Source organism: Mauremys reevesii, linkage group 2, assembly GCF_016161935.1.
Source record: "Mauremys reevesii isolate NIE-2019 linkage group 2, ASM1616193v1, whole genome shotgun sequence".
In the NCBI taxonomy this organism is placed as follows: Eukaryota; Metazoa; Chordata; order Testudines; family Geoemydidae; genus Mauremys; species Mauremys reevesii.
Window position 1 is genome coordinate 198,792,497 of NC_052624.1, and position 144,179 is coordinate 198,936,675.

General features: G+C 42.0%; 1 long non-coding RNA gene across 3 annotated transcripts; it reads right to left on the bottom strand.

Moving 5' to 3' along the window:
• Window positions 1-3,810: 3,810 nt before the first annotated feature.
• Window positions 3,811-78,620, bottom strand: LOC120399635. 3 transcript variants are annotated; one of them, XR_005595262.1, is made up of 6 exons: window positions 78,418-78,620; window positions 62,810-63,086; window positions 58,600-58,814; window positions 31,189-31,249; window positions 6,040-6,137; window positions 3,811-4,545 (listed from the first exon to the last, which is right to left on the bottom strand). It is a non-coding gene; the product is annotated as an uncharacterized LOC120399635 (long non-coding RNA). The 3 variants fall into 3 exon arrangements; XR_005595263.1 differs by lacking the exon at window positions 31,189-31,249; XR_005595264.1 differs by lacking the exons at window positions 3,811-4,545; window positions 6,040-6,137; window positions 31,189-31,249 and adding an exon at window positions 57,063-57,701.
• Between the last annotated feature and the right edge of the window lie 65,559 nt (window positions 78,621-144,179).

Consider the following 144,179-nt stretch of genomic DNA (forward strand, 5'->3'; position numbering starts at 1 on the left):
CTGTGGGCCTGCTCAGAGAAGAGCTATAAAGGCTGACTGGCTGGCAGCCAGTGCAAGGGGGGATTGGCCAGGGAAGGGGTAGTCTCCAGAGGGAAGGGAGAACCCCTGTAAAGAAGAGACCAAAGCCTTGTAAAGTTTGTATATAGTGTTGCTGGTGGTGGGTACTAGTTGTAAATAAAAACCACGGGTGCTGCAAGAGAGAAGCCTGAAGGTGCTTTATTAAAGGAGCCCAGAGCAGCAGGGAAGCGAGGCCAGGAAGGGACCCGGCTACAGCCAGGCAAACCCCTGTCCTCAGTTTCAGGTGACATTGTAAACAAGAAGCGGGCAGCATTATCTCCTGCAAATGTAAACAAACTTGTTTGTCTGAGCCATTGGCTGAACAAGAAGTAGGACTGGGTGGACTTGCAGACTCTAAAATTTTACATTTTTATTTTTGAATGCAGGTTTTTTAAAATAATTCTACATTTTTAAGTTCAATTTTCATGATAAAGAGATTGCACTACAGTACTTTTATTATGTGAAGTGAAAAATTTCATTTTTAACAGTGCAAATACTTTTAATAAAAAATAAAGTGAGCACTGTACATTTTGTATTCTGTGTTGTAATTGAAATCAATATAATTGAAAATTTAGAACACATCAAAATATTTAAATAAATGGTATTCTATTTAATCACACAACTAAGCTTTTTCTTCATCATGCGACAGCCCTACGTATTTTCCATGCTTCTGTTAAACTATAGTTTGTTTTCCTCATATTTTTCATTATTCTACATTTTTAGTTTTTATATTAACTCTTTAATCCTTGCCTGTTGACTTGAATTCCTATTACATAATGATAAGCAGTACATCACCAGAACAAATTACTGTTGACTGATCAATGATCCTGAGGGCAGGACACTATTATCTAAAAACTTTTAAAAACTGGATTTGACTAGTTAAGACCCCAATCCTGCATCAGGACCCACTAGTGCAGACCTGTATACTTGGCCCAGGATCTGGCTCATAGAATATTAGAGTTGGAAGAGACCTCAGGAGGTCATCTAGTCCAATCCCCTGCTCAAAGCAGGACCAACACCAACTAAATCATCCCAGCCACGGCTTTGTTAAGCTGGGCCTTAAAAACCACTATGGGTGGAGATTCCACTCCTCCCTAGGTAACCCATTCCAGTGCTTCATCACCCTCCTAGTGAAATAGTGTTTCCTAATATCCAACCTAAACTGCAACTTGAGATCATTGCTTCTTGTTCTGTCATCTGCCACCACTGAGAACAGCCTAGCTTCATCCTCTTTGGACCGCCCCCACCCCCCCTTGAGGTAGTTGAAGGCTGCTATCAAATCCCCCCTCACCCTTCTCTTCTGCAGAATAAATAAACCCAGTTCCCTCAGCCTCTCCTTGTAAGTCATGTGCTCCAGCCCCCTAATCATTTTCGTTGTCCTCTGCTGGACTCTCTCCAGTTTGTCCACATCCCTTCTGTAGTGCGGGAACTAAAACTGGACATAATATTCCAGGTGTGGCCTCACCAGTGTCAAATAGAGGGGAATAATCACTTCCCTTGATCTGCTGGCAATGCTCCTACTAATACAGCCCAATATGCTGTTGGCCTTCTTGGCAACAAGGGCACACTGCTGACTCATATCCAGCTTCTCATCCACTGTAACTCCAGGTCCTCTTTTTGCGCAAAAAAAAAAAAAAAAAAAGGACCTGGGGATTACAGTGGTTGACTTCACTGGTACTCTGTCTAGGTGCAGGGGTCTGTATTAGTGGACCCTGAGGCAGAAATGGGTCCTATTTCTTAGGAGGCACCACTCTCCTCTCCTCTCCTGCCCAGCTGGTTGAATAGCTGTCCTGCCTTGCTGTATTGGGGAGTTTAGGACTTCAGCTTCTGTCTGTAAGTTACATAATAGAACAAGGGGGAGCCATTTGAATTACAGTAAAACCTCAGTTACAAACACCATGGGAATGGAGATTGTTTGTAATTCTGAAATGTTCATAGCTCTGACCAAAACAATATGGTTCTTTCAAAAGTTTATAACTGAACATTGAGTTAATACAGCTTTGAAACTATACCATGCAGAAGAAAAATGCTGCTTTTAGCTATCTTAATTTAAATGAAACCAGCACAGAAAGTTTCTTTACCTTGTCAAATCTTTTTTTAAAACATTTTCTTTTTTAGTAGTTCATGTTTAACACAGTACTATATTTGCATTTTTGTATGTCTCTCTGCTGCTACCTGACTGCATGCTTCTGGTTCCATATGAGGTGTGCGGTTAACCAGTCACTTTTTGTAACTCTGAGGATCTACTGTAACCAGAAAAGGAATTTCCAAATTACTCTGTTCCACTATTAATCCAGTATGTAAGGATAGAGGGGGAAACATTTTCAGAAGTGCCTAATTCCCATTAAAACTTAATAGGATTTAGGTGCTTAAAGAAATTTGATCCAGAATGTTTAAAACAGGAAATAGGTCTGATGGGGAATCACCTATTGGAATCTAAGAGAAAGCACAGAACTCATTTCAATAAAGAAAAGCTTTTGATGTTTTCTGTTAAAAGTTTTGTGCTAACAATAAAGCCTGCAGTAAAGGGAGGCAAGTTAGAATGTAATTGTACATAGTCTTGAATAGGACATTATGTGGACAACTTATCCTGATGAAGTACCTCCCTTAACATAGAGAAAAAGCCTGCAAAGACTGAAAAATGAAATAAGTACCTCACTGAATGAAGTGCAGGAATAAAAATATTCACTGCATTTAACTTTTATTCCATCTTTTAATCTTTATTGGGCAACTTCTGAGTTAAGACTAGAGCTCTGTATTTTACACCTATTTAACATCTGGTTAAACACCACTTAGGGTACGTCCAGACTACCTGCTGGATCGGCGGGTAGCGATTGATTGATCCCCGAACGCGCTCCCGTCGACTCCGGAACTCCACCAGGGCGAGCAAAGGAAGTGGAGTTGATGGGGGAGCTGAGGCTGTCGATCCTGCGCCGTGAGGATGGGAGGTAAATCGACTTCAGCTACGCTATTCCTATAGCTGAAGTTGCATATCTTATATCGACCCCTCCCCCCCCAGTGTATACCAGGCCTTAATCCTTTGGCATTGGCCAAATATGTTCCAAATAAGCAGATTATTTACTAATAGTATCCCAATTAAATAGTAGGAATTTCTATACACTTTTATTAGCCTAAATACTCATAGAAGAATCACATTTTTAATTTTATCTTTTAAAAATAGAACATTAAAAAGATATCAATTTAGAGGGATAAATTAAAGGTGTATTATATATTTAGAGCTATATATTTTGCATAATACAGCCCCAGTTCTGCATTTCTTTCAGAGCTTTGCTGGAGCTCAGGAACTCCACCTCACATGTGCCTTTTCCATGTGTATAGCTGCTTAAGGAAGTTTTGGGTACCTAGAGAATTCGATAGCCCTCTGGCCCTGTTTCTACAGAGACATACACATGCTTAACTTAAGGCATTGTGAATGGCCTCACAGTGGTTCTACTGCAGGGGCAGGCAACCTGCGGCACGCAAACTGATTTTCAGTGGTACTCATGCTGCCCAGGTTCTGGCCACCGGTCCGGGGGGCTCTGCATTTTAATTTAATTTTAAATGAAGCTTCTTAAACATTTTAAAAACCTTATTTACTTTACATACAACAATAGTTTAGTTATATATTATAGATTTATAGAAAGAGACCTTCTAAAAATGTTTAAAATCTATTACTGGCACACGAAACCTTAAATTAGAATGAATAAATGAAGACTCGGCACACCACTTCTGAAAGGTTGCCGACCCCTGGTCTACTGTCTAAAGTTAAGCATATGTGTAAAACAAATACTTTAGAAGACCATTAAAGTAGCAAAGTCAAGCATTCAAAGTTAAAAACCTGAATTAAGGTTGCTCATGCAATCTTAATTTGGTGTCTTGTATTTATGATAGTCTTTAATTACATGATCACACTTTTTTCTATAGGACTGTGCCTAATTCAGTGCATATTATGGGCGATGCTCTGAGGATGAATCAGGCTATATAGTGAAAGAAGCTGCTGTCTGAGTGTGGTATTTAGATGTGCTTGTAATTATTAGATCTGGGGCCACTGGCTGTTGGGAGTCTGAAAGGACAGGGAACAGGAAGGAAGGGGAGGAGTTGAGGAGGTTGAGTGGGAGTTACAGAGGGTGCAGCAGCAGCTTGGTAAAGGGGTTTCCACTGTAAATAAAGTTCTGTTGAAGCTTGTTAGTATCTTGCCTGCTTGATACAACACTGAGGTACTCCTGCCTCATTAGTTGCACCTATCTTCTCAGCCCTCACCTCTCTTCATTCTAAGTCAGGCAGCTTTTTCCTTCTTTGGGTGCCAGCAGAGGGATCTTGAAAGGACAAGAGACACGATCTCCTTGGTCTCTGTTCCTGTGCCTGATGCCACTGTGGCCTGGAGCAGCAATTGCAGGGCAAATCTTGCTCAGTCTTTGCAGCCCCAGGATGGAGTATGCTCAGTTGCTTTGGGAGAGGGCACATGTGCAGTCTGGTCACATGCAGGAGCTGTGAGGGGATGGAGCATGCTCAGTACAGATGGACTAGTCACAGAATTTATCAGCCAAACTCTAACAAGTTTCTACTTGTGTAGAAATGTATGTATTTATCAGCCGAACTGACCAAACTTGGGCAGCTTTTGACAGCAATAGCAAAAAGGACATTCCGGACATCAGTGCAACCTCCTGAAAAATGTCAAGTCACCATTCCAAGAAATGGAGGCTCTAGAGTGTCTAATATTCTTATAAGCAATTTGTTAACATAGGTAAAACCATGCATTTCCCCACCCCAATCTTGTTCTCGTAAATGGCTGAGCCATTTTTTTATGGACACTTGAAAAAGAAAGGAGGGAGGGAGCCTGACACCCATAATGGAAAATTTCAGCCCAGATAAATAAATTATGGCAAAGTTATAAGCAACTGAAAACAGTCTTACAATGGGAACTGCCTGGCATCCATAACTACAAGTGTTGCTACCTGCACAATCAATAAAGTATTTTCCTTTAGCTGAGTATTAAATACCTTATTTGTAACATCAGGCTTATTATAGATGAAGTAACTGCTTTTGTTAATCATTAGTGGGAGAAAAGTGACGTTTTTGAATGTTTGAACAAACCAAGTTTAGCTTCTGCCCCCCTTTGAATGTGAGGATGAGGTGAAATTGCACTTCCCATTTTATAATTATTTTTTGCACAATTTTTTTTAACAGCCCTGCAGTGTAGTGTTAAAGTTGAACTTTGGTATGAAAATAGGATTTATCTAGGATAATGGTATGATCTTGTTCAAGAGGAAATTTTTTTTGATTTGAGCAAATATGAGCATTTGAGAATTGTTTTCTTAGCATGCGCAGAAGTTTTCCTTCCTCAAGTGCACCTGGTACTCTGTGGCCACTACAACTGCATTATTTTTTAAAATCCCTCTCTCTGTTATCACAATGTACTGCCAGTAGGTGGAGATATTCCAAGAACTGAGGGCCTCTAACTCCCCAGCTGACTGCTCAAGCTGAGAAAACAAATGATAAATTCTGATTAATAAACATTACAGAATAACCATCTCCAGGCAGTATACTTTATTTTTTCCCTCCTCATTCATTTATTGTGCAAAAAATGGAAAAGACGATATGTTGGAATCTCTTGCTTTGCAATAACTCTGCTACACAACCACCTTTCCCAGCTTTAGCAGCTTCACCAGAGTTCTGCTGCAGCAGGCTGGCAACTGGGCCTGCAGGGGAAGGGCTGGCTGAGCCAGACAGCTTTTGTGGCAGCTACTGAGGTAGCAGGGGGAGGGGGTAAAGGCTGTTGAATCTCAGTCAAAAATGGTAAGCTTCTTGTGATGTCTAGTCAGATAGACCCAGAATATGGAACTTCTTTTTCTTAAAGAAAAGAAAAAAAAAGCAAACCTAGGACACTTCATACAAAAACTATATCAATAGAATGTTGAAGTTGCCCCGTAAAGCGCACGCGTCATGAAATGTCAAACTGAGCCTGCATGCACAACTTGTTACCTGCTGTTTCTTCTGATGAGCTGAGAGATGTTGTAGTGGTGAAAGGCTTACTCTTTTCTGTGATCTTCAGGAGAATCTGCAGGACTGGGTCCCAACTCCTGGTAAAGTTATAAGTGAAATACAATAAAACTGGCTGAGGATATGGATAAGGGCTGGAACAAATGCTTACTGAGGCTTTATTAATTCCACAAATCACTTAGCACAGACCAACCTAGAGTGAACAATCTTTCAGGATTTCAATCAAATGCCTCTGTTTCATATTACATTTTTAATAAAATGGAGTTAAAGTGGTGTTGGGTTGGGGAGGAAGGAACTATGGTGTGACTGAATTCTTAGCATTCCTTATCTTTTTGCACTGCTCTCTGTTCAACTAGCCCCATAGCATCTGAACTGTGCCCAGCCTTGCCAAAGAATGTAAGGGATAGATAAAAGTAGATGAGAGATCATAAAGCACATCCCATCACTCACTCCCTGTTATCTGTGTGATCAGCCATGCTTGGCCTGTGTCGAGTATAAAGGCATATTCAGTTAATTGAAAAACCCTGCTGTTGCTTGTAAAAACAAAACAAGAAGCTCTTTAATTCATAATCCTTTGAAAGGTGCTTTAAAAGGAACAGTGCTTTTCAGTATTGGTATTGTTTGAGGGTTTTGTTTTTCAAGCACGATTAAAAGTATTGTGAGACCCTCAGGGCAATTTAACATCTGTGCAAAACTTCAATCATTCATGCCCAGGGCCAACACCTTTTAAAGGGAAGCCTATTATTTTCAGCTGTGTGACCTGACATGGGTAGTCATACAGCTGTGGAGTATTCTTTATTGGCCCTGCTTTTGAAGGCATTAAAAGACAGAAAAATAGCTCCCATTAGCCTCTCAAGCTTCTGAACAAACAAGCCACACCCTTTGGCCCCCATCTCAAAAAATCCTCCCATTGTCCTCACTTGCAATCCATTATTTAGTAGGGCTCATATGTGCAAGACTGATGTGACTCGTATGATGGGTTATGCTGATGAGCCTTAAATAATGGATTACAAATGGGACATTTTAAAAGTTTTATTTTTTTAACATTAGTGGTTGATGTAAAAGTCAGGGGTTTCCTTTTTGCAAATGTGCTAGAAGGCAAAAATCATGCAAAATCATTCAAAAGCATTTCCTTTACTAGCTTCTTTTAAACTCTCTACCTTCCCTGCCTCTCCACTAATGTCTGTAGTTTCAAGGAGCCCAATAAGATAATTAGATTTTCCCAGCTGATGAGTAAGTGTAAACTGTAACTGGGGTTATGCCCTCCTTCTTTATTGAAGACTTCTGTTCAGAGCTCTCTGATGATCCGTTTATTTGGATAAGACAAAAAAGCCAACCTCAGATCCTGACCATTTAAAGACATTAAAGAGCCAGTGGCATTTCTGGCAAGAGCAATTGTTAGCCCATGTGTCCTAGAAAAATTCCAGCTACTGTAATTGAATTCTGTCTACCTGAATGTTCCCTGTATAGTACTTGGCAAAAAATAATTTCTCCTCCCCTCTTAAAGTGCAGTGTTGCTGGTCAAAATAGCTGTGGTGTGTGGTATTATATAAATATAATTTCATAGTTTTGCCTAGTGTTGTATGAATACATAAGAAGGCAGGATCCCTGCCTATGTGAGGCTTGGAGTCTACTATTAATTTACATAGCTAAAACAGAGATGACTGAGCATGGCAAAGGTAGGAGCAGTTAGCCGTTTGGGGCACCTGGCTGAATTGGTACTTTCCTCTGCAGGCTGCTATTTTGTGCTTCTGAATCTGAGTTTTAATTTAAAAAGAAACCTTAGAAACGTGAACTGATGCAGTGATGTCTTCCTGAATCTGCAGATAGCTTAAAACAATGGGTCTAGGAGAGGTCTCTCCTTCACTGTCTCTCCTTCACTGAATAGGGTGGTTAAGTATAATTATGACAATTTGTATGTGAACATTAACTGTTTCATGGCTGATCAAAGCACAGAAGAAAAGAAGGATGATCATATTATCTACTGTGAGTGGAATCTTGTTTTAGAATTTCAAATAGGTGGAGCTTGGAAAAATACTTGCTATACTTCCCCCACCTTGGTTCTTGCCCTAGCCATTTCATCACAGAACAGTGTGTTTTTTATTTAAAAAAAAGGGGAGGGGGTTGGGGTTGGGAGGGGGTATGAAGTGGAGAGTTGAAGAAGCAGCTCAGGACTGACTGTATTTTGCTAGAGAGGTGGCTGCTTTTCCATGATGGGTAAGTGAAATCTGTAAATACAAATTTACAGTTTGTAAAAGCCTTTTGGAGTCTTCCAAATAAAAAGTACTACATAAATAGAAGCAGCGACTGTGGACTGAGATTTAAAGAGGGACCAGAGATCTGCTCCCCCCCAACCCTCCTCTTCCCCTTTCAGGCACTCCCACAAGCCCCTATATTCACCACCTGCAAATTTGAGTGAGTGGTATTTCAACCTGGCCCACGGGGTCACAGCACCACTCCGGTTTGGCCAAACCAAAAAGTGGTTGGGCCATGGCTGGGTGGCTCCCCTGCTCAGTGGCCCATGAGCAGGTATTTAAGATGAAAACGTAATTCAGAACAAACAATGCCGATGGATGGATCATCCATAGTTCTCATTTGACTATATGATGCACAGGAAATTCCCATTTCAAGTAAATACCCAAGATGATCTTAGACTATTAAGAGTAGAAATATTATATAGAAAGAGTCTTTAATTTCAATTAATTTCTATGGCTATTCTGGCTGTAGCTGTCTTCCTTCCAAGATGCCTAAACTCCTACTTTATAGCATCATAAATTTTTGTGTGGAATGGGCACCAAATCAAGAAGCAGAATATTGAATTAATGAAAAATCCCAGCAGGGTTCTATGGATTCACAGATCAAATAGCTACAAGGGAACATGCAATGCATTAAATGATTATAAAGAATAGTTAACTTCTGAACTTTGCCACTTAATCTTCTTCTTATACTCATTAATTCTTAGAATAACTTAGTGACAAGGTGGATGAGAGAATATTTTTTATCACCCATCTTGTCTCTAATATCCTGGGACTGACATAGCTACAACAAGGAGGGATAGCTCAGTGGTTTGAGCATTGGCCTGCTAAATCCAGGGTTGTAAATTCAATCCTTGAGGGGGCCATTTAGGCTGTGGGGCAAAAATCTGTCCAGGGATAGGTCCTGCTTTGAGCAGAGGGGTGGACTAGATGACTGAGGTCCCTTCCAGCCCTGATATTCTATGAACACTGCATACAACAATAAATAATAACAGTGCAGATACACACACATTATAGTGATGGTGCTTGAGCAACCATAGTTCCTTAGACTCCTGTATCATAGTTTCACGGCTCTCTTCACCTCTGATGTGTTCTGGTCTCTTTGAGTACGCCCTCCTCAGGTTTTAGGCCTCATGCCTACACTCCTCCTGGGGTGTACTCATGTGATTCTCCACTCTTAGATTGGGTCCTGGGCTACAATACCCTATTTACTGACTGTACGTACCCACCAGGTCTGATTGTGTTCCTGTGACTTTTCCCTTTGGGAGCTTGTGACTAGTGGTTAATACAGGTGATCAGATATCTTTCTTAAACCAAAATATTGTTTAATCTTAGCTGTAGGAACAAAGCATAAGATATGAGAAAAATGGTTTTAAAACAATAAAAGGGCTACCTGCATTACTTAGATTGTAAGCTTTTTGGGACGGGTACTATTGTTTTTTTTTTTATCTGTTTCCACAGCACCTAGCACAATGGGGTCCTGGTTTGTGACTGGGTCTCCTAGGAGCTACTGTGATCTATCTATCTATCTTAAGCCTTTCTGCCCTGTGAGGGGAGCCTAGGAAGGTCTAGATTCTTCAGATATTCGGGGAGTAGCTGTGGGTGTTCCCCTACACAGTTCCTGACTGCTGCCCTCAAATCTTGACAAAGAGAATCTGCTTAGCTCTTTATTGCCCTTTTGATCTGATGGTTCCCAGCACTGGCAAAACAAATGGTGTGACTTGGCTGGAGCCTGAGAAGTAGAATATTCACTGTTAATAGTGGAGATATTGTCTTGTGACAGCCCCCCTCAAAGTGTTGTTTGAAGCATGTCTTGTCTGGAGTTACAGGTCTGTCGCTTCTTATGTGCATTTAACATGCACAATTTCAGCTTTACACAGTTGGCAAAAACAAAAAAACAAAACAAAAAGAAGAGAAAAATAACAGTATTAAAATTGTAACTGTAGTGCCGGCGATTTCGCCCGCCATTCAACTCAATGTAATTTTGACTGTACGCGGTTTTCGCTTTACGCCCTAACCGCGGAACGGAACCCCTGCGTAAGATGAGACTCGCCTGTATTGTTTTGCCTTCCTGACTGTTTTTTTCCGACAGCCTGCTATTAAAGAATAACGCTCACCCCCACGGACATTTACATTCTGGCATAGAGTGGCTTTCTATGATAGAGCTTAAACCCCTTCCAAAACAATATAAGCTAAATAAAAAGAAAACAAACCTCACTCATACCAGAAGTGTATTACCAGAGGGTAATACTGGTGTAACTATATTGGTTTAGATTGGCACCTAAGAATATACAATAACCACTTTCTAAAATCTTTATTAGCCAATAGCATGGTCTGGAGAATGAGTATGGATATGAAAATCAAGCAAGTTCTGAATTTTAATTCTATAACCTTTGGCTAATTAAAGCAGAGAGGTGAAGTAGCTTCCAGTCTTATAACATAGCGGGTAATAATACCCTGTCTCAGATGTTTACCTTAGTGAATTAGTCAGACCTTTAAGTATAGCAGTAGACATGATTCTGCTATTTCTTTCTTTAAAATTTGTGCTGGAAGCATTCAAATGTAAAGCACTCTTGGGACAACTGGGACAGCAGTAGTTTGTTAAATGAGCACTTGACTGGGCATCAATAGGCCTGGATTTATTCCTGGCGCTACCACTGATTTACTATGTGAACTTGTGTAAATCACTTAGGTCCAGGTCCTCAGAGGTGTTTAGGCGCCTAACTCCCATTGAAATAAATAGATATCCAAATAACTTTAAGGACCTGGGCCCTGTCCTTTGTGTTTATCAGCTAGTTCATGTTTAAAATGGAAGTAGGTTACCTGGCTAAAGGACTTTAGCTTCTATAGGTAAGTGTGAAATTTCCATTCTTTGAACAATAACATGTTTAATAGGATGAATTTGCATTTAACACCCCTTCCTCCGGTTGTTAGACCATTAGCCTGGGAGTCAGGAGCTTAGAAATCTAGTCCCAGTTCTGCCACCGACCTCTGGGCAAGCCACTTCATCTTTCTACATCTGTTTCGCTTCTTACTGTTTGTCTCTTTAGAGAATAAATTATTTTGGATGGGGACTTTCTCTTACTATGTGCATGTAGAATGCCTAGTAAAATGGATGCCCAATCTTGGCTGTGCCCTCTAAACTCTACGGTAGTACAGATAACAGTAAATAAAGTTGCTAATATGTCTATTAGGTGAGAGATTGAAGGAGATGAGCAGTCTAGAGCCCAGGGTGAAACATCACACAGATTTAGTGGGATAGCCGATGGTGTAAATAATACAGAATTTAGCTCAGGAATTTTTGTGTTAGTAGAATTTTAACTTTCTTGTTTTCCACTATTGAGTGATTGATAGATGGAGAGAGTTTATCCCTAGTCATTATTTTTGGCCTTCCATTTCTTGCCTGATTATTTTATGTATTGGTATTTTTAATTTAGCCGATTTCTGTAAAATACTTTTGTTTTAGCATGTAATTTCCTGACCAACCTAAGGTGTAATAGGTGCAAAATTTTGCTTGTGTTATGCTTGTTCTGTAAACAGGCTCCAGGAGTTTGAATTCTGCACCTTTCTTGAGCACTGAATCCATTAAAGACACTACATACTGAATAATTAAAACCTGATGGGTCTTGTTACAAATGATACAATTTACGTATTACCTCCTTTTTTAGTGTTTACAGTATTGGATAAGAGTTCATACTGTTCTGTCAATGTGTCCAAGTTTAGAACAAATACATTAAGGAATCTTGCAGAGTGTTCTGTTAGGTTGACAAGTCTTTCTTGTAGTTCATGATTTATGTTTTGATTTGCATGATTCATGGGTCATGCTTGATATTGATAAAATAAACATTCACTTCTCCTACATTACCATTATGTACTTAAATATTGAGAAGGTATTGAATGCTTTCAGGTTTTTCTCAGTGGGCCGTCAAATCGAAAGTCTGCTAGTATAATGATTGTAGATGCCTCTAATGCAATTTAAAATGTCAAATGTAGTGTACAATTAAAGGAACTATCTTTAAATTTTGGCCTCTCTAGACAAGATTGAACTTTGTAAACATTGACAGTCATAGTGATTGTACCTGCATAATCAAGAGTAGTATCGTTTTTCCAGATATCCTTTCTAAACCAAAACTTTCATTTACAATTAAGTTTCAAATTCCTGTGCAGTATTTTTGACTGGGTTTCTATCTTATCAACTCTGAATTGCTCTCTTCAGAATAAAGAACAGGAGTACATGTGGCACCATAGAGACTAAACAAATTTATTTGAGCATAAGCTTTTGTGGGCTACAGCCCACTTCATGAGATGCCTAGAATGGAACATAGAAGAAGAAGATATATATACATACAGAGAACATGAAAAGGTGGAAGTTGCCATACCAACTCTAAGAAGCTAATTAATTAAGATGAGCTATTATCACCCACAACTATTTCACATTTGGGGACAATATATACCTTCAAGTCAGTGGCACTGCTATGGGTACCCACATGGCCCCACAGTATGCCAACATCTTTATGGCCTAATTAGAACAATGCTTCCTTAGCTCTTGTCCCCACTCTACTAGCACTACATTGATGACATTTTCATCATCTGGAACCATGAAAAAGAAGCCCTTGAGGAATTCCACCATGATTTCAACAATTTCCACCCCACCATCAACCTCAGCTTGGACCAATCAGAGAATATCAGGGTTGGAAGGGACCTCAGGAGGTTATCTAGTCCAATCTGCTGCTCAAAGCAGGACCAATCCCCAGAAAGATTTTTACCCTAGTTCCCTAATGGCCCCCTCAAAGATTGAACTCACAACCAGGGGTTTTGCAAGCCAACACGCAAACCACTAAGCTATCCGTCCCCTCCAGTCTAGTTCTTGGACACTACTGTGCTAATAAGCGATGGTCACATAAACACCACCCTATATCAGAAACCCACTGACCACTATACTCACCTACATGCCTCCAGCTCCATCCAAGACACATCACACGATCCATTGTCTACAGCCAAGCTCTAAGATACAACCTCATTTGCTCCAATCCCTCAGACAGAGACAAACACCTACAAGATCTCTATCAAGCATTCTTAAAACTACAATACCCACCTGCTGGAGTGAAGAAACAGATTGACAGAGCCAGAAGGGTACTCAGAAGTCACCTACTACAGGACAGTCCCAACAAAGAAAATAACAGAACGCCACTAGCCGTCACCTTCAGCCCCCAACTAAAACCTCTCCAGCACATCATCAAAGATCTACAACCTATGCTGAAAGACAATCCATGACTCTCACAGATCTTGGGAGACAGACCAGTCCTCGCTTACAGACAGCCCCCCAACCTAAAGCAAATACTCACCAGCAACCACATAACAAAAACACTAATCCAGGAACCTATCCTTGCAACAAAGCCCAATGCCAGCTCTGTCCACATATCTATTCAAGAGACACCATCATAGGACCTAACCACATCAGCCACGCCATCAGAGGCTCGTTCACCTGCACATCTACCAGTGTGATATGTGCCAGCAATGCCCCTCTGCCACGTACATCAGCCAAACTGGACAGTCTCTACGCAGAAGAATAAATGGACACAAATCTGACATCAGGAATCAAAACATTCAAAAACCAGTAGGAGAACACGTCAACCTCTCTGGTCACTCAGTAACAGACTTAAAGGAGGCAATTTTGCAACAGAAAAGCTTCACAAACAGACTCCAACGAGAAACTGCTGAACTAGAATTAATTTGCAAACTAGATAACATTAACTTGGACTTGAATAGAGACTGGGAGTGGCTTGGTCATTACACAAATTGAATCTATTTCCCCATGTTAAGTATCCTCACACCTCCTTATCAACTGTCTGGAATGGGCCATCTTGATTATCACTACAAAAGTTTTTTCTCTCCTGCTGATAATAACTCATCTTAATTAATTAGCCTCTTAGCATTGGTATGGCAACTTCCACCTTTTCATGTTCTCTGTGTGTACATATATCTTCTTACTATATGTTCCATTCTATGCATCTGACGAAGTGGGCTGTAACCCACGAAAGCTTATGCTCAAATAAATTTGTTAGTCTCTAAGGTGCCACATGTACTCCTGTTCTTTTTGTGGATACAGACTAACATGGCTGCTACTCTGAAACCTCTCTTCAGAATGAGATGTACAAAAAACATTGTGTAGTCCAGGTATGAGCCTATGAGTGGATGATTTGGCTCTGGTTGTTGATGTTCCATATCAGTAAATCCTAAATATCAGTTTATCAGATATTGCCAAACAAGGGTGTAGGCTATACTAGCAAAATGATGACTTGAAGCAACTGGAAGTATGATGTATAAACAATACTATATTGAGACAAAACAATCATGGCAAGCAACTTTCCTAAAGGCCAAAGCAAATCCAAAACCTCTAGCATCAACCCCTTAGGTTTGGTTGTTAACTGGAAACTTGTTTCTGCTCTTCTAGATCTTTGGAATTCCCATCTGATGTACAAGATCAGGGTGAAAGTAAAATACAGGTCTTACCGGTATGGGTCCCACTCTGGCCCCCTCTCCCCCTGGAAGGGGCGGGGCTTCAGACAGAAGAGGAGGGGCCAGGGTGGAAGTAAGTTACATTCCTTACCTGTACAGTCCAAACACAAGCAACCCACCTCTCCTACACACTTCATGGATCCCTCCCATTGCATGACTTAGATATAGAAAATAAAGCTACTATTACTGCTACCAGTACTATCTGTAATAAAACTTTACTATTGGAATAAGCCTGAAAAACTGAAAATTCACTGTCACATTTTTCTCCTTGTCCTCTCTCCTCCTCCTCCAGCCAGGCTGCCCGACACTGCTAGGCTCCACGTTCCCCCAACCCCCCCACTCAGCAGGGGCTGCAGTGGCTCCCCTCTAGCTTGTAGCAGGGAGCAGGGGGACTGGCTGAGGGAGAAGCCTCCCCAGGTAGCCTTTGCCTGCATAGGAACAGTTTAAACTTAACTGTTCACTCTGCAGTCTGAACCAGGATTAGGGGCTATTTCTGGTATCCTTGTGAATTTCACTCACGGTTGTTGGGGGTGGTGGTGACCAAAGCCGGGGCAGTTCTTTTCTGCCCCCTGGATGAGGCGATCTTCAATAATATAATACACAAAAAATACAATCGAAATCAGGAACCATTTCCAGGAAAATTAGATCAACCCAGCTATGTCACTCAGGGTTGTGAAAAATTCACACCCCTGATTTGACATAGTTAAGCTGACCTAAGTCCCCATGAAGACAGTGCAAGGTTGATGGAAAAATTATTTCAGAGAGGTAGATTTACTCCTGCAAACCCCTCCCATTGCTATAGCAAGTGTCTACACTGAAGCGCTCTGCTGGCAAGTGTTTTAAATGTAGACAGCCTTAGATTCTGTCCTTTCTTTGAGTGATGCTAATTTCTTATCTCACTTGCTGAGGTGCAGCTATGCTGCACTACTTAATAAACCCCTTTAAATAGGGAAATAAAAAGTGTTTCCTTTTTGCTCTCGGAAGGATTGGCATAAACTAGTGATTTAGAAGAAAAAAGGGGATTGTTTATCATGGCTAGATGTTTCATATGCCATCCACATCTCGTTAATTCTCTTTACACTCACATATACTATAAGAGACGTGATGTATCAATGCAAAGAAAGAATTAAAAAGGAAATGTCCCCAAGGCCTTGGAGAGGGGAAAGGATGGCAATTCCACCCTCCACTTAAGTAGCTTTTCTCTCAGGAATGTCAGCTTTCAAAAAAGTGTGTAGGGTGGGAGGAAGATAAGTAACCCCAAACCCCTGCTGTGCAGTTCCCTGAAAGACCACCTTCCTAGACCTCAGATTAAAAAAGAAAGTTTCTTAACAGACCACCCTGTTACACCAGCTCTCTTCAGAATATTGTACTCTGTGGGGTTTCCTAAATCCATCTGCATCATTAGAACAGTCTCCAGGATAAACAATGAGGTAACCTTATTAATGTTATAGTTCCTCTCCTTCAAGTCCCTTATTTAAAACACACTACTTCAAGGAGGCCTATAAACCCCAGTCCATTCACCCTCCCCCATCTCCCAGCTGAGGTGCTAGCTAATTTTATTTACTGAATAAGAGACTGATCCAAAGCCCACTGAAGTCAGTGCAAAGGTTTCCTTTGATTCCAGTTGGCTTTGGATCCCAAGTGCATTTGAAAAAATCCTCCAAATTATGGAACACATGCTTAGCTTCTTTGAGTACATCACTTTTCATTACCCCTCTTCTTCACACTTTCTATTTTGATAGACACAATTCTTGTCCTGTAGAGCTTTCAGTCAGTCTGTAAAGCACCCCGTACATGCTGGGTCCCATCCAAATAATACAGTTTGCTGCAACTCTAGTTGTACTTGGAGATGGTCCTGAGCTACAAAGTTTGCATCTGGATTCAAACTTCAAAGTTGAGGGAGTAGGTGTTTGGAGTCGGCGTTTTGGTTCCAGATTCTCTTCAGTTGTGTCCATTCCAAATACTTATTTCCCATCTCAAAGAACACATGAGAATGATGGCTTAATTACACTGTTCCATTTTGTAAAGCCTGTCTTGTTCTTTGTGGCAATAGCCTTTCCCTTTTCCTTCTTATCCCTTTTAGGAGAGGAAAGGAGTTGTAGATTTCTCATTCTTCCTAAACTGCCATTAGTTGTTCACAGCAGCAGGGGTTTAAAAAATGCATTTCTCCTAACTAAAGGTAGGGATCTGGCCAGATTTCTTGTTATATATAAATGATCTTGTGATAAATGAAGGGGAGGAGTAGCTCCCTTTTATGGACCCAGCCAGCCAGTTAACTATAAAATCCCTCTTAGTAGTTGTTCTCTACTTGCTTTACCTGTAAAGGGTTAAAAGTCACACTGCGATGCATAGGTAAAAGGAAGTGAGTGGGCACCTGGCCAAAAGAGCCAATGGGAAGGCTAGAACTTTTTAAAATTGAAACAAGACTCCCCTTTTGTCTATATGTAGTTTATTCTCAGGGAGAAGCAGACAGGGAGCAGCGATGCTATAAGAAGCTTTGGGCCATGTATGAGAAATCATCAGTATCATACCTAGCAACTACTCATCTAAAACCCCACATATGTAAGTAGATTAGGAAATGTCTAGAAAGACATGATTAGGTTTATCCCTTTTATTTTTTTATGGCTTGTGGATTCCTCTGTGCTAGCCCCAGGTGCTTTTGTTTTGCTTGTAACCTTTAAGCTGGACCTCAAGAGAGCTATTTTTTATGTTCTTTTTAAATCTAGCAATAGCCTGAGTTTTCAGATGTATTTTCTTTCTTGCTTTTTTAATAACATTTACCTTTTTTAAGAACAGGATTGGAGTTCTGTGTCTTAAGAGGTTTGTGCACATTTTTTTTTATTAGCTGGTGGCAACAGCTGATTTTTCTTTTCTTTTTTTTCTTTCTCAGCTCTTCCCTGGAGGGCATAGTGGTGGTGAAAGGGCTTGAGGGTACTCCACAGGAAGGAATTCCCAAGTGCACCTTCTTGGGTTCTCAAAGGGGTTTTGCACTTGGGTGGTGGCAGCATCTACCCATCCAAGGTCAAAGAAAAGCTGTAACTTTGGGAGTTTAATACAAGCCAGGAGTGGCAAGTATTAATTTTAGAGTACTTGTGGGCCCCCACCTTCTGCACTTGAAGTGCCAGAGTGGGGAATAAGCCTTAACAGATATTTTCAAACAACAACTGGCTGAAAGACCATACTCAAAAAGCAGTTATCAATGGTTCACTGTCAAACTGGAAGGACATATTTAGTGGGGCCCAAAGAGGTTTGTCCCGGATCTGGTACTAGTTAATATTTTCATTAATGACTTGGATAATGGAATGGGAAGTGTGCTTATAAAATTTGCAGATGCCATGCTGGGAGGGGTTGCAAGCACTTTGGCAGACAGGATTAGAATTCAAAAGGACCCTCACAAATTAGAGAATTGATCTGAAATCAACAAGATCAAATTCTATAAACACAAGTGCAAAGTAGTTCGCATAGGAAGGAAAAATCAAATGCACAGCTTCAAAATGGGGAGTAACTGGCTAAGCGGTAGTACTGCTGCAAAGAATCTGGGGGTTATAGTGATCACAAATTGAATGAGTCAAGAACGTGATGCAGTTGTGAAAAAGGCAAATATGATTTTGGGGTGCATTAACAGTAGTGTTGCATGCAAGACATGGGAGGTAATTATTCCATTCTAATTGACTTTGGGGAAGCTTCAGTTGGAGAGTTGTGTCCCATTCTGGGTGCTACGCTCTAGGAAGGATGTGGACAGACTGGAGAGAGTCCAGAGGAGAGCAACAAAAATGATAAAATTAGAAAACATGGCCTATGAGGAAAGGTTAAAACAACTTAGAGGTCTAGTCTTCAAAAAAGAAGACTGAGGAAGGACTGAATAAGTCTTCAAATATCTTAAGGGCTGACATAAAGGGGATAGTGCTCAATTGTTCTCTATTTCTTCTGAAGGTAGGACAAGAAGTAATCTGCAGCAACGGAGGCTTAGGTTAGATGCTAGGAATAGCTTTTGAACTAGAAGGATAGTTGCCTACTAGAATAGATTGCAAATGGATGGATGGAATCCCCATCACTGGTAGCTTTTAAGAACAGGTTGCGCAAACACTGTCAGGGATGGTAGTTATACTTGGTCCTACCTCAAAGTGGGGGACTGGACTAGATGACCTCTCAAGGTCCCTCTCAGCCCTACATTTTTGTGATTCTATGAGAAATTTTAATTTTGTTTAAATTTATGTTTACATGTTTTGGTGCATTTGTCTTTTAAAAATAAGAATATGGTTTTAGATTATGATGCTAGGAGAATGGCATGAAACGAGTGCAGGAAAAGTTTAGGCTCAACAAGAATATAAGGTTCTTACTTCAGCAAATGAGGAAATGAAACAGGCTACCAAAGCAAGTGGCTGAACGCATTATTACTGCAGTTTGTCAAGAACATGTTAGAAAACTCATGAGAGGGAACGATTTATGGAGCAGTCCTGCAAAATGCAGCAGGTCAGAAAGAATCACCCAAGTAATGTTTGATGCCCTTTTTCTTTACTTCAGCCTGGGCCAAATCCTGATCCTATTGAAGTCAATGACAAAACTACCACTGAGTTCTGTAAAACCGGGATTTGGCTCCCCGAATTTGGCCTGGCCCAGCTGTGGAAATATCAAAATACCATTAGAGTTTATTCTCTAAGAGTCAGTGGCCCTGTGCCAGTGACCTATTAACCTAGGGGCCAGATGAACCACGGTCTGGGGCAATGTAGCAGTTCAGTCCACAATGCAGGCCTTGTTTTATGGCTGCTTATAGTATCACACTTGGATTTGTTACAACGTGCAACTGTTTTGACCCAGAGATCATATTTTAATTAATGATTTTAGAAAATCTTTTTCAACTTTGAAATAAATCATCTTAAAATGTATGCTTAAGTCATAGGTATAGTGTTGATTATTAAAGACAAATGCCCTTAGTAGAAATCCAGAGTAGGTGAAAGCATCAGAGTGCACAAGGCCAGTTAGTGACATCTGTTAGATGGCCGCTTTTAATATATTCTGAAATAATTGAATCTGTTCCTTCACAAAACAAAAGCCATCCTCTAATAATGGTTATATGTTAACTTTAAAACACAATCATGTTTCCACAAGCAGCTGAAATCCAGCCTTGATTGTAGATACGTGTGGTGGTCTGGCAACTGATAGAGCAAATGGAAATGAATTATAGACAGATATCTAGTAACTCCAGTAGATATCAGTTAATAAATTAGTAATGGGAAAAAGTTCTCAGGGGAGTAATTTCATTCACTCGGGACAAGTATCTAGGTCACAAACTGGGACAACATTAAAATAACTTGTTTTAGTCCTGGATTTAGTGAAAATGAGAACCGATCACAACAACCCAGGCCATGATCGATACACAGAGAGAAAAATGCTGATCTCCAAGCGTATGGCAGTTAGAAGCTAAAAAAAATTCATATCCTTCTTAATATGTGTGTTCGAAGAGTAATCGGAGAGCCCATTTATCACCGCTTCAGTACTCTTGTGACATAAGAGTTAGTATTTTGTTGCTGATTCTGTTATTGACTTAATTTTTCAGAGAATTTGACAATGAAAAATTGTTCCAGGGTGAAACGTATCAAAAAGTTCTAATCTTGCTTCCACTGAAGTCAACAGCAAAACTCTCATTGTCTTCAGGACTGGAACCAAAGTTTGTCAGTGTAGGGGAGCAAATTCTCACCTAGCAGAGAGTCAGATTGATGATCTTCTAAAGTTATTTTATCTAGGTACCTGCATTTGCATGTGATCTATTATAGCTATAATCTAGTTTGAAAATAACAAAAGGGGTGAACAAGGAGGAACTTTTACACAGCTGGTGTCAGGGGTGGGATTTGGTGTGCACAGTGCAGCAGAAGAAGGAGGGTGATTTAAAAAAAAAAGGTAGAGGGTTTATTTTTTTTTCTCACCACAATGGATGACTTAGTGCGGGCATTGATACAAGCTACGGCGGCCCAGCAGAAGGCTACCCGTGTCCAGGCAGCTGCCCAACAGGAGGCAGTGCGGCTGCAGCAAGAGACTAATCGCCTGCTGATGGACCAGGCTTCTCAAGACCGAGCTATGTTACGGGAACTGATCTGACCCTTACAGATCTGAACCGCGGCCATGATGGGACGCAGATCATACAGGCCAGCCATTGGCTGCAGAAAATGATGCGGGAGGATGATGTAGAGGCATACCTTCTGGCCTTTGAGAGGACAGCCCTATGGGAGGCCTGGCCTCGAGATCAGTGGTCTGGCATCCTTGCCCCATTCCTGTGCGGGGAGGCCCAGAAGGCTTACTATGATCTGCCTGAAGAGGCTGCAGCAGACTACCTCCAGCTGAAAGCAGACATCCTGGCCAGATCTGGGGTAATGACCACAGTGCGGGCCCCGCGGTATCACGAGTGGAGGTACCAGGAAAACAAAACCCTGCGGTCCCAATTGTATGACCTCATCCATCTTGCACGAAAGTGGTTGCTAACGGAGTCCCGGAGTCCGGAAGAGATACTAGAGGTTCTGGTCATCGACTGATACACGAGGGGACTACCGCCAGACCTTCATGCCTTGGTAAGCCAGAACGAACCCTCCACCTATGCTGAGGTTGTTGCACTGGTAGAGGGGCGAAGGATGGTGAGGGAGCAGACCCAACCAGTTAAGGAAGAGGCACCCTGGGTTAAACTAGCAGCACTAAGCCCTAAAGCTTGGGTGACTGGGCCACGAGGAGAGCCCAGGTGGAAAAAGAGAGGGGCTGAAGGCCCACCAGAAGCCACAAAGAGTCGGAACACTGACGGGGAAGAAGATTGTGATGTTAGACTGCTCAAACCAAGAGACCGGGGAATGCCTGGGCCCCATACAGTTGTTATGCCTGCAAGGAGTGGGGACATATAGCTGCACAGTGTCCCAGTGTGGAGGAGCCTATGCAGTGTAACCTGGGGAACTGGGCAGACCCATGCTCCCTAATCCACCTTGTGGGGGTCTCACTAACCCCACATATGTACACCAGACCAGTAAAGCTAAATGGGTTAGAGACCATGGCACTCGTTGATTCGGGGAGTGCTATCACGCTTGTCTCGGGGAAGCTCGTGAAGTGTAGTCAGCTGCTGTGGGCTAAGCGTACAGGGATAACATGTGTCCATGGGACAGTAGGTTATTACCCCACCATCCCAGTAAAAATCGAGATTCAGGGGAACACTACTGAGGTAGCAGCAGGTGTAGTCCCTAAACTCCCATACCCGGTGCTCATAGGGAGGGACTTCCCAGGCTTTGGAGACTTACTCCCAGTAGGAGGATTGGAGACAGAGGGGAACCCTGAAGTTAGTGAGGCATCCACAGTAGACTGTCAACTCCCAGTCTTCTCTGAAATATCCCCAGATTTATTTTCCATTCCCAGACAGGGTAGAAAGTCGAAAAGGGAAAGGAGGGCAGCTAAGGCCTTGGGAACCCAAATACTGACTCAAAGACAGAGGGTCACTCTCGTAGGTAGGCGGACCCAAGCAGCTGAAAAAGAGGCCACTCAGGAGGGAGAAGCACCCGAGTCTGACCCCCAGCCTAACGCTTCTGAACCAGTAGAGGCAACGGAGTCTGGACCCCTAGTTCTTGGGCAGATTAGCCCTGGGAGAGGAAATTTTGGACGGGACCAGGCTGAAGACCCAAGGTACAACAACATTAGGAAGGAGGTGACTGAAATAGATGGGGTCCCCGTGGAAGGGAAAACCCAGGGACCAGGACCCTACTTCATAATGAAGAAGAATCTCTTATACCGGGTTGCACCAGTACAGGGGCAGAAGGTACAGCAGATCCTAGTACCTCAAAAACACCAGAACGTTGTATTAAGTCTTGCTCGTAGTCATCTTTCTGGGGGCCTTTGTGGGTAGAGAAGACCCTGGCACGAATCCTACGACGGTTCTTCTGGCCCGGAGTACATGAAGTGCGGAGGTATTGTGCGTCCTGCCCGGAGTGTCAGCTGCACAGTCCCCATCCCCACCTGAGGGCACCTTTAGTACCCCTTCCCATCATAGAGGTACCCTTTGAGCGAATAGCCATGGACCTAGTGGGACCCCTGGAGAAGACGGCTCGGGGCCACCAATATATACTTGTTGTTTTGGACTATGCTACTCGCTACCCAGAAGCCGTCCCCCTGCGGAACACAGCCTCTAAAACGATAGCCAAAGAGCTGGTGGGGTCTTTGCCCAAGTGGGGCTACCAAAGGAAATAGTAACAGACCAAGGAACCCCATTTATGTCAAAGCTAATGAAGGACCTCTGTATGCTGCTTCATATACATACCTTGAGAACTTCAGTCTACCATCCGCAGACTGATGGGTTGGTAGAAAGGTTTAATTGAACCCTCAAGGCTATGATACAGAAAGTGGTAAGTCGGAATGGGAAGGATTGGGACACCTTACTACCCTATCTTATGTTCGCTATCCGGGAGGTACCTCAGGCCTCAACTGGGTTTTCCCCCTTCGAGTTATTATACGGGCATCACCCCCGTGGCATACTAGATATCGCCAAAGAGATCTGGGAAGAGGAACCCAATGAGGGGAGAAATATAATAGAACATGTAATACAGATGCGAGACCGGATAGCCTGGGTCACCCCTGTACGGGAACATTTGGAAAAGGCACAGGAGGCCCAGAGAACCCATTACAATTGCCAGGCAAAAGTCCAGCAGTTCCAACCAGGGGATCGGGTAATGGTGTTGGTACCCACAGAAGAAAGCAAGCTTCTGGCCCAATGGCAGGGGCCCTATGAAGTGGTTGAACCTGTGGGGGAAGTAACCTACAAGGTGTGGCAGCCAGGATGCCGAAAACAAGAACAGATTTATCACATCAACCTTCTGAAACCCTGGCATGCACAAGAGGCATGCATAACTGTCCGAAAAGACCTAACCCAGGAAAACAAGCCTTCCAAACAGATGAGAGTGTCTCCCGATTTAACACCAGACCAGAAGAATGAGGTATCTGAGATGATCTTCCGGAACCAAGATGTGTTCTCGACAAAACCGGGGCGAACAACCGAGGCATATCACCACATCATCACGAACCCTGGGTCCGAATAACAATGAGGCCCTATCGGATGCCAGCGGCCAAAAGGGAGGAAATAAAAGCAAAAGTAAAAAAAATGCTGGAGTTGGGGATCATCGAAGAATCCCACAGTCAGTGGTCCATCCCAATCGTGCTGGTGCCCAAACCTGATGACAAGGTTTTGCAACGACTTCCGGCGACTAAACGAAGTATCCCAGTTCGATGCATACTGCATACTTCGCATAGATGATCTAGTGGACCGTCTGGGTAATGCCCGGTACTTGACTACCCTAGACTTGACAAAGGGGTACTGGCAGATTCCCCTTGCGGAAGACGCAAAGGAAAAGACTGCGTTCTCTACACCAGAGGGTCTTTTTCAATATACTGTCCTCCCTTTTGGACTACATGGAGCCCCGGCTACTTTCCAGCGCCTCATGGACAAGCTTTTACGCCCGCATACCAGTTATGCTGCTGCCTACTTGGACGATGAGGTCATTCATATCCCAGACTGGGAAACCCACCTAGAGAAGGTGGAGGCAGTCCTGGATACCTTCAGGCGAGCTGGCCTTACAGCAAACCCTGCCAAGTGCGCTGTGGGGTTTACGGAGGCCAAATATCTTGGCTACATTGTGGGAAAAGGTCTGGTAAAATCCCAAGTGAACAAGTTGGAGGCCATCCAAAATTGGCCTCGACCACATCGCAAGAAACAAGTCCGGGCATTCCTGGGTGTAGTGGGGTATTACCGATGATTTATCCCCACTTTGCCACAAGGGCAAGCTCGCTGACAGACCTAGTAAAAGACTGTGGACCTGATCTGGTAAGATGGTCTGACGCAGCAGGGGAAGCATTCACAGACCTAAGGACTGCCCTCTGCAGTAACCCTGTACTGATAGCCCCTGATTTCACCAAGGAATTTATCCTGCAGACAGATGCATCAGAAGTAGGGTTGGGGGCTGTTCTATCACAGATGGTCGGGGAGGAGGAACACCCAATTCTCTACCTCAGTAGGAAACTCCTTCCGAGGGAACAAAAATATGCAGTGGTGGAGAGAGAATGCCTTGCTGTAAAATGGGCCATGAAAGCATTGCGCTACTACTTGCTCGGGCGCAGATTTATCCTCATGACCGACCATGCTCCTCTTCAATGGATGCAGCGAGGAACAAGGAGAAGAACACAAGGGTGACCAGGTGGTTCTTATCCCTCCAACCTTTCCAGTTCCGTGTGCAACACAGAGAAGGGAGCCGTCACGGCAGTGATGACGGCTTGTCACGTGTGCACTGTCTGGCATCCCAAGCTGCCCAACCCCTTGGTGTTGAGCAGGGGGGAGGGATATGTGACAGACCCAAACCAGTGGGGTACAGGAGTCTGGTAGAGGGCAAATATACTGGTCACTGGATGAGTAGTTTTCTGTTCCCTGAGTGACCAGAGCAGGGGCTGCACTAGAGTAATCAGGAACCTGCTAGAACCAATTAAGGCAGACAGGCTGATTAGATCACCTGCAGCCAATCAAGGCACGCTAATCAAGGCACCTGGGTTTAAAAAGGAGCTCACTCCAGTCAGGTGGAGTGGGGGGAAGCCAGAGGAGAGGAAGTGCATGTGAGGAGCTGGGAGCAAGAGGCACAAGGAGCTGAGAGTGAGAGGTGTGCTGCTGGAGGACTAAGGAGTACAAGCGTTATCAGACACCAGGAGGAAGGTCCTGTGGTGAGGATAAAGAAGATGTTTGGAGGAGGCCATGGGGAAGTAGCCCAGGGAGTTGTAGCTGTCATGCAGCTGTTACAGGAGGCACTATAGACAGCTGCAATCCACAGGGCCCTGGGCTGGAACCCGGAGTAGAAGGCGGGCCCAGGTTCCCCCCAAACCTCTCAACTCCTGATCAGACACAGGAGGAGTTGACCCAGACTGTGGGGAAGATCACTGAGGTGAACAAATCTGCCAATAAGGGCAGGACCCACCAAGGTAGAGGAGGAACTTTGTCACACATAGTATCGGAGCACCTTCCAGTAGTGTATTAAGTGATGTGACTAACATCAGTCACATGTGGTTCTTTCTTTTCTTCAGAGGGAGAATTGTATGTGCAGTATAGTGTTCCATTTTGGTAGGGGTTTTTTGTTCTTTTTTTATATGTACATGCTACTATGTGTTAGAGAAGGCAAGGTTGTACTTAGAGTGGAAGGTGGTGAGGTTTGTGATGGCCCTTAGTTCCTAGGGGATGAATGGTACTACAGGCCACTGCTACTACATATGGCTTCAGCTAGATCCCCTCAAGGAAAGCTTAGGAGCTGGGAGCAGAATCTGACTCCAGTTTGGTGTGATGGAGCAAGAGGTGGGAATATATTAAATACAAATACACTTGACTTCACGACCACAGTGCAGAATGCTGATGATGACTTCTCTTTTTAAAAGCTGAAGGATTAAAGGCTGAAAAGCGCAGCAGTGTTTTACATGCCAGAAAGCAGAACTGAGAAATCCTCAGGCCTGGTCTACACTGGTGTGTGTGTGTGTGTGTGTGTGTCGATGTCGATGTAAGATATGCAACTTCAGCTACGGGAATAGCGTATCTGAAGTCGACATATCTTATTTCGACTTACCTCCTGTCCTCACGACGCGGGATCGACGGCCGCAGCTCCCCCGTCGACTCCGCTTCTGCTGCTCGCCCTGGTGGAATTCTGGAATCGACGGGAGCGCGTTCGGGGATCGATCGCTACCTGCCAATCCGGCGGGTAGTCTGGACGTACCCTCAGATATTACTGTTACTATTTGTATTACTGTAGTGCCTAGGAGCTCTAGTGAAGAACCAGAACTCCATTGTGCTAGGACAAAGACATGGGAGCCCTTTGTGCATTCATATGCAATCAGCTGGCAAAATGGTATAATTTGCTACTCCATCTTTTGCTCTAAGCTAAAATTTTCAAACACAAGCTGTCTAAAGTTAGTCAGCTAAAACTGTATTTAGTTATCTAAGTAGTTGGTTTCATCTGGAGCTGCAAGTGTCAGCACTTATGAAAATCAGGCCACTTTGACTGAGGTATATAAATATTGATCTAGATGCTTAGCTTTATGCATCCATCTTTCAAATGTTTGAGTCTCCTTCCTTCTTTTTGTTGACTTGTTTCTCTGTTATCCTCTGCCCATTAGTAAGGCCTTTGACTCACCAGCAGTGCTGCTTAAGTTACCTCCTTCATAACAGAAAACTCACTATTCCCTGACACCACTGTTCCTACTCATCGAACCTGACACTGAACACCCTGGAACTGAATAGTCCCCGTACCTCACTTTGCCTATAAAATTCCTCAAATACTCTTCATATTCTACTTCACCTTTGTACTTTCCTGGTTCCCTCAGTTTCTGCTCACTCACCTTGAGTTCACCGGGCTGGAGGTCATTCCCCTTTGTCCCACCACCTTCACTATCCTTGTCATGTGTCCACATGTGATCCTGGTTCCAACATGTAGTACAGGTCCTATAGCCATTTGATCCTACAAGGTTGCTTACCTCTCAACAAAGCTATTGGTCTTTTGCTGTGAAATGAAACATTGAGGCTGTGGCTATGGGACTTTCAGTGCTTTGGGAGATTGCTTACTGGGAACCGCTGTGAATGGGAAGCCAGCCAGATCCTGTTATTTGAGACATGGCACAGGGGCATATTTTTTGTATGAACTACTTTAAATGTAAAATAATTTTGGCAAAAGCCAGATTTTCTCATGTTATAAAAACAGTATTTTAAAAAAGACTTTTATTCACTTTCCTCTTTAAAAAAAATTTGTTGCTTTCTACCAAAGCTCTTCATATTTCTCAGGGAAGCAGCTGAGAAGATATTGAGTGTAATTCATCTGGATCCATTGCTGTTTTAACTATTACCAGTTTCAAATGTTGAATGCTCTGGTCACTTTAATGAGGGACATGTATACAATTTTCACATTTTTGTTCCTGGCTAAAATTATAAGAGGACTATCAATCCCTATGTGTAAAGAAATTATTTTAAAACACATGCTGCAGTATTTTACAGTACTGGAATAAAATATTTTATCATCCAATATATATGTAACATATTAATAATACAATATTCTACAGTAATCTGAGATAAAATGAGACCCAGTGGGGGCAATGATGTATTGACAATATTTCAACAATGGGCTCCTACAACAACTTTTTTCACAAACTAAAGGGGGAAATCTATATACCATAGGGGTGTATGCTGTAGAGGACAGATGAGGGATTGGGGAAAATCAATTAATTTCCCCCCTCCTACTTTATCTTAACCTTGACTGATACTGGATTAGATGGACCATTGATCTGTTCTGGGATGACAATTCCTATGTTCTTATATACTAAGTAGTTCAGTTTTTATAATAGTTCATTTCATGGTGTGATGTGGTGAACGCGCCCCACACTGGGGAACTGAGGGTTGAAGAACAGCTCTGAGCCCAGAAGGCCCCACCTAGTCACACCTGCTGGACATGCTCACATTGGAGGCAGGCTCAGAAGGGAGCAGCTCAGCTCAGTCTGGATGGACAGACCAGGGGAGCAGTTGGGCACTGCAGGCTCATGCAGAGAATCCACTGGGGCTCCATGTGGCCGAGACCAAGCCTATGGAAAAACTGTCATGGGCCCTTCACCCCACAGAGGCTGCAAATGATGGACCATTGCTGATAGAGGAAGACCACCTGAAGTGCGATTGGCGAGAACTCCTGGGGGGACTCCAGAAACAGAAGAGTGGCACCAATGGAGAAACCGAAGCCAGGGTAGGAAGTGGCCCAGGGAGTAGGCATAAGGGTGCGTGCCCAGAGGCCATGTATTTGAGCTGTTTATTCACAGGGTCCTGGGTTGGAACATGGTGGAGCTGGGAGGACCTGTGTTCCTGGGCCCCTGACTCTTGTCACTGAATGACACAGCCAGGTTCAGAGTTCAATCCTCCCAATGTATGGATACTGCATGTAGAATTCACTTAGGCTTTGAGCAAAATCCCAACCCATGTGTACTTTAAACATCCACTCCTATTAATGATCCTGTAAGATGCTTAGATTATTATATATTAAAGTAACTATTTTACTTAGTAACTTAGTTTATTATATATTAAAGTAACTATTTACTATTTATGTTAACTACTGTTGCTTTTTTAATTTAATTTACTACTTTAGTCACCAGCTTATTTGAAATTTGTTTGGTTTTGGTTTAACAAGTATAGATTAAAAGGACACTGTCAATTCAAATTTGGCCCCAAATTTACATTTTGTAAAAAGCTTGGTTAAAAACCTAAGACTGACAAATATTTACATTATTTAAAAAACTAATCATAGTAGAAGTAATTACTGTTAAACTTTCTTTGCCAGTGCTGCCAACCTGGGAGCACTGAGAACCTGAAGTGAAACTAAGAATGCACAAAAGTGCGTGGCTCCCGGGCCATCAGGATAAGCCGCTGGCAGGCCGAGATGGTTTGTTTACCTCGAGTGTCCGCAGACACGGAGGTAAACCTAAGTAAACAAAGTGTCCTGGCACGCCAGCTGCTTACCCTGATGGGCTGGGACAGCAACTGGTGGGGAAATTTTTTTTGCGGGGGGGTGAAGCTGGTAGTCAGGGGAGTAACTCCTGTGACCACCCTGCACATGACCCCACCCTTAGCCCAGGACCACCACACTCTCCCCATCCCATCTCATCCCTTCCCACCTTATCTGGGGAGGGCCAGGGGAGGATGTCTCTGACCTGGCTGGAGCTGGTCCGGCAGGCTGGGCAGCCTGGTTGCAGCCTGCTCCAGCATGCCAGACTGGGCTGCATGGCCGCAGCATGTTCCAGCAGGCTGGGCCAGGTGGCACGGCCGCAGTGTGCTCTGGTGGGCCGGGCGATGTGGCCACAGCCTGCTCTGGGGGGCGGGGCCGAGCAGGATGGCTGCAGCCTGCCAGCCCCAGAGCTGCAGCTGCTTTGGAGGCTGAGGGGAGAGCAGCGTGGCCAGAAGTGAAGAGACTCTGGCCCTGCCTCTTCCCTTCTGGCTCTGCTGGCTGTGCTGCCTCTCCTTGATCCCTCTGTTGGCGGGAGGTGCTGTGTCCCACCTCTCCCTCTCTATACCCGTTCATAAGCTGACCCCCTTCTCTGGTGCTTCCCTTTTTTACTAAAAAAATTCAGCTTATGAACGAGTATATACGGTAATCTTTGTGAGAGGAACCAGATCTTCCTGAGTGCTTGTGCAGTGCTTAGAACAATAGAGCTCCAGTCCTGATTGGGTCTTTGGGTCCTTTCACATTATAAGCAGCAATTTAAACTATGATTTTTAAATTGGCAGTTGTCCCTTTAATCAAGACATTAAAGCTGGAAAAGTCTGGGTGGGTTATCATGTACATTCTTCCATCAATGAAGAGGTGTTTTCTAGTACTTTTGTCCATCTATTTTTTATTGTCTCAAGCAAGGAGACTTGTATTGCTTCCCTTGGGAGACTCTTCCACAGTCTAATAAATCCTATTACGATTCAGCCTTACTTTCATCCCATTGCCCCTATACACGTAAATAATTCCTTTCTCAGTACAATGCCTGTTTTATTTCTGGTCAGAAGAAGGGCAAGGAAAGATGTTGTTCAGTTAGACCTACAGTAGCTCACTAGTCTTTTTTTTTTCTTATTGTTTTGCCTTAATTAAGATATTATGGACCACTAAGATCACCTGAACATTGCTCACCTTTAGGGCGCCCTCTTGGCCTGTCACCTGCAAAGTGTTGATCTTTGTGTTTTCCTAGAAGAGTTTTTCTTTCCCCTACTCCCCGTATCTCTTGCTGTACCTGTTCTTGAACTTCTGACCAAAGTTACAATTCTCTCTGCTGCTTTTCTAACATTTGTTTAAGATTTATCCCCACAGTTCCCATTGATTGTAATGGGGACTGTCTGACTGTGAATACCACACGACTCTTTGGAAATGCAGGGGTTAGTACCAATAAAACTATCAGGAGGTTTCCCAAGCCAAACATGGCATTATAAAAGTTTTTAAAATGTACCTAGTCCTTATTCACAATGCTGCATTAACACTGAACAAACATTATTTTAAAATCAGTTTAGCAACTGGAAAAACTTAGCACTTGGCAAACTGGCAAAGTGTTTGTTTCAGCATTCCCATGAAAGTGCACTCACAGACTCTGGCCTCTCCCTCCTCAAGCAGCATAAGGCCTCACATCTATTCTCTGGGGCCTAGTCTCCCTCTATGCGATCATGCTGACTGCAGACTCCTGCCAAGATTAATGGGAGTGAATCTGTTTAGTCAGTCAGAGGACTCTAGTCTCTTCTGTATTTCCCTGGCTGTATTTTTTCTCCTACTTCTTTCACAGTAAGTTTCAGTCATCTGGATGCCAGTCAACTCACACTTCTTTTAAAAACAAGTCAGCTTAAAAGTGCTGCCTCCCAGGAATGCAGTAGACACTTGCTGAAAATGACAAAGAAAAAAATAATTAAAACCATGCGCAAGAGCCTTGTGCATTAATTCATAGCAAATACTAATCTGCAAGCAAATTTTGTATGAAAAGAAGACAATTTTAAAGACAGACAGTGCTTAATTTGTGCCAGGGATTGCTGGGGCTGATTTCGGCACCTCTAGGCTTGGCAGTTCATCGCCCCGGCGCCTCTGGTCTCCCAGCCAGTAGCCACCATTCTCTGGTTGTCCAGTTCTGAAAGTAGCGCCAGCAGCAGCAGTGCAGAAGTAAGGATGGCAATACCATACCATGCCACCCTTACTTCTGCACTGCCACTGGTGGTGGCGCTGCCTCCATAGCTGGGTGCCTGACCAGCAGCTGCCACTCTCGGGCCATCCAGCTTGAGCCACGGCACCTCTTTCATTACAAATTAAGCACTGCAGTTGTGGTATATTTTGCTTGAACAAAATGTGAAACAAGCAAATATTTATAATAACTGTTTGGCCACAGATTTCTCTCTACACAAGCACACCTTTCACAAGAATTATTATTATGTTCGTGAAATAGCTGTACAAGAGTAAAAATTAAATAAAATGCGTTTATTTGACACTTATGACAATTCCTCAGACTTCACCTAGTTTGTTCTTTGACAATTAAAAGGAGTGGTGATGCTCCTTGAGTATTTTGGCTATGATTTACTGTATTTATGGAATAAATATAATTGCTGTTTGTCATCCAGACTGACATGTTGATAACATGAGTGTTAGTACATAGATCAAAAACTACAAAGCAATCCTCAAGAATTTGTAGCTAGTACTAGGTGTATGCATGGTGTTATGAGCAAGCACTTGCATGACATCTTTCACATGAAAATAAATTAATTACTGAATGATATGGAGTGAATGATAGTTTATTTTGACAAAATGCATCTCTTTCAAGGGAGGTACCTACACCTCTTACGATGCTTCTAGGTCTCATATTTTGCTTGAATAACTTTTGGAATATTTTAGCAAGGAATAATCTATAACTACAGGATCTTACAAGAGAAGGAAATTAATGAGGAGCTAAAACGTAACACAGCAAGAGTGGCAAGGTATTTTGATTGCCACAAATAAATGGACTTCAGAGATTTTGAACTGTTCTTGAATTGGTTCCTTCATGTTAAGGATGGTTAAATTCCACAGTGTGGCTTTTAGTGATGTCGACTGAACTTATGGCATTAGTATGAGGATTCTGAATTGTCCACAATTCTAGGTATACCCCAGAGAGAAAGCTGCTGTCAAGGATGAGATATAAGAATAATACTGAGCACTGATCTGGCCCTTTGTGTTCACAGCTCCAATGTTTGGTTGAGAAACTGCATCCTAATAGCAGGTGTTGATCCTGCTGGGAAAGGGTTAGCCGGGTTCTGCTGACTCCTTGAGGCAGGTGGCTACAGTCTGTGGAGAAAGGGGATCTAGGTAGTGGGTTGAGCACGTGCCTAGAAGTAGCGAAGGAGAAGGAGAAGGTCTAAACCAGGGGTAGGCAGCCTATGGCACGTGTGCCAAAGGCAGCACGCAAGCTGATTTTCAGTGGCACTCACACTGCCCGGGTCCTGGCCACCGGTCTGGAGGACTCTGCATTTTAATTTAATTTTAAATGAAGCTTCTTAAACATTTTAAAAACCGTATTTACTTTACATACAACCATAGTTTAGTTATATATTATAAACATATAGAAAGAGACCTTCTAAAAACATTTAAAAAATTATTACTGGCATGCGAAACCTTAAATCAGAGTGAGTAAATGAAGACTTGGCATAGCACTTCTGAAAGGTTGATGACCCCTGGTCTAAACCGAACTTAATTATGTTATTAATTTCTGTGTTTAACCTATGGGGATGGGGGAGAGTTTGGACTCTACATAGTGTGCAGATTGTGTCAGAGAGCAGGATGGGAACATTTTACAGACTAGGCAAAGAGAAATATGTGACTTGCCCAATGCCATACACAGTCCGTGACAGAGGCAGGGTTAGAATTCAGCAATTATTGACACCCTGGTTTCTCTAAACCAAATTGCCTTTACATGTGCATGCTGAACTGAGGCCTAATGTAAAGAGGGACTAGACTCAGGATACGTCTACACAGAAATTAAATACCTGTGGCTCGTCCATGTCAGCTGAAGGGCATGCTTGTGTTCATTTTGGATAAAATGTGGTTTGCAGGGTGCTTATGCATAGGGAAGCATGCTGTGGCTCACCACCCTGGGAACATTCTAGAGAAGGCCAAGGGGAGGGGGTTGAACTCAGCATGTGGAATGGAGAACTATGGGCATGTAATAAACAAACCCATATATGGAAAGGTTAAGTCTGATTGGTTAGAGGTTCATGTTATGTAACTTGTTATGTAAGTGCCATGTGCTATAAAATAGCAAGGGGAGGGGCTCCTTGCTGGAGGGACTCTGCCTGATTTTTGTACCAGGGGTTTTCCTTTTGTACATATTGAATAAAGCCTTGTTGCATTGAATTGAATCACATTGAATTGAATCGCATCGCATCGAATCGAAGTCCCTTGATTCTACCCAGCATCAGACTCACTGGGAACCACAAAATCCCAACATCAGCTGACTCAGGTTCATGGGGCTTGGGCTGCGGATCTGTAAAATTGCTGTGTAGACATTCGGGCTCAGGCTGGAGCACAGACTCCGGTACCTTCCCCCCTCACAGGCTACCAGAGCCTGGGCTCCAGCCTGAGCCCAATGGTCTACATTGCAATTTTACAGACACATATGCCCGAGTCATCTTTCTCGTGCCAGCCATGGGCTTTTAACTTCTGTGTAGACATACCTTAAAACATGATAGTAGAGCTTATACTCTTGTATCACTGATATAGAATCAGGGTTTGTCTACATGGCACGGCAAAGCGCTGCAGAGGGGTCTGATCTGGAGAGCATTCTAAGGTGTTGCACTCTAAATGCCCCATGTAGACCCTGCTGGGGTGTTCTAAAAGGTAACTAACGTCTGGTTAACTTATTAATGCAAACTACCTTTTAAAGCATGCCAGCAGGGTCTACATGAGGAAGTTAGAGTGCTCTGCAAATCATACCCCTCTCCGTGCTTTGCAGTGCCATCTAAACAAGGCCCCAGTGTCCAATAATAAGTGCACTTTAGTGAAACGTCTGATAGCTTATACAGTATTTTCAAGTTCTCTTTTTTTACCTACACATTGACCGAGATCAATTTAAATGCAGATAAGTAATGCGTCACTAATGCAGCCGGGAAACTGTCTGGGACCAAGAATGCAATGATGTGTAATTCCATATACCCACCTGGGCATCAAGAAAATAAAGGTGTTTTTCTTCTCTTTGATATTAATAACAGTTGCTAGTCTCCCCTTCTCTTTTCGTGTCTTATTACAGTGATACAGATTCCTTCATAAAATGAAGGCTATTAGTCTCTGCCTGCAAACTAGCCAGATGGACAAGTTCTTTAAGTAATACATCTTTCTTGTACTTACACGTGAAATATTTCAGCTGGTTTGTCAGCCTGGCCAAAAAATGTTTTGTAGGCTAGTACCACCTGCTATTCAGTGGGAGACTTATTTTTAAACTGTTTCCATGAAGTATGCCTGGTATGGAATCAAACTTTACAAGCTGAATGAGAGTTCTACTGGATATATATACAGTACAGTGCCTCAGTGTATACACCGGAAAAGATTCAATGCTGGACTCTCTCCCTCTGCACTTCATGTTTAAATGCTTAACTATAAGCAAAGCCTCATGGTAGCAATACAGATTTATAGGTCAGGAGGCTGTTTTCAGGTGCTTGTAACTTTCAGAAAAAATACCCCTTTGTCTGAAATTCTTATATTGAAATTCTCATATTGAAATTCTCAGGCCCAAGGTGACTTGTTGTGGAAAGTTCTTGATAAGATTCCTTTAAAACTTGACTGGAGATGTTTAAAACATGTTAAGGTATCAGAGGGGCAGCCGTGTTAGTCTGGATCAGTAAAAGCAGCAAAGAGTCCTGTGGCACTGTATAGACTAACAGACATACAGTCTGTATTCACCCACGAAAGCTCACACTCCTATATGTCTGTTAGTCTATAAGGTGCCACAGGACTCTTTGCTGCTATAACATGTTAAATTTTCCTTTTTGTGGTTAACTCAAATAACACTGTAAGGATTTCCAGTTTGCCTTTGACTTTTATTTAGCAATACAGACAGGTATCTGGTGACATGCCATGCCAGTGTAGTTTAATAATAAATAACCAACATAGCATGTGATCCTTTTCTAAGGAAGGTTTTAACAGGATAAAGTTATTGTGAATTAGGTATGTCTTACAGCACATCAGCAGGATTTACATGGGGCACTTAGAGCATAGCACGTTAGTGCACTTTACAGATCAAACCCTCCTGGCATGCTGGTAGACAAGGCCTAATGGTGGTTCTCTTTAATGTTATCTGTAATGAGAAATGAATTTTTAAAAAATAAATTGCCTTTTATTCTTAGGGAGAAATCTTAATTGGGAAGGGACAGCATGATTCACACAAACTGTTCACAAAAGTAAACTTGTATACCTCAAGTACCATTATAGTTTAAATAATTCTTCCACAGGGGCCTTGAAGGAAGCAAACTTCTGAATGGGTCTTAAATTTTCACATTCTATAATTTTGTTTCTGTTATCTCTTCTGCCCATGGTTATGCAGTTTCTTTTGCCATTTTTTTAAAAGTGGGAAATATCTTTATTTCTGATAATCTGAATAAGTATTGACAGGTTTCAGAGTAGCAGCCGTGTTAGTCTGTATCCGCAAAAAAAACAGGAGTACTTGTGGCACCTTAGAGACTAACAAATTTATTTCAGCATGAGCTTTCGTGAGCTAAAGCTCACTTCTTCGGATGCATAGAATGGAACACACAGACAGGAGATATTTATACATACATATACATATCTCTGTATGTATAAATATCTCCTGTCTGTGTGTTCCATTCTATGCATCCGAAGAAGTGAGCTTTAGCTCACGAAAGCTCATGCTGAAATAAATTTGTTAGTCTCTAAGGTGCCACAAGTACTCCTGTTTTTTTTGTGAATAAGTATTGTATTCCTGTGCATGTTGTACACAGAAGTAGGAAATCTTTCTCACTCTCGTTTACAAATCAGTGCTTAGGTTTCTAGTGAACCTCATGTCTGATTTCTTTTTCCAAATTGTGCTCACTTACTGTATTTGCTAAGTCTCCCTGTACTTATACACTAACCTGAGGCTTCTTTGAAATTTCTGGTACTGTGATCTAACTTACTCCCCCTCTTTCCAGCAGGCATTATGCAGTATTTTTAGTGACTGATTGTATTGTGGGTGTTAGTGGGTATATTAGTGCTGGTGAAATTTGAAAATTATGCTACATGTGAGTCTCCCCCATATTTATCTTTCTCATTTCTTTTCTATCTTTCTTTACTTTAACTTTAGTGGGAGCTTGCCCCAGTGCTCTGTGATGGGAGGGTGTATATTGCTTTGACTGAGCTGATGCCAGAAGCTGGTTTTGATTTTGTCATGTAAATAGTAGATGGAATCACCATAGTTCTTGATACATGCATAGTACTTCCCTGCAGAATTGCAGGTGTCTAATGGGGTTTGGTCTCATTCACTATAGCGTGTGGCTGTTATTGGAACCCAGATTTCACATCAGTATAATACACCTGATATAATTATATTAGCCAACAGTTTGTAAGCAGCACAGACCCCTGCATGCAGTGAAAGCCTTCTCTCATTCCAAGACAAGCTATAGAACTGTATCACGGTGGTTCAAACTTGGGTGGCCAGCAGAGTTGCAGGCTGCATTCTCTGAGTGAGTTCTGAATGTACTGGGGCATATTCCAGAGGGCTCTGTAACACTAAGTTTTAAGTATTAGAAACATGTAATGGAAAATTGTAATGTAATAAGGTGCAGAACTCAAGATATACATGTGAGCATGTGTACATCTGGAACTCTGCACACTGAAATAAACACAGCTGCATTTATTTGAATGTGTGAGATAGAGATTTATATACATGTGAGAATAATTCTTGCATTGCACATTCAAATACACAAGAGAACAAGGTTTTAGTTGGCTGTTTATCACAGTCCTGGAGTTTTTTTCATTTTTCTTTTTTAATTACAAAAGAATTAATTCAAAATTGTAACTGTAATGTTATGGTTAAGAATTCAAATGGACAAAAGTGAGGTAGTTCAGATGTAGAGTTCCCAAAACAATTGTTTTTGGCCACTTTGTACATTTCAATATATATTATGATGTAAAACATACATTCTTGTGTTTATATAAACACGTGTAAGGATTGCCTTGGAAATTCAAAGTCAATCATTCCTAAACATTTGTGTATTTAAATTCAGACCTGTTGTGATACTATAGGGACATCAGCTTTAAATCTAGTACAATCAAAGTTTTTAGTTTCATATACTACATCTGCCTCTGAGTCTCCCATCAATGGTTTTATAATCACGTTTCCCATTTGAAAAAAAAAAAAAAAGATTCTTCCTTTCCATCATCCTGTTGTTCATTGTGAAAGATCCCCATAACAGGGGATGAGATAGGGGGATGGCCTTGCATTGATCAGGGGAAGCCTATCCTGTTGGTCAATGTTATCGAGATCTCCCTAGCTCTGAGCTACAGCTGGGTAAATGAGATTTTGGGGTTTGCTGGCATTTCTGATAAACTGAAAATGAAATTCCTTTTGGGGCCAACAGAAAAATGATTTTTAAAAAATGTTTTTTTGGCAAACTGATTTTTTTTTAAATCCCTTACTTTGGGTCAAACAAAATGTTCTATTTGACCAAAATGAAACTTTTTTCAATTTTGAGCATTTAATATTTAAAAGTTTTTTAAAATAAAATTAAGGACACTTTGAAACAGTCATTTGGAATTGAACAATTTAAACATTCCATTTAGAAAATGTCAAACACAGCTTTCAAAAAATTGGATGACCCAAATCTGCTTTTTTTTTTTTTTTTGGTTTTTTTTAGTAGGAAAAAGTTTTTTCTAAAAAATTTCACCCAGCTCTACTCACTACTCCATTTTCAGAGGCCAGTCACGGGGATGATGTTAGAATGATCTTTCTACTCACTGAAAAGCAGAGGCTGATTTAGGTGATAGCTTGAAGCACTAGAATGATATAGAATTAACATGGCACACATTAAATGGATTAAAAATTGGCTAACAGATAGGTCTCAAATTTAATTGTAAACAGGGAATCGTCATCGAGTAGATGTTTTCAGTGGGGTCCTTCAGGAATTGGTTCTTGTCCTTACACTACTGAACATCTTTAGCAATGATTTGGAAGAAAACATAAAACCATCACTGATAAACATTGCAGATGACACAAGAATTGTGGGACTGGTAAATAATGAAGAGGACAGGTGACTGATTCAGGTGGGTAAACTGGGCACATGCAAACGTGTTTTATTGTGGCTAAATGTAAATGCATACATCTAGGAGCAAAGAGTGCAGGCCAAGTACAGGATGGAGGACTCAGTCCTGGGAAGCAGTGACTCAGAAAAAGATTTGGAGGTCATAGTGGAAAATCAGCATAACGTGTGGTTCAAACTGCTGAAACTGACTGACCCAGCACGTTCTTATTGTACTTGTGAGAAAAGAAATGTTCAGCCTCTCAGCCTTCCCTGGTAGTGAAATTAGCTCTCAAACTGCCTGTGACTCCAGCAGATGTGTTCTGCTTTTTTAGGCCAGTTAGAATTTTACAAACCAGTTTCCTTCCCTCCCAAGAGCAAATGTAAAATGATCTCTTTAATAACAATCACCTATGACTGCTATACTGAGGTAGTGTCGACTGAAAAGTCACCAAATATTTCTACTACCTGGGAACAATAGACAGAACTAACTGAGTTCTAGAACTGCACAGCAATTATTGCTGTATCTTTCCAGGTACTTTTATAGTCCTCATCACCATAGTATTTTGATTGCTGCTCTCAGGCGCCTATTGAAACAAAAGGGCTTTTAAAATAACTGGGGTGAAATCTTGGCCTTACTGAAGTTATTGGGAATTTTGCCACTGACTTCAATGGGGCCAGGATTTCACCCCTGGTGTTTAATTGCCTTTCTTTGAACAGCTCTGTTTCCCAGAACAGCTGTGCAGATCTTGCAAAATATGTTCCATGAATGTCCATTCAGACTTTGAAACTTACTTGGTTCAGCTGTGTTTGCATCATTCTTGTCTCTGCTTCCTGTGGCTATTCTAGCAACTGAGATCCCTGGCAGGTGAGCTGGCTGAAATGATGAATTTTTAGTGACTATTGCTGCATATTAGTGGAAAGTCAATGTTGGGTTCCCAATGGTGAGTATTCACGGTGAGGGAGTGCTAATGCACCCACACTGGCTGGCAGCTGAGTTCTCCTCTTTGCTCAGCTACTGCTGAAACACCATGCTACTGAAGCCACAGGGTGTCCAACCCACTGGGGAGCAGCGTACTGAGGTACAATGTGGAGGTTCTCATAAGAATGCTGCATTATTAGTTTGAGCTTCATGTTAAACCCCAGATTTCTTTCTATCCTATTGGCTTCTTTTTCCCTTCCTCCTCTCAGCATCCCTAGCTTCTCCTCCCTGCTTCTCCATGCCAGCTGGTACAGGGTACTTCTGTTTTACTTGACTACCTGCTCAAAATGCAACTGCTGGGTCTTGTAGCTAGTTATGAGTTACATTCACCTTCCCTTTAAAAACTACATGAACAGAACATGTGTAGCTACAACAGACTTTCAGCTAGATCCTCAGGGGATTCAAATCCACACAATTGGATTACACCAGCTGAGTATCTGGCCCTCTCTGTGTGTGTATAGAGTGCTGAGGATGCACAACTACAGTCACTCCAAGAGAGGGGGCAGAACAGTAATGCTAATAGCTGGACATGTAGTAAAAGTTACAGAAAGATCAATTCTATTCAGTTAATATGCAAAGTGTGTATTGCTGAACTAGTCTCCAAGCCATAAGAGATTAATTGCTTCTCTGCAGACTTTTTGTTCCACTCAACTTAAAATACAGAGACTGATTCTATATAATGAAAAACACACCGTTCCCTTTGCTCCTCAAGGTGGCAAATAAAAGAACATTTTAGAATAATGATTTCTGAGTGTTTCTGAGGAGTTACTCACAGACTTTAGGGGCAGAAGGGACCACCGTGATCATCTTAGTCTGACCTCTTGCACATTGCAGGCCACAGAACCTCACCCACACACTCCTGTTGTAGACCCCTAACCTCTGGCTGAGTTACTGAAGTCCTCAAATCATGGTTTAAAGACTTCAAGTTACAGAGAATTTACACTAGTTTAAACCTGCAAGTGACCCATGCCCTATGCTGCAGAGAGAGGTGAAAAACCCTACAGGGTCCTTGCCAATCTGACCTGGGAGCAGAGGTGAAAGTGGGCCGCTAGGGTGTACTGGTAAGAAATGTCCGCTGATACTGGCCCATACGCAGCTGACGTTAAAGCGCTGCCACGGCAGCGCTTTAATGTTCTGTCCCCTTTTGCACACACTCACCTGGGCTGCCGATGAGGAGAGCCCCGGACCCTTTAAATTGCCGCCGGAGCCCCGGACGGCGTGGGCCTGGCAGAGTGGAAGGGCTGGTTGGGGGAGGCTGACCCCCAGCCCCGCCCCTTCCACAGGAGACCAGGCCCCTTCTGGGGGCCCAGAGCCAAGCCCCTGTACCGGTAAGTATTTTATCTTTTTCACACCTGCCTGGGGGGAAAAATTCCTTCCCAACCCCAAATATGGCAATCAGACCCTGAGCATGTGGGCAAGGCCCAGGAGCCAGACACCGGGGAAAGAATTCTCTGTAGTAACTCAGAGCAGGGGTGCTGGGATGATTTTTATAGTGGGGGTGCTGATAATGGAAACGATATATTTGATGTTTGTTATTACTACTTCAAGCCAGGAGTGTGGCGCACTCACAGCACCTCTAGTTCCAGCACCACTGACTCAGAGCCCTGCCCAGCTAGTGTCCCATTACCAGCCATTGGAGATATTTGCTGAGAGCAACTGCAGGTTGGCCGCAGGCCATTGTAGGCAGTCTCATCATACCGTCCCCTTCATAAACATATCAAGTTCAGTCTTGAAGCCAGTAAAGTTTTTTGCTCCCATGGAAGGCTGTTCCAGAACTTCACTCCTTTGATGGTTTGAAACCTTCATCTAATTTCAAGCCTAAATTTGTTGATGAGCAGTTTATATCCATTTGTTCTTGTGTCCACATTAAAATCAGTGGGCAGAGATTCTGCTTCCATCTGAAATCACTGACAAAAAACCTATTGCCGTCAATACAAGGAGGTATATACAGGACTGGAGCTTTCACTGACTTAGAGCTGGATTGTATCTGGCTCTGGCAGAGGCTGGAGTGGGTGGAGGACATCATGACCCTTCTTTCCTCCTGTGCAGTCTCTCTCTCCATTTGGGGGAGCATAGGGACAGATCACTCTCTGTGCACTCAGGGCTTCAGTGTGGATTGGCAGTGGGCATAAAAATGCTGCAAAGGCATAGAGAACTGGAAGCATGGGGGGACTTTAGCCACCCCCAAAAAATTAGAGATCGCATTAAGGTGACCAGATGTCCCGATTTTATAGGGACAGTCCCAATTTTTGGGTCTTTTCCTTATATAGGCTCCTATTACCTCCCTACGCCGTCCCAATTTTTCACACTTGCTGTCTGGTCACCCTAGATCGCATCTATAAAGGAAACACTGAGTTTGGAACAGAAGCTTGTTTATCTTGCTTTATTAAAAGTGGACAAATGTGTACAAATCTTGCTAATTAAAGTGCTATTAAACAGCTATTTTATTTTTTTAACTCTAGCCCCCTCCCCAGTAAAATTGTGTAAGTCCCTGTACTGGCTACGTATGCAGAAGTGAGCCCTTTGCAATTTCTGAGGGTACACTCTTCCAATCTCCCTAGAGAGCTTGGTAAATGTATGTATAATCCCCACCCAGAGCCTCTCCTGATGTGGCACACTCCCCGCTTGCAACTGTGGTTGAACGTCACAAGTTAGACCTTAATAAATTCACTGAAACCAGTCCTTATTAGACTATAGAAAGAAGAGATACCTGAAAATTATCAAACCAGTTCAAGCACACCTTTTTCTAATCATCTTCAGGTAAACTATGGTGCTGCTAACTCTTGCCTCTGTTGGTTTGGAGACCTCATGATCCAGCATTGTGTATCTAGTACTCCTTTGCTAGATAGTCCCTGTAAGCTAGAAAGAGTGGTACAGTATATCAATATTATGTAACTTACACTATGACTTAGTGAACCATTGCAGATCAGCAGAGTTTCAAATTAGAGAGTAATCAAACAAATATGCTGAAAGCTCAAGGGTACTGCTTCGCCAAGCACACTTTGTTCCTTTTTTCTGAAAGATGCAGTTTCAACTGTGATTGTTACAAGAGTGCTTTATATCTGCATATGTGTAAGTAAGGTGCCAGTAGATGGCGCTAGAGAACAGGTACATAGTTCCTGGGTTTTGTCAGCGTAATAGCACTTGTATTAAACACATGTACTGAAAATGGTTTCCAATGTGCAGCTCTATACATTAGCTCTTAATAGTAATAGTAATACTGATACTTAATATATTACAATACATTTACTAACATGCTGAGTAAAAGTAATTAAGTCTTAGTAATAGGAGTTCTGAATGCAGCCTCTGCTATGAAACATTTGCTGAGAAATGGGACAAGACCGCTGCTCTTTTGTGATCGTTGCTGAGTTGCATTTAAGCAAAGTGAGAACCAGTGGGGTTTACCTTGTTTAGACATGAACATTTTTTAACCTAGCACAGATCCCTGCCCTAAACACCCAAATGATATTTGGGATTTTTTTAAAGACTACAGTGAAATGTTAAACGCATTTTCATAGTTAGTGCTGCCTTCAAACAGTAAAGCAACCACAAATATTTAATTACTGTAACTGTACAGAGTATTAAAAATCTGGATGAAAAACAGACTGCAAAAAAATGGCATTAGCTGCCACATTAGTGAGGCATCTCTGCTCTAGCTTTCATTTTATTAAATGATTCTATCCATCAAAAGAACAACTTTTCCTTCTTGAGGCTTTGCTGAGTCCTTAACATAAGACTTAGAGCATGAAACACAATGCTTTGTTGGAAATGGGATTATTTATGCTTTTTATATCAAAGGCAGTTTCTTTACTTTAGAATAATCGATATTCCAAAACTGTAAAATTTCTGAGATGTCTACAGTAAACTGAAGTATATAGGTCAAGAGAAGGGGGACGTGCTCATCTTGACCCGTTGCTCACAAACAGGGAAGAATTGGTAGGGGAAGTAGAAGTGAGTGGCAACCTGGGCAGCAGTGACCATGCGATGTCGAGCTCAGGATCCTGACAAAAGGAAGAAAGGAGAGCAGCAGAATATGGACCCTGGACTTCAGAAAAGAAGATTTTGACTCCCTCAGGGAACTGATGGGCAGGATCCCCTGGGAGGCTAATATGTGGGGGAAAGGAGTCCAGGAGAGCTGGCTGTATTTTAAAGAAGCCATATTGAGGGTGCAACAAACCATCCTGATGTGCAGAAAGAATATGGCAGGTGACCAGCTTGGCTTAACAGAACAATCTTCAGTGAGCTTAAACACAAAAAGGAAGCTTACAAGAAGTGGAAACTTGGACAGATGACTAGGGAGAAGTATAAAAATATTGCTCGAGCATGCAGGGGTGTAATCATGAAGGTCAAAGGACAACTGGAGTTGCAGCTAGCAAGGGATGTGAAGGGTAACAAGAAAGGTTTTTACAGGTATGTTAGCAACAAGAAGAAGGTCAGGGAAAGTGTGGGACCCTTACTGAATGGGGGAGATGCAACCTAGTGACAGATGATGTGGATAAAGCTGAAGTACTCAATGCTTTTTTTGCCTCTGTCTTCACAGACAAGGTCAGTTCCCAGACTGCTGGACTGGGTAGCACAGTATGGGGAGGAGGTGAGCCGCCCTCAGTGGTGAAAGAGGTTAAGGGCTATTTAGAAAAGCTGGACATGCACAAGTCCATGGGGGCCGGATGCACTGCATCCGAGGGTGCTGAGGGAGTTGGCTGATGTGATTACAGAGCCATTGGCCATTGTCTTTGAAAACTTGTGGTGATCGAGGGAGGTCCCGGACGATTGGAAAAGTGAAGAAGGAGAATCTGGGGAACTATAGACTGGTCAGTTTCACCTCATTCCCCTGGAAAAATCATGGAGCAGGTCCTCAAGGAATCCATTTTGAAGCACTTGGAGGAGAGGAAGGTGATTAGGAACAGGCAACATGGATTCACCAAGGGCAAGTCATGCCTGACCAACCTGACTGCCTTCTATGATGAGATAACTGGCTCTGTGGATATGGGGAAAGTGGTGGACGTGATATACCTTGATTTTAGAAAAACTTTTGATACAGTCTCCCACAGTTTTTTTGCCAGCAAGTTAAAAAAGTATGGATTGGATGAATGGACTATAAGGTGGATAGAAAGCTGCCTAGATCATCAGGATCAATGGGTAGTGATCAACGGCTCGATGTCTAGTTGGCAGCTGGTCTCAACATCTTCATTAATGATCTGAATGATGGGATGGATTGCACCCTCAGCAAGTTCATGGATGACATTAAGCTTGGGGGAGAGTTAGATGTGCTGGAGGGTAGGGATAGGGTTCAGAGTGACCTAGACAAATTTGAGGACTGGGCCAAAAGAAATCTGATGAGGTTCAACCAGGACAAGTGCAGAGTCCTGCACTTAGGATGGAAGAATCCCATTCATGCTACAGGCTGGGGACTGACTGGTTAAGCAGCAGTTCTGCAGAAAAGGACCTGGGGATTACAGTGGACAAGAAGCTGGATATGAGTCAACAGTGTGCCCTTGTTGCCAAGAAGGCTAATGAATGGCATATTGGGCTGCATTAGTAGGAACATTGCCAGCAGACTGAAGGAAGTGATTATTCCCTTCTATTCGGCAGTGGTGAGGCCATATCTGGAGTGTTGCATCCAGTTTTGGGCCCAGCGTTACAGAAAGGAGGGCAGCAAAAATGATTTGGGGGCTGGGGCACATGACTTACAAGGAGAGGCTGAGGGAACTGGCTTTATTTATTCTGCAGAAGAGAAGAGTGAGGGGGGATTTGATAGCAGCCTTCAACTACCTGAAGGGGGGTTCCAAAGAGGATGGAGCTAGGCCAGGGATGGGCAAACTACAGCCCATGGGCCACATCTGGCCTGCGGGACCATCCTGCCCAGCCCCCGAGCTCCTGGCCCAGGAGGCTAGCCCCCAGCCCCTCCCCTGCTATCCCCCTCCCCTGCAGCCTCAGCTCGCTTGCTCCAGCACAATGCTCTGGGAACGGGGTTGTGAGCTCCTGGGGCAGCGCAGCTGCAGAGCCCGGCCTGACCCGGTGCTCTGTGCTGTGTGGTGGCGGCAGCAGCGTGGCCGGGCTCCATCCAGGCAGCACGGCTGTAACACTGCCAGCCACTGGTGCTCCAGGCAGTGCGGTAAGGGGGCAGGGAGCAGGAGGGGTTGGATAGAGGGCAGGGGAGTTTGGGGTGGTGGTCAGGGGGGAAACAGGGGGTTGAATGGGGGCAGGGGTCCTGGGGACAGTCAGGAAGGAGGGGTGGTTGGATGGGGCAGCATGGGGCAGTCAGGGTAGGCGTTCCATGGGGCAGTCACAGGACAGGGAGAAGGGGTAGGTGGTTGGTTGGGGGCAGGGGTTCCGGGGGGGCCATCAGGAATGAGATGAGGAGAGGTTGGATGGGGTGGCGGGAGTCTGGGGGCAGTCAAGGGACAGGGAGCGGGTGTTTGTGGATGAGGCAGCGGTCCGAGAGAGACTGTCAGGGAACGGGGGGGTTGGATGGGGCAGGAGTCCCAGGGGGGGCACAGATAGGAGGTGGGGGCCGGGCCACGACCCCTTCCCCTAACTGGCCCTCCATACAATTTATGAAACCCGATGCAGCCCTCAGACCAAAAAGTTTGCCCACCTCTGAGCTAGGCTGTTCTCAGCGGTGGCAGATGACAGAATAAGAAACAGGGGTCTCAAGTTGCAGTGGGGGATGTCTAGGTTGGATATTGGGAAAAACTATTTCACTAGGAGGGTGGTGAAGCACTGGAATGGGTTATCTAGGGAGGTGGTGGAATCTCCATCCTTAGAGGTTTTTAAGGCTCAGCTTGACAAAGCCCTGGCTGAGATGATTTAGTTGGGGTTGGTCCTGCTTTGAGCAGGGGGTTGGACTAGATGACCTCTGGAGGTCTCTTCCAACCCCAATCTTCTATGATATAAAGGAAAATGTTACCACTTGCATTATAAGTTTCTTATAAACCATTTAACCAGAACATTCATTCAAAGCAATAAACAAAAGCTTATTCTGTATCAGGGACCTTTGGATGCATTGGGAAAGCAGGTGTTCTAGATTATATGTGCTCTGGAACACCTTGCAGTGTTGAAATGTTTAATCAGTGTGATGATTAAACTGTAGCTTGTGTCATGGTCCCATCAAAGAAATACGAGTTTCTTCTTCTTCTTCTTTATTATTATTTTTTTTTTGGCATCAGAACATTACAGATTTAAACTCTAGCAAAACATCATGCCATAGGTGAACACAACAGCCTCCTTGTCTCTATTAGCAGTGTTATGTTCTAAAAATATCTATCACTTTGTCATTAATAAATAATATACAGGAGCTTTGAAAGCCTCCAGTAAAAAGACAGTACAAAATGGCATTTCTTGTCCAAAATGCAGCATGGCTTGCCTTGTATGACTTGTGTGATAGAAAGCAAATGGGATGTTTACCATAGTGTTGATCGCAGTACTCACATTCGTAGTGCTTAAATTAGTAGAAGTATTGAGAGAGGTTAACCTGCGGAATGTGGTGAACTTTGATTTATGGTAGAAATAGGTCTGTGTCAATCTGGCATAGTTAAACCACAATTCACTGTTAGCTGGGACATTTGGTTCTTCCCATGATTAACATAGTGCAAGTCTGTTTTCTCCTACTATCTCCTGGTTAATCTGACATAAATCTCCCACATAAACTTGAACTAAAGCTGCAAAAATTACCTTAGGGAACATAGCTTAAGTTTAGTGCAGTGGGAAGGACTGGAGCATGTCCCTGGCAGTGAGAAGCCAGCAACTAAAGGTGCTGCCTGTTACCACAATACATTCCAAATGGTGGGTGGCCTTTAACTTTTCTTTGCATATGTTGGCCAGCATGTCACTGACATTCACAGGGACTGTGATCGAGAGAGACTGTTGCTGCCATCTGAAGGTGGAAGGAAGCTTTTCTCAGTAAAGAAGGCTTTATCTTTACCTTGCTCTCTTTAAGTGACTTGCCCATGGTCAGGCTAAAAGTCTGTGGCAGAGCTGGGAATAGAATCCAGGTCTCTTAACTCCTAATCTGAAACTTGTACACAAGTCTATCCTCTCCCCATTTATATGGAGACTTTCATCCTCATGGTTTATGTGACTGATATTGCACCACATGCAATATCTTTAGAGGATTCTATTCTACTACATAGGAGAGGGTTACCGCAGCTCCTCCAGGACTAAAAACACTGGGGAGGAGTGTGATTAAAAGAAAAAGCTGTTCAGGTTACTGGCAAATCACTGTCACTGCTCTTGGACTGAAACTAAAGAGTAGGGGACTGGATGTTTGTCAAGCCTTCCTGGAATAATCACAGTGAAGTGCAAGAGGACCACAGCCTAAAATTCCTGGTGTTAAAGGAGTGGGAAATGGGTCCCTGCTCAGAGAGAGGTGAGAGCTAAGAGACACCCTTGAGAAGACCATGGGGCTGAGGGTTAAAGGCGCATTTACCCAGTAAGGCTTGTAAATAGATATTGCAAAATTAAAACTATCCCTTTTTTTATGAACATATCTCATCAGTTGGATTTTGCTATTTCAAACAAAAACTTGGATGGTTTGCATTTTAGTCAAACCCTTTTAGTTCATCCTGGGATGTGAGTTAGAGGGGGCTAGGATAAATGACTTCTGTTTTGGTCCATCTCTAACTGCAAGCCACTTTACAATCACCTCTGTGAGGGGAACTTGTGCAAACTAGACAGGCCAACATAAAATCCCAGCAGTGGTTTTCCCTAGGTTAACATTCTGAAAAGAGGAGCATCAATAATGTTTTCCCAAAACCTAGGACTGTTGCTCTGAAATGACTAAAAATCTGGATCCGGCCTTACTTTGAATAATTGCTGAGAACATTTCTGATATGAGGGACACATTTTGTGCAAATAACTGATTAAAAACTTTTCTACAAAATGCATGACTAACCCATGGACTTCACTGCTTCAGGCCAAGAATTTAGCAGGATTCAAATAGGATTAGATATTTATGCATTTAATACCTTATATTACATTACACAGGACAAAAATGTATGAGGGAAATGAGCTTTAATGGTTCAGGACATAAACCAACTAGAAACGGTCTGGGGTTAGGAAGAAATTTTCTTTATGGATAAGGTATTCCATAATTGTCCTTACAGGGCTTCTTGCACCTTCCTCTGAAGCATCTGGCTCTTATTGGAAAGAGGATACTGGGCTAGACTGTTGATCTCATACAGTATGGCAGTCCCTACATTCTAAAGAGAATAAGCTGACACACTTTTAGTTTTAATAGTACTGTAATAGTTTTAATATTTTGAACATCAAAATATAATGCACTGTTCTTAAAGCACCAGTCTTTCTAGTACAGCTGTTCAAGTGAAGCACAATTTAAAATACACAGCATATCACAACATCATTAATGGCTCTTGCTGTACATTAGAGAGTTCAGTCAAATGCTCAAATGGAAATAGTCATCATTGTGTTGATTGTATGTATGACACTAGATGTTTATAAATTGTGTCCTGAGGGAAGGGTGTGAAAGAGACTTAGGCATGGCATTCAGCCTTTCTGGGCTGGGAAAGACAGGCCAACAGCCTACAATGATCCAGACTCTTCAAAGCAGACTGTCCCTAAGGAAATCAAGGCCAATTATTTGCCCAAGTGAGCTACCTCCCTCATGAAAATTCCTGACTCCATCCTAAGGCTGGGAAGCAGCAGGGAGAATGTGGGTTAAGCTGGAAATTCTAGCTGTGTGTTTGTGGAGGAACCAGCATGGAGGTGTAGCTAGTGATCTGTGAAGTGGGTGGGGAGCTTGAGGTTATATCAGCATGTGGGAACAGAAAAGAAAATGTGATTGGAAGATCAGCAGGCACTTTCCGGGAAGGTCAGGGAGACAGAAAGGGCATTGCTTTGACTGGGAGATGAAAATAAAAATTCCTTCTTATTGTCCTTAACTCTGCTGGCCATAGAGGTGTCCTTGTGCCCCCGTCTTCCCTTATCAATTTGCTACAATTTCTAACTTCTGATTTATATTCATTACTGTCAACTTCCATGTGTTGCATATTATTTTTATAGCTACCTTTACTGCCCCTCTAAATTAGGGTTTTTTTAACCTGCACAGCTTTCTTTCTCAATTGAGAGATTGGCTATTTGGGCATCTAGTAGTGTGTTCTTAAATGATTCCAATCATCATTCATATTTTTCTGATTAAATTCTTCTTCCCAGCTGATTTGGGTCAATTATTTTCAGATTTGTGAAATTGGCTCTATTAAAGCACCAAATATATATGTTACTGGTCTGGAATTATTCTGCATGCACACTGTAAGTGCGATCAAGTTGTGTTGCTGGCAGGCCAGCTGCCAGCTGTTGCCCATGCTGCAGGCATAAGCTAAGAACTGAAAAATGTATAGCTGGAGACCAGACTAGTTCACCTGTAGGTTAGTTTTGCTCACAATAGTTTTTAGCTTACAAGAAGGTATTTAGAGTTTAGACTCTATGAAATGCTTGTAAGTTGCTTACATTCATCTCACTTGCAATGTCTGTATTCCATGTTATAAGAAAATATAAGGTTTACTTTATGCTTTTGAAAATGTTTGCTCTGAACTTGTGAACCTAGTCATGGGAATCATCCCCCTGCCTATCAAAAAGGACTGTCAAATTAGACTGGCCATCAAGGATCATTGCAACATAAAGGATTGGTTAATGGCCCTATCATACCTGGGAAATACTATGTGCAAGGAAGCTTGTCCTGTGAACTTGGAGGCTGAATGAAGACACAATAACAAAGCCACAGTAAAGTTTTCCATCTTTGCGGCTGTTTGCAAGGGCCAGAGACTCTAAACTGAAGCCAGAGATCCTCAAGGGCTGCCTCCTGGGTCTACCTGGAAAGACACTTTGAACTGACAAATCACTAGAACTCTGTCACTCTTAGGATTTAGATGGTAACTCGTTTGTGTGTATATGTTTGCTTGCTGAAACCTGTAAATAATTCTTATTTCTTTTTCCTAGTTAATAAACTTCTAGATAGTTTATTACAGGATTAGCTAAAGGCGTTCTCTTTGGTGTCAGATCTAGGGTACTAATTGAACTGGGGTAAGTGCCTGGTCTCTTGGGACTGGAAACAACCTGAATGTGGTGTGATTTTTGGTGTACGTGACCATTTATCATTAAGTCCAGTTTGGCTAGGTGGCAAGATAGACTGAAGGTCTGAGGCAGGGGTTCCCAAGCTATGGGCTGTGGCCCACAGTCCTGGGTGGTCTGTCAGCAGGGAGGAGATTGGGGAGCATGTAGGGTATTGCCTCCCCAATCTGCCTCTTTCCACTCTCTTCCTAACCCTAGCCCTTCAGCACAGCTCCAGCACACACAGCCTTGTCCACTTGTCCTGCCTGGCACACATGCTCTCCATGCAGGCTCTAGGTGGGAGAGCGTCTGGAAGAGAGGGATTTTTTTTGCGGGGGGGAGAAGGAAAGCTGGGGTCAGAGGAGCAGCAGAGGCACAGCTAAAAGAGGCTTCCTTCCTCAGCACCTGGCTTGCAGGTGGCAGGCTGTGTGTGTTTCTATTTGCAGTGGCAAGTATCGGGGACCCCTTTGTGCACTGAGCTGTCCCCTCCATTTTGGTTGCCAGTGGTGGGGTGTGGGTGTACTGCTTTGCAGTGGAGGATTAGGGGACCCTTTCTCCAGGGCACTGACTTATCTCCTCCCCACTCCTGTCTCCACTGTAACCCCAGATTCTTTTCAGCAGTACTACTGCCTAGCCAGTTATTCCCTATTTTGTAGTTGTGCATTTGATTTTTCCTTCCTAGGTGTAGAACTTTTCACTTGTCTTTACTGAATTTTATCTTCTTGATTTCACATCAATTCTCCAATTTATCATGGTCATTTTGAATTCTAACCCTGTCTTCCAAAGTGCTAGCACCCCTTGGTGTCATCTGCAAATGTTATAAGCATGTTCTCTATTCCAGTATCCATGTTTGTAATGAAATTACTGAATAGTACTGGATCCAGGAAAGAGGATACTGGGCTAGACTCCCAGTGTGACAACAAACCATTGATAACTACTCTTTGAGTACACCTGGTCTTTAAACCAGGGGGTGGGCCTGCATTCCCCTACTGACCACTGGGGAATTAGCACTATCCAGGCAGTGCCAGACAAGACTGCCTGAGATGGTTTATGTGACAGGACTTTGGGTAAGCCCATTTTTAAAAAGGGACCATATTTATCCTTCTCCAGTCCCTTTGGGAGCACTCTTGTCCTCCCTGAATAATCCCTAATAGCTCTGAGATAGTGAACTAGCTGAAGCAGAGTACCCTAGGATGAATCTCTTCTCAGGCCCAGCCAATCTATATAATCTTTAACCTGTTTTTTCCCTACTCATTGTGTGTAGTACAGGAGCAGATAAATCAAGGTAAAATTTCCATTGGCTTTAATGGCAGCAGGATTTAAACAGGAATGTATTCAAAGAAATGAAAATACGATTATATTAACAGCACCATTTGTGGTGTTCCACTAATGTAATAAAATGCATTGGGAGCTTAATGAAATTGTACAAAGAAAGTGAAAAAACTTTTAAGATCACAGAGATCATGATATCCAGAAAAGAATGGAAAATATCATTGTTAGGCATGTCTGGACCAATTTATCTTCTAATGTAGCATTATCACTCTCCTTAATGGTCACTCTGAGGGTATGAAAAAGGGATATTAATTGATGCTAGATGTTAAGCAAACCTGCTTTATATGCACTTTTCTGAAATACCAGGTAATTTAATACACATAGGAATGAACTAGGTATATACACTTCTACCCCGATATAAAACAACCTGCTATAGTACAAATTCTGATATAATGCGGTAAAGCAGTGCTCCGGGGGAAGAGGGGTGGGAAACTGGGCAGCTGGGCTGTACACTCTGGCGGATCAAAGCAGGTTTGATATAACGCAGTTTCACCTATAACACAGTTAGATTTTTTGGCTCCCGTGGACAGCGTTATATCAGGGCAGAGGTGTACATTACATTTTTCTATTAATAGAAAACTGCTCTATTTAATTAGATGTTACACTAACTACTTGGCTTCACTTCTAAGGCCTTTCACAGCCTATCCCTATTCAGCCTATCCTTTCTAATAAGCTATTGAGACATCAACCTCACTCTTCATTCTGCAAATGATGCCAGCTTTGATTGCCTAGTTGTAAAAATTTTTCAAAGGTGCCTTCATGCTTTTTCCTATGCTACCTTTCCTGCTTAGGAGGAGTGCCCCATGAATATCAACAAGAACACCTCATTGGCCACCTTAACTCTTTTCTACTGTGGTGCTGTCCTGGGGTGGTCCCCTCTGAGTCCTTTCTTGCCTTATGCACTGACCACACCCTCTCTATGGTCTCCATCACCACCACCACCACCATGCTTTATTATACTGTCCCAGCAGGCCACTACTTGTAATGCTGTTCATATATTTACAAGTCCTAGCCAGCTTTCCCACTTACTACTAGTTCTGCTCCATTTCCCCAGAAGCAACAGCCACCAGTTCTGCCTTCCATCAGGCTCTCAGCTCCCCACTTCTAGGGCTTCCTTCCTGTCCATTTACCTGCTCCCAGCTGCTGCGGTGTTTCCCCCTCTAATAAGCCCTTCAGCTGCAGGCCAACTTGTTAATTGATCCTCTAATTAGGTCTCATTTAACTTATAATGTTGGAGATTTGAGTGACAGCTCCTGACTTAGCACCCCTATTAGATGCCTACAAAAAGCTTGCCAACGGCTAGTAATCTGGTGGGCTGTGAACCACTGCTTACCATAGTGTCATTGTTACTTTGTGCTCCCCCACCTCTCACACCTGTTGTATGTATAGTCATGCTTGGATTGTAAGCTCTGGAGGGTAAAGAATCACTCTTCATTATGTTTGTAGAGTGACTGGCCTTCACATGCTGACACAGTACAAATAATATATATTTGGAAGACTGTGTAAAATATATAGCCATATTGCGCTCTCTGTTGCTGAGCAGAAATCCCCATTGATTTGAAGGGGGAGTCTTGATTAAAATGTAATTTCTTTTAAAGTGGCTGTTAAAATGGGCATTTTGGGGTTCCAGAATTCTGAAAAATTCTCTTCAGATCAAATGGGCTATGATAACTAAAATGCTTTTTCTAACTGTTGGCCCTGTGATTGCAGCCTAGCATCTGAAAGTCCCTCTCTTTGCTTCTCATGCATCATTATTTGTAGTAAAGCTTCTGCAGGAAAATTATGCCCTCACTGACAGCTGTGCAACTCCTGTAGCCTGTAGGGTTTGCACAAACACAACTGTCAGAACTTGTGCTCCATCAACAAATGGCTTTGTAAAAAGGAATAGAATCTAGCTCACTCATTTTCTTAGCTGTGTTGGTTCTGGTGGGCTAACAGGCATGAAAACACATTGTCGTTGCTAAAGAGGAAATATAAACATGAACCTACATGTTGAGTAGGAAAGTGCCATTTTAATATTGTCTTCTGAGTAATCCTGCACTTCAAAATTGATGGAATGCTATGGGCCATAATTATGAAGGGCAAATTACCTTCATAAGACTATTCAGAATGCTATTATACTAATAGTGCCTGAACCAAAATTCTGGATCTGAGCATCTGTTCAAATCTTGTGGGTAAGTTTTTTTAAAACCCAGATCCAGAACTGACATGGCAATGCAGGCCAACTTAATCTAAAAAAGCATGGAACTTTCTGGTGGTTAACATCTGTTTCAGAATTAAATATTGTACAGAGAGATTAATCTTGACTTGAAAGGACTGTCCGTCTATCATGGTCAAAGTAGAGGGGGCACATTTCCAGGCTGGTGTCAGGAAGCCTGCCCTGTAATTACCTGTAGTGTACCTACAGGGGGTAGACAACCTAATTCTCCAGATATCAGACAGGGTAGCCATGTTAGTCTGTATCCACACCTGGGGAAGTGGGGAAACAGATTGACAGAGCGAGATGGGTACCCAGAAGTCACCTACTACAGGACAGGCCCAACAAGGAAAATAACAGAACATCACTGGCCATCACATACAGCCCCCAGTGCATCATCAGTGCTCTACAACCTATCTTGGAAGACAATCCCACATTCTTACAGGCCTTGAGGGGTAGGCCAGTCCTCACTTACAGACAGCCCCACAACCTGAAGCAAATACTCACCAGCAACTACACACCACAGAATCTCTAACCCAGGAACCAATCCCTGTAACTAACCCCACTGCCTTCTCTGTCCCCATATCTATTCTAGTGAGACCATCATAGGACCCAGCCACACCATCAGAGGCTCATTCACCTACACATCTACTAATGTGATATGTGCCAGCCATGTCCCTCTGCCATGTACATTGGCCAAATTGGACAGTCTCTATGTAAAAGGATAAATGGACACAAATCAGACATCTGGAATGGTAACATACAAAAGCTGGTAGGAGAACACTTCGATCTCCCTGGACACTCAATAACAGATTTAAAAGTAGCCATTCTTCAACCAAAAAAACTTCAAAAACAGACTTCAAAGAGAAACTGCAGAGCTACAATTCATTTGCAGATTTAACACCATCAATTTGGGATTTAATAGGGACTGGGAGTGGCTGGCTCACTACAAAAACAATTTTCCCTCTCTTGGTATTGACATCTCCTCATCAATTATTGGGAGTGGACCACATCCACCCTGACTGAATTGGCCTTCAACACTGGTTCTCCACTTGTAAGGTAACTCCCTTCTCTTCATGTGCCAATTTATATTTGTGCATATATATGTAATTTTCAGTCCACGCATCTGAAGAAATGGTTGTTTTATCCATGAAAGCTTATGCCAAAATAAAGCTGTTAGTCTTTAAGGTGACTCCAGACTCCTCATTGGTTTTACTTCTCCAGAATGTCTGTATAGAACCTTTCATAAGAATTAAAAGTAACCTGAAAATCCAAACAAGTATAGAACAAAAAATCCTAGTCTTGCTTCATGGCTCTTGAGAACTTTAACCCCGGAGGCAGTCTAAGGCACAACAAAAGTTGAGAAATGGAACAAGCAACCATTACTGGAGGCATGTACATTTACTGAAGGCTTCTTAAAAATTAGCGAGCAGGAGTATCTTTCTTCTTACCCCTTTAATTTTTAAGAGTTATTGTTTTTTATTCTCACTTAGGTTATTGGTTCAATTTGTCCTATGGGGGAAACTGCCTAGATCTAAAATCTGTTCGGTCTCTAGTTTCTGTGCCTGTCAAGCAGCAAAATCTTTTTATTTTTTAAAAAAATTCTGAACTAGTTGAGCTAACTCCTACTATGAAAAGAACATAATGGCATTTTATAGATAATATATGCATATTATCTCTCTAAATGTGTGCTAGACACTCCAAGGCCAATATGGATGTAATTCTTCAACAGGAAGCACATTACTATCCTGAATAAGGTGAATCCAACTTCATTATTTTTACATTAGTAGGGTGAGTGAATTTCAGGCTGTGGTAATGGTTGTTGCAGGTAGAGTAGATGTAATAAGCAGGGTCACTTTCTGCTAACTTTCTACTAATGCAGTTCTTAGCCTGACAATGGTATTTTTCATGATCCTGAGGTTTTGTAAAGTAGTAATCGGAACCAGACTGCATGCATTAACATCACTTGGGCTGCTGTCAGATGCCCAATCTCACTGGGAAAAATGCTGGCAACAAATCTCCTAGATTGTTCTTTTCAGTACTAATTTCAGAAATCCACTTTCCTACCTCTCAAGGTCCTCTACAATTTGTATATAATTATCCCACCTTACACTTATTTTGATCAAAATAACTCCCTTTTGATACAAAGCCAATCAATGTTTAATTTTATAACCACCAAGGGGCAGGGCCGGCTCTGGCTTTTTTGCCACCCCAAGCAAAGAAAAGGGGGGCGGCCAGAACGGCAAAGCAAAAAAAAAAACCCCGCGGTGCGGCCGGAGCAGCAAGGCAGGGGGAAAAAAACCCCAAAACCTGCAGCGCGGCCGGAGCAGCACAGCAAGGTGGGGGGAAAAACAACAACATGCGGCGTGGCCGGAGCAGCAAAGCAGGGGAAAACAAAAAACAAAAAAAACCCTGCGGCGCAGCCGGAGCCAGGGTGCAGGTCCCTGCGCTGCAGACGTGCCCTGGCTAGTGGAGGGGATGGGGATGAGTGGGGGGAGAGAGAGAAGGGGGGCTGCCAGGGCTTCAGCGGGGCGCTCGCTACGTGGCCCTGACCACTGCACCGCCTGCCGGGCGGGTTCCACACCACTCTGGTCAGTGGGGAGGGAAGGACGCGGGCTGCCGGGCTTGCTGCAGACCTGGCACCGGCTGGGGCAGACGGAGCGCGCAGCCCACTCCCAGCAGGGCGCTCCCCTCCTCCGCGCCACCGCCCCCTACAGGGCGGCTGGATCAGTGAACCAAAAAATAATAAAAAAAAAAAAGCAGCCGTGCCGCCCTAGGATTGGGCGGAATGCCGCCCCGTAGATTCTGCTGCCCCAAGCACGAGCTTGCTCGGCTGGTGCCTGGAGCCGGCCCTGCCAAGGCGCATATTTTAGCTGGTTTATCACACACATCAGTGCCTAAAATGTAAATAACTTAACTAATTTTTTATGTTCTACTTGTATTTTATTGTCCTGAATCTTCCTTGGGCTCTTCTTTTGACTCCTCTGGAAATATCAATAGGAAAGGCGGAAATTCAAAATGAAGTCCAATAGCTGTCCTTGAGTGGAGAAAAATACTTAAAGTTTTTTTGTGCATAAAATAAATGTGGTTTATTGAATATATTTGGATTTTTAATTAAAAGGGTTTTTTTCAGTGTGATCCTACGTTAGTATCTATTAAAAGAAAGTAGTATGATCAAAACACAGAGTGAGGGTATTTTTAATAGCTGGCTACCTGAACTAGCTAAATTACAAATTGTACTCTGCAGGACTTCTGTGCACAGGAGGGCTTTCAGGATTAGACTCTGAGCACTGAATCCACTAACTGAACTTCAGGTTCAAGGTTTGATATGGTTTTCAAACCAAAACTCATGCTCACAAATGTTTGTCAGACATGGTCTGACGCCATATGCGTAGCTGGGGAGCAAACCTCTCCTCCGCAGCACCATCCAGTCTTCTAATCTTTGATCATTCAAAGTCTTCAAGCTTCAGTCAGGCCTGGTCTTGAGTGTTTCATTATAAAATGGGCCTCAGCAAACTGGAAGGAATCCCAAGCAGGCAACAAAGATGCTGTCAGTATTTGAGGGTATGACCTATGAAGAGAGACTAAGGGAGTTCCATTCATGCAGGTTAAATTAAAGGCACAGGGTATTAGCTGCTCATAAATACTTGAGGTGAGAGCAGAAGGAAGGGGAAAATTATACATATGATAAAAGGTAGTATAACACGTAATAGTTTGAAATTAAATAAACAAAATATTAAATACACAAATTATCACTCTGACATGGTCAGTTAGATACGTGTTCGATTCAATCTGAGAGGTGGCTGAGGCACCCTCACCTAGAGGTGCTCAAGAACAGATTAGATACTGCTTAGAACTCAATCCAACTTCCTCTGAAATTAATGGAAAGATTTCAGTTATTTCAGTGACAGTTAGATCAAGCCGTTAAGAGGTTAGTGTAGAAAGCAGTCATGTCCTAATACACTGTACTAGAGTTACTTCCCATCCCAATCATCTGCTTTTTCTATGATGAGAGGGCTGTAGCATTCATCTGAAATGTCCTGAGAATAAATAGTTAATCGGCTGTTGAAAAGCTATCTGGGATAATGATCAGGACATTGGGATACATTATTAATGCACCACTGAAAGGAATAACAAGAGGCTTCTGTGGTTTATCAAGTAAACAGTTTTTGCTTGATAGTAAATAGAAAATGATGCAATAAATAGTAATCATGAAACCACAGCAAAGGAGTTTAAGAAAACATATGATGCTGACACACAGATGCGAGGAGAGAGATTGGTCTATCTCTTAAATCATCCAAAACACCTTTTGATTGGTATTTCTGATTGTTAGATGTGTCTCTACTCTCTAACTGGGCCAGTATTAGCCATTTCTAACTTAAGGCATCTTCTTAATGATCATTGTGATATTTACCAATTGTTGTAAAAATGAGTTGATATATCTTGGTGTCCTTCAATACCAGCACAATCCCTGGTCTGCAATCTGTGGCCCTTCAGAGGAAAGGGTCCTCCTGGATACTTTGGTGTTCACCTGTTAGTTTCTATCCACAAGGGAGAAGCGGCATAGTTATCTTCAGGAACTGAGAGTCCCCACTTGTTCCCTCATTATAAACAACTGAAATTCTTTTCCTAAGAAAGAGGAACAACACACATAAAAGCCTAGAAATCAACCCCCCCCAAAAAAACCCCAACAACAACAACACAACCCACCACTGCATTGTGGTCTAGGCATGGACTCAGTAATGGACTTACAGGTTGGAGGTTGATAGTGGAAGCACCTCTTGTTTTTTAGCTTTCTCTCTCTCCCTTGTTCATGACACACTGCTCAGAAGAGACCTGCTTTTCCTATTCTCACAAAAAGTCTGTCCTGTTTTCCTGGAAGGAATTGTCTTTATATAGGGAAGTCAGTCTTTATTTCCCTCATCTCTCCAGCATATTGCAGTGTTGATGTCATCTCAGTGTATTGTTTCCAATATGTATTTCCTGAAACATGTTCACATTTGTTCCTACTAGCTTGTCCTCCATGGATGTCTGTCTGTGGAGAAAACTTGTAGTGTCTCCTTACAGTGGAGGTATTATCCCTGTTTTGGGAGAGTACATTTCAAGACCCACATTCACTCAGTGTTCGTACTTTCTGCTGAGACTGGCTATAGAGATATATAATATGGATTAAGGAAAAGGCATTTTTAAATTTGGTACAAATAAGGTGTTCTCTAAGTACATTTGTGCTAAAGGGGTGATGAAGAAAATAGGACTCAATAAAAACATAACATCTTATTCTGATGGAAGACACCAACATCAGAAGTCTCTTTTGTGGAGTTTTCACTTTGTTGGACTGTTTAAATTTAATCTTTCAAATGAAAACTAAATGTTTGAAAATATGCCAGAAAATACTGACACCTAGAAAACAACTATCTTAAAATTCTTCCCAAAATATTGGGACAAGCTTTAACAATGATTCTTATGACAAAAATTGAAAGGCAGTCATGTGTTCAATCACTTATGATGAAGATAGGGGATAGATTAAAAAGGCATCAATCTGCAAAATTTTCCTCTTCTGAAGATGCCATGAACTCCCATTTGTTCTGTATGATGTATACCTTGTATTCTTTCTCTGGCTAGCACTTGTGATCACTTTCCCCCCTATAATCTATGTCTTACTGTTTTATGATCAGTTAAATGTTTAAAATGGCAACCAGTTGCCAAACTGGTTACCTCTCAGGCTAATAACTTGTCTATATGGGATTTCCCCCCCATAATAACTTCAGTGTTTTGGGGGGATAAACTGCCATGCTGCCACATACCAGATAATTAAAAAAATCTTGTGTTTATTCTGCATTCATTAATGCATTGTGGAAGGGAAATAACTATTCCACAATGAGTTATTTGAGGATAACTTTTGTGTAGCCAAATAGATTAACTATGCCTCTTCCGGCAGTCCTCGCACTGATATCCCACACTGCATAGCTTCTCACTTGGATCAGCCTATCTGTTTACCTGTGTCATCTACTGTTCCACAGCCATCTTGACTAGATATCACCTCAAGCTGGAATTGCAAAGTGATGCAAATTCACACATCTAGGGCTACATACAGTACTTGTTATAGCAGCCATGGTCTGTGCTTCCACAGGGTCCCATCACGAGGCACTGGAGTTCCTTATCCTCTGGATATAAGAGCATGTTGAAGCTTATCTGAATAGCAGTAGCTGGAATGCCACGATCTACAAGTGACTGTCAGAGCAGTTGAAGGAACGTGGATACTGCTGGGACATGGAGCAATGCCATGGCAAAGTGAAGGAGATCGACAGGGCAACAGTGTTGCAAAGGACAGCAGCAGGACCTCTGGAAATGCTTCCACTACCTTGGTTCAAGCTTGGGTGGCTAGCCTGAGCTGTCATCTGTGTGGCAACACCCACACTGCTATTTTTTAGCATACTAGCTGGAGGGAAGCTAGTATGAGTCTGTCAACCCAGGCTGGAAGGTGCACTCCCAGATGCAGTGGAGGCATACCCCAAATGACCTAGACACTGGCCAGAAGCAATGGTGGATTAGCCAGTGGGCCAATGGTGCCTGTGTCCAGGGCCCCAGCCAACTGAGGGACCCCAGAAACATGGGTACTCTGATCCCTCTCCACCCAGGGAGAGGGGTGCTCCAGCTGGGGAGCAGGGTTGGGGTGTGGTGGCATTCCCCACTCTGCCCGCCCACCTGCTTCTTCTGCTGGGGAGTGGGGTTAGGGCATTAGACAAAACCCCCGCGGATTCAAGGTCTGTAGAAATATATGTCCACCAATGCTAGTTTTAATTAGTGACTTTTGACTTCACAGCTTTTGTATACCATAAAGAAGGTCAGGTGTGGTAAGTGTCAATACCAAGGAGCAGGGCTGGGGTCAGGAGAGACATGGAGGTTGGGCTGAGGCACCCAGAAAGCTAATGATCCATGTCCCTGTGGTTCCTAGCCTCTATAATTGTTATTGGCTAATATCCCTCACATGACCACCACTACACATGGAGCAGCCTGGTTGTATTACTGACTGCCAGGACTATGGCACTCAGCAGTGTTTTTCCCCATGTTGCCAGACAGCAGTTCAAAACTGGTGCTGGCTCTTAAAACAACAACAACAAAATTGAGGCATGTCAGGGAAGGAGCTGTGCCTCCTCTGGTCCTGTCTCCCAGAGGGGATAATAAAATGGCTGTAACCCAGGTGCTGTGGCTCTGCTCTCAATTTAAATGCCTTTAACGCATGGGATGAGGAGGATCTGGCCCTGGATAAAGACTGAAGCAATTGGCCAGTGGGGTAGGGACAAAGGCACAGCTATGAAAGGAATGAGCAGTATTAAACCTGCCGAGAATACTATTTGTCATGCCAGTAATCAACTTGAAATTGTTTTGTTTATATGGGATCCTTTTATTGAATACCTTTGATTTTTTAATTCTTAAGTGAATTATGATGGTGGTGAAAGGTGCTGGATTGACAGCACAGGAGACTCAAATCCTCTATGTGCAGCACTTACAGCACACAGTCAATGGCAGTGCAAGCTGTCTCAGTGCTGCATCTCTGACACCATGAGACTAATTTAGTCTTGATGGTGTTAGCCTCCCTGGGGCTCCTTATGAGGTATGCCAATCGTGATAATGTGTGAGAGCAGGTAATGCCCTATTTACATATGTGCCAAAACTGGCACTCATTTAACTACCATGAACACCTTATGATCAAAATTCTGCTCTCTCAGACCAGCTCAAGTCTATCGAAATGGTTGTAAAATTAGGCCCTTCTGGTGTTTCTTCTTACTTCTCCAAGACTTTACAATGAGGGTTTACCATATTTTAAGACATCTTTATTTTTAAGCCTAAATTATGTCTGCTGAGATAAAATATACTTTGCAATGTGGTATCCTTGAGTTCTTTTTTCTTTTTTCCATTATGTAGTTTCCCATTCATTAGCGTGAATTAATGGAATTATACTGAATTTACCCAAAGAGTTATATCATCTACAGTGCCATTACAATCTCTAAACCCAAACCTGTAAGGTGCTGAGAATTCTTGCGTGGTACTGAATTTCTCCAGCCTGGAATGTCTCTCCAAGGATCAGGTCCTAAGGAAGACCTATCTAAGTTATTTCTAATCTATCTCTGTCTACACCGATCTTCTGTAGAAAACTGACAGTAGTCTTATCAGTGTGTATTTATGGATTCTTATTAGTATACTCATTATACAAGCCAGATCTCCTTGACACTAACTGGAGTCACTTATTCCAATTAAGGGGTGGCTAATCACTTAAGCCACACATTTGGTTTCCATTTGTGTGTGCTACAAATCTCCATGAAGTTCCCATTAAAAGTGATTGCTCAGCAAACTGATTTCCTATAGAAAATGACTGTTGCTTTTAAATTTTCTTAAAATGCCCTTATACAGTATACTATCACAGGGAAATGTTTTCTCCTTTCTCTCTACTTAACATCTCATATGCTGAATATAGCAATCATAAAGCTAACTGCACATTTGATAGCTGACCTAACTTTCAGTTTATTTGTTGAGGAAGCTGACAGTTTCAAATGTACCAGCCATTTGAAAATCCTACCTTATTTCTTCATCTCTTAGTTGAGCCATATTAATAACAAACATACCCTGTTCAAAGTGATTGATACACTTTCATTGATGAGGCAGCTCACAGCTTTTTTAGATTTCCAGTTGTCTCCAGTTTGATAGATGCTTGGCTTGCCCTTTCCACATCAAGTTGCATCATCTCTGAAACTGTTTCCTACCAAATACCAAGAATCAGAGTGGCCTTAGTGCTTCAAATAGAAGACTGACTCAGGATGTCTGGGTTGTACACTGGATCTGCCACTGGCTCGTTGTGTAAATGTAAGGGAAATCATTTCACTTCTTCAGGCCTTGTGTCCCCTGTTGGGAAATGAGAATAATGTCTGCTTTACTGTAGTGTTGTGAGGCTTAGGTAATTAATGATAGTAAAATACTCTGAGGTCCTTACATGCTAAAGAAGTGTTTATTATTGGGGAGATGAAAGCAACAAGAAACCAGAAGACACATTTACTTCAACCACACCTGAAAAGTGCAAGGATAATGCTTGGCTTCATGAGGACTTCCTCCAGTTATCTTTCTGTGTTTATAATTTTTGTCTGACGGGATTGGTATTAACCAACAGTAGAGTGGTTACTATAGTACAATAGAACACCATTTTTTATCCAAATCCTTCAGATGAACAGGGAATCTTGCTGGTAATCTCTGAAAAGATGGAATCCAATGTCCCAGCCCCAGATTGCACTCAGTAAATCCAGCACACAGTTGACTGGCTAGCTTTAAAATCCTTGGGGACATAATCAAAACTTGAATAGCTGAGGCTGTGTCCCAGCTCCATTATTAGCTGGTGTTAGGGAGCAGTGAGAACAAGGAAGTGGCCTGTTGCTAGTATGCTGAAAGAAAATAAAACAGTGTTTCTGTTTTGTAACTGGTACATAAAGAACCTCTGGCATGTTAGGAACCATTTGTAACAATACTGACTTTTATCCTAAAGCTCTTGCTTCCTATGAAACTGGGAAATCAATCCCCAGGCTGTAAATGGACTTCTTACAACTCTGCCTCTGAGAGGAAATAACATCTTCTATTGCCAGCTCCACCATGGTTACAGGCTGAGGATTCCTAGTGGGGCAAGAATATCCTCCTCTGACTTTTATGCAGTTGTGGTGAGGAATGTTTAACACTTTCCTTTCAGATAAACTACCACTCCACTGTCACATTCTGTTTTTATTTTGCTTAGAACAGGGATGATCCTAAACCAGATTTGCAATGCTGAAACTGAGTCTGCTAATATGCTGGAATCAGGTATTATAGCTTGCTTTATAAGCTTGTCTAGATGAGCTCTCCACTTCCCATTGGCAGAGCTCTGCAATACATTTTTCAATATCAGTGAAACTGGGGGAAAATCACCCTTATTTTATTTCTTACTGTATTTATGAAAAGTTTAAAAATTATCCTTTTTTACCTCCAACTTTTTTCTACAGGCAGAAAAATAAGTTTTCCGATGGTAGGAAAAATACATAAAACTTGAGCCCAAGCCCACTCCTCAAAATACATTAAGCCTTCTTCTCAGGTTCTATGTTGCACACTTAAAGGCATTGGTGCAATAGCAAAATTATCTCAAGGCAATGACCTGTCCACCTAAAATGAAATTTTAGAGGGCAGAGTTGAAACCCCTCAGCACCTGGAATGTAAACAGTATTGAAAAACTCACTGTGGATGATTAAAAAGGGAAAATTTTACAGGAATGCATGTTAAGGCCTTGACCCTACAGGGTGATCCATCTGCTAATAAAGGTCTGTCTGGCTAATCTCTTTAAAGGATTGGCCCGTTTAATACAGGGATCATTTCTTTTGGAGAGTGATTCAGATTTGAGAGTCTCAATCTTGTCAATTTCCTTCTAATTAGACACTTCAGTACAAAGTAAAGCATTCTAAAACACAATTGTGGAAATACATTTCTTAGAAAAACCTGAGAGCTGTATAACTGTAATTAGGTGTTCTGTTTACATGTGTAATTTTTTTATAGAAGGGTGGTAATTACAGAATTAAAGTCCAGCAAATACATAATTTACACAGGTCCAAAATTCATTATTAAAATTTTTACTAAAACCAGCTGTTGCAATATTGATATGAGATGGAACAGAATGGCTTGTTCATAGCAGTCAAGGCTTCAGTGCTAAATAACGGCTACTTTGGATTAATTCCAGTGAATAGTTTAACTCTATAAATAATGCAATCTTGCTACAATTTCCTCTTTCCAGATTTTGGTCTCCTTAATGATTTTAAACTTGTATGTCCCATGGTGATGTACTGTTTTGAAATGGTTGCAAATTGCTGACTCGTGATAGCTGCAGTGTATTCTTTTAATCCTGCTTGGCTCAAATATATGTTGAACCTTTAGTTACAAAGTGCACTTTAGTACATAAAATTAAAAATAAAAATAGGACCCCGCTGTCCCCATGTGGTTTATTCCCCTATAAGGGACTGGAAAATGTGACTTTGCAACTGTGGCATTTCCTTCTCATTCTTTCTTCTTGAAGGGGAGGGACAGGTTCATTTCTTTCCTCTGCTCTTGGATGGATGTCTACTCGTGTCTCCACATGGGTGCCCTGTGCCTCTGCACTTCTACTTTCTCTGGTCTAGGCAGCATGGCTTCTGGAGATGTCATGTGCTAGGGACTAGCCACTGGCCACAACCCCACCCCACCTCACCTCAAACGTTTGTTTTTTAGAGACTCCTGTTAGTATCAAATGGATGCTTCTGAACACCCTATGACAGGGTGCAGTGGCTGTATTTCCTTTTCCATGGGATTATTGCCTTTTCCTCCACAGTGCAAATGACCCATGAAGGGGCATCCATGGGAAAGCAGACCCTGACTTCAATGGAACAATTTTTGAGGAACTCTGCATGGGAATCAAACAGATATTTCTTTTAACTTCCCTTTCTTTCAGGGATTTTTCCCTTGAGAGGGGGCCACCAGGCCAATTGTTTAACAGAAGAGGAACATCTTGCCTAACTACTACTGTACTCACGTGAAGGGGAAATAACCATCCTGGGTCTAGGCAGACATCTTCAACTGAAAGGGGGAGGCCAAGGGTAAGGCAACTCTTTTTGGGGGGGAGCTTCCTCTGAATAATCTAGCTTTTCTGCAGTACTTCTGAGCAAAGGGAGATTGACAGCACATAGTGACATAGACAAGATGAGCTCTTGATAACTTTTAAGTTTGTTGTCAATCTCACAGTGCTTTCTGTTGTAGCCTACATTTATGTGCTGCCTTTCATGTTATGAGTCTTTATTCAGTCAAATAGCCAATAAACACTAATACTTTGAGTATACCTCCAGTCTTGATGCAGAATTCTGACCTCATTGAATTTCCCCTTCGTGAAGCTAGGATGTAATTAGTTTACTTCTACTGCTGTAATGATAGCTCACAGTAAAGAGGAAGAATGACAGAAAGTGATCATGCTAAATAGACAAATCTAGACTAAAATGTGGATTTTTTTGTCCTGACTTTTCTAAATGGGTTGCAGATTTCACTTAAAATCCACTGCATCTCTGAGAAAATAAGTGAAAATATTCTCTTTACCTGTTCCTCCAAATCACAGGCCCACTCAGTCAGTGACACAAGAAAAGTGTCCTGTGGAGACTCATTCCAGCTAACCCATCTATAACTCAAAATGCACCAGTCAGAATGTCCACAGAGATTTAGATAGGGCAAAATAAAATTAAGCTTCAAAGACATATTTTGTTTTTTAAAACTATTCTAACTGGATTAAACTCAAATCACTGCTTATCTTATTTATGTTTTGGTTTTGAGTTTACCATTTTACACAGGGTTAGATCATGCTGATTAAGCTCATTTGTCATGTACATTCTCTCACTCCTATCTGTTCTGTAGTTTGTAATTGAGAGACAATCAACTTCATTTATTAATGAACCCTTTGTCTTTTGGTTCTTTGAACAGAATTTGCAAGAGATGTTAAAGAACAGAATCTAATAGAATTGACAATTAGCTGCAAGTTGTATTGGTTGTTTTAGCCAAAACATTATATAATAGCAGAAAAATATATAACTGGATTACTGAGGAAAAAAGGCATCCTTTCCCTAACTAGATCTTTGTGTTGTTTTTATGATTTGTTCCCTATACAGAAAATAAGATAGGTACAGAGTTTTGCACTCCAAGAGGAAAATATCTCTACTCTGCCTCTGGATTTTTAAGAAGATTTAATGTAAAGGGAACAGATTGGAAAGAAATGTTTATGTATCTTTGATCTTTCCTACTACAGTGTGCACAAAAAATTCACACCCAGTACCAACTGTACTTGACGTTCTTCTGGAAGTTTCCTTTTGAAGCGTCAATTCTATTTGTTGCAGAATACAACAGGATTATTTTCCAGACAGTGTTTCTTTCTTTGGCCTTGTTATGGTGTGTGTTTTTCTTTTGTCTATTTAATCCTGCCCTCAAAGAGACACCAGTAAAAGTATCACAGGGAAGCCAAGCAACTTGGAAATGTTTCCCAGTTGGTTTGTCTAGTTCAAGCCTGGGGTTGAAATCCTGGCCCCCATTGAAATCAATGGGAGTTTTGCCACTAACTTTAATAGAGGCTGGATTTAACCCTGATAGATTGTGATAGATGATAAAGGTAAAAGAGAAGTTAAATTGCGTTAGTGCTGTGTGACTATGTACTGTACATGATGGGCCAAATTCTGTTCTCTGAATTCAGTTCCATTAACATCTGAACTGAACAACTATAACAGAGCAGACTTTGACCCACTGTATTAAAATGCCTAATTATGCATTTGTACATGCAATAACCAACTTTGCACAGGCTTTCATAGTGACTGTATGTGCATACGTATGTGTGTGTTTACCTCAGGTCTCATTCTTTTTTTAAAACTAAGGTTCGGATGCCTCTAAGTCTAACCTCAGACACTTATAGAAGGCAGGGTATCTTGAAGGCAAGAAAAAGTATTCATAGCTCTATACTGTAGACTGGTATTCCAAACTGGTTGAAGATTAGGGACTGATTTTAATGATAGACATGTCTGGCTTTCCACCTTATCCAGCTAGCATCCTATTAACTTATAAAATATATTTATGGTATTTGGGAACCATCAGGAAAGTGTTTTGGGTAAGTTAACTGGCACTGGCCATTCGTTCCAAATAGTTTGCCTTTGCATCACCTCTTCTCAGAATTTAGACTGAGCAATTTAAATTCATTGTATTGTAAGATTTTATCTTCTCTTTCATCCCAAGAGAAGTAGGGTATAAAACTGAAAACAGATGATATTTTACTTAGTTTGTTATATAACAACAGCATGACGATCTGTCTCCTGAACACAAATAAGCTATTTACTTTTTTCAAGTCAATTTTTTGACATGCAATATTGTGGCATATCTATATTAGTAAAGCTAGGAGATAATTCTCCTGATACTTAAATACAATTAGGACTAAATTGACCAAAAGAATTCCCACAGCAGTTAGTAATGGATGCATGACTGCTACAAAGTAAACTTCAGAAGTGATTGAACAAACCATTTTGGACAAGAGAAAGAACTGGCTTGAAATTTTACACAAAATCTGAATTAATCATTAACTTGAGATTCAAAAGTTTGCTTAATTCCCCTTCCTTTCCCCCTCCCCCAATTTTGTGTGTCTTCACATTCCTATCTCTAGAAACAATAAAATACACTGAGAGAGGTTATTCTAACTGTTGTTGGGTCAGATTGAAAAACAGGAAACCAAAAAAATTTTAGGTCCCTCTTCTTCCTAAATCTCCAGCTCAGATTTGCAGACTCAAAAGTTTGGAATTGAGTGCCACAGAGCAAACAGCTTTGCTGGAAAAAAATTGTCCATTTATATATTTACTTCTGGCCCAAAAAATTAAAAATTCTGCGCCAAAAATTAAAAATTCCGACCACAATATTTTAAAATTCTGCATATTTATTTGTTAAAATAACACAATATAAGCTCACCAATTTCAATTATTTTGGTAATTTATCTCAAAATACCTGTCAGCAACAATACAGACAACAAAAAAGATCCAGGAAATGATTTTTGACAAATAGATTCCTTACTAGGCAAATTAATACAGAACTTTGAGTAATAATTCATTTAAACAACAACACAGAACCATATTTCCCACACCTCTTTGCACTGCTTCTGAGGCTTGGGGAGTCAGGGATAATGGAGAAGCTGAGGGAGAGGGAATTAATTGCTGTGAAGAAGCCTGGGAGTGAACATGGAGGGTTGTTGGGTGTGAGTGGGAGTAGTTTGAAACAGTTTTTTGCTGGGGGAGGGGGAAAAGATTGTAAGGGAGTTGGAGATCCTCCCCCATGCAGACCCTGACTGACCCCTAGGTTCTTCCATTCAGTCAGGCACATCGGCCCCTGTCCCCATGACCCTTTGCACCACTCCTGCACCACCTCCACATCCCCATGTTGCCCCTTCACCCCACTCCCATTCAGATCCTGGCTCAATGCTGTCACCCCACTAGCTCCTGTGCCCTGGCCCATTCTGTCCCCCACCACTAGCCCTTCTGAACCCCAGTCTGTGTGACCCTCCTAGCAGCCAGGTGTGCCCCACACTGTTTATCCCTCCTATATCCTGTGCCTCCTCACCTGGACCAATGAGCAGAGCGTTGTGAGGAATGCACCCTCTGCCTCCTCCCTATCTGTGGCTGACTGCTCCGGCCTGTAAGCCAGCTGCACTCTCTTTGGGTGCCACATCAGCCCCTGGCGGGCAAAAGGTATAATTGCAGCACCTCTCTGGCAGTATCTCTATTTTCTGCAGAAAGAAAAAAAAATCTGGGGGGACATGAATTCTGTGTATGTGCAGTGGTGCAGAATTGCCCCAGGAATATATATTGCAAAAAATAGCACAAATTGTTCTGATTACTAATAAAAGTGGAAAAGGTGGGGGGAAAATTATTTCAGACAAACTTTTGTCAGCTCTATGAATATCCTTGGCAGTTAATATTTCATTGGTTACTATAGAGTTCACATTAAAAAGAAAAAAAAATTGGAGTCATTCCCAAGTCTACATTTTGAAAATGTCAATAACTTTGTCATATTTTAACAGTTTGCCAATGTTTTACCTGGCTGGATCGCTAAGTGAAATTATTGTCTGTTAGAACTACGATTAGATGAGTCTGGATGACTCAAGGGATTGGCAATGATTGCAGCTATGATTCAACAATGGCAGCTTTTAGGACAAGTCATGATGAAAAAGTAAAAATCATGGAAATACAGCAATTTCATGCAGTACTGTGTAATCAAGAAAGCTTTTTCTTATCTGCTTTCATTGCAAATCGCTATTGCATATGCTATGACAATAGTCCTGAATGTGCTATGCCGAAGAACTTCTCCATTCAAATGTATGCAAGGAAATCCCACTTTCCACCTGGAAAGGAAGGGAGGTTCATGAGCCTTTGGGGAAATTGGAATTCTGAGTCAGGTCATTTGTCTCACCACATGGTGTTTCGAGCTTTTCATCGCATACAGAGCAGGGTTTAGCTTTATGGCTCTCTGTGAAGCAGGTTCAGTTATTAGTCACCCTTGCATTGGCTCTCCTGGTTTCATGTTGAACCCCAACGTGTAAAAAGGCAAGGATATTAAAATTAAATATGAAAAATATGGAATCTGTAACTCCTGTTACAGCTATGGTAATGGGATACAGTGTCACAGGCCCAAGGACTCCCTCCGTCAGGGGGTCCCATGGAAAGGCAAATTAGCATTGTAGTTAACGCGGTTGCAAGCATCGCAAGACATTTTGGGGGAGGGTCAAAGGTGTGTAAGTGTGAAGTGAAAAAATCTCCAGGTCAGTATTCGAATCCTGACTAAGTTATTAATGACTAGCTGGGGGTTGTAGAGGAATGGTGCGAGGCACCTTCCTTTCCATTTGAGTGTGCTGGGCTAGGGACAGTCACAGTCCTGTGTTAGGGGAGTGCAGGGGCTGCTCCCTTGGAGTGAGCACATGTTAACCCAAAGTGAGAGGTATGGGAGGAAGTAAGGCCATGGCCTGTGTTTATGCATCACTCGTGGAGCAGGCTAGGTACATCAGGGAGAAAGCTTCATTATCTAGGGTATGATCTAGGTCTAAAATTTCCATCTGATGACTATTAAACATCATACAATATGTACATTAAAATCTGGACATTAACTGTGTTATTTGCAGCATCTCATATAATTGTACTTAGAATTGCAAGTACAAATATTCTAGTAACGCTAACTATTACAGGTGGTGAAAGACCCATTTGAATGGCGCACAATGTATATGAAAAGAACAGAAGTACTTGTGGCACCTTAGAGACTAACACATTTATTTGAGCATAAGCTTTCATGGGCTATAGCCTACTTCATCGGATGCATAGAATGGAACATATAGTAAGGAGATATATATACACATACAGAGAACATGAAAAGGTGGGAGTAGGCTGATTAATTAAGAGAAAAAACTTTTGTAATGATAATCAAGATAGCCCATTACAGACAGTTTGACAAGAGGTGTGAGAATACTTAACATGGGGAAATAGATTCAATGTGTGTAATGGCTCAGCCATTCCCAGTCTCTATTGAAGCCTAAATTGATGGTGTCTAATTTACATATTAATTCAAGTTCAGCAGTTTCTCGTTGGAGTCTGTTTTTGGAGATTTTCTGTTGCAAAATTGCCACCTTTAAGTCTGTTACTGAGTGGCCAGAGAGGTTGAAGTGTTCTTCTACTGAATTTTGAATGTTATGATTTCTGATGTCAGATTTGTGTCCATTTATTCTTTTGCATAGAGACTGTCTGGTTTGGCTAATGTACATGGCAGAGGGGCATTGCTGGAACATGATGGCATATATCACATTAGTAGAGGTGCAGGTGAATGAGCCTCTCATGGTGTGGCTGGTCCTATGATGGTGTCACTTGAACAGATATGTGGACAGAGTTGGCATTGGGCTTTGTTGCAAGGATAAGTTCCTGGGTTAGTGTTTTTGTCCTGTGGTGTGTGGTTGCTGGAGAGTATTTGCTTCATTTGGGGGGGCTGTCTGTAAGTGATGACAGGTCTGTCTTCCAAGATCTGTGAGAGTGAGGGATCATCTTTCAGGATAGGTTGTAGATCTTTGATGCCCTGGAGAGGTTTTAGTTGGGGGCTGAAGGTGACGGGTAGTGGTGTTCTGTTATTTTCTTTGTTCGGCCCGTCTTGTAGTAGGTGACTTCTGGGTACTCTTTTGGCTCTGTCAGTCTGTTTTTTCACTTCAGCAAGTGGGTATTGTAGTTTTAAGAATGCTTGATAGAGATCTTGTAGGTGCTTGTCTCTGTCTGAGGGATTGGAGCAAATGAGGTTGTATCTTAGAGCTTGGCTGTAGACAATGGATCGTGTGGTGTATCCTGGATGGAAGCTGGAGGCATGTAGGTAAGTATAGCGGTCAGTAGGTTTCTGGTATAGAGTGGTATTTATGTGACCATCGCTTATGAGCACAGTGGTGTCCAGGGAATGGACCGCTTGTGTGGATTGGTCTAAGCTGAAGTTGATGGTGGGATGGAAATTGTTGAAATCATGGTGGAATTCCTCAAGGGCTTCTTTTCCATGGGTCCAGATGACAAAGATGTCATCAATGTAGCACAAGTAGAGTAGGGGCGAAGTGAATGTTTGTGAAGTGAGTATAGCCCTTCTTTTAGTGGCCAATTCAGGCAAGCTACCATCTATTGGCTCTAATTTATACCCTTAGTGGCAATATCAGTAGAAAAGCCAGTGCATAAATGAGCCTGGAGCCCAAGATACCATCACACCACTTGGATCCAGTTTTAGAAGGTCCACTGAAGTGGAGTGAGTCTGTCTGTCTCTTAGAAACAGAATATTTCAGATAAATACATTCTACCTCTCCAAATACCAAAAGAAAGCAACCAAAGACTCGCCAGCAAATAAGATCTTTTCAAGAACGTTTCAAGAAACTTTCCAAAAAATTAATAGTGTAAAGATTAACTGGTCACCAGAGAGAAGATAAATATGTGAAAATGGAGATGAAACTTTAGCCAGTTACCACTGGTCCAAGAAAAATCTGAATCATTCTGAAAAAAGTGAGTATCAACCATGAATTAAAGGTGTTGGTTTTTTTAATTGGAAATGTCAGACAAAACATGAAAAACATATAAAGATAACTAGAGAATATGGAGACAGCCAGAGAAATAATAGAAATGAGAAGAAAGTCAATCCAGAAGGATAAAATGTAGAGCATATTTTATTTCTGGAAAATCAACAATTACTTTTGTTTTAATCTTTCAGTTGATATTTCAGTTTTTGTATTTCACCATGGCAGTTGTGAACATATAGAAAAGTAGTGTGACTTGGTCAATAGCTGACCCTCCAACCTTTTGCTATTAACATCCCTGATAAAATTCTAGATTTTAAGTACCAGATGCTCAGCATAGCTCAATTGAACTGCACTGATTTATACCAGCTGAGGATCTAGTTAATATATTACCAAACCAGAAAAGACCATTTGTATCACCATTCAGCCCTCTGATTTTTGTAGGACTATTTGTTTCCTTCTAATATCTTATTCACGTCTTCTTGACTATAGTGATGCTATCTGGACTCCCTTTCTTAGGAATCCATTCCTTGTCCAATGCTTTGTATCCTGAATATTTTCCTCCTTCCCATCTCTTCATATATTGAAGATATTTATAAACTATGATGGCAGTGTTTTTAGACTGATTATGAGTCATTTAACTTCCTAGCGATGAGGCTGGGAGGGGGGTTTCTTTCTCACTAGGTTTAAGTCCTGTCAAGTACAGTACAACATTTTCCATTAAGTTGCAGTTATATTTGAAACTGACCTGGAGTATTCTTGTCCTTTCATTCTCAGTATTCTTATTTTTCTCAATCAACACACTATCCCCTAGGAGGTTAATATGAGAAAGAGAGCCTATGGAACTGTTATGAAGATAAGCTGCTAAATAATGTAAAGCACTTTAGGAGCCTTCTGGATGAAAGGTGATGATACATAAATAAAAATATGGTCTTATTTCCCTGTAATCTTGAGGTACAGTATGGTGAGCTTCTGGTTGATTTGTTCTGCCTTTTTAGAAATATTAAGTGAATCATCTAGCAGTTGGCCACCATGTTTTTACAAGATGTGGGTGTGGATTTTTGCCACTGAGCCAGGTCTAGGAGCTTGCGTAACATACTCTGGTCCTAAGCCTTTACTGTAATTATGGAAACTATGAAAAAAAGGAACCATTTTCAAGGCTGTCTAAAGAGGGGAGAGGTGATGACATACAGAATAGGCCCAAGCAACTCTGTACTCATTAAGCTGAAGCAGGAAACCACAATGTGACTCATTTATCCTGCATAGTGTATCAGCGGGGTTCTCTCATTGCAGATCACTGGTGGAAATGAAGTTCATCTTTCTCTAGTATTCAGGAAACTGCTGAGCGAGAACTCCTTAAGAGGGGCTACAACTCCAGGGCTGGGCATTGTGTGGGCAGTGAGGCAACAGTGATGTTTGACTATGACTATATGTGAGCTGATGTTTTGTAATATCTCCCTACCAACTTTTAAAAAGGCTTTACATGGCGAAGACTTCAGTAGTCCTGCATTAGAGGTAGCAATAGTTTCATTGAGGGGGTATTAGCATGGAGAGATGAATGTTTTGACTCCTGTCCTTTCATTCTCCTGCTAATAGTTTTGGGTCTAAGTACTGATGTGAAATACCGGGCAAACTAAATCTGGTAATGAAAATCAGCTAAAACAACACAAGTCTGTTTTTGTTTCCATTGGACAAAGATTAACAGTTAAACCAAATCTTGAATGGGAACAAAACTCATTTCAGTTTCTCTCTCTTAATTGAATATGTATTTTTGTGAGACAGTGATACGGGAGTGTTACTGACCTTCATCACAAAAAAAAAATGTATGATTCCATCTCCAAGTCCTTAGCAGGAATTTAGGTCAGAGCAAAAGGCATCCAAGTACTTATTTGGAAAATGTTTTGAAATCACTCAGGGATTCCTCAGAGATTCAGGTAGAATGTTTGAGGACATTAGTACTATTCAGCCATAGTCACTTCCCCTACTGACCCACAAATAGTATCACTCTTTCACTCCCAACCTGCATAAGTGCCCACAAAAAAAGAAATCATCCCACCTCAACCGATTAACCAGGGTCCCATGAGCCACAGACTCTCTTTTAAATATAACAGTAGCTTCCTTTTCTTGAGGAAAACTGTTTTTCAAGATTCCCACATTAATTACTCCTGGGGGAATTCTGCACCTCTGTGCATGCACAGAATTTATGTTCCCCGCAGATTTCTTTGCTTCTCTGCAGAAAAAAATTACTTTTTAATGGGGAAGCAAAGGGAAGCCACAAGAGCCGTAATGTGATCCTCCCCAGCAGCTTTGGGGGCACAGGACAGCTGGCAGAGAGGTAAGTCACTGTGGGACATGGAGCAGGACTGGGGAAGACCCGGCTGGTGGCTCCTACCCTGTGCCGTACTCAGCTGTTAGTCCCAGCTGGGCTGGGAGGACGGGACTTCCTCTTCCCCTGCACATTATCCGGGGCCATATCAGACCCACCCCTAGATTTCTCCCCCAGCTGTAGGAAGCTCTGCAAACTCCCTGCCCCCGCTTCCTGCACCCATTGCTCCTCAGCTGTAGAGGGAGGGATCACTGTACAGGGAGCTGCTCCTCCATCTGCCCAACCCCTGGGCATCCAGACCCCCTTGCATCCAGACCTGCCTGCTGAGCCTCACCCACCTGATGAGCCCCACTCCTCATGCACCTGGACCACCCCAATGAGCCACCTGGATCCCCACTCTACTGAGTCCCAACCAGCTGCACCTGGATACCCACCCCACTGCCCCAGCATCTAAACCCCCCCACTTAACTCCCCCCCCGCCAAGCTTTATCCCCCCCACACACTCTGACTCTTCCCCGCTGAGCCCCAGTCACCTTCACCTGGACCCCCCTGAAGAGTCCCATTACCACTGCAACCAGAACCCCCCAACAAGCCCCTGTGCATCAAGATTCCCCCCTCCACACACACCTGGATTCCCCATTGAGCTGCCCACACCCAGATTGCCCCACACAGAACCCTCTCAACCACACCTGGATCCTCCGCACACTAAGCCCCTTCACATTTGGATCCTGCCTTGCTGAGCAGGTCCACCCACACCTGGTGCACCTGGCACAGAGGCGAAGGGCCCTGGTGTGTTTCAGGGGCTGGCCTGTTCCTTGCGTTGTGCAGAGTTGGGTGCAGCCTCACTGCTGAATCCGTGTCCTGGGGAAGGTGGGGGGGCTGCACAGTGATCTCCCACATCCGTGCAGCCAGTGGACTGTGCTCCCCCATGCCATGCAGGAGCCTCCACATTTATTTGACAAATACAAATTTGCAGATTTTTTGCAAAATTTAAAAATATTGTGCACAGATTTTTTATTTTTTGGCACAGAATGCTCTCAGAAGTAATTAATAGCATATGCTGGCATGATATTAACCATCACCAACTGTTAACTTCTATCACCTATCACCCCCACCCCATGATGTGCAGTTATTAATAATACACCCCAAGATGACAGAGTGAGAAACGTACTCTTAAGAATTAATTACAGCAGTCATAAGTCCAAATATGATAACAAGAGTGAGAATAAATCTTTCGTATCATAAGTGACAGATTCAGAGCTCGTATAAGAGGGTGCAACCCCACTGAAATCCATAGACTAGCTTTTGAGGGAATCCAGAATGAACTAAAGAATTTTTAAAATGTCTTGATAGCTACTAAATTTCACTAGATCTGAATTTGGCCCTAAATGTAAAAGTATAATTCTCAGTTATCTTCTCTGCATGCTCTGATGATCCAGATTGTGACATTAATGAAGCCTGTGCAACTCAAAAGGAAATATTTTTGCCAGGATTTGATTATTTTTTTTTTGTTTTTTGCCCAAAAGATTGTTGCTATACTTCCCAGTTTGATATAAAATTCCTGGAAATGCTACTGTTCTTCCAGAGATGCTGCTTTTGAGACTAATGTATTAGAATATTCGTGGCTGCTACTTTGGAAGTAAATAAGTTAGTCAAGAAATCTAACCTGCCCTAAAATCTTCTATCCAAGAGTTTCAGTGCTCCTAAATTGAGCATCTTGGAATTTTTTTCAACAAATCATGTTGCAATATTTAGATTATTTTTAAAAGTAGTACTATACTTTTAGTTATGTTATCTTTCTGGAGCTTTCATTGGTTGTTGCTGCTAGATGGCACAAATTATTGTTAAGGGAGAGGATTCTTTCTCTCTCTTTTGTTTTTCTTTTATTCAGGATAGCTCAGGTAATCTTGGGTGGAAGAGAGTGCAGCAATACTTGTAAACTGGGAACACAGAATAAGTAGTTTTTCCTCCAAACATGGCTGTGGCATTTTCTTATTCCAGCCCTTTTTATATGCAAGACCTGGACAAACAACTACTAATTTATACAGAACCAAATGTTGTGTGCTTGTATTTCAATGGGTTTATTAAGCAGGCAACTTGATGCTCACTCTGAAATAGACTTTGGATGTGGGTTTTTCTGTCAAATAAGCTACTTATCTAATAGAAGTAAAAAAGTCACTGAAATTTCTTTCCCTGTCACAACATACAGTAAAATAAAGAACTCCTTGTGCTGGGAAAGAAAACATTATAGCAAAAAGATGATGTGTAGGGTTTTTTGGCTACAAGTTAACCTTTTTAGTATTTTTTTTTAAAAAGTTCTAAATTATGACTTTTTCAATGTTTACTTCATGTGTGTATTAATTATTATATTAAAATTGAGACTATAAGAGGGTGAAATATTTGCAAAAATCAAAATGTAAGTGCTTTCATGTGTTGTGATAGTCATGGCATTAGCTCCTACTATTAACTATAAAGTAAGGGTGAAACAAAAATGTCTAACCACATCCCAACAAAAAAGCATGAGCAAGAGGCAGAGAACCCTAGAGAGGAACACTCCTAGTCAATCAGGCAGAGGGAGGAGAACTACTGGGATCAGTACTGTTGTATTTGCAGGCCTATCTGGACCTCTGGGCTGAGCAGGAGGTGGGCCACAAAGGATTACGCGTTGCGAGGCTTTTGTTACTCCCTCTGATGGTAACCGGGCCTCAATTTTTTCCCTCTTTTATCTTGGTTTTGATTTTTGTGGAGCTGGAGGGAAGAGGGTAGGAAAAGGGTCATGGTGCCCTTTCGATTTTCCATAGTGGTTCATAAACCATTCTACAATTAAGTACAATAGAGGGTACAGTTGTACATAAGTGTTTTTAACTTGGAGTTTTTAATGCTTTTAAAGCCCTGATCCAACAAGGTACATGAGCCCATGTGAAACTTTAAGCATATGTTTTAATACTTTGTTGGCTCAGGGCTTAAAACATTCAAGATTATCTTCTAAGGAAGAAAAACAATTAGCATGTCTTCCCCCACCCCCTCTGCTTATAATAATGCACAAAAAGCCTAAACAATTTACAGGGATGTCATCTCTGGTATTCTCTGGCTTTGTTAGAAGATTGGCTAGAGGTCTCACAGCAGACTGTGAGCATTCTCAGATCTGAGAGTCATTGAATGTAGTATATTTATCAAACGCATGTTTTCTTTCAACAATTTAGTAATTTGACTTAAATAGTTATTAATAAACAAAGACAGTTTATTAAACATTTGTGAATATCTCCATCTGTCAGTGTCATGAAGTGGCTTACCTCTCTGGCATTGGTTGCAGATACTGTCTCAGTTTCCATCCCTGTAGGTAGGCAGTCTTTCCTACTCTGTTGTTTGTTTAGTTCAGGCTTCTGGCCAAACTATTAAGAGCCATCCCTTCTAGAATAACAAAAGTCCAAACAAAACAGTCCCCTTTGCCTTCCTCCAAACACAGTTACTCCCCTATGTACCATGCAGTGCTCTCCCAACTCCACAAAGTCCTTTTTTCTTTGATTGGAGAGATCCAAAGTAAGCAATACACAGCCATCTGATTGGCTGTTCTGTCCTCAGGCTCTTTGCCAGGATTATGACTAGCTCCCAGTCCCACCCTCTCTGTCTGGAAGTTCCAACCCTAGGAGCTACAAACAAGCTGATGCTCACTTTTTACATTTGTGCAAACTTTGCTTCAGTGCCCAGAGTTGCATCCTTCCCACACTTTTTGCAGCCTCTCTATTTAGCCTCCACTCTGGCCCCTTTCCAAGCTTCCTCCTATAGCCACTCCCCGGGTATTCTTTGCACATCCTACTCAGGCCTCAGTCACCACCTTTCCGGAGAAGCCCACCAGTAGCTGCTCTCTTCTCAGATCTCTGTTCCTTTCAGGCTCTTTTTTTCTTCTATACAGGTTCACAGCACGTCTGACAAGATTGGCTTCCGGCTGTTAAATTTTATTAAAAGGAAGCTAAAATTACTTTAAATGTTTTTTTTCCTATTTGTCTAAGCTAGGAATTGCTGTAGTTGCCATGAAATTGTTAAGCAATCACCTAAGTGGTCTGTGCCATCTGAGAGTTTAAGGCCAGAAGGGACCAGTGTGATCATCTAGTCTGAGCTCTGCATGACTCAGATCATAGGACTTCCCTGAATTAATGCAGTCTTCAAGTCCCATAGCTGTAGTTGAATTAGAGCATCTCTATTATGAAATTTCTGTTCCCTATGTAGGTTCTTACCAACTGTGATCAGATCATCCTTTAACCCTTTTAAATAGACTGGGCCATGTCTCCACTACCACTTATGTCAGCAAAATTTATGTCGCTCAGGAGTGTGAAAAAACACCCCTCGACCAACATAAGTTTCGCCGGCATAAGTGGTAGTGTGGACAGCACTATGTCGGTGGGAGAGCTTCTCCTGCTGACATAGCTACCGCCGCTCATTGAGGGTGGTTTAATTATGTTGGCAGGAGACCTCTCTCCCATCAGCATAGAGCATCTACATGAGAGATCTTACAGCGGCACAGCTGCATCAGTACAGTTGTAGTGCTTCAGCATAGACTCTCACTACAGTGACAGGAGGATTCTCCCATTGCTGTAATTAATCCACCTCTCCGAGAGGTAAGAAAGAATTCTTCCATCAACCTGTTGCTGTCTACACCACGGGTTAGGTCAGCATAGCTATGTCTCTCAGGAATATGGAGATGTAGCTATGACAATGTAAGTTTTCAGTGAAGACTGGCCCTTAGGCATGTTTTCTAATGCTTTAATCATTCTTGTGGCTCTTCTTTGATCCCTTGAATTATGGATATCAGAAATGAACACAGTATTCTAGAAGCCGTCCCACCAGTGCCAAATATGGAGGTAATGTTACATCCCTACTATGTGATATATTTCTGTTTTATACTCCCAAGGACTTCACAGCCATTTTAGCCATAGCATTGCACTGGTTGGTCATGGCCAGCTGATTAGCCACCATGACCTTCAACACATTTTCAGAGTCAATGCTTCCCAGAATGGAGTCCCCCATCCTGTAAGTATGGCCCTTGTTCTTTGTTCCTAGATAACCTTATATTTGGCCGTATTGAAATGCATATTGTTTGCTTGCGCCCAGTTTACCGAGTGATCTAGACTGCTTTATATTGGTGACCTTTCCTCTTCATTATTTACTACTTCCCCCCAGCTTTGGGTCATCTGCAAATTTATCAGTAACAATTTTGTTTTTTTCAGGTCACTGATTAAAATATTGAATAACGTTGTGCCTGTGTGATCCCACCTGAACCTCCTCCTCAATGATTTCCCATTCACAATTACATTTTGATACCTATCAGATGCTTTTTCCACTTACCATATGCCATGTTGATTTTTTTTATTGTTCTCGTTTCTAAATGAAAATGTCATGTGGTATCAAGTCAAATGCCTTAAGAAGTCTAAGCATATTCCATCAACAGGATTGCTTTGATCACCTAAACCTATAAACTCATCAAAAATATATATATCAAATTAGTTTAGATCTACTTTCCATAAACTCATGTTGATTGACATTAATTATTCTGATTTAATTCTTTATTAATTGATTCTCATGTTGCTTGTTCCATTATTTTGCTGAGTATCCATTCAGGCTGACAGGCCTATAATTACTTGGATCATCCTGTGTACCTTTTTAAAATATTGGCATGACATGAGCTTTCTTCCAGTCTCCTGGAGCTTCGCCAGTATTCCAAGACTTAAAAATCAACGTTAATGGTTCAATGTGCTCAGCCAGCTCTTTGAAAACTCTTGGATGCATGTTATCCAGACCTGCTGATTTAAAAATGTCTAATCTAATATTTAACATGAATGATGGGTGGTTGCCCATAAGACAATGTCAATTTTCATGTAGTTGAAATTATGGAATAAGTTCGAGAACACTTTTAAGGTGGTTAGAGTAATCTGGCAATGTTTTTTCACAGGGAAGAGATGGGGGAATTACATTATTTAGGTATGGAGTGGGATAACAGCAGAGTCTAAAGGAAGAGAAAACTGGAGATGGATTGTCTCTGATGTGCTGTGTTAAATAGATTGCATGGTCAAATACTACTGTAATGTTAGGCTGAAAGAGGGACACATATGATAAATAAGATGCTGAGGGAAGAAACTGAGATCAAGTGATCCCAGTATCATTAGATGTGAACTATTCATTGGGATAAGAACTACAGGGAGCTACACAAAGGGTTTCTTCTTTTCTTCAGGAAAAGTGATTTTTTTTTAAGGGAGTGAAAAACTAACCAATTTTTGGTGTGTTTGTTTTTGTTTTAAATTCTATAGTTCATGGGAAACCTCCTGCAAGCAAGTAAATATTTAGGAAACTATTTGAGAGGCTGAAATTGAAATTCATGCTGGTTATGTCTCAAAAGGTGAAAGGGCAACAAAGATCAATGTTGTTAAATAGGGGGATACTTTATACTAAGCAGAAAGCTTTTAGAAAGTATAAACATAAACATTCTGTTAGAGGATTAGGAAGTCAGTATTTAAAACAAAACAAAAAACCTAGAATCACAAGCAAAGAAAAATAGCAAATGTCTAAGCTATGCAGATAACTTTTCAGCTCATAATAAAGAAGTTGCAAATACTGTATTTTCAGTAGATAGAAAACAAAAAATTCTGTCACGGACCCATTGTTTGAAAAACAACCGACTCGCTTCACTACAACATAGAATTTTCTTCCAGATCTCCCAATGAATTTGTTATTGTTTGTTCAGTTAGTTTATAAGCACCACAGGACAGGGCCCATATGCTGATCTGTATCTTATACAATGTCAAGCACTCTGTCAATTCTTAACAATTAATAAATATGTATATATTTTTAAAGTGTATGTTATACCATAATGCCCTCGATTAGAGCAGGACTTGAACATCAGAACTTTTGGGAACTATGGCAGCTCTGCCATGTACTCAGTGTGGACTTGGGCAACCTACTAAAGCCCACATTTTCACAAGTGGCTTGGTTCTGTATTGGTAACATAAAGAAGTGATATGCTTCATGTCTTCTGTCAGTGTTTTTTAGTATTCTACCATGCAATCTTATTCTTACTATTCTATCTTCTTGGACCAAGTGTACTGGTCAAAAGAGCAGCATGATTTACTGCATCTTCAGACAGTGGGGAAGATTTTTGAACAGATCTTCACAATAGCATTTACATGAGTAAATTGGATAGATAAATGTCTAGCTGGTTTTTGCATGCAAAAACTGTTGTATGTGCAGACTATACAGTCACCATTTTAGAGGCTAGTTTTGAAAAATTGTACCTGTATGTGTGTAGTCTGAATCTGGGGTAGCCTGGGTTTAGGCTGGTATAATCCTGGATGAATCATTCAGAAATAAGAAACCCTGCTCAATTGTAATCAATCTGGGAAAACAAAACTATGTTCCAAGATCACTGTTAACTTTAATTTTTTCCAAAGATATCAAGATTTTTTTATTGTTATTAAGGCTGGACAGAATTTTCTCTTGTGCATTTGCAGTTCAATTATGATTTTTCTTCTTCAAAATTTAAAACAAGTAGACAAAGAGCCATGAATCATAAAACAGTGGTTTAATGTATCGTAAAGAGGTCACTATAATATCTTATTTGAGCTGAATTTTAAAATCAGCCATACACCTATTAGTTCAGCTTAAAATTGAACATTCTCAGGCTTGCTGTAGTGATTATCTTTGAAAAGTCATGGAAGATGGGAGAGATTCCAGAAGACTGGAAAAGGGCAAATATAGTGCCAATCTATAGAAAAGGGAAATAAGGACAACCCAGGGAATTACAGACTTGCTTAGGTGGCATTGAAACCCTCCTGTTCTACTCCCTAGTTGAGAAGAAGTTTCTTAGTGCTGGACTTATCCTTTACGAATAGAGATACTCAGCCTTCTAAAAAAAAAAGTTGACAATATGTAGCCCCTGTCTCTGGTATTTATTTTACAAAGTCATGACTTACTGTCACTTTCGAAAAGTTAGCCACAAGTTTTGAAGTGGTTTTTATATTTTCCTTTGAAATGAGTCATCCTGTAACTTCTTGTATTTGATTTATGTTCATGAATTGTTCCTTTGTGTTTGTCTCTTTCCAGATGATCTCAGCTCCCTGATTTCTTGGTGATCTTAAATAAGGGAAAAATAAATAAATAGCCAACCTCCAAATGTGTATTGCAGATGTAGTTTGACAAACAAAATGAGATGAAACAGTTGAATACCAGGACAGGGCATAAACTCTATCCTGAATTTCCCAATTTGGACCCCAGATATTGGGACAAACCAAATTAATAATTAATTTGGAACTGTGGGTCCAAGTCCTGCTTTTGGTTACATCAGTGCAATCTCACTGAAGTTAATGTGGGTGTGCTAGTGTAACTAAAATAGAATTTGCCCAGAGTACCCACTCAAAACCAGAGTAGTTATGTGACCCGTGAAGCAGTTTTTGATCCTTACAAATGAAGCAAATTGGTGATGCTTATATCTGTGGGAGTTATCTGGTATATCACAGGGAACCATAATGAAGAGAAATTTGGGCAAGGAGTGGAAGGAGGACAGGAGAGGAAACAAAGAAGATCCTGGGAATTATAAACCAATCAGCCTAACTTCAGTACCTGGGAAGATGCTGGAACAAGCTATTAAACAACCAGTTTATAAGAACCTAGAGGAACAGCCAACATGGGTTTGTCAAGATCAAATCATGTCAAACCGACCTAATTTACTGACCTAGAGGAGAGGGAGAAGCAGTAGATACAATGTATCTGGGCTTTTAGACTGTTGACGCAAACCTACATAACATTCTCATAAGCAAATTTGGGAAATGTGGTCTAGATAAAATTACTATAAGGTGGGTGTAAAACTGGTTGAAAAACTGTAGGCAAAGATAAGTTATCAGTGTGTCACTTTCAAACTGGAAGTTCATATCTAGTGGGGTTCTGCAAGGGTTTGTCTTGGATCTGGTACTATTCAGTATTTTCATTAGTGACTTGGTGTAGTGAGGCGGTGTGGCTCCCCGCCGCTCCGAAGGGGGTCGAGCCCATCCAGATGCCGGAGTGGGTGGATCTAGGGAGCTCTGAGCCCGCCCCTCAGAGGGTCAGGCGGCAAACCAGAAGTATAAAGGCTTGCCCTCAGAGCTCAGTAAGGGCCCAGCCGCCGGAGAGACCAGATGCCTCCAGTCTAGCCCACAACTGGGAAACCCCTGTGGCCCAAGCTACAGGCCAAGACTGGCCTGACTTGCCCTGCGCTCGCTACCCGGAGGAGTTGCCATCCTGCTGATTGCACACTGCCCCGAAGAACCCATGATGCTGGACCCTCCAGAGGACAACCCCCTGACCCAGGTACTACCCGAGGGAGAGTCTGGAAATAGCCCTGGGGCAGCCGACCCTAGTCTGGCTGCAGCACTACCAGGACCTATGTCAGTGTGTTGCAGCCAGGATCCCCACTGACGCAGCAGTGGGTCTTCTGCCGCTGCTACGGCCTCGGGCTGAGACGCAGTGGAGTGGGTGGGCCTGCGTCCCCCTGCCACCCAACTCGCGGGTGGCCGTCTCCCTCTCTCCCAGGCCTGTGGAGGCTTGGGCCTACTGTCATTGCTCAGCTCTGCCTGAACTCTGGACTCATTACTGTTTGTACTGTTACTGCTCAGCCCTGCCTGAGGGCCTGAGCCCCTAACTCACTGTTGCCCCACCCTGACCTAGGGCCTGGACTTGCTTCTAACTGTACTGTGGTTGCTCAGCCCTGCCTGAGCACCGGACTCCTTGTTGCCTTGCCCTGACCCAGGGCTTGGTCTTAGGGTGTTTGTTCCAGTACCACAAGGGCTGCTGAGGAAGACCCCCGCAGCCAGACTAATTCCCCCAAACATCAACGGCATGTAGGGAGCTGGTGTGGCTCCCTGCCGCCCCGGAGGGGGTCGAGCCCCCTTGTACACTTAGATAATGGATTGGAGCGTATGCTTATAAAATTTGCAGATGACACTGAGCTGGGAGGGGTGGCTAGCATTTTGAAGGATAGGATTGGGATTCAAAATCACCTTGAAAAACTGGAGAATTTGTCTGAAATCAACAAGATGAAATTCAATAAACACAAGAGCAGAGGAAGGGAAAAAATCAAATGCACAACTGCAAAATGGGGGAATAATTGGCAGGGAATAGTACTGCTGAAAAGAATCTGGGGGTTATAGCGAATCACAAATTGAATGCGAGCTAAAAGTATGGTGCAGTTGTGGAAACAGCTAATATTACTCTGGGGTGTACTAAAGGAAACGTAGCATGTAAGATACAGGAGATAATTGTTCCACTCTACTGAGCACTGGGTGATGCCTCAGCTGGAATATTGTGTCCAGTTTTGCATGCCACACTTTAAGAAAGAGGTGGACAAACTGGAGAAAGTCCAGAGAAGAGCTACAAAAATGATAAAAGGTTTAGAAAACCTGGCCTATTAGGAAAGGTTAAAAAAACTGCACATGTTTAGTCTCGAGAAAAGAGTGAGGGGGGGACCTGATAAGTCTTCAGATATGTTAAGGGCTGTTATAAAGAGAATGGTGATCAATTGTTCTCCTAGGACAAGAAGTAATGGGCTTAATATGCAGCAGCAAGATTTAGGTTAGATATTATAGTTGGAAAGTCTTTCCTAAGGATATTTAAGTACTGGAATAGGGATGTTGTGGAGTCTCTGCCACTAGAAGTTTTAATAACACGTTAGACACCTGTTAGGGATGGTCTAAGCCCTGCCTTAGCTTGGTGGTGTGGTGGTATGTGAGTATGGACAAGATGACCTTGTGAGGTCTGTTGCTGCCGTACATTTCTATGATTTTATGAAAACAAATGTCTATATCTCAAATGTTGCCATGAAACAAAATTGTTGTCCTGTGGATAGTTCTAATTTTAATATTAAATGAACAGAGGTAACCACACACAGTTTTTTCTGTCACTACTGGGGATGAATGCTGTAGGAGTTATAATTAATGGGAAATAATTAACTTACTAATTGCATTGTATGATATGGAAGCAATTTAAACCTTAAATTGCTGCTACTTTTCCCACTACAGAGTTGGAAGGTACATGTTGTAAGCCCAGAAGATGCACATTTATCTGTGTGTTTTTGCAATTTAAATTTAGCGCCCAATCTTGCACATTTGGGTTAGTTGCCTCTCTTGCTACGTGGTCTCTTCCAGCTCTTGTCATGTGAGTTATATAGTCCTGGAGCCTTACAATTGCACCTGAAGGGAGGGACTGTCTTCTTTTTATTGGGTACTCATGTTGTTAAATGCAATTAATCCTGCTAGGGATACTTCCAAGACATTGAGATGTATAACTTTAATCACCTTTCCCTTCACCTCTGAATTTGGTCCGTAGTGGATAGTTCTGTTTTATCATGACTCAGGTCGGGGCGGCTCCAGGCCGCAGCACACCAAGCGCGTGCTTGGGGCAGCATGCCATGGGGGGCACTCTGCCGGTCGCCGGGAGGGCGGCAGGCAGCTCCGGTGGACCTCCCGCAGGCGTGCCTGCGGAGGGTCCGCTGGTCCCGCGGCTTCGGTGGAGCGGCGGGACCGGCGACCGGCAGAGCGCCCCCCGTGGCGTGCCGCCATGCTTGGGGCGGCAAAATATCTAGAGCCGTCCCCGACTCAGGTCATCTTCTTGCTCTTTTCCATGTCAGGTTCTATCAATGGAATATACAGGCTTTCTGCTATGGTAATGTAGGTTGGTTAGCAGCATCCTTGGCTCTATAGCAAGTGCATCTTTAGCTCAGTATATTGGGCTAAATTCAGACCTGTTTAAAGTGGCTGAAGCTCTGTTATGGCCAATAGAATTACTCCTGCTTCCAACAGATTTGAATTTTGGTTCATTTGGGCAGTGTAGTGCTTTGCCTTCAGGTGGGGCTGGTGTCTGTGACCTGTTGCAGGACAGCACAGAGTAATTCTCTGACTGGTTCTTGCTAACCAGTAAACACAGATTTAACTTTTCAGAAAACAGCCTTCTTTTGTTGTTGTTTTTTCTGTTTTTGCTGTCTTTTTCCTAAATTAGCATAGTATTGGAGGAGGATTACAGGATTATATGTATTAATTCACACACATTTGTTGTTTGCTCTATATACTTTACAAGATATCCTACTTAAACTGGGTAGCTTATTTATAATGTCCAGGGACCGCCCGAAGGCATGCTTGAATTTTCCAAGCAAGGCATTGTGAATGCAGTGTTCAGAAAAGGAAAAATGCTCCTGCAAGGGCTGCTTTTTTTCCAGAAGTATTATGTTGTATAAGACAGCGCCACTGTACGGTAGGGAAGTTCTGCTGGAATTATGTTTTGTTAATATTCTGTGCAGACATATAAAGCTTCCTCTGATGTGGTATGTATATGCATCAAGCAAAAGGGTTGGAATTTCTTATGGAGAAGTGTCTTAGAGCCTAAGCTGCATAGATAGAAATGGTGCCCTTGGGTCAGAGCTGATTGTGTTGAGGCACTGTACCTGTGGAGGCCAGGTGCAGACAGGCTGCTTCCATGGCTTCTAGGAGAAGTATGCTCACCAGCGCCCTCTACAATCCATTTGGAAAAGTGTAGCATGTACTACCCTTGTGCCCTACAGCCTAGTCCTAGCAGTAGCTGGTGTGGAGCATGAGAGGGAGTCATGTGACTATGTATAGCACTTTGACTGCTCTCCTTCCTGCCCCCACCTTTCTCTGTGATCTAGAAGCACAGACTGACAAATTATGGTTGCTTCCTGCATGGGAGCCCTGCAGGGAATATGATTCCTCAGAGCATCAGTGCTCAATCCTGCGAACCCTCAGAACATAGCACTCCCATTGACTTCTGTGGGAGTTCCATACACAAGGGTGTGCCAGATCAAGCGCAGAATTTTGCCCAAAGCATGTAAAAATCAGGATGCTGCAAGATTTTTGTAAACATAACTTTCCACGTCTTCTGTTTATTTTTACATTCAGTTTAGGAAATGGGTGGCTATGTGGGATTTCCCATGAACTTCAGCATGAAGCTCAGATTTTTCAGAGACTCTTTCAGTAGCACAAAGAGGCATGACTTTTTCATAATTTGATTGACTGTGTTGATTACAGCTGGGACCTTAGCTCCTGCTCAGCAGCTTCACTGTTTGTGATTGCAGGAGCCAGGCTAGTTAACTCCCTTGCAGGATGTCCCTTCATTTTACATCTTCATTTTTATTTTGTTATGATTTATTGCCTTTTCATTTAAACTGAAATGGGTCTGTTTGAATAGAGAGTAAGTTTTAATGACACTGTAACTGCATCCCCCGGTGTGTTAATTGGCGTTGGCACTCCCTTCCTTCCCATAAATAGAGGCCATTTTATAAATGGAAACCCTATTGCTTACTGGTTAAACAGTGTCTTTCAAAACCACTGCTTTTAACAGGTTTACTTGGACTAAGTGTTTCTAGAAATCTGTTCTAAGTGCTTTTCTTTAAATCTTTTATAGAGTTTTCAAATCTTAATTTCTCTGGTTCAAGTGGGAATAGGGTGGCATTTTAGCCCCAAAACATAACACATTTATTGCCATTGATTAATTATGAAAGAAATTCCTTCACTTTCCAATCACCATGTCAGACCTACTGGTCAGCGTATCTCTGTGCTACGAGCTTATCATTATCATGTTCATAAACTGAATATAGCACTGAAAGAAGTATGCCACAATATGAACGTCCATAATAAAAGTGGGCTGGGGAAAACATTCATTCATAAAACTTTTTATACTAATGTGAATTCTTTGTGTTTCTTGAACCTTGAAGTGAATGGACTGCAGTTGAAATTCCTAGCTCATTTCAGAGTTCTCAAGGGGCCTAAAAGTTAGCATGTGTTTTGTGTTAAACTTTCACGAAAGTATGTGCCCCATAAAATTAGGCTTTAAGACAGCTAGTGACAAAACAAAACAAAAACAAAACAAAAAAACCCTACACACAAGAAAGAAAATCTGAGTGAGGAAATTAGGAAAATAAGGGGAAGAGATTGTTGGATATATGGTATCAAATATCCCAAGCCACAAAAATTTTAATTACCATAAAATATAAAGACTTCTTAGTTGAAGAGTATGTAACAGGAGGTTTATTTAGTTATGCTTACTTTGGGTAGCATAGCAGTTAAAATTTCCTGTATTTCTTCTTCCCCTTTTTCCAGTTAGCTGGGGTGGGGTTGCCAGATCAGGCTTGCCAGTCCAATGCTTGCTCCATATCCACTCCTTCCTCCTGTATGCAGTCTATCCACCATTTTATTTTTTGGGGGGGAAAGGGGGTCTGTCCTCCTGTTCTTTGCCTACAAACTCCAGTCTCAAATGCCTCCATTCGTACATGCCCATACCTGCTCAGCCTCCTCTCTTGCAGCTTCTCTCAGATACCACAGACCTTGGTCTCACTCCTGATGACATCATTTTGCATGTGGTGTACCAAAACATCCCTTTCACTGCCCTCAAACGTTTCATTCCAATGTCTTTAAGTATTTGCAACTGCCTCTCTTTGGTTGCCTATGTCTCTGATCCCTGCAGAAGAGCTGGTCCAGGGATGTTGGTTGCCTAGTAACCTTGCAGGTTCAAGTCCTGCTGATCCTTACATCACGGACTTAATGCAATACATGAGTGAAACTGGATTGGGGTTTTTAGAGGTCTCTCTTTCCCCTAAGGAACTAGCAGTGCAAAGCTAACCCTGCTTGAACTATGGAATCAGGGATTTGCAAGTACCTATTTTTGTTGTTTGTACATTAAGCAAATTAAGCAGTAATATTCTGAACATTAGTTTTACAGTACATCTAAAAAGAGGCTCAGGCATCTGTAGCTTGAGGAGTTACACAAGGCTTGAATGGGCTGGAGATTATGCACACATGGAAAAAGATGTTTTCCATTTAGCTTTCCTAGCTTCAGCCTCTATTCCTTGTTACCAGTTGTATTGGGAAACAGTTAATTTTTTTCTGATTTAATTCACCAGTTAATTCTCTTAAATCGAATTTCCTTATTCTTCTTCCTAGATAGATAAATTTTGAATTACAACTATCTTACCTGCCTTCAGTTTCTTAGCCATTTTTTTTTAAAAAGTCCGCATTTACTATATCATAGTATTGAACCTGTTTGTAGTATTTTGGGTGTATTTCCTATTCCTATGCCACAGCCCTTGCATTAATGGGTGAATTTTATCCCCGGGGCCGGGGGGATAAAAGGGGAAGAGGTCTCAGTATATAAAAGGTACTTTTGATGGTAACAGAAGATACCGCCATCTAAACATGAAATCATACTGAAGTCTTATGTGTGTGTATATATATATATTTATATATATACCTATCACTGGTAAAATATTGGTTTAACTACCTTTTGTATTTATTCCACACTCAGGTTTTTGGAAATGTGACCAGGGCAATCACATTCTAGCCATCATTTAGGAATGTGCCACATCTTGGAAATATGAACTAGCTGAGACTTGTATCATCTAGCTAGAAACAGAGCTACGTGTTCTCAGACAATGATGAATACATTTACATCGTGGAATGTTGTTACTGCAGTTATAGCAGATAAAGCGGCAACAAAATAAAGAAGAGGAAACGTATTCTCTAGGGGAACAATGGAAAGCTTTATGAATCTGCTGTTGCTTTATAGCAGGTAGACATTTTGTGGGATATAGTCCAAGAGTTATCAGTGTGCTTGAGCATTATCAGTGTAAAGCGCATTCATCACAATTAACTACAAAAGACAGATTTAAAGAAGCCATACCAAAGACTTCTCCCTCATAACTACAAAGTTAACCTGTTCCTGTCATCCTTCCAAACACTGGCCAATGGAAATTTTACATGCAAATTGGGCCTAAACTGAAAATGTGCTTGAGTTACATTTAAAGCATAGATGGGCCTGAGCTGTGAAGATGAAAATCAGATCTTCTTTACGTCTATGGATACTCTGAATTGGAGCTTTTGTTATTGTGCATGTACTTGGATCATCTAGGTTCCTAGGCAGTGCATGAAGGAACTGCTTCTCTGATGAAACATTGTCTTCTGATCATTGCCAAGCATAGATTTGCAACAAAGACTTTGTTGACCTAAATCATATTGTTTTATATAAGCTTCACACAGTTTGTATTCACATGTATTCACATTTGAATGACATTTCTAATGTGTTTTAACTAAAGCAAACAAATTGTAATTCTAATTCAGTTAGCAGCTGCTAATATTAATTTGGATTAATTAACAAACTTGTAAGAATATTAATTTAATTAGAATAAAAGAATCAGAAATGTAGGGCTGGAAGGGACCTCATGAGGTCATTAAGTCCAGAGCCTTGTGTTTAGGCAGGACCAAGTATACCTAGGCCATCCCTGACAGGTGTTTGTCTAACCTATTCTTAAAACCTCCAATGACAGGGATTCCACAGCCTCCTATGGAAGCCTACTGCAGAGTTTAACTACCATTATAGTTAGAAAGCTTTTCCAAATATCTAATCTAAATCTCCCTTTGCTGCATGTTAAGCTGTTTATTTCTTTTCCTATCTTCAGTGGACATAGAGAATAATTAATCACTGTCCTCTTTAACAGCCCTTAACATATTTGAAGACTGACGTTCCCCCTCAGTCATCTTTTCTCAAGACTAAACACACTCATTTTTTAAGCCATTCCGCATAGGTCACGTTTTCTAAATCTTTTATCATTTTTGTAGCTTTCCTCTGTACTCTTTTCAATTTGTCCATATCTTGAGAGCTAATCAACTGACATCACTTTATGCATCAGGGCATTTTGTAGAATCAAGCAGATGAGTTCCCATGTTACTTTCTGTAACTTTTTTTATGACTGCTCATTTTAAAGTTGTTCCATAGTAAATCTCAGATTACTGTTAAACTGACCAATACTTTGAAAACTCTCCTATTGTTCCAAAACCATGAAAAGTCTGAGACTGCTGCCAATAGTCCTTAACATCTAAGTAAAAACTCAACTTCATTTGGGAAAAAATGTTATTTAAACATGCATTTCAGAAGACTCTGAAATGCCCCTCATTAAAAATTAAAAAATTATGAATATATGAATACAAAATATGTACTTTAAAGTTTCCCATCCAGAAACCAAAAGAATAGATTTCTGCTTGGACAAAAGGTTGGTAGAAAGCCAAAATGCATTTAAGCTGTGATTTATCTTCAAGTATATTATTCAAAGTGTATCATCTGGAGAATTGTTCAAACTTAAATGAGGTACAGGTTATCATCACACTTGGGCCTGGTCTACACTAGGACTTTAATTCGAATTTATCAGCACAGTGCACCACTCTGTTGACGCTCTGGACAGCAGTCCGAGCTTGGATTCTCTGGCCAGCCACACAGGAAATGACTTGAATTCATTTTCCTGTCTGGGCGGTTTGAATCTGACGTTCTGGTTGCACATGCACCTGCAACGATGCAGAGCTCTCCAGCAGAGGAGTCCGGGCAATCCCAGAATAGAAAGAGGTCCCCAGCATGGACTGACCGGGAAGTCCAGGATCTGATCGCTGTGTGGGGCGAGGAGTCTGTGAGGTCTCTAAAGCCATGAAAGAGAAAGGATACAGCCGGGATGCGATGCAGTGCCGCGTGAAAGTGAAGGACCTAAGACAAGGGTATCAAGACATGCCGCTTCTACGAGGCACTGCATGCCATTCTAGGTGGGTCTGCCACCAGTGCCCCAGCAGTGACGGTGGACTCCGAGGACGGAATAGTGTCAGTTCCTCCTCCTGTTCGCCGATGGGGAAGATGAGGAAGGGTCTTTTGACAGCCAGGATCTCTTCATCACCCTCACAGAGATCCGGACTCGGAATCAGGGAAGGATCAGGCGTAAGTGCTACAAACAGGGAAACATTTATTTTTTAAGAAACAGGGATATATATAAAAATGGAAATACTATATAAAAATTTTTAAATATGAAACTATACAAACAGCAGGTCTACACATATAGGAATGGAGCAATAGTCCTCTGGGGATAGTTCAAAAAAGCTCTCAGAGAGCAGCTGGAAAAGCCTCAGCAAGAGGTTTCTTGGGAGAGGTGCTTTATTGGGTGCTCCGTTGAAGCACACTCTTCCGCGCCATGCCATCCTCAGGTAGAGGGGACCATCGCCTCACGAGCATGGCAGCGTAGGGTCCTGGTCTGTGCAGGGCTTCTGTTAACATCCGCTCTCTCTGTGTGCGCCTGACACGCCTCAGGGTGATGTCGTTGTGGAAGTGCTGCATCTAATTAGTGGAATTAGTGTACTGTTACTATTGTGCATGGTAGACTTTTACTTTGCATAAGAATGACCCTCGCTTAACAGAGTTTTACTTTGCATAAGAATGACAACAGAGTTTTACTTTGCATAAGAATGACAACAGAGTTTTACTTTGCATAAGAATGACAACAGCCACTTGTGGCAGGCCTCAGAGGAAAAGCATACAGGGTCTTTCCGTTCACTGGCGGGAGATGCCGCATAACGCTCATCTTTTCTGCTTTGCACATTGCCTCCAGCAGGAGAGCACAGCTAAGCACTAACTGATAAGCACTCTGTACTGTAAGGCTTACCAGGACTTTGTGCAAGAGGGATGCAGCTATCTTTCCTCGTGTGCGCTCTCAGTGCAATGGCGCCGTATTCGAAATCTCGGACTAGTTCTGAGATCTCCTGAGACTTGGTTCCCTCTTTGGTCTTGTTCACTGAAACTGACTAGACTGTGTTTACTGTTGGCAAACATGTATGTGTTCAAGGAAATCACCTACTTTTTCACATCACACAAAGAAAAGACAAGGGACGACATGTTCCAGGAACTGATGGCCAGCTCCAGAGCGGAGGCGGCAGAGCAGAGACAGTCGAGGAGAGCCTGTGTCAGCAGCATCGCACACACCTGGAACGGGAGGATAGGTGGCGGCAGGAAGACCAGCAGGCGACTCAAACGCTGCTTGGTCTAATGAGGGAGCAACGCCTTGTAGATGTTCTTCAAGACCGCAGTCAGGAGGTGCAGTGCATCTGCAACCGCCTCCAACGCCAAGAAGTCCTGTCCCCCTCACCCAAAGTGACAAGACGGAGGCGGTAGGGGCCGTGAGAACTGTCCCTGCACCGCAGCACACCGATAATGTTAGAGACAACTGTTGTAAATTTGTACAAGCTCTTTCTTTACAGCATCAACCAGTCCCAACTCCAAGTTCAAACCCCACTGTGTATTACATTATTAAAAGCGGTTTGGTGTTACTGACTGTTTCCGTCACGTTTCTGGTGTCAGAAGACTTTCTGTTGTTCTGGGGGGGGGGGGTAATGTTAATGTCACTCCATAGCCCCCAGTGCCATGCTACAGACTGGGGTGCAGGGTCCCCTGCAGGGCCCACCCAGACTGCAGTCACGAGGCACCCGGGACCGGCTGTGTGGTGTATGCCCCGGTCTTTCCTTGAGGTGTATGCTTGTGCAGGGTCCTGGTGCCTGACATCCCCGAATGTAAAGGCAGGCTTCCCTTCACATGCATTTGGACCGTAGTCACGATCCTCCCGGTGCGAGCCCCAAAGAGACCTCATCCAGGGGCAGATACTCACCCTTCCCCACACCTCACCTTCCAACGCCCAAACCCACAGCCATCATGGTAACCCCTATCTTCCTGCAAACCCACCCATCAGTGCACACCTTAACCAGCACAGAATGCTTCCATGTTTCAACGAAGAAACAGAAATGCAAAGTCAACGAAAGATTTATTATTAATTACTAAAACATGTCCTTAGTTTTAAAACGTCCTTGGGAAGTGGGGAAAACTTGGTTTATGATCAGGCTCTCTTAAAATCAAGTGGACAGTCACAGGTTACCCTGCTCTGCAAAGCCTCCCTGATGCATATCGCTTCCCGCTGGGATATTCTCTCAGCACGGGTGTCTGGCTGATCATAAACAGCAGCCAGGCGATTTGCCTCAACCTCCTTGCTCTCACAGAGATTGTGGAGCACACAGCAAGCAGCAATAACTACGGGATATTCTTTCGCTGATGTCCGAGCGAGTCAGTAAGGTCCGCCATCTCCCTCCACCACCATTCTGCACTTGCTCAGCCGGTAGTTGAAGAGTTCCTTTTCAGTGTCCAAGGCGCCTGTATAGGGCTTCATGAGCCAGGGCATTAGCGGGTAGGCCGGGTCCCCGAGGATCACTGTAGGCATCTGCACATCCCCAACCGTTATTTTGTGGTCCGGGAAGAAAGTGCCTGCCTGTAAACAGACCAGAGTTCCTGAACACCATGAACCTTGCCGCCCACCCGACGTTGATGTTGGTAAACGTCCCCTATGGTCCACCACAGCTTGCAGCACCATTGAAAAGTAGCCCTTTCGGTTAATGTACTCGCTGGCCTGGTGGGCTGGTGCCAGGATAGGGATGTGAGTCCCATCTATAGCCCCACCGCAGTTTGGGAATCCGCCATCTATGATGACCTGGACATTTCCGACAGTCACTACCTTTGAGAGCAGTTGCTCAACGATTGCGTGGGCTACTTGAATGACAGCAATCCCCTTCTGCACAGTCAGGGCTGCTCGCATCCTTGTGTCCTGGCGCCTCAGGGCAGGGGACAGCAAGTCACACAGTTCAAGGAAAGTGTCCCACGCATCCTGAAGTTTCGCAGCCACTCTGTGTCATCCCAGACCTGCAGCACTATGCGGTCCCACCAGTCTGTGCTTGTTTCCGGGCCCAGAATCGCGTTCCACACCATGAACTTGACCCATTGCCACCATGATCTCCACTGCTGCTTTGTGAGAGGTCTGCACCACTCAGCATCTGACTGTGGAAGAGGTGGCCATAAGTGCAGCGATGATCGCAGCGGGCTCCATGCACATTTTCCCCCAGCATGCATTGGGGAACCACAAAATGGGGGGCGGGGGGTGCGGGAACTGTGGATAGCTTCCCACAGTGCACCGCTTCCAAAGCGAAGCTGGCCCGTGAATGTGGAAATTTGTGTATTTAGTATGGATACACAAAAATAGTCCTGTAGTGTAGACAAGCCCTTGGACTTAGACTTCTGAAACTACCTTCCACTAAGTCCCAAAGTGTATAGTATTTCTGAATCAGAATTGCATTACTGACTATAATCTACCATCCATCACTTCATGTGAAATGCATCTTGGATATTTATGCAACTCTAAACAATCCTCCTCTGCATTTCCCAGTGAATATAATCTTTGTCTGTCTTTTTTTTATTGCAACCTCTTCAGGGCAGAGCCTGTTCTTATATTTATGATTGTATAACATTAGTACATTGTTGACACTAAACAAATAATAATTCATTCAGGTGAAAATTACACTGTTTTGAGAGCATTTGTTTGACTCCTTATAGGTCCAAGTAACAGGTATTTATCAAACACTCAAACTGTTAACAGAAAATCCAGTTGGCAAATAATGATTAAGTCCTCTATGGAAAATATACAATTACAGTTTTCCATGGATTTTAATTCACAGTTTCGTTGACTTCAATGGACTGATGAGTGGTATGCTTTAACCGCTTCTTCACATGCTGACTAATATTATTCCATTATTCCTTTGTGCTCCTGCCCCACTCCCCACCCTCTATTTGTTTGTATACTTTTATTTGCAACCCTTTGGAGTAGGAACCATTTCTTTTTGTATTTGTATAGTACCTGGCCTAATGGGGCCCTGATCAATGACTGGGACATCTAAGGACTACAGATATCAGCGGTTCTCAAACTGTGGGTCAGGACTTGCTGGGACCCAGGGCTGAAACTGAAGCCTGAATTCCACCCCCAAACTGGGGTGGTGGGACTCAGACTGCAGCCCCCTCCCCCTACCTAAGTCATGTAGTAACTTTGTTGTCAGAAAGGGGTTGTGGTGCAATGAAGTTTGAGAACCCAGATGTAGCTTGTGGTGTAAAGTACACTCTCTGATTTTGCATAAAGAATATAGGGAGTACTGTTAATCCATTTAGAAACTAGATATTCAGCACTTGTGGTAGTTAAACTTACCATGGCAAGTGCGGTATTTCTCATTCTAAGTATAGGTAATAACATAAATACCATGGTAAAGGTAAATACCATTGTGCAGTAAAAGTTCATGTTAGTAGTGATTTTTATCTGCGAGTATGCCTGCTATTCTAGGGGAACATTATATATACACTTTTTAATAAATGGAAAAAATGTAAAAGGTTTATAGACTGCCAAGTAGGCTATCCAACAATATTTAACCATCAGAAAGCAACAGCATATTTATATAATACATTAACATGGTTTTTAATGTTAATTTAATTTAAAGCCACACTTCAATATACATAAGAAATGAAATATCCTAAGAAATACTTCTGCAAAGAACAAGAATAATGATAGTTTACAGGAAAATCAATACCACCCGGTCCATGTAGGGCTTGAATCTGCAAAGTGCTGAGAAGTCCACCTTGAACCAAGCCAAGTACATAAATATGTGCCTAACTTTAAACACCTGAATAGTCTCATTGAAGTCAATAGGGGACAGAGGAGATGGTAAGGGATTCACTGACTTCAATGTCCTTTGGATCAGGCCCTAATTCCTTTTACTTCCATGAGCTACAGTGACTGTATAAACTATGGAGTTTCATGTGATGAGTTATTGTCTCACAGGCTGTGAGACAATAGATAATTTAGTGTCTGCCAGAGTTTTTATAATAGAGAATCCCCTAAACAGGAGCTGATATGCTAACTCAGATCTAACATGTTTTCGGCTGAGGGTTGGCACAAAGATTCTCAGCCCTTGAGTCCCTTTAATTTAACCAGATTTGAAATATCATATTGATAATTTTAAATTGAGTAAGGGGAGGTAAGGAAACTTTCTGCCTTTGGACCACCTTTATGCTGCTCTCATATGACTCATACGTGGCTGCATTTTCAACATTTGCATTTGGGAAGTGAGTCATCTGGTCCAATCAAATTTGATGCACCCTTTTTAAAAAATGTTACTCAGCTATTTGAATAGTTCATATGTCAAAACTAAATGACAGAAGGATTTTTGGATTGAACTTCCAATTCTGCAAGCTGCACAGCACCTCCAAGAGGCACCAATATGTATTTTATATGGTGCAATAAGGGGAGATTGTTTTAAAGATGAACCATCATAAAACATGTACATGCACATAAGGCTGGAACAACTGGGCTGAGTTAAAGTATAGAAGTCTCTTGTACGCTTGCTATGTGCCACACTGCCAGGGCTGAGGTAAAAAGGAGTGAGGGGAACAGGTTTACAAAACAGTTAAATATACAGTAAAACCTAGCAAGAGTGACCACTCATGTGAGTTAGCAAAAGTGGTGCTTGTAAGAGGTGGTTTCTCTTCCAAGTACTGAATGGTATTACCACCCTTACTTCTGTGCTGCTGCTGGCAGAGGTGCTGCCTTCAGAGCTGGGCACTCAAGCAGCTGCTGTTTTCCAGCCACCCAGCTCTGAGTGGCAGCTATTGGGCCAGGTGCCCTGCTCTAAAGGGAGTAAGAAAATGTGATCACTGGTGGTCACTCTTCAGTTTCTTTACAGTTAAATTAAAGGGGGAAAAGTTCCATGGCCTCTGCAAGTGACAGGTGGTTTCTCTTCAGAGGTAGTTGCTAAGGGAGGTTTTACTATACCTGAAGGGAATTCCCATTGTTGAAGTTTTACTGTTCAAAATCTGCCCTGATTTGCCATTCCATTCTCATACCACTGTGCCTTCTTTGCTTTAATTTGTTTCAAGGAGTTTATTCTTTGTGAAAGGAGCCAGACTGACAATACCATAGAAACAGTATAGACAGGCCAAAAGAAGTGCAGTCTTCCTAATGACCCCCTTGTCAAAGTGCCTTAACCCTGATCTGGAAGCAGCACCTTTAAGCTTCCCCTAAGGAACTAGCTTCAGCCCTGGTCTATACTACAAACGTATGTCAATATAACTACGGCTCTCAGGGGTATGCAAAATTCACACCCTGAGCAATGCAGTTATAGTAACCCAACTCCTGCTGTGCACAGTGTTATGTCAACAGGAGGGCTTTTCTCATCGACATAGCTACAGCCTCTCCGGGAGGTGGAGTTGCTGCCGTGCTGTAAGTGTAGACAAGCGCTCAGTCCTTGACTTATGTCTCTGGGTGGGAATAGGATCTGAAATCTCCTCCTTCGCTTTGATTTTCCTGGGTTTTGTTAGTTTGTCAAAACATCAGTTCTTTAGACAGAGAGGCTGAAATCCTGGCAAAACTCCTGCTGACTTCAGTATTTCACCCTCAGCAGTGGAAAGCAGAATATGGTACATTTAAAACTATATAATACACTTATCACTGAAAATCAGCAGGTTGCTAGTCAGTTATTATGTAATTGGCAATGGAGTCATAGAGTTTAAGGCCAGAGGGGACCACTAGGTCATCTATTCGTATCTCCTGCATATCACATACTAGACCCAACAACCAAAATGAGACCAAAGTATTACAGCTCACAGGAGATTAGACTGTGTGCCACGGGCAGAGAATAGGAGGGACTGAGGTGCACCAACACCCAGTGTGACAACAATGGCAGGGAAATGATTAAGTAAAATATACCCACATAATCCTGGCAAGTGACCTGTATCCACATACTGCAAAGGAAGGAAAAACCCCAAGCTTACTGCCAATCTGACCTGGGGGAATATTCCTTCCCAACCCCATATGTGGTGTTTACTTAGACCCTGAGCATGTGAGCAAGAACCAGCCAGCCAATTACCTGGGGGAGAGAATGCTTGGTGCCACCTCAGAAGCCCTCGCCCACCCTGCCCAATGTCCCATCTTCAGTCATGGCCATCCCTGATGCTTCAGAGGAAGAAGATCAACCCCATAACCCCCTAGAACAGCAGTGCTCAACCAGGGGTCTGCAGCCCCCTGGAGGTCCATGAGCCCTTTCAAGGGGGCTGCAGCCCCGCAGCTGAAACCCAAAGCCAGAGCCCTAGCACCTCCCATGGAGCCGAAGCAGAGAGGTGCGGGGCTGAAGCCCTGAGCTCTGGTGCTCCCTATGTGGCAGAAGCCCTGAGCCCATGGGCAGAGTTGGGACATGGAGGACATTGCCCTCGCACTCCCCAGACTGCAGCACAAGAGCACAGCAGTGCTGGGGGCAGCTCCACACCTCCCCCCATCTCCTCTCCCCTCCCCCTGGCCAGGTCGGAGGTGGGAAGCTGGAGCCGGGCAGTGCGGGGCAGCTGCTGCTCTGGCTGGTGCCATGGAGTAGGCAGCCACAGCATTCCCTCCTTTCCTGTTGTTGCTCCACATTGAAGCTGCTCCTCAGCTCCCAGCCCCCTTTGCTCCCGCAGAGGCAACTGGTAAGAGCTGCCTGGGTGGGAAGAACTGGCTCTGTCGATGGCAGACCCCGCCGGGAACAGGGACCACAGGGGAGCTTCCCAGTACATAGCCCCTAATACCCCTCTCCCTACACTCTGAGCTACGCCCTCCCTGCCCCCTGAGTTACCCCCTGCCTACACACAGCCCCTAGCCACCCCCTCCCTGCACCCACAGCCACCCCCTGTGTGCATGCAGCCCCAGCTACCCCCCTCCCTGCACACTGAACTACCCCTGTCTGAACCACAGCCCTAGGTACCCCCTCCCTGCATCCTAAGCTGTTTTCAAACTTTTTGAGCTAAGCCCCCAACCTTTGAGTTATAATTTGTGGTTGCACACTGCCCCCAACCCAGACAGGCTGGGTGGCCTCCTGAGTGAATCGGGGGTGGCGGTGGCACTCCCTCCCTAAACCCTGCCATGCAGACAGGGCTCGAGCCCTGCTGGCACCTGCCCGCTGAAGTCAAACTACGCCTATGCCCAAGGCATATGCCTTGCCCTGAGGCCCCCCACCCCCGCACTGGGCCCTGAAGTTTTTATAGCATGTTGAGGAGGGTTTCAAAGAGAAAAAGATTGAGAACCCCTGCTATAGATGGCTAGCAGCATCTCCGTCTTAAAGGCAACTATCAATGCAAGGTCTTGATATAAATGTCCAATTAGTGACAAGGTTTGTGGGGGGAGAAACAAGGTGAAATTATTTTGACCCTTGCAAAGATGAAATTAATGATTCATGTGTATATAAAACAGATAGGAAGGGTCAGCTTTTCTTGTTAAATCTGAATCAAGTAAGGCCTAACATTAGTGCTTCTGTATATTGGTTTGACTGAGTCAAACTTTTACTTTTCCCTCATGATAATAAAGTCAGCAAAATGATAACATGAAAATAGACATATTTTTCTAAAATGAAATGTTTTGATCATACATACATCTTCCTGTTTATTAACAGAGCCGTCTCCGAGCCATAAAAGCCATTATGCATGTGAACAAAATACTCAGACAAAGTTACAAATTAACCTCTTGCTTCTGTATAGACAGCCTTGGGTGAAAAACAAGCTTAACACTCCAAAATGCAAACTTTACATAGCCATAAAACAAAAGGTACTATAGTTACAGACATACAAGGCAATTTAAACAATGCAAGAAGAAATAGAAGATGGGTAATGAAAACAGCTTATGTGATAAGATCAGATTGAATGAATGTTGATAAGAATTATGGTGACAGCAGACATGAACTTTGAAGGAAATTTTGTTAGACTAATACAATAAAAACATTTAACTACCAACTCTAAACTATTCTTCTAAGCCATTTTTAGGAAGACATTCATACCACATTGCTGAACTGGAGCATGTACCCTACTTTTCATATTACTAGACATTTCCCTTAAACTTGTACTGTAGATGCCTTCACAAGGTGTGATTGCCGTTGGCTTCTGTGATTTAAAGGTGCAGAGAGGGAGCAACAAGTCATTAACACCTGCTCGAAAATTTGGGTTCCCAGGGACGTATCCAACATACAGGGCTGCTCCCTAGCTCCTTTCCCCCCCTAAAACCTGCACAGCCCCCAGGATTTGCTCCTTGGAAAAGGGGGAGAATGCTCCCCACTCATGGGAATTTCAGGCTTCCTCTGCACCATTTTGCACCCACTTGTCTGCTCTTCTCTCTTTCACTGTGTGGAGAAGGGAGCACTTAGGTGGTCTCTTCACACAGTGATTTCCCATACCCATTACTGGCCAGATACTATCTATTTACAGTGTTATCCAGTCATTTTCAGATAATTATTTACAATGCATTACAAGTACATTTCACTGCTCAGGCAGATTCAGCAATATTATAAACTAATGAAAAAAGTGGTGCACTTTTTGTCTGTTCAACTGAATCTGAAATCGCTGAACATATGTTTGGAATGCACAAGTTGAGTTTGTATTCATGCAAGTTCCTTCTGTGTGCTTACTCTGTGGCTGAGATTCTCTGCTTTCCAGTAAACATCCATATCAGTTGGCCCTGAACAGGTCAGCCAACTGTGAGACCTGTACGTTTGGGGCAAGAATAGTTCAACTTATCCCTACAAAAGCGAAATCTGAGCCAACAGAAATAACATTTTCCGTTGCCTATTAGTTTTCATGCAGCTTATTGTACCATATTAATGACAGGCATGTTTGAGTGGGTTTAATGATTATTGAAACAGGAAAAAAATTATTGATATTGGAACTGCTCTTGCTGTTTTTAGGACATGAGTTGAATTAGTTTTGAATCGATCTGGCAGTGTTTGAAAGCAGATCTCTTCATTCATATTCAAGGTCTATATACATTAATAGGAAAGATTTCTTTTGACAAGTACAATGGAAAATGTTACTGATATTTCTAAACTATGTTGACTCCACACATGTCTTGAGATAGTAACTTGGCATTGCTGCTCTGTGTTGCTTTGTGAAATATGTAATCCTTCTTCTGACTGGCTCCATTGTTGAATAATATCAGTACAATAGGCATGCACAACTAATGTTGTGGGATGAAAGTGATTATCCTGTGTTCCTTGAGACCTATTTAAGCACCGACTAAGGTCACATCAACACTACCACTTATGTTGGGCAAACTTATGTCACTCAGGGGTCTGAAAAACACCCCCCGAGCGACACACATTTTGCCAGCATAAGTGGTAGTGTGCACAGCGCAATAACTATCACAGCTCATTTGGGTGTGGTTTAATTATGTCAATGGGAGAGCTCTCTCATTGGCAGAGAGCAGCTGCATGAAAGATCTTTATGACGAGTTGCCTCCCTTAAATTTTTTTGCTCTTAAGCCTCCTCTAGCACACACACAGGCAGGGTCATACCGCGCTGCAGAAAGTCAGACACTGAGATCAGCTCTGGGAAGATTCAGCTTAAGGGACTTGCCTCAGCACTCAGGTGTCCACCTCCCTTGGAGTGCAGACCCAAAGGTATATTGTCTTGCACTGAAGAGAAATCTGTACAATGTAAAATCAAAAATTCACCCCCCCCTAAATGTGGAGGAAGATATGCACAACTTCTTACCCTGCCCCCCCCAATTAGAAATTACAGAAACTGGGTTTAATAATAAATAAAACAAATTTATTAACTAGAAAGAGTAGATTTTAAGTGCTTAAGGAGATAATCTGCTTTGTTCTGTTTGCTAAGCAAATAAAACAAAACATGCAAACTAAGCTTGATTCACTAAAGAAACAGGTTACAAAATGTAATTTCTCACCCTAAATGTTGAATTTAGATAGGATGCAGAGTTTCTGTAGCTCAGAGTTCTAGTTATTTCTTCCTGTCTCAGTCTGGACTCTCCCCTGCCTTTCCCTTCAGGTTAGTTCCTTTGTCCCTTCAGGTTCTTTCAGCAGTCCTCCTTCTTGGGTAGCCATGGAGGAGAGAATCCTGTTTGCCTCCCTTGCCACCCTTAAATAAGTTTTATATAAGGCGAGAATCCTTTGTTTCCCAAACCTGACCCCCCTTTCTTTTTAGTGGCAAGTTACAAGAAGTCCAAGATAATGTTTAGTATCGGGTGACACCACCTGACCTAGTAGTGTCACAACTATGTCCCAGGACACCTCCTAGGAAGGGGAGAGATTACTATCTTCACAGTCTTGTTGTTTCTTCCTGATGACCCATAAAGTCTGATGGCCTGTTGTCTGGTGGGTGTCTTCCAAATATACACCCAGTTGTAATTGTTACGTAGTTCATATTCCTAACTTTAGATACAGAAATGATACATGCATACACATTGGATAATCCCATTCAGTAAATCATAACCTTTCCAATGATATCGTACATGAGCCATCTTGCATAAAGTACATCTCAGTTATGTCATATCCATACCATAAGCATATTTTCATAAATAATGTAATGTAGGAGTGTAATGTCACAAATCATGTCGATGGGAGAGAGCTCTCCCATTGACAGAGAGTGGCTACATGGGAGATCTCACAGTGGAGCAGGTACATCAGTATAGATGTAAGGTCTTTAGCGTAGACATAGTGCTTTTTAGAGCTGACCAACAAGAGGAAGATGTGTAGTTTGGATTGGGTCTCTGAATACATATCACATTACTGTATGTTGGTAATTGTTCTAGGTTTCTTAAAAAAACATTTAAGAACATTTTCTTTCCTATACGTTACACAATGCTGTGTGCTTTTTAAAAGTCCTCTATTTACCCAAAACCTGGTGTGGTGTCAGTAGTGGCAATTTAAACTTCCTCCCTCTGTTTCACCAGAGTACTTCTAACCCTGAGCTGGAAGAGTATTTCACTCTACATGCTCATTCATTCCTTCATTTACATGCTGAGACTCTGCCACCGAGTGGGCCACTTTCTGTCAGTCTTAGTGATTTAGGAACTGATCTGAGACAATCAGCTGGATTTCACACAGGCAAATGAACAGCCATAAGGACTGTAATGACTTTGGTCCTGATCTTACAAATATTTACATATGTATAACTTTACTTGCACGAGTGGTCCAATAGTGTTCCCTATACCAGTTGTAGAAAAGACCATTGTGCACTTCTCAAGAGCTTACTGCTAAATGCCAGCAGGTGTGATGTGGAACTGGCTATTTCTCCGTAGCGGCTCACTATGCTTCTTTGCAGACAAGGAGTGCTGTTAGGCATGCTAATTAGTCTAGGAGCTAACACATCAGGGAATGCTTAGGTCAGTAATATATTTATTTGCCTCTCTTGCGTGCCCATGGATAGACACAGCCAGCATTTTGCTCCAAATTTTTGGCAGATGAGTATTATTTGGCATGTTTTTATTGAACTAAGGTGACAAATAAAAAGGAAAATACTCTATTCCAGTTTGTTCCTTAATGCTTCTCTTCCTATGTCCTAACATGAAGCATCTAATATGTTGCTCGTGCCAAGTGCCAGTCCCAGGTCAACAAATGTGGGTTTGGAGGCATTTACTTTTAGAAATTAGTAAAACACCATACTGAAAATAGTGAATTATTCATACTTTCAAGAAACCAACAGTAACTTTTCAGCTGAACATCTCAAAAGTCTGTTTATGTGCAGTGTTTAAACAAACACATTTTTGTTTAAGGGTGGAATTTTTAAAAATACCAAAGGAAGTTAGGAACACAAATCCCATTGACTCTCAGTGTGACTTGTGCACCTAACTGTTAGGCTCTTTTGAAAAACATACCCTAAAATAATATATAAAATATACAATAATAGAATAAGCAAGGCAAAAGACTAGTTACATCAGCTATCTCCCTCCAACTGCTCCCCACTGTGTGCTTCTAGTATCAGGTCCAGTCTAGTTTGTAGCTTTGAGGCATTTTTGTGGATAAATGGAAGTATATACATTATTTGCTGTTGTTGGAAACTATTAAATAGTCTTTCCTCGTTAGATTTTGTTGGATTTGTTGTGATCTGATTACTGGTCCATTCCTCAAAATGAACATCATGTGTGGGAGCTGCACCATTTTATAGTATTGTTGTCCAGGTGTATTCTTGAAGCAGAGATTGATTGTTTTTTATTTAACCACATAGAAAGGATGGACAGATGTGGTCAGGGGAATTCTACAAACTGGCCCCTGGCTGCCCTTCAATTAAATTCAGATATGCAACTCAGAGAGACTAAAGCATGCAGTGCTTCTTCCTTTGTAAGCTGACCAAAGACTTTCTTTTCCAAAAATAGGTATGATGATTTTATTTTTATTTTTATCTGCTGAGTCAAGACAACTCATTCTTAAAGGGAGATATTGTGACCCAATGGATAGTGCACTAGACTGCGATTCAGGAGACTTAGGTTCTATATTCCCAGCATTGCTCCTGAGCTGTGTGACCTTGGACAAGCCATTTCACCTCCCTTTGCTTCAGTTTCCCTGTCTGTAAAATTAGTATAATGATATTTACCCTCCTTCTAAAGCACTTTGAGCACTTTGGAGAAAAAACATTATATAAGAGATAAGTATTATCTTCTAGTTTTAATGCATTTTTTCCACAACAAAATGGTACAGGTTAACCCATTGGAACCAGTACTCCAGAAAGCAGGTATTAATTGCAATAAAACCATGGCATTTAGGAATCCAGTGTATTCAGAGTAATATATGTAAAACTGAATACAGTTTGAAGGGCAATATATTGTGTTTATTTTACCTTTAATTAAAGGTTCAGAGTCTGAAATTTGCAAGAAAAGTAATAGAGGACTGGTTCATTTAAAGAAAAAGAAATCAAATTCAAATCTAGTTGAGTGAGTGGAATGTTCTTCATAGAAGAACAAGATGGAGAAATCTGTTTTCTGTTAATCCAAGGTGCTGTCAATAGCTCACAAGACATTAAGAAAGCAAACATAGAACAGAGATTAAGACATCATATTGTCTTAATTCTTTATGGGAGTTTCTGGTCAGTGCATATATATATATATAGTTCTTTATCAGCTCAAAGGTCAGGATGAGATAGGGTTGGTGGCTAGCAAGCCACTCCAACCTACACTTCTGTGGCTGACCCATTAAGAACTTTAGCTGACAGCTTTTGCAACCAAACTAGACGTTATGTCCCAGGAACAGAGGTGATGTAAAACAATTCAAGCAAATCAGAAGTCTGATTGTTATCTACAGTACAAGACAAGCCAGCAAAACTCTGGCAGAGATATTGGATTGTTGGCTGTCTACTTGTAAACTAGGGTACCAGAATTCGCATTTGGAGAACTGATCCTGAATCCTTCCCGGCATGCCCCTCTTTCCTTCAGTCCTCCTCAGATGATATGGTGCAGTGAGGTGAAACAATAATATACTTTTAAGGAAGTGGACCTATCTAGGGTAGGTTTATTTTTCACTTTGATGGAAAAAATGAACAGCAAATTCACTCACACACTTTAACCAAGGTCATTGTTTTTACTTATCACAGAATCGCTTGCATTCACACACTTTTTTCCTTTAGGCACTGCTCAGTGGAATGTGTGTTTTTAAAGGTTTCATACTATTTACAATGTAGATAAAAAACAGCATACAGATAATGGTATTCTTAAATAAAAATGATGGTAAGGGTGTAAATATTTTTAAGAAAAGTAGGGTCATTCTTAGGTGGTCATTTTGTGTGTCAGTCACCCCAGTATGTCTAAATATTGCAGGGATAAAAGAATTTTGATCTATCATAAGTGATGCAGTTTAGAGAGAAATTGATGCTGAAATACTCAACCTGCCCATTTACGGTAGCTAGAAAAAGTCCCTATGTTGAATAGGACTATTAATGATTATAGGAGAGACATGGCTGTGTACTATGTACATGTGTATTTTATATTGCCTTTTTTGTGTTCTTTTCTTTTGGAAAGAAACTTAAAGAAAGTCAACTGAAAGTCAAATGGCATCAGCCCATACAAAGAGGTACATGCAAATTCTGAGTTTTTCAAATTCAGAGGAAACTCCATTCATTTTGCTCAGTATAACCTTATAAAAGTTTAATGGTTAAAATACATTCCAGTATAAGGGCTCAGTCTTGCTCTCATTGGAGTCAATGGGAATTTTACTTTTCCCCTCAAAAGGAACAGAATTGGGCCCTAAAGTTTTAAAGTAAAATATTACCAGGCTTGAAGTTTACTTTCAAAACCCTCTTCAGCACCTGGCATTGGCTAGGATACTGGGCTAGATGGACCTTTGGTCTGACCCAGTATGGCCATTCTTATGTTTTGTTCTTATGTAGCTCTCATATAGTTTTGTGTGACCAGAGGCAAAGGCAGTTTACATGGTAGCATAGACTGTTTACTAAGATTTGCAATGCGACTGCAAGATATTTTGATTTTCATTAAATCCCTGAATAGGCTTTCATACATTTTTACTGGAGGAGTGAATTTTTTCATACTGTTCTAAGTCTCCTAATTCATTATAATAATAATTATTATTTATTAACCATTTATATTGCAGTAGTGCCTAGGATCCAGGCATGGATCAGGGCCCCATTGTGCTAGGTGCTGCAGAAACACATGAGGATACCTCTCCACAAAAGTTTACAATCTAAGTTTAAGATGTGAGACAAATGGATTTATTTAAACAGACAGGGGGAGTGCAAGAAAACAATGAGACAAATACTGATCGGGATGATAAGCAATTGCTTAACCATTGTCCTGTTATTTGTAGGCATCATGGACCCATACAGGTATTATGTGTCCTTCAGGCAGATACAATATATATGGCTTTAAGCCATGCTGTCTTCTGGTGTAATCCCATCAGATCTCTCAAAGTAAATATTATTTGGTTGCATTGATGTTTAAGTGCAAGGTCTCTGAGGAACAGATACAGGTAGTGGTGTGGGTGGTGATTCAATAGCTGGCCCTCTTCCCTGAGAGCTAAAACTCAACTCATGTATGATTTTTTGAAGGACAGTGCCATTGGTGCCATCTTCTGGCTGAGACATAAAAGAGATCACTTTCTGGAACAGCACAGGTGTTAACACTAGTATTTTGGCCAAATTTCAACTTGCGTAATTATATTCTGCTTATTTAAAAATTGCCCCTGTAGTCTCAAATGGGTATGATATTCTTGTTCCTGTACCAACATTGTGCTTACTAATGCTGTGTTTCATCCTAGGAGTGGGTGCCAGGGCTGACTCAAGGAACCATAGGGCCTCTTGCTGCAAAACTATTCAGTTGCCCCCGCATCCCAATGCCAATTTCTAAGATTCAGGATGAAACTGTCTCACCCTGCCACAAGCCCTACTTTGCCATAATAACAGGGGGAGCCAGCTGTAAATAACATGTTCAGCACTGGGGTATGTGTGTTTGTGCAAAGATTTATGGGACTGGTGTATGGAAGGTGTATGTAACTGATTGGCCTCCCCCTTGGAGGGCCTGGGGGCTCTGGGGTCAGCCAGCCCTATTTGATTATCAGACCCAGTTGGGAAGGGGTCCAGTCTATAAAAGGCTGAGAGATCTCAGCTGCATGAGTGAGATGCAGTAGGGGGATTGAAAGGAAGAGTATGTCCTCCTTTCTGCACTGAGAAGGGCCAGGGTGAAAGCCTCTGGGAGCCGCAGTCCGTGGTGGGCAAGGGAACTGATTTGTTGTGGTGATCTGGATAAGTTTTATGTGTGAAGAATAAAATGGTGCCCTGAAGGACTCTGGATGTGACAGTGAGTCCTTCATGAACTGGGGGACAGATCAGCAGCCTACAGTGGGTTTATTTATTACACAGTTCACTTCTCTTCTGTTTTTAAAGCCTAAAGACTCGATAGGAATATCAAAACATAAAATGTCTAGAGGGACCAAGTGAAAACAGAAGCATAATTTTGGAGACAATGTCTCCTTCAGAAGCTGGTGCAGGGAGTTAGAGAAAGAGCACTATTCCTATTTAATGATAAGGACTTGATAGGTGGGATAGTATTCTCAGAGCCAAGGGCACTTGAAAGGGACAGCTGCCCTGACAACGCAGGGAGCTCAAGTTATTATCTCTACAGAGCTGTATCATCACAGAAGAGCTTGTAATCCATGCAATGGGACACTAGAGTGAGATCAGTGAATATGCATTTCTACCTTTACCTGGGTTAGGGCTCCCCTGCTCCTACCATCTTGCAGGGCTATAGGTTTTGCAGGATTGCCTAGACCGGCCCTTGTGAATAAAGTGTTCCTTGTATGCCAGCTTGTAAAGGACTTTGGAAGCCCTGAGTGTGAAGGGTGTTGTATAAATGTAAGACAATGTTTTATTTTCCATGAACAACGTGCTTCTCAGCTAGTGGTGACCAGGATCTTGTATCCTTCTGGGAAACAGTCTCCAAAATATTCCTTCTGGCCTTGCTCCATCCTTTTTGTATTATATCAGTATTTTCACTGATATTCATATCTTGGAAGCTGGTGGAATCATCAAACCATAAATAAGATGAGTGTGCTTTCCATTGTTCACGAGTGCTGAATGTGCTTGTTACATTGTGTGCATACCAGTATTTTAAGCCATCTATTAAACAAAAACACACGTATACGTTGGAAATTAAAACAATTGATTGTGCTTGTGAATAATATGCTAGTGAAAGAGGACAGTGGCTGTCTGCACAGTAGTGACAACCACAGAGACAGATAGAAACAGCTAAGTTAACAGACTCTGCAAATAAGGAAGGTGAGATCTACCCATTTCTTTATTTGTTTTAAATGTAGCTGTATCACCAGCCCCAAACATTCTTCCTCACTGAATTGAGCAGAAAAGAATATGATTAAACAAAGCTCAGCAAATTCAACAATTGTGTCTCCAGGAGCTGTGCTGCCTGGAATTTATCCAGTTCTGAGGCATCAAGACAGCAACTCCTCAGAGATAGGACATGAAACAGAGAATACACTTAGATCAGCTGCTTCCACTCCCACTTTGGCTCCCCAGTACAATAACAGGTCAGTCTTAAAACACTCACAAGATTGGTCCAACCTCCAACCAGCTAAATAGAGTCAAGGTCAAGAATAATGTTTCATTTATGTAATATGAGAGGCACAAGTGTATACTACAGTATTCTTGCTTGCAGGTCACAGCCGGATTTATTGCATTTATCTGTAAAAGCTGCATATTGTTAATAGCTTTCCACAGCTCTTTGTCACCCTCAGACGTGCCAGACCCCTCAAGGGATTTTTACATATCAAATAGGGTTGAATGTTGGGGGTTTTCTAGAGCCAGTCTGAAGAAATCCTAAGCTTATGGCCATCTTCTCATCAAACAGAGAAATGAGAAGCAACCATAAAGTCATCGCTTGCTCATAATTAACATAGTAGCGTCAATGGAAATGAAAAAAATAGATGTAATGGAGCCAAGACAGTGAGCAGTGGAAACTGTGGTTTAGAGATAGGAAACAAATCAAAGACTCATCAAAATATATGGTAGAATCAAATTAACCATTGGAGTTACAAATTTAAGAGTTGGAAAGTTATTTTATTTTCATTAATTAACAAACTTTCATCTTTATCAATTCTGCTTCTTGGCTGTTTTCATTCTTCATTCTCATACCTTCCCAAACTTGAACCCAGTCCACCACTTTAAGTGCAGATTAATCTCAACATACACTTCTTGGTGCAGCATACCTGGATGACTGTATGCTGTTCCTTCTAATTTAGTGTCCACCTTTCTTTTAATTTTTTTTTTTTAGGAAACAAAAATGTGAATTTAATGCCTATGAACTATGCCATACTGACAGTCTTAGAAAGTAACATCCTAAAAATTAAGGTTCTTTGCCCAGAGTATACCTGTTCTTTGATAAACAATGTCAGTGCATACGTCCATGTAGCACCCTGCCAATGTGCCTCTGCCCTGCTCTGGAGATATCACCTCTAGAATGACAAGGTAGTTCAGACTCTGTGCCTACTTAAGGTCTGATCCAAAGCCCAGTTAAGTCTATTACTTCATCATTACTTTTGATCAGGTCATTAATCACTGGCCCCTCTGCTGACACTGCCACCAGTGGAAATGAACATAAGAATATCAGAACGGCCATACTGGGTCACAACAAAGGTCCATCAAGCCCAATATCCTGTCCTCTGACAGTGGCCAATGGCAGGTTCCCCAGAGAGAATGAACAGAACAGGTTATCATCAAGTGATCCATGCCCTGTCACCCAATCCCAGCTTCTGGCAAACAGAGGCTAGGGACACAATCCCTGCCCATTCTGGCTAATAGATTCATGGAAGATAGGTCCATCAATGGCTATCTAGCTCCCTTTTGAACCCTGTTATAGTATTGGCCTTCACAACACCCTCTGGCAAGAAGTTCCAGAGGTTGACAGTGCGTTGCATGAAAAAATACTTTCTTGTGTTTGTTCTAAACCTGCTACCTATTAATTTCATTTGGTGGCCCCATGTTCTTGTATTATGAGAAGGAGTAAATAACACTTCCTTATTTACTTTCTCTATACCACTCATGATTTTATAGACCTCAGTCATATCCCCCCTTAGTCGCCTCTTTTCCAAGCTGAAAAGTCCCAGTCTTATTAATCTCTCCTCATATGGAAGCCGTTCTATACCCCTAATAATTTTTGTTGCCCTTTTCTGAACCTTTTCCAATTCCAATATATCTTTTTTGAGATGGGGCAACCACATCTGCATGCAATATTCAAGGTGTGCGCGTACCATGGATTTATATAGAGGCAGTAATATATTTTCTGTCTTTTTATCTATCCCTTTCTTGATTCCCAACATTCTGTTCATTTTTTTGACTGCCCCTGCACATTGAGTGGATGATTTCAGAGAACTATCCACAATGACTGCAAGATCTTTCTTGAGTGGTAACAGTTAATTTAGACCCCATCATTGTATGTGTATAGTTAGGATTATGTTTTCCAATGTGCATTACTTTGCATTTATCAGCATTAAATTTCATCTGCCATTTTGTTTCCCAGTCACCCAGTTTTGTGAGATCCTTTTGTAGCTCTTTGCAGTCTGCCTGGGACTTAACTATCTTGAGTAGTTTTGTATCATCTGCAAATTTTGCCACTGCACTGTTTACCCCTTTTCCCACATCATTTATGAATATGTTAAATAGGACTGGGCCAAGTACAGATCCCTGGGGGACACCACTATTTACCTCTCTCCATTCTGAAAACTGACTATTTATTTATTCCTACCCTTTCCTATCTTTTAACCAGTTACCAATCCATGAGAGAACCTTCCCTCTTATCCCATGACTACTTATTTTGCTTAAGAACCTTTGGTGAGGGACCTTGTCAAAGGCTTTCCGAAAATCTAAATACACTATATCCACTGGATCTCCTTTGTCTGCATGTTTGTTGACGACCTCAAAGAATTCTAGTAGATTGGTCAGGCATGATTTCCCTTTACAAAAGCCATGTTGACTCTTCCCCAGCATATTGTGTTGACTATTTCCCAACAAATTATGTTCATCTATGTGCCTGATGATTTTGTTCTTTACGACAGTTTCAACCAGTTTGCCTGGTATTGAAGTGAGGCTTACTGGCCTGTAGTTGCCAGGGTCACTTCTGGAGCCCTTTTTAAAAATTGGCATCACATTAGCTATCCTCTAGTCATTTGGTACAGAAGCTGATTTAAATGATAGGTTACAGATGACAGTTAGTAGTCCTGCAATTTCACATTTGAGTTCCTTCAGAACTCTTGGGTGAAAACCATCAGGTCCTGGAGACTTTATACTTTTAGTTTATCAATTTGTTCCAAAACCTCCTCTAATGACACCTCAATTTGGGACAGTTTCTCAGATCTGTCACCCAAAAAGAATGACTCAGGTTTGGGAATCTCTCGCACATCCTCAACAGTGAAGACCGATGCAAAGAATTCATTTAGTTTCTCTGCAATGGCCTTATCATCTTTGAGTGCTCCTTTAGCATTTCGATCGTCCAGTGGCCTCACTGGTTGTTTTGCAGGCTTTCTGCTTCTGATGTATTTTAAAAAAAAATTGCTATTACTTTTGGAGTCTTTGGCTAGCTGTTCCTCAAATTCTTTTTTGGTCTTTCTAATTATATTTTTCCACTTAATTTGCCAGAGTTTATGCTCTTTTCTGTTTTCCTCATTAGGATTTAACTTCCACTTTTTAAAGGATGCCTTTTTGCCTCTCACTGCTGCTTTTAGTTTGTTGTTTAACCATGGTGGCTCTTTTTTGGTTCTCTTACTATGTTTTTTAAATTGGGGTATACATTTAAATTGAGCCTCTATTAGGGTGTCTTTAAAAAGTTTCCATGCAGCTTGAAGGTTTTTTATTTTTGGTACTGTACCTTTTAATTTCTGTTTCACTAACCTCTTCATTTTTATGTAGCTCTCCTTTCTGAAATTAAATGCTACAGTGTTGGGCCACTGTGGAGTTTTCCCCGCCACAGGGATGTTAAATTTAATTATATTATGGTCACTATTATGAAGCGGTCCAGCTATATTCACATCTTGGACCTGATCCTGTGCTCCACTTAGCTAAATCAAGAATTGCCTCTCCTCTTGTGGGTTCCAGGACTAGCTGCTCCAAGAAGCAATCATTTAAAGTGTCAAGAAACTTTATCTCAGCATCCCTTCCTGAGGTGATATGTACCCAGTCAATATGGGGATAGTTGAAATCCCACATTATTATTACTGAGTTTTTTATTTTAATAGACTCTAATCTCCCTGAGCATTTCAGAGTCACTAACGCCATCCTGATCAGGTGGTCTGCAATATAGCCCTACTGCTATATGCTTATTTTTAAGCATAGAATTACTATCCATAGAGATTCTATAGTACAATTTAGTTCATTTAAGATTTTTACTTCATTTGATTCTACACTTTCTTTCACATATAGTGCCACTCCCCCACCAGCACGACCTGTTGTCCTTCCGATATATTTTGTACCTTGATATTACTGTGTCCCATTGATTATCCTCATTCCACCAGGTTTCTGCAATGCCTATTATATAAATATCCTCATTTAATATTAGGCACTCCAGTTCACCCATATTATCATTTAAACTTCTAGCATTGGTACAGAAGCATTTTAAAAACTTGTCATTGTTTGGCCGTCCCCTATTGCATGTCATAATTGAATGGGACTCTTTTTCTCTGTTTCTCATCAGATCCTCCCTGTATTTTATCATTTTCTATCCTCTCCTCCTTAATAGGACATAGGGAATCTCCATTTATCTCCCCCAGCCCTTAGTTTAAAAACTGTTCTACAACCTTTTTAATTTTAAGTGCCAGCAATCTGGTTCTGATTTGGTTTAGGTGGAGTCCATCCTTCCTGTATAGGCTGCCCCTCTCCCAAAAGCTTCCCCAGTTCCTAATAAATCTAAACTCCTCCTCCCTACACCATTGTCTCATCCATGCATTGAGACCCTGCAGTTCTGCCTGTCTAACTGGCCCTGTGTGTGGAACTGGAAGCATTTCAGAGAATGCTACCATGTTGGTCCTGCACTTCAATGTCTTACCTAGCAACCTAAATTTGGCCTGCAGGACCTCTCTCCTATCCTTACCCATGTTGTTGGTACCTACACGTGCCACTGGTTTTCACATTCAGCTTTATGTACCATGAATAACAGTAATCCAGCCGGGACCTGACAAATGCATGGATTACTGTGGCCAAGTCCTCATATAGGAAGGAGGAGCAAAGTGTCCTAGCTAGCTGCAAATTAAAGAATGTCTTTTAAATTGTTGCTGATATCTGGTCAGCTAGGCTCAGTGATGAATCAAACAAGACCCCAAGGCTTCACATAATTTTGATGAATGGGCCTGTATGAGTAGAGGTAATATCTTGATAATTCTTCAAAGCATTTCCTCTGCTGTCGGCCATCACTTAAGTCTGTCCTAGGTTGAGTTTAGGCCAGTTGCTTTTCTTCAAGAAGCTGATCTCTTCTGGAAAATGTGACACCTAAGCAGTGGTCATGAGTGTGTCAATGGATAATGAGATACATTGGGTGTCGTCAGCGTATTGTTGGTAGTGGAGCCCAAGACATCTCATCATTTCTCTAACTGGTCTCATAGATATTAAAGAGAAGGGGTGGCAGTATTAATTCTTGTGAGACCCCACAAATGAGGCCATTTGGGAAAGAGCAGCAGTTACCCATCACTGATCTCTTGGCTCTACTGGAGAGGAATGGTCAGGTCCAGTGTAGCACTGCACAATCAGTGCCAGCTAAAATATTCTGAATAATGACACTGCTACATTTAAAAACATGTAAAAGGGATTGTGATGGGATGTACCTAGCCCTTCGAGGCCCCATGTTGGAGGCCCTGCGGTCCTACTACACCCCGCCCCAGGAAGGAACAGAGGAGGTGGGTCCTCCAGGCCTGCCTAGAAAGGCTGCACAGAAGCACCCAATCAGAGACCAGAGTCTCCTATAAAAGGAGCTGCAGGGCCTGAGCAGGTCAGGTTCTGGCTGGTGCCAAAGGAGCGAGGAATGGTGCTCCTTGCTGGTCACTGGAGCTGGTCATGAGTAACTGAGTTCTGGTGGCACTGGCATTCACTGAGGAAGAAGACATTTGAGAACTCAAGCCCTGAGGTCAAGGTGAAGAGACAGTTGCTCTATGGGAAAAGGCCCAGGGAATAGCAGCAGCAAACTGGAGGCATGTATGTGGCTGCTGTTTACAGGGTCCCTGCGTTGGGACCCAGAGTAGTGGGTGGGCCCGAGCTCCACCACTGGCCACTAGAGAAGAGGCCTATGCCCTGAGAAGGGGACACATTTCCTTTAGAAGCCTGAGCAAAGGGCTGAATTTAAAGGAGCCCAGGAGGTGCTGAAGAGAGAAGGCACCCGCAGGAAGGAGGGGTTGAGTCCAGCTTGAGCCTGGGATTGGAAGACTTTTGTGTTTGTTTTGGACTTGGATACCCCAGAAGGGGTTCGTTCACTTGATTGAGTGACTTGGCAAGAGGGCTGAGCCACTGAAGACCTGCTTAGCAGCAGAGGAAAAAGGATTGCAGCACTACACCCACCCAATAGGAGGCTCTTAGGTGGTGAGTGCTGCAACACATTGATATAAACTCATGTGTCATGACATAAGTCAGTCTCCAATTCTCAGTGGCTAGGAAAAACTTCCCTGTGGGCTGGTTATTCCATAAGTGTCCGCTGTTGTATCTTCCTCTAAAGCATCTGACACTGGACACTGTACTAAATGGACCATTAGTCTGATAAAGTATGGCAATTCCAGTGTTCCCCAGAAAATTGTCTGATGTGAGTCTAGACAAAATACAAAAATATCCATTCACCCATTTTCCAGTAAGTCTGCACCGAAAAAGTGTCATGGATCTTTCTAATGGCTCTACAAATACTAGTAAATCTGTCATAAAAGATATGTTTTGTTCTGGTTGCATCAGGTCAAATAAGTCATGAGGATGCAGACTTTCATAAGTAATATATTTTTAGAAAGACTCACCAGACGTGTCGTTTGGTTGCTACAGTTTGGTGATTATCCATCTGTTTATAGACTTAAAGAAAACTGGGTACTTGGTATTCCCTCTGTATGAGAAAAGGAAATTAATCACAGCTGGTGCTGCTTGTGACTGTCTGACTAATTGCTAGACTTTGGTCTGTGACCAGGAAATCTGATCATCCTAAAATCAATACCTAGTAACAACCCACTCTGCTGCAACTCCTGCTCTAAAAAGTGCAGGAAGGCTCATGCAACATGGTGCCTTTTAAAAGTGTCTTGGGATACACACAAATTGCTATTATTTGGCAATCTGTGCAGTATTGTACAGTATATCCTATAAAGACGTTACTGGGAAATAGTTTTCTGTGAAATGCCCATCAGTGAGCATTAATTGCTCTGTGACTGATCTGAGAACAAAGTATGAGAACCCCTCTTATGCAAAAATGTACAGTGACATAACAACATCCAACATACACAAAGAGGAGAGAATGCACCTGAAAAAGGAGCAAAAAGGAATGTTGGCTGCAGTAGAGTAATTTTAGTTAAAAATGAAACTACCAAAAGAAATATCCTGTTGCAATTGAGCATGTTGCAATGTGAACTTTAAAATGTAGCTGTGGTGATCCCTTGGCACCTGGAAGTAGCTTAATGTATCTGCCTTTCCCACTGCATCGAACTAACAAAAAATAACCCAAATGCTTTTCACTTAGATTAAATTGTAGAGCAAGTGAAGTGGTGGGTGAATCTACTTACACAAGCAGAACCCCAAAACGGTAGCAGCAGCAGCAGCACAGTAAAAAGACCTAGCACAAGGCCTAGTATCTCTACAACACGGATTGATCGGTGAATTGGCTGCATTTCTAAACATCTATTGCCTCTGCAATGTCTCTGATGTCAGCTCATGCATGGACTTCACTTAAAAGTGAACTGCAGAAAATGATCATTGAAATCAATGAAGTAAAAGGGCAGGAGATGGAGAAGAGAAATAATGATGAGCAAATCAAGCAACAGAAGAAGAAACCTACAGCAGCGGTTCTCAAATTTTAGCAACCTGAAGGTCCCCCTCCCCTTTTATTTAAATTTTTTTGCAGACCCCCAAGGCCTTGCCCCTGTCCGCCCCGCCCCTCCTCTGCCCCACCTCTTTCCACCCCCTCCCCTGAGCGTGCCCCATCCCTGCTCGTCCCCCTCCCTTCTAGCGCCTCCTGCATGCTGCTGAACAGCTGTTCCCTGGCATGCAGGAGGTGTTGGGAGGGAGGGGGAAGAGTTGATCAGTGGGTCCTTTGAAGGACCATGATGAGGGAATACAGGTGCAGTTGCCCTGAAACCATGACACCTACCTCTTCCACTGCCTCGGTCTTTCCCTTCTCTGTGCATTGGCTTTCCTCTTTTAGAAGAGTAGTTTAGCCCTCCAACCATCTAACAAATCCATCTCTTCCAGGATACATAAAAATCTCACAAGCAAACACAACTCAACAAAATCATTTGCTCAATTCCTCATTCTCTGGGCCACAGCCCTCTCTCTTGGGTCTGTACAAACCTCCTTTTTGATCTTGGGTTCATTCTTGTTCATATAGGATTAAGAACTACTTCATTGTGGTAGAGGAGACTGTGCTTTCCCTCTACCATGGGCTCCAGCCTAGAGGCTATAAACAGTGAAGCCAATGGCTACTTAGACAATCTTTCCTTAAGGCTACTTCCTATGTTTTCCTCTTTGGCCTTCATCCCACCACTTCCATAGACTTCTTAAGCACATCTCCTCCTTGGGCACCTTCCTTATCTGGGAGCTCCACTACAGCTTGTACCTCAGTCAGTGGAAAGCCCTACCAGCAAGCTGCTGTTGCCCCCCTCCAAGTCTCTCTCTATTGAGAAAAGTGGCTTGCACTTATGCCACTTCCTTTCCCAGCAGCCTCTCTCTCTCTCTCTCTGGTCTGCAACTCCAGAGGCTGCAGAACCACAAGTCAGGAAAACAGACACAGGTCAGAGCTGGGGCATGATCTTCTCTTAAAGGTTCAATTCAGCCTGTAAAAACCAGTCTTCAGACATTACACAATTGCCTCTTTAAAATAGACCTTAAGCCTTCTGTGCATGAAACCCATAGGTCCTGATTCAAAATGTCACCCAGATGCAAGTCAGGACAGCAATAATGGCATTATACTAGCATATAAATGGTATACAAAGAAATTAGAGCACATAGAATGTTAGGCCCTAAAAGTTGCTAGCAAACCCAAACTATTAATGAAATTCAGGCATAAGCTGTTAATAATGAATAAAGCCAGAAGAATGGAAAAGTTGTGACATGACTGGATCAAAATCTCTAACAATTTGCTTGAGCTGGTTTTGGTCTCCGTATGGTATATAATTTAATGTTGTTGTTTTTCCTGGTGAGGAAGGAAGTCAAATCCAATAATAAACTAACAATAAAAAACCCTAACCAACACTTGCCAACAAAACTATACAAAAACCATGGAACTAATGGAGATGTACCAAACTTCACAGGTGGTTTAGTGTTTCGTTTTGGGGTGGGTTTTTGGGGGGGGGGGGGTGAGGGATGTTCTTATGTGCTTTGTTTCATCCCTTTCATCAGTTGTGTTCCAAGTTGGATCCAAATCTGAAAGAGGCTCATTTTCTGGATTTGGCTCATGTGCAGCTGACCTTGTCTGTGAGTTCAACTGCAAAATTTGGGGCTACCAAATCTGAACAGGAACCTTAATTTGGTTTGGACTCCAAAAAACTAGTAAACATTTGTAACCGTTGTTGTTGTTATGGTTTTTGAAACCAGTCATTGGAATGAATCCAAGTGGCTACAGAGGAGGAGAGCTAAGCATAGGTGTAAAACTCCCATTGATTTATATGAGAACAAGATAAGTTCAATTGTTAATTTTATTATTCTAATCTACTAACCCGCATGACATGACTTTTCACCAGTTACTTCCTAAGCATAATTATGTTACACACAAAAAAAAGTTAAAAGAACATTAAAATTGCAATGTAAGTATTCAAAAATTAGAAAATGCCAGAATTAAGGTTGCCTATGCATGCATTATGGTTGCCCATGCCTATGCATGCATTATGATATGATCTTTAATTACATGATCACATACTATTTTTTCCTCACAGGACTCTTGCCTCATTCAGTACACAGCATGGATAATGCTCACTTAATAAGCAACTATTCAATAATAGTTTAGTTTTTTCCTCATTGTTTAATGAGTAGCCCTAGGTTTGAATTACTGCACACTATTCAAAGCCTGCTCCAAATACAAAATTAATAATTTCCTTGTGGACTTTTCTATGATGCTCATTACTGTAGTGTCTGAGTGCTTCACAAACATTAATGAATTTATCTTCACAACACCCTGTCAGGTGAGGGGGTGGTATTATCTGAACTTTACAGATGGGGATCAGAGGCACAGACAGATTGAAGAAAAAGACTGTCCACTCATTTTGGGTGCCCAATTTGAGATGCCTAACATCTGATTTTTTTTCCAGAGTACTTTAGCATTATACAGTGCTTTATATGTCCAAAGCATTCACTTCCACTGCAGCTGTGAATGCTCAAAACTTCTGCTAACTAGATCCCAGGTTCTCCAGTGTAGCAGCCAGAAAACAAAGAACAAACAATCAGTGGCCACATGTGAAAAGACTGGGTTGAACATCTTGGATATAGGAACTCTGTGGCAAAGGCAAAGATAGAATTCAGTTTTCCAGGGAGGCATTTCCGGGAGGCATTCAACTGCCTAGTAGGTTCTTTGAGTTCAAGAGCATTGCTGCCAAATGAATGATTTTAAGCAATTTGTCACTTCTGTCTGACACTTCAAGCTCAACCTTCAACTATGGTCTGTGTATACCTAAAGTTTCTAGGCCATGTGGCTGCATGCTCTTACGTAGTCCAGCATCTAAGACTGTGCCTTCATCCTTTTCAAGCGTTGTAGAATTTGGTCTATCACTGGAGTTGCCAATTGTTAGACAGGCTTGTCTGAGTGCCTCTGGGCCAGATGGTGCTGGAGAGTTCAGAGCATTCCCTTTGCTCATTCTACACCAACCAGCACTAGGGTCATCGATGCCTCCTCAGTAGGTTGGGAAGACAGCTAGGGACATTACACATTCTGGGCTTCCGGTTGGAACAGAAAGCTTCCCTTGATATCAATGTTCTGGAGCTCTGAGTGATGCCTGCCATGCCTTTTGGGATCACATCAGGGGTCCAGAGGTTCATGTACTCACCAACAATTCCACTGTGATGTATTATGTGAACAAGGAGGAAGGAGCCCACTCTGACCAGCTTTGTCAGGAGCCAATAAAGTTCTGGCATTTCTACATCAAGGAAAGTATCCTTCCCACAGCCACTCACTTACCTGGCGTCCAGAATCACCTGGCAGATCACCTCATCAGGAATTTCTCTTAGAATCACAAGTGGTCTCTGAAATCCATTGTGCAGAGGTCAATTTTTGCAGACCAGGTATTCTAATTATCAACCTGTTTTCAATGAGAGATAATAGGAAGTGCCATCAATTTTGCTCTCAAGTGAGTCTCAGTCCAGGCTCCGTAACCAATGCCTTCAGCCTGAATTGGGAATCTGCTCTGATGTATGTCTTTCCCCCAATCCCATCATCCCATGGGTCAGTCTCAAGCTGGATCCTGCCAAACTGATTCTCATCACACCAGGTGGAATAGGACAATGTTGGTTCTCTGGTCTACTCAGTCTATCAGTTTGACCCCCCCATCTCTCTCTTTATCCCAAACTACTGATTCAGCACAACAGTTGAATTTTGGATCAAGCACTTGCGACTCTGCTTCTCTTGGCATGGATGCTGCATGGCTAGATGAGGGGGAAGAATGATACTCAGAAGCTGCTTGACAGATGTTGCTTAATAGTAGGAAGCTGTCTACTAGGGTGACTTATTTGTACAAGTGGAAGCAATTTTCAGTTTGGTTGCTAGCTTGGGGAACTAGCCAATGCTGGCCTGCCTTCAGGACATTTTGGAGTACTTGTTACACCTTCGGTCTTCCAGTCTCTCACCCAGCTCATTGAGAGTTCACTTAGCAACGCTCTTGACATTTCATCTGCCCATCTACGGGAAGTCAGTTTTCTCTAACTCCATGGTAGTGAGATTTCTAAGAGGAGTCATTCGTCTCCACACACCTGTGAAAGAGCTGGTTCCTTTGTGGGATCTTAATACTATCTTAGCTGCCTTTATGGGACTTCCATTCAAGCCACCTGTTCTATGTCCCTCCTGTGCTGGAAGACCACCTTCTGTGTAGCTAAGACATCTGTAAGGACAGTATGTGAGCTGCAGACCATAATGGCAGAGCCCCCATACATACAGTTTATCAAAGACAAACTGGCCTTACAGCCACATCCAGAATTTTTGTTTAAAGTGGTTTCACTTTAACCAAATGATTTACTCACCACTGTTCTCTTCTAAACTACACTTCAGTGCAGAGGATCAGGGGTTTCACATATTGGATTTGAGATGATGCTTGGTGTTTTATTGAGAGAGGACTATGTCTTTTCAGGCATTCCCTCATCTGTTTGTCTCCTTTGTGGATTGAATGAAGGGTTAGGCATCCTCTGTGCAAAAGATTTCCAGGAGGTTAACTTCCTGTATTACCTCAGCATATGAAGTAGCTCAGATCATACCTCCACAGGCTTATTCAATGAGGCCCCAAGCGACATCGATGGCATTCTTCAGTGATGGCTAAATATTGGACATTTGGAGGACTGCTACCTGGTCTTCTATACATAGACTCACAGCCTTATGCTTGGTAAATCTGTCATGGATTCCATGACTTTCCAGCACCTCTGTGACTTCTGCAGCGGCTGTGCAACTGACCCTAGGGCCACCCAAGCATCTGGGGCAGCCCCAGGGCCAGCTGCTGCTCAGGTGGCCCCAGGCAGCTTGCCCCAGGGGACACCGGAGTAGCAGTGGTCCCAGGTACTGCTCTCAAGCAGCCGCAAGGCCCTGGGCTGCCCCCTGCCCCCGGAGCAACTGCGGGGCCCTTGGCTGCCCCACCCTGAGAAGAAGAGCCGCCCCCCCACAGAACAGCAGAGTCACCAGGGGCCCCCGGAGTCTCCCAGAGCACCTAAGATTTAGTATGGGGTATTTACAGTACAAGTCATGGACAGGTCATGAATTTTTGTTTATTGCCTGTGACCTGTCCATGACTTTTACTAAAAATACCTGTGGATATATCGTAGTGTTAACCAAGCACGATGTGATTACCACTGTCTCTGTCTAGGTCAGACGCAAACTTTGGGAAGGCAGACCTGCAGTCATTCTTTAAGTAGACTTCAAGCCCTACCTCCTATGAGTACTGTTTGTGAGTCACCTGACTGGAATACATGCCTTCAACCACTTGAAGAATAAGATGGTTACCTACCTATACTGTGACTATTGTTCTCTGAGATGTGAATGAAGACATGTGTTTCATAATCCACCCTCCATCCCCTCTGCATCAGAGTCTCTACTCTTGACTTTTGGTGAAAAGGAGCTGTGGAAGTTTGGGACAGCATTGCCCTTGAATAGCCAGGGAGGGGCGAGGGCCACAGGGTGTGAGTGCCACCCCTATTGGTACTGCTAGGCAAAATTCTTTGGCTTTGGTGCACTGGGTGTGTGCATGCACCTAAGTGGAGCACATGGCTTCACCAACATCTCAAAGAACAACAGTTACAATACAGGTAAGTAAGATATTTCTATTCCAGGCTGTAGTGTGCTGTAGTGATCACAAATTCTTCTGCCTCACCCCCTCCAAACTATCCCTTTTCCTGTTCCAGTCCTGGTTCATTGTCCCAGTCCCATTCTCCTTGCCTACCCAGTCCCAGCCTACTCTATTCCTGCCAGCTCGCAGTCCCCTCTGCCAAACTCCCAGTCTTGGGTGCCAGCAGGGGAGTTGCTGAGAGCAAAGAAGAGACAGGCTTCCTGCTTTCAGTTCCAGTGTCCTGTCCCACTCTGGCCCAGAGTAGTAATTATAGGAAGAATTCTTCTGAGCCCCTCTAGACTTGAGTGGAGCATGCTCTATTGTCTGTGGGGATGGGTTAGCTGCTAAATTCTAAGAAGTCTCTACCGAGCATATACAAACTGATTTTTTTTCCCCTCAAAGGATTATAACTTGGACAAGTATTGAGGGGATTATCATGGGAACAGCAAAAGACATTCCCTACTGCAAAGGTCACCCTCTCTCAAATTTCAAGTCCCTGCTCCAAAACATGAAGGACACAGAGATTCTCAAAGAGATGGTTGCCAGAATTTTTAAACACTGCAAAACAATGAATCTTTCCCTATCCTCACTCTGACACTGGTGAAGCATTTTGACTGAAGTTTTCCAAAAACATCAGCCTGGGGCAGACACCAGCCCAGCCTAGAATTAAAACAATACAAATAATAGTCCAGTGTAAAAGGTTGAGGGAATTTGAGAAAGGCAACTCATTTAGAATTGAAATTGGTGGATTCATTCATTAGTCTAGTTTAGTTTTGCTGTGTTTTTTTCCCTCTGCTAGCTCTACCAGTTCAAATGGGCTAACAAATTTAAGAATTAATACTGCTGTTCCTATTTATGACTTCTAGACAGGGGCGGCTCTAGACCCCAGCGCGCCAAGCAGGTGCGTGGGGCGGCCGTTTCCCGGGGGGGGGCGGCATTTGGCAGGCATAACTGCGGCGGGTCCCCTCTTCCCGCGGCTCCGGTTGAACTCCCGCAGGCATGCCGGCGGGAAGAGGGGACCTGCCGCGGGACCGGGGAAGGGCGGCGCAGCGCTCCGCGCTGCTTGGGGCAGCCTACTTTCTAGAGCCGCCCCTGCTTCTAGAGGTTAAAGATATTAATAACAGTGGGCAGTGAATTTAAAGGTGCAAATAAACAAACCTGCACCTAAAGAGTTTCAAGTTATAAGATCTATGCTATAGTTAACTGCACATTTTCTATGGATGTTCCAAAGTAGTTGTAAGCAAACTCCACCTCTGCTGCTGACTCTTAGGGAAAACCCTGCATCAAGGGATCAGTGTTTAAAATTTTAGTCCTTTTTATTTATTTATAAAGCTTTTGTTTAATACATTTTCTTCACTGTGTGTGTTCATATGCCTATTTATAAATTGCTACAGAAGGGTACCAGAAGAAGAGAGTGGGCTGGCAACCCTGAAATGGCAGGCTATGATGGCACAAAGTGCTCCGTGCTTCTGGGGTTGCAGTGGTGAGGCTTCAAGCACTCCCCTTCTCGTTCAGGTTTATGAGAGAATTGGGGGAAGAAAGAGCTTGTGATGACCCTTAGAGAGACAGAAAGCATTTGCTTGGAATAAGGGAAGGCACTGGATGAGACATGGGAAAGAGTGTGGGAATAAGAGGGAAACCGGCCAGAGAAGTAGGAGTTGAGGAGACTTGGAGGGGTATAGAATGTGGAGGACAGACAAAGTAGCATGAAAGTGAGAAAAAGAAATGTTGAGGCATCAGTGGAGGAAAAATTGTGGGGAATAGGGAAACATGAGAGGGAAGGAGATATTCTATGGCTTAGGTCAGTTTTTCTAAAACAAAACCTTCCCCCTTGCCCCCAATGTTGTTATTTCTAGCTTTCTCTCATCTCCCTGAGCCTGTTCTCTCTCCTCTGCACTGGTTTCCAGTCTGTCTCCTTGCCCAGCTACTCCCAGCCCACCCTCTGCTCCCAGTCTCCCCCTCCCTCGCTTGTTGCTCTTAATGGGTTTTTCAAGAGCCTGGACTGAATGTTTCTGCTCTAAGAAAGCATGTTCATTCAGAATAGTTTTAGTTCATGTAGTTTTTACATGTTACTTGGGATACAGTTAGTAATATATGGGACCAGATTATGTAAGAGTTTAGGCTGAAATTAATTCTTTCTACCATATGCCAGAATAGTTTTGCAATGTCACACTCCCAAAACATATGGAGCGTATGTAATATGCTTCTTGGAAACCATCCAATGCCTAAATACCTTTAAAAATCTGGGCCTTAAATGGATCTTTTTGTCCTAATTTTTCTGTTCATAAAATTAGGATATTAATGCACCTGCCTCACACAGAAGTATATTGATAGTTAATGTTTCTGAAGTGCTGTATAGTTACTAAAATTCACCAGAATGTACATGAATCTTCTTAGTGGCTGTGATTTAGCAGTATGGAACCCTGGCTTATGGGGCCATCTGTCCTTTTAAAACTTATCCAAATGTTGCCAACTGTGCATAGATCCATCTCAAGCAGTGGGGCTCTGTTCTTCAGCAGTAGGAAATGTGGCCTGGGCTTTCCTACCAGCTCATCAAGGAAGGTGGAGTGGGAACATTCCCCCCCTTCCCCAACAATGGGCAAGGACTACCGAAACCCCCTTGATATCAGGGATAAGGACTAGCAAATCTGGACTTGGATCGAGGGTCTATTGTGAGGTTGATGGACTATTGGTTTATCCCAGAAGGAGTGGGACTATATGTGACTTGGCAGGACGACTGAGTCACAAGAAACAAGCCACTGCAGGTCCAGAGTGGCTGTCAGAAGGGGCCACAAAAGATGTACAAGGGTTCATATATAATAATTCTCAAGTTTTATTTTACTCTATTTTAAAAATGGATGGACATATTATAAGGCCTCTGTCAGATCCCATGAAGACATGCTTGTAAATTGTATTTAAACTTACAGTAGAGTATGCAATCAAACATTTTATAAAAGGGAGCTGATAAATGGTTCGTATGCTTCAAGGAATACCACCTTCTTCTAAAACCAAAATCTCTAAAATTCAATATTTCAAAACGTCTTTCATTATATAATTAGGAATACTAAAAGACAGTGGGCAGACTGTGTGAATCATTGAGGTTTGCTCTTATTAACACTAAGAAATACAAGTCAACCTGTATCTCCTGATCTTAATCCAAAAATGTATAGCTAGCCAGCAAGTCATCTGATTTCCTTCTCCTCCAAAACTGCCTCCAGCTTCCTCTTTAATTGATTTACACAGGGTGCTTCTATATGGCTACCATCAGCACTTTATGCCATTAAAACATAAATAGATTTTGCTTGAATTACAGATATGCTGATCTCCTCCTTCAGTTTAACCCATCATGACTTTCAACGACCGTGCTTACTATCTTGAGCAGCACGTTGGTGCCTACTGCTGCATTTTCAGGTCTGATGCAACCCTGTGATCTCCCTTTTGGCCTCATTTTCCCACTAAATGATACATTCCAGGCCAAATCTCTCTAGCCTCCTTATTACTCATAATCTACTAAAGCCAGAATCAATGAGGTTACTTCTGCTGTGTGTTGTACATCTATGCAATGTCTTAATTAAAGGATTAGAACTAAGTGAAGTGTTCTAAGTATTGTGTCAGAAGGACTATGCCTGAAGTTAGTGAAGAATACTTTTCATGGTGAATAGAGAAGAATCCCACTAATTACTTGTTGTTGTGAATACATTTGATGCTAGCAATACGTACGTTTAACAGGCTGAAAATCCAAACGATGTACTAGTATCCTGTCATCTGTAAAAAACGTGAATCTCCATTGTCAAATCTCATGTGTAGCTGTGCTTTCATTTTTTCCAAAAGGGGCCAGTTTTGACCCAACGTGTATGTTCCTAGTCCAAACTTTTCATGCCACACCTCTCTCTTTGGCCTCTCAGAATGTAAGTTACAGCAAATTTATATCCATTTGGGCTCCGGTGGGCCAAATTCAGAGGTGGTGTGTCAGGGGATGTAACCTACACTTTAGTATAGTGGCGGGCAACCTGCGGCCTGCACCGCTCCCCGCAGCTCCCATTGGCTGAGAACGGCAAACCGTGGCCACTGGGAGCTGTGGGTGGCCATGCAAATGTAAACAAACTGTCTGGCAGCCCACCAGCGGATTATCCTGACAGGCTGCAGGTTGCCCACCACTGCTTTAGAAGTTGGGTGTGAGACTAAGGGAATCTAACATACTGAGGTGGCCAAGGAAGAGATACAATACATCAGATGAGACTTGCCTCTGAGTTTGGCCTATAAAATTATTTTATAGAAAATTTACAAGAAATAGTCTCAGCTGGTATTGAACCAGCCTCTTTTTGAAGTCAACGGCAAAATTCCTGTTATTTTCAATGGGAGTGAGATAAGGCCTTTATGTAATTTAGCTAGGATTCTGTTTCTCTATAGAGATCTATGTGTTGTAGCTTTGTCTAGAGTACCTCCAAGAATCAATAAAATTAATTCAAAATATCATTTTGAATGACTTATTTCACTGAGTTGCTGGCAATACTCATTTGTAAACATGGGTCATTGACATTGACAGTCAGTGTAGTAATGCTCCGAGGTACTAGTTTTAGTGTATTGTAATAGATCTTTTCCCCCATACTTCATTTGCTGACTTGGTACCCATTTGCTCTTTTTCCTTATAAAAACTAAAAAAAAAGGCTATTTTTTAACCATACTCATTCAGCTGCATATTTCATTGGGCTTTCTCACTGTTCTTGTTAGTGTGAACTTATTCAGGCAGACAGCCACACCATCATACATTCTTTTCAGTGTGTTTAATTGATATACATTTGACATTAGTATAGCTTACATGTAACAAGGTGGCCTGCTCCTTTAACAATTAGAGGCTTGGGACCCAACCAGCACGGTTCACTAATTAGATACAACTGAGGAGGGGACAGGCATTCACTATAAAGTGCTGTGGGAAAGGTTGGAAGAGGATTACAGAGAGGAGGTGCAGGAAGCTAGTCTCCTGAAGTAGGGAGAAGGAACACTGTGACACTAAGCACCTCCGTATTCACACCCTACACATTATTGTAGTTAAGTGATGAACTGGTGGTCCCAGACCAGTTGTTAGCAGAAGTGTCCACAGCAAAACAGCTGTTATAATTAACACTAATTGACATGTCTGTTGGGAGCCTCAGCAGAAAGGCCAAGAACTGCTGGAACATAGAGAGTGAATTAACCTTTCATTGTTATAGATGATCCCTTCGTAAGATATTTGAATCACATTGCCAGGGTAGCATCACTGCCTTTGCTCTGTCTATAGCTGTTTTTGTCCTGTAATGTGAGCATGTATTTTAGCTTCCTGTGCTGTTCATCTGGAAACTGGCAGGAATTATTTCCACAGAGAAGGCCAAAACAATAATACTCTGCATGTGAACACTTCTGAACTTTTGGGAAGGTTCAGGTCTAAATCTCAGCTTTGTGGCTTTGGCCAATCTCTGATAACTTCACTGCATTAACCATTCTTAACACCCCTCCAAAATACTACTGTTATTTTTTTGAAGAGGCTTTCCAGGAATTGTATTAAAATAGCAATATGCATACAATTTGGATGGGTTTATAGCAGAAATATACTCTCACCTACTTTATGTATGTCTCTAAATACGTTTGAAGGTTTCCACATATTTCTAAACTTTTGGTCTATTTATTTAACTCTTTATCCTTAGATCAGCTTACTGAGAGCAATTGCCATGCACTCCATTAACAGCAGTTTTCATTATAAACTTCTTTATTCATCCATTCCAGAATTATTCTGGTTCATTTGCTGAGGTAAATTACTTGGTCAGTACAGTATGTAGACTATTACAGAACCCAATTAAACTAAACTTTAACCTCATCAGTCTTGAAACTGCAGAGTTTTGTCTTTTAGTTTAACTCCATATTCTATTTCAGATACCACTTAATGCCACAACAACCAAATGGAATTTTAAAAATGTTATCAAATCAGAACTGTCTATATTCCAGATGATACCTGCCTGTCTACATACATGACCCAATCCTGAAGTCCTAATTACATTGAAAAGATGGCTATGACCAAAAGTATCAAAACGGGGCAGAAAAACTGAGGACAAGGATGGTTACTTTATGTTGACAGTGAAATCAGAGTGTAGTTTGTTTAACAAAACAAGAGCTTGAAACAAGATCCTTAGATCTGCACTGAATCTATAGATTTAAGGGAATGAACTCTACCAGCTTTCCAGAGATCAAGAGGAAGTGACGCAAGAGGAGATATTTATTAACTTAAGGTTCTACCCAAGGTCCAGATATTGTCACCTTTACACTGACTAGTATCTACTCTTTGCGATTAATTAATGGGATTTCTCAGTTCTACTCAGTGTGAGTAAAGGTCACAGACTCTGACCCCAAATAAGTAGCCAGAGTTGTGGTTATTATTTGTATTACAGCAGCCTTATCCGAGATCCAGGCTCCTTCATGCTAGGCAATGTACAGACACATAGTAAGAGATTGTTCCTGCCATGAAGAGGTTAGTTTAAATATGCCAGACAAATGGAGGAAAGTTCACTATTCCTATCTCACAAATGGAGAACTGAGGCACAGAATGATTCAGTAGCTTGCCCAAGCTCTCACATCAAATCTTTTGAAAGAAACAGGTATTGAACCCACCTCTCCTGAGCTGCAGGCCACTGTTTAATTTTGTGACCATCCTTCCTGTCACGTCATATTCTTTAACACAGTGTTTCCCAAACTTGGGATGCCGCTTGTTTAGGGAAAGCCCCTGGTGGGCCGGGCTGGTTTGTTTACCTGCTGCGTCCGCAGGTCCAGCCAATTGTGGCTCCCACGGGCCGTGGTTCGCTGCTCCAGGCCCATACTGGCCGCTGCTTCCAGCAGCCCCTATGGGCCTGGAGCAGCAAACCGCAGCCAGTGGGAGCCGCGATCAGCCAGACCTGCGGATGCAGCAGGTAAACAAACTGGCCCGGCCCACCAGGGGCTTTCCCTAAACAAGTGGCGGCCCAAGTCTGGGAAACACTGCTCCAACAGAATGCCACTCTGAGTTATCCAGCTAAGGCAGAGGCTTAAAGGCAGAACCATTGAAATTTGAAATACACAGCTATGGATTTTGTCACAGTTTGTGTTGACCCCCTCAAGATGTGGCAATAATAGGCAATAGCCACAGTACACACACTTTGTTCCATGCATTCTAGTTGATTCAGCAGTAACATTCAATTCCATTCCTGACTTTGGAAAATAATCAGCTATGTGAGGAATATTATTCTGCCATTGCTAGAGATAGGCCAAAGTATCTAAACCAGGAATCATTCTGATTTGATTCCATTTTATTTGGACCACCAAAATTTATGTGGATTGAGTAAATAGTTTTGTTTGTCTCATTTCTATAATGAACAAACCAGGGAAAACCTTTGAAAACCTTGTCTGTCAAATTTTGGTTTTGCAAAACCAGTTTTCCCCTCCCCCACTACAATCTGAATGGAAGCAAGGGGGTGAGGAGTGGGAAGAGATTTGGATAAATGCTATGTCACATCTGGAACTAGTTGTGAGCCATTTGGACTAGGGAATCTGTCTTGTGAAAATCCGGGCATGCTTTTGAGCACTGTAGAACTGAAAAATCAATATTGATAGTTGACTTTCAATATTGGAACACATTATTGCTAATGTGTTTGCTATAAATACTTTAACATAGGTTCTCCCTGTCTTCTCCCTACAATGACCCTAAATCACCAAGTCAAAAAACTGTACAGGAAAATTATTCAGATTCAGCATGCAACTATTTACTACTTATGCTTTTTTTTTTCTTTTCTTCCCATAGTAGGAATTGCTAACTGAACACAACGGTTCACTTTGTTGCCTTCTGCTGGAGATACATTTGAAATCAATTATCTCAATCACACCACAACAATGACAAAGATAGCTTTATAGGATCCCTAATTAAGCAAAAGACCAAGAAATGTCAGCTGTTGATAGTGGTTCACTACTAATCATTCTGATAGTCCAAACCATTGGTTTTAAAGAGTTCACTGTCAAACTTGACAAACTCATAGATTTTGGTTCACAGTGCAGAATACCACGGGCTACCTGTGCTTTGGTGCTTTATGGTAGAGTGCAGAAATTGTACAGAATTATAATTATGAATGTCATTTTGTTGTCTTAAAAAAATTATGAATTAGCCCTATTTTGAAATCGGACCAACATGGTTTGAATTTCTGCAAAGTTGGACTATTTTATTGTCTTCAGGATATTTATAAGGGCAGTTAGTTACTGTGCTTTCTGTATTTTACCCCTGTTCAGGGTTAGTGCTTTAAAGGGCTAGATGGGTACTAAAACTGGAGGGGTAGAACCAGGACAGTTTTATTAATAGTCTAAACATGCAGCATTTTATTTATGAAGTGTGTGAAATCTTTTAAAAAAGACAGTCTCAACACTTTAATTTTTATTGCCACTTGTCTCCAGTCTCTGCCAATTTTTTTCAACACCATACAAAGGTGCCTTTGTGGCCTAATGCTGTCTAAATCTAAATGTTAAGATTCTAGCTGTTAAAACCAGTTATACAAGACCTGTGTACATTTTCATTATATCCATTATAACTGATTTCACACAAATGAGCACATTCTCCATCTTTCAGATGAGATGTAAAATTGAGGTCCTGAACAATTTTAGTTATTAAAAGAAAATCCCATGGCACTCTTCAGAAGAGTAAGCACATTATTCTGCTTTGCTGGCCATATTCCAGTTTGGGTAATTAGATTTTGTCTACCTAAAATACCACCTGTAGTTCCAACAGGATAATTTACCCTTTACTTCCTATACTAAAATGTGCACTATTAAAGAGTTGCTGAGTTTCACCTCAGAGGTGGCTGCATTTCAGTGATGGGTGACTCAATTCTAAAATAAGAGTCATAAATCCATTTAGAAGGCTTGTTGTAAGCTTTTGGAGTCCTTCTGGATGAAAGGCTCTCTTGGGCTGAAACATTTCCAATTTAAGACAACAGCAGACATCCCTTTGAGTCCAGTGGTGCGGATCAGGTCCTATATCGTTGTAGTTTGAAATATCAACTGGGTATGTAAAGCAGGTCTATAACCTAATTAACTCCTTTAGAATTGATTGTACTGCTGTTTAAAGGAACACAGGAATTGCCTTATTGGATCAGAGCAGCAGTCCATCTAGTCTAGCAGCCTGTCTCTGTCAATGGCCAGTAGAACCACAAACACCATAATGGAAAATTATGAATAACCTGCCCACAGGGGAAATTTTCTTCCTAACCTCATCAGTTAATAGTTGGCTTATACCCTGACGCTTGAGTGTTTATATCTCTAATTGATTTCTTTTTTTAATCTGATAATGATTAACTCATTTGGTGGTATTGTGGCTGTTGTAAATACATATTATTTCTCTGGTATTCCAGCTCTACTTCAGAGTGAGTTATCTGGGGCCAATATTAGATGTTTCTGTTAAACAAAAAGTGATTAGATAGTGCTTGACGTTACGATTTAGGTAAAATCCAGGAATCCAACTGAAGTCAACAGTGCAATCTGTTCAAATGCATTTTCAACAGAAGTTAGTCTCTTTTTAATGGTTCACTCACCATTCCATTTCCAGTTGACAACATGTAGGGCCAGGATCTAACCTCTTCTGATTTCTCTTAAGGGTTGTGGCCTAGCAGGTTTTTGAATGGTTTTCTTCCCTAATATGAATGAGGGTCCACCCGCCCGTCTTTCAAAAATAGTTATGTAAGCTGTATGCTAGGGATTTCCTAAGATATAGCATGGAGAAGCATGTCTGTCCACAATGGCTGGAGAAACTGTGCTAGCCACCACTATGTTTAAACACTGCTCTTGCTAGCATAGTTTAATCACCAGGATGAACAAGGTATAGACAAAAAATTTATTGCACCATGTCTAATAAATCAATGGAGAAATTTAATCCCATATCTACTGCAGAAAGTATATGTACTCCCTAGTCAACTCTTGCATGGCAATACTTTCTAAAGGAGTGTGGTATCTAGCTACGCTGTCCCTTTTCTCATTTAAATTAAAAATGCTTATTAAACAGAGTTAATGTCATAAAGATTCTGCAGAACTCTAAAAAGCATTTTGCTCAGAGCTCATGCTGTGCAGTCACAGGTGGTTGAAATCAGTGGGAGTGTTCATTATTGGAAGGGAGGCAGGGAGCATTTACTAGAATCCATTCTTTAATCCAAACAAAGGATTTGTCCATATTTTCACCAAATAAAATGTGTATAAATTGAATAAAGGAACAGTTCCTCTTTTGAGCATTACTAAAAACTATGTATCAATTACAATGTGCCCATCTGTCTATAGAAAAATACAAAATAAACGTATGCATATCATCATAAATAAGGGAGGGAGGAAGATTAAGGCACAGGGACTCAGATTTTTTAAAAAACCATTTAATTTATCATAATTAATGTAAACGTTCCATACAAGTATTAAGAAATCTTATTTTACCTTTAAAAGGCCTATTTGTATTTGTGTATGTTGTTCAAATTAAAAAAATGGTAACCATATATTTAAAAAATCTACTTGATCCTAATATAAAGCTGTGTGTCATTTTTTTCCCAGAAAAAAATTCCAAGACTAGTTTTTTCATATCACTAATATTGGGGGAACCAGTCCTTTTCCACAAAAATAAATTATTGCCCCTGTGGCTACTAGTAGTAATTGTGTTAACAATAGGCCCTCTTGTGTCAATAAGATACTTCAGACAGAAATTTATTAGAACTACTGTGGATAGGCAAAGTTTAGTTATCTTGACAATTCTGTTTATTATTTTCCACCAAAATACTATTATCTTAGGGCATTCCCATGCACCATTTATGTATAAAATATCCTTATTCCTCCACAAGAGGTAATAATGATGCACCCTGTGAAAATTAAATTCTCAGACCAAGCATTAAAAGATGCACCATTAATATGTGTGGCTTAATCCGTCCAAGAAAAAGAAATCCTGAGGCTGATATATGTGACTCTGGACAATTCATTTAACCTTTTTGTGCATCAATTTCTACATCTGTTAAGTTGGGAGGTTTTTATTAAAAATATCACATAAAAAGTAAATTTAATTTGACTTGGCAAAGTTTAGATAACATCATTCTTGTAATATCATCACTGCTTCTAGAGACCCAGCATTGCAGTATTAGAGAGCTCATGCTGGAATCCTAGAGATCTAAATAGAACCAAAACTGACTCCTAAGATAGACTTTCATAGACACCAGTTTTAAAGTTCCTTGGCTCCAATGCCTTCTTCCCTGTTTCAGCTAAATAGCCTTCTCCTTTTTCCACGCTGGGTTTTCCCACTAGCGTAACTTTTTTGATAGCTTTATCTTGGGGCTTGATAGTAAGTTTAATGAAGGGTTTAAAATAAAATAGAATACATTTTGTATTAACTGTTAAATAGCTCCTTCTCTCCTCCCTCCACCCCTAGACAAAATATAGGTGGTGATCCTTCAGTCCTTACTCTCACAGAACTCCCCTGAAAGTAAGTAGGAATTCTACCTGAAAAGGACAGAAGGATCATTCCTAAATATTTTGTCCATCACAGCTGGTAAAATATGGGTACTGTTTTGAGCCCACAGGAGCCTACCAGTGAGTATGTATTACAGGTCTCCCTCTATGCTGATCCACAGAGGATATGAGTTATAACTCCCAACCTATAAAAAGTTGTTTATTCAGCTCAAGTTGGAGGTGCTTAGGCTTTTAGCTTTGGAGGGTGCTGGTTCAATTCCTTGTATGTTACTAAGAGAGCGGCTATCACAACACAACCTTTTAAGACAGGAAATGACTAAAAAATGGATATGATTTGTCCTTAGATAAAGTCAAACTCCTCTGTAAAAGATGTGAGAGTATTTGTCATAATGACACTACTAGTACAAGTTTTTATCATTATAAAGGTATAGCATACTATGGGTCATGTCCACCGTACATCAAAGGAAAACGTAGGGATCTGTAGACAATGTGGTACTTGTCTGCCTGTTGCTCTGACATACATCAGTCATAATGTTTTGTGCCCTAATTTTTGTGACATATTTTTTTATTTGATTCAATTGGATTCATTTATTTTTGGTTGGTTAAGAAAGTAGCAAGCAGAGAAGAGAGAGAGAACTCATGGGTAGGACAAATGACTACCTATTTGACTTATTAATTAACCAACTTCTGTTTTGACACCCAGAAAAGCAAAATGTATTGGGTTTTTAATTTATTATTTACCAAACAGTGGAGGATAGGCCCACATTGTGACATACCTGCCACACAAACAAAACCCCTCCTGTGGCAGAAGAGGCATATGAATGGTGCTTTAAAGTTCACCTCATGTTCTATATGTGCTAAATTCATTCCCCCTCCTCCACTATCACTGGAAATGATGAATTTCTCACTGTAAGTGTTTGCATTCTTAGCAGCACTGCCCCATTTTTAAAGTTGTGCCATCTGCATACCATACTTCTCAGCCTTAGCAAAGTAAAGGTCTAATGAGTCCTATTAAAGTCAACAAAAACCTTCAAATGGCTAGAATTATCTATTGGGCTAAAGAAGTTCTTTGAGATTCTCTGATGGATGATTGTATATATTTGAATCCAAAGTATTTCTATTATTAATTAAATAGTTAACTAGTGTGATTCAACGATGCAATTAACGCATTACTTTTGATGAACCCTTTTCACTATAGCTGAAGCTGATGTAGACTTTTGAAAATATGTTCCTGAAACTTTTGTAGTTTGCATTGTATTGTGTTTTCCTGCTTGATGTTCATGTTTCCAAAATTGATTTTGTATCAGATCTACAAAAATCCTTAAACTTCCCACATGTTCCTATTACTGTGTATTATACTGGTATAAAAGTGGGAAAGTCTCTCTCTCTCCTGTTAGAAATGCATCATCCAGACATACAACAGGCATTCATGAATCCTTATCAGTGATCCTGCATTTGACATATACTGTACTGTATGTCCTGAGGCAGTCAAGGGTTTCAGAAAAATTTTTTCTTTATCCTTAAAGGGTAATAAGAGAATAAACTCTAACAAGGCTGCTTATTTGCTCTCTTAGCTTCATATGCTGCTTATGTAAATGTTTGCAGCTGGCTGTCATGAAAGCCACATGCTGGTTTCTGCCTTTGCTGTCTCTGTACTTGGTTATTAGTGGTGCTCTCTCAGAGGGCAATATCTCCAGGATCCATTTAATACAGGATGCGGAAGTTCAAACTCTCACTGAGTTTAACCTTTCCCACACCCTTCTCTCCCGTATTCTTAGATCTCAACAATGATTCCATCTGCTTTACCACAAAGGCTGGATCTGTAATCACCTGACTGTCTTTTACCCTGGATGCATCCTATTCACTTACAGTATCTTTGACCTGGGTTTCTTTGGATTGTCCACAATTCTGATGTAAAGCTTCTGGATCTTAAGCATCAGAGGTTTTATTCTGCATATCTCATAAAAGAGGAATGTTAGGAACTGCATCCACGTGCAAACCTTATCACAATTCTGGTGTGCTAGAGGCAGTGTGAGAGAAGCTGTGTTAGGATGCCTACCAATGTCTACTATGTAAACTCCCAATCAGATGAGAAAGCAGAGACGGTTCTCTAAAATGTGTGAGGACCTAACACTTCCCACGCTTCAATTTCCAGCCCATTATCTTCAAAGAATCCTGCAAATTTTGGACACCGTTACTGTGTGTTACGTATTTGATGTCTGACCCCCTAAGGCTGACAAAGATAGGATTAGATGTACATTCATGTATGTGTGGATGTTGTGGTAGCAGAGGTTAATCACTGCTTTGCATTAATATGTTTTAGACTATTCAATGCATGCTCATCCAGTGAAGGCTCTTAGTCATACCTATATGTTGTTATCATCATACCCTATCTTAGGTCTCATGAACCCCAAGTAATGTGGGCTTCAGATGTACCTCTGGTGGGTAAGACTTTAACATTCCTCAGGGTCTCATGCCAACACCAGTACTGTTGTTCACCATGACTTCCTCCTGTACAAGATCATGTACATCAGATCTGGACCTCAAATAATCCACCATAGGGCCCAGATGAAGATCTGGTACTGTATGACTTACTGGTCTGAAAAAAATATATTATATAGATCTATACCATCCCTCCCAGGCCTTTATACCATTCACACACCTTTGCATTTGACAGCAAAAGCAGTCTGGCCCTGCATAGGAAGTGTTGGGATACTGGGCAAAGGTAGGCAGGACTAGTGGGACCTAGGAACTGAAGTCAGGGGTCAGAGCTGGAGCCAGAATCAGGCTAAGGGTCAATACCAGGTTTCTGGTATACCAAGTGTTATGGTTCTGGGGGTCAATCAGGGTCAGAATCCAAGTCAGAGCTGAGGTCAATACTGGCAGTTTGGAAGCAGAGTGGTCCTGGCAGATAGCTAAGTATTGTGGCCTGAACACTTTGTGGTTTATAAAGGCTTATACTCCCCGGGCTTACAAAGGATCAAGGTGCCAATCAGGGATAGCCATGATAATTGTCAGTCATATCACTCAAGGTGGAACTTCCCATCACATGCTGTCTCCACAGATTGTGATCACGGAGTAGCTGGGTTATAGTTGCTGCTGGGTTGCAGTGTTGGTTAGTTGCTAGGCCTGCAGGCCTGGGTTCAAGTGCCACTGCTCCTTACACAAAATGACTGAGATGTGGCCTCATCTGTAGTGGTATGTAGTTAAATGTTATGGAACTTCAATAACCCTTATATGTTTCCTCTGATTAGAAATACACAGTTATGCACAGAATTAATTGCCTTTTCTGACCATGCTGGGTCTAATTATGATGGTATAGTGGAGTCATTGTGATGAAGTTGGGCAGATTGTCCCATAGTGACATCGGGATGTATATTTATCTGAACTGAGCACTTGAAAAGTGCTGCCTCTTCTGCTTCTCACTCCCCCTCCTCCCTTCTTTTTACAGTGGGTTTTTTGGTTGACAGTGAATCTGAGAGGCTTTTAAGGGAAAGGTTTGCTAATCTTCCCTACAGTAGATGAAACTGTAGTCTTTCCCCTAGGGGAATGTTCATAATCCCTATTATATAAAAATTGTGGGACTAACGTGACATGTACCACATTTCCCTCTGCACAGTCACAATGCTTTTAATTGGCTCCCTTCCCACTCCCTGTTTGTATATTGTCAGGGTAGACTGTAAGCTTTTTAAGGCAATGACTAAGTCTGCAAAGCCACTTTGTACATTCTTGATTATATATAAATAATTTCATATTAATAATAAGGTGGAAGGGAAAACATGTGAGAGGTGGATTTGCATGGGGGGTGTTATGAATGGTTGCGAATAGGGAACGTGTTAGTGGCTCTTCAAAGGTGTCTGTCCCAGATTTGTAAAGGTATTTAGGTATTGCTCTGCTCAGCCTCCTAAGGCCTAAATGATTTAAATGGCTAAGTCCCATTTTCAAAAGTGACTTATGGTACATCCTCACTTTGAGAGGAGGTGTATTTTCCAGCTTGAGGAAACATCCCCACTCTAGGTCTCATCAACTTAGTGTGATTGAAAATAGAAGAGATCAGAGGCAGCAGGAGGGATTAGACACCCCAAATATGATCCCGTCTCAGATGTTAGGTTTAGATTTGGGCGGCTAGCTTCTAGCACCACACCGAATATTCTTCAATCAGAGCTACCCACAGGTATGTTTACTTGAGCTGGAAATTACACTTCCATCCTGAAGTGTAGATGTACCCTTAGGCACTAATTCCTATTGACTCCTAAGTACCTAAATCACTTTTGAAAGTAGGACTGTTGTTGTTTTGGTTTTGTCTTGTCCTCCGATATCATATCAGGCCATGAAGTTTGAGAATGAATTTGGAAACGCATACAGGATCATCTGGAAGGGCTTAACCTTGGTGTCCAATGGGAAAAGCTTAACTTTCCTTACAATATTACATTCAGGAATGTGTGCTGGTGTTAAGGCCTGCTCCTGACATTTTGCAGACTGGATATATCTTGGTCCCATCTCTACTGACTTCATTCTTGCAGTGTACCCTATCCATAGTCTCACAATGGTGGGTGTTATTTTCTGAGATGCTTTGATACCAATCAGGGAATTTTGCATCTTTTCATCATTTATTTCATCTAACATTTCCCTTGATTAGGCATTAATATCCTCAACTGTTGTCATTCCAACCTGAGTTTCCAATCTTCCAATTTTGGCCAGGACATCAGCTTCCTCACTCCTGTATACATCATGTGATGGAATCCATTGAAAAGACAAGTTAATGGGACTTAGCCATCTAAGTCACTTAGGTCTTGCAGTGCTGAGCAGAATAACACCTAAATACTTAAAAAATCTGGGCCTCCGTCTGCTGGCTTCATCTTACTCCCTCCCAGAAAATGTTTAGAGCTCAGACTGCCTGAAGTCAGAGAGAAGAAAGAGCCTGCCAGTTCCTCCTCCATTTTCAGAGAAATGTTTTCTTCTTTAAATGTTGAATTCTTTCCCCTACTGCTGTCTGAGGAGGTGGCTTCCCCAGAGCAAGTTTATTTTGAGCCGTGTGAATTACTCGTATTTTTTGTAGGCTCCTGAATATAAATGTATGTTGACATTTTTATAAAATCTATGGACTTTTACAAAAAATCTATTGTCATTTTCTAAGGATAAATAGGATTGGTTATCTACCTATTTGCCATTAAGGAACCTGTTATAACCATCTGACTATACTACTCCATTTTTTCATTTTCCCTTCAGAATCAGCCAGTTTCTGACAAAGATGGGACATCCTGTGTTTGTGCAACAGGGCCTAGTTTTAAACCAGGTGAGGTTTTATGGGTTAAGGCTATATTAGAGTGTGATGGGCAAAGAGCCACTTTCAGACAAATGCCAGGAGGAACGTGTGTATATATGTGTGGGTGTTGGGGAACAATACACTAAAAAATGGAGACATACCAGATTCTTTGAGTGTGTTGTTTCAGCGTTGCAAACATGAAGCAGAATCGAGTACTTTGCAATTGAGGCACTGATTTTTTGTCAACATTCAGAAATCTGATGGTTCTTCATTCACTTTTTAATCCCAATTTCTAAAAAGTGTGACATATAGTGTAAATGATTCATCTGATTTTTACAAGGAAAGTGATTCTTGTGATTGCTGCCCTAAGTGATAGTGGATTTTGATTCATCTGACAATATTGAGCTTGAATCCTCCACTCAACTGTTCACTAACATGTTTTTATAGTGCACTTGATGCCAGTTGAATTCTGTCCAAACTCGGCAATATATTTTATACCTGCCTCAAAAAACTTCAGGAAAATAGCTGATGCAAAGGTACTGCCAGTGTTTGTGTCACAGAAGGGTGGGAGTCTCAGTTCTAGATCAGACCTGGTATCTCTCAAAAAGAGAAATCTTCACATTAAATAAGTGTCTCAGCTCAAGGAAAAGTCCCAATACCCTGCATAATAAGAAATGAGTAAATGAAAGTTTGTCTAGTTTTTGTGGCTGAATTTTGAGAATGGAATGGTTCCTGATTATCATAATTTGTTTTAAAAAAACAAATTATGTTTAAAAAAATGTTTGTGACAATTGGAAGGATAAAAGAGGCTGATAATGGGTATATGTACTAAAGAGAAATGAGCAGGAAGTAGTTGTAAATTTGTTTAAATTAGTTCCCATGCTGCAGCAGATGACTGACATCTCCACTACAATGCATTGGCTTGGCAGCCTGCTCTGCAGAAAAGACAAGTGACAATTCTAGTATTAACCATACAGTATTGTACCCCACACTTACTCCAGACCAAGTGTTACTGACTCTTTACATGTTGTAGAAATGGTGACTTGATAACAGTGCAAAGCATTTCCACATGTATTGGAAAATCATGTTATGAAATAATGTTGGTCCTTCGCTCGCAGATAATTTGATTCTATTCTCCTTCTTGGGATGTGCCATGGGGGTCCCCTGCATGTTGAGCGGGGCTGCTCCCGTTGGCCCAGTCTCCACACTGTCACACAGTCGGTGGGACTCCCAGTGGGATCAGGCAATTGTTAAAAGGAGGATTCAGGACCCCTTGTGGGGCTGAGTGAACAATCAGTCTGCAGCCCCTGGGCGGAGCAGGGTAAAGCAAGCAGCCTGTGGCCTCTGAGCCTCCTGGCTGGGGCAGGCAATAGCAGTTGGGGCTCTGACCCTCTGGGCAGGGCAGAGCAAACAGTCAGTCTCGGCCCCTAGGTGGGGCAGAGTAAACAATCGGCCTGTGGCTGTAGCCCCCAGCAGCCACACCCAGTGGTAAGTGCAGGGTAGGGGAACCATGACACTCCTTATTCCACTGGGTTCCAACCCAGGGCCCTATGAAGCTGTGAAATTCCCAGTTAAGGGTTTAAGCTCAGCTTCTAATACATTCCCTGGGTTACTTCCTACTGTAAGGGTCATCTTCAGCATCTCCTCAACTGGCAGCAGCACAGCATCCAAGTCAGTCTTCACGGTTGGCTGGTCGTCCGCAGTGTAGTCTGGGACCATTGTTCCCATGAGTTGGAGAGTTGCTGGTGTCTCTGCAGGACCCTATATATACCCCTTCTCCTCAGCCAGCCCAGAATGAGCTGGTCTGCTTCTTTTTATCTGTCCCTTCCATCTGGAGCATGCATAGCAGGGTTGATGGGGCATGGTCTTCTGGGCCCATAGTGATTGGTCAGGCCCCGTCAGTCCAGTGTGGGGCTGGTACACCCCATCACAGGATGATTTACTGGGACTTTGGTGTGGGTTCTTAGCTGTTCAGTCATTTTGGAGCTTCTGATGGCTACAGAGCAGTAATAATATAAGTATTAATATAATAGACTATTGCTTAGTGCTTAACCACCTACCAGCCTGGAGAATGAACACAGCAATGGAAATCAGCTACTAGAAGGGGTATTTTGAGGGCATGAAGAAGATTTACACACTTAGAATGAACTCTATCAGTCTGGGTCTATAATGTATGTGAATAATCTATAGATTGTGGTATCTATAACTGCAAATACAAAATGTGCTATACAAATATGTGTATATATAATAGATTTTAGCATTTTTGCTATATATATTTATATGTTTGACAAGTTCTAAGTACCCTTTTGTAAGTCCATAAGTGAATTCCAGAAATGAGAGTTTTTTTCTAAATTACCATCTCTAAAAAGTCTCAGTGAAGAATGTGAGAAAATTACAGTTGAAAGAAGAATGCAAATTATGTTGGGGGATGTAAGATTACAGCCATCTAACAAGTTCAGTTGGAGGTGAAACTGGGGTTAGTTACTTCACAAGAAGAAAAGAAGCCTCCTCAACTCTCAGCCCAGATTGAGTTTGCAGAGTGGACAGAAAACAAAAACATCTTTTTACTTGTAAACTGAGCTTATTTCATGCTGATACCATTGCAAAGAAACAAACATTGTTGCCTTCAATGGAGTAGCACAGTGTACCTGATTGGAATGTAATAAGTAAATCTGTTGGTGTTGCCCAAGAAGGAACAGGATCCAGCTCTTAGGGCTTGTCTTTACTGCAGAGTTACTCAAGTCATAACTTGTGTTGTCCCTACCTTGAGTCCCATCCACACATAGTGCTTAACTCAAGTGTGATGGTGTTTTAACTTGAGCAGGCAGAACCAGAAATGAATATAGGCTAAAGCCTGAGTTAACACAACTTACTCAGATGCTGAAACAACCACTCTGCATCTCAAATGTTATTTCACAATGTGGGTGCTCTGACTCAAGATAAGCTAACCTGAGAGGAGTTAACTCCAAGTATATAACTGCTGTGAAGACCTATCCTTAGTTGTGTTGGCTCTGCAATCATTTTTGTTACTATAGTGAACAGGTATGGTTGAACACATGATGGAGCAGATGTGATGAGTAAAACGGTGCCACTGTTTCATGGTCATTTTTCAGATTAGAACTGCACTTTAAAAGCTATCCAGTTTAACAAAATACCTGAACATGTTTGAATATTTCTTTAAGATTTTAATTGTTTAAAGGCAGTCTAAGAGAGTTAGAAACAGAAATCTCAAGGAAGACTGAAGGGTTGAAATGTTGATTCTTGTATCAATCTAATTTGCTTTATTCTCTTGCTTTAATACATATTTTTATACATTAGTAAGAATTCATTTGGTTGGATTTGAAATGAACCTTAGAATCCCTGATTTTAAAGGGACCACTCTGAAATCTGTCACAGAGCCTGTATAACCCCTCCAGCTCCAGGGTTTGGTGTTCTGTCCCTTTTAGTGACCCCGGGGTGAGTGGGAGAGAATGAATAGGAATGAATGAATGAGTCTTCTCTACAGCCTTAGCTAATAGCCATATGGCTTTTAGCTCATGCAGTAGAGCCTCATGCACTAAGCTCTAGAGGTCCCAGGTTCAATTCGGCCTGCCAACAACCAGGGTTTGTTGGTATTACACCTGTATTTCTTTTTAAAGTGATGCAA